This window comes from Oryctolagus cuniculus, chromosome 6, assembly GCF_964237555.1.
Source record: "Oryctolagus cuniculus chromosome 6, mOryCun1.1, whole genome shotgun sequence".
Classification (NCBI taxonomy): domain Eukaryota; kingdom Metazoa; phylum Chordata; class Mammalia; order Lagomorpha; family Leporidae; genus Oryctolagus; species Oryctolagus cuniculus.
The window spans coordinates 70,660,516-70,804,694 of record NC_091437.1 but is presented as its reverse complement, the minus strand read 5'-3'; the positions used below and the strand labels follow the sequence as shown (position 1 = coordinate 70,804,694).

The 144,179-nt window shown below is 50.0% G+C and overlaps 1 long non-coding RNA gene across 1 annotated transcript; it reads right to left on the bottom strand.

Moving 5' to 3' along the window:
* Nucleotides 1–24,287: 24,287 nt before the first annotated feature.
* Nucleotides 24,288–132,554, bottom strand: LOC138850071 (uncharacterized). The gene is made up of 3 exons (XR_011389467.1): nucleotides 132,226–132,554; nucleotides 65,018–65,181; nucleotides 24,288–24,511 (listed from the first exon to the last, which is right to left on the bottom strand). It is a non-coding gene; the product is annotated as an uncharacterized lncRNA (long non-coding RNA).
* Nucleotides 132,555–144,179: the final 11,625 nt, after the last annotated feature.

Genomic DNA, 144,179 nt, shown 5'->3' with positions numbered 1-144,179 from the left:
TTCTTGCTCATGTGCACCCAGAGAGGTGGTCAGAGAAGCCTCAAGTACCTGGAGCCCTGGCACACGAGTGCTAGACCCAAATGCAGTTTCAGGCTCCTGGATTCAGCCTGACCCAGCCCTTGGCTGCTGCGAGCATTCAGGGAATGAACCCAGCAGATGGACAATCTCTGGGCCCCACTGCCTTTCACACCAATACGTTTTTTTAAAAAATCCAAGTAACACAACTCATTGTTCAAGAGCATCATGATAATTAGCACTGGTCTTGATGATCAAGATTCCTTATGGAATTACAATGATGTAAATGCTGCATACTCAACTAAGCAAACCCTGACATATCTGTACTAGGGCCCTGGAGGGACAACCAAAGTTCATTGCCTAGTTGGCAGTGGAGAGTCAGGGGGGAGAGAGCTCCATATTTCCCCATGTTGAGAAGCACAGCACCAGCATGTGAGTTAAGGACCAAGGTGTGGAGCTCAAAAGAAAGCTCTGAGAGTGAAAAGGATGATCCCTGAGAAGGAACGGTGGGAGAAACACCAAAAGGCCTTGATGAACATATGTTATAAAAGAATAGGAGTTTCTGAAACGATCCATTCTTACCTTAGCAAAGTCAGAGAGCCTGTCATCACTCGTCAAAGACTGCCGACTTGCACAAGAAGCACAGTCTGAGGGACCCACGGCACCCTTGCCATCTTCAAGCTCGTTACATTCACCAGCACCTTCCCTGTCCCTGTCGAGCTCCCAGTCAGGGAAATGCAATTCACCTAAAAAGGCACAAGTTGCAACTTACTTCATTTCAAATCATTAAATGGTTTACAACTATTTGTATTCTCAGTAGTTAGTATAGCCCTGTTCCTGAATAAAGGTTAAAACTACATTCAGACAGTGAAAAAGTTATCCCTGGCCTCTTTTCTAGTCACTTGGTTTCTCGCATCTCGTAACCCCACCCAATCAAAGTTAACCACATTTGTTAGCTCTTGGATACCCTTGCCGAGTCTCCATTGCCTGTGCAAGTAACTAGCTAACTGTGCATGTTGTATTTACCTCCTTTCGTACAAACCATGATCTTTTTCACTTCACATCATTAAGGTGATTGTCCTTACCACTAAACAGGGAATGCCCTCAGTCCCAAATGTCCTTGTAAAAGGAGGATATTTTCAGCTCAGAAGACCCAGCAGATATCAAAGGAAATAACTCAGCCAAGTGCAAAAGAAAAAAGAATATTGGCCATCTTCTAGAGAGGCTGTCTCTACAAACCTAACTTGTTCATATTAAGCGTAAGTCACTAATAGGAACGGTGAGGATGAAAAGTTACCAGCTTACTTTGAGTGCATTAAGATGTCTAAATAGTCTAGTTAAGCTATCTCTTTTAAGATTTGGAAAAGTACATGATTTCTACAATTCTTGTCTGTGTCTATCAACTGGGGTGTGTCCTTCAGGGGATGCCTCACCTCAGAAGACCTCTTTGGGAGTGTCCATGGGGACTGATGCTGTCACTGTAATGTACTGGGGAGACGTTGGAGAAACTCTAAAACTTTCTGCAACACACAGGAACGTCCTCCTCCTCACGACAGAGGTATCTGGACCCAAGCGATAACAGTGCCAAGACTGAGAAACCCTATTTTCAACTGTCTAAACCATGAGGCAACACAAACTACTCACAGCAAACAAAACTGGTGAAAGTTACACTCCCATCACACATGCACTGTTCTAGTCTTGTCCCAATAACCACAAGTTAGCCAGGCAGTAGTGTGGGTGTAGCATTCGGTAGGAGTTCAGAGAACTGGCTTTGAACTCAAGGGGATCTAACAATGAACCCCAACAGAGTTTACACATCCAAACTCAAGTTGTTACCAATAATACCAGTCCTAGCTCTTAGTCGTTACTGTAAGAAACATTACATCAGAAAGCATTTCGAAAGGCTTGGCACAGAGGCTAAGCCTCACAAAAACATCAAAACCTATAATAACTTTGAGAATGAATTCTTCGCCCAATAATGAATCCAATATGGAACAAAACCTGACTTTCTGACAACATTAGAAACTTACCATCACTGGCCCCATCTTCTAGACCCAAAATATCCCCGTTCCAAAGCCTCTACATTCTAGAACCGTGTCCATTATCCCTATGTGATTCAGAGTGTGTCTTCACTTCATTTGACACATCGCTTCCATTGGAACTCCAAGTTACGTCAGTCAACACACTGTTACTCTTCGAAGTGAGAGTTTCTGACAATGAAAAAAGAAAACACATCAGTATGTCAGCCACTGTGGTCATTTATCTAAAGGAAATTGTAAGCATGCTACTTGCCACAATCACAAAGATACAAAACTCTGACAATACTGAAAGCAATGTCTTATGTCCAATCCTCTTGCCTCAAGTTTGAAGAACAACCTAAGATTCTTTGAGTTAAGGCCAAGTTACAACAAGAAAAAAAAGGAGAACTGGCTGAGATAGATTATCAATTGATAGTAGAAATGAAAGATCTCCGTGAGTGAGATCCCAGGGGAAAGAAGGAGCCATCCAAGAAGGAGGTACCTTCTTTCTCTGAATGCTGGAGAGAAATTCCGCTTGAAGGATGGCCTTATCTAAACAAGGGCAGAGTTTGTGAACTCCAGAGGCATCCATACCCTTAGCAGCTCGTCACAAGAGCCTCGGCTGATCACTGACATCATAAATAAGAGTGTCAATTATTAAATCAACAACAGAAGTCACTGTGCACTTGCTCCTCCTGTAGGACCTCTGTCCTTAACGTGGTGTACTATGAGAATTCACGGTAACACTAGCCTTCAAACATTACTTTCCACTTTGCATGTCAGTGTGGGTGCAAGCTGTGAAAATCTTTACTGAGTATAGAGTTGGTCTCTATATAAAGATAATTAAAAATGAATCTTCATGAAGAATGGGATGTGAGAGGGAGTAGGGGGTGGGGTGGTTTGGGGGTGGGAGGGCAGGTAGGTGGGAAGAACAGCTACAATCTGAAAGCTGTACTTATGTAATTTATCTAGTAAATAAAAGCTTTCTATAAAAATAGATACTAGATATTAATAAATAGAGCACAGATATAATAACAATAATAATAACAATAATAATAATAGAAAGAATCAAAACAGACTGAATGCTCCAACACGGGAAGTATTGCATATAGCAGCCTCCCAGAATGACAATGACCTCAAATAACACCCTGGCTCAGAATCAACCCTGAAGACATTCTGATGTGGCTAAAACACCTATGAGAGCATGTCAGGCATGGGAAGACAAAACACTGTGGCACACAGGGTTCCCCATGAAGCACTTCTGTGGGTAGACCCCAAGAGAAAGAAGTGGTCATCCACAAAGGATACACTTTATTCAGAAGGCACAAAAGAACTTCCTCTTCCCCGTGGCCCTGTCTAAATATGGAAGGAGTCAGTGGATTCCACAGGCTTCCACAGCTGAGGCAGCTCAGGTCAAGATCCTCAGGTGTTCGCTGATGTGCTAATTCTGAAATTCTCAACAGGGGTCACTGTGCACTGACTTCCCATGCAGGACCTCTCTGCTCAAAGAGTTGAGGTATGTGAGTTAACAGTACCACTTGGTCACAAAGATCTACCACACTTTCACGTGAATGACACCATCTATGGATTATAAGCTAGAAGAATGTCTCATGCTCGCAAAAGTCACACCGCCCTTGGGTTCTTCTCCAAAGTTAACTCACTCCACCGCAACAGATACTATAGACATACGTAAGTCAAATCTCAGAAAGCCTTACTTTCATTGAAACAAAAGCACTTTCATCTCTTGTTTGTTGTAAAAACAAGCCTGCCGGTGTCCTAGTGCATAGTAGGGTAATAATACTTCACCAAACATACAGTCTTTTCTCAAAAGCTAGAAGAAAGACTTCTGAATGTACATACTACAAAGAAACCTTGAATAGGGAAGCGGTGGATGCGGATGACCTAATATGATCATTTAAATGTATGCATGTAGGGCAATATTACATTATACCACATCAATATGTACAGCTACTCTTTGTCAACAAATAGAGAAACACATCAAAAAGGAAATACATCATTGTTCAGTGAAATGCATCTCCAAATGCTCACTCTTTTTCATAGAAGTATATGCCATTCCAAAGTTTCCAAATACGTATAGTATTCAGCCCGTCATGTTTTGTTAATAAGTTCTAGGTAAATTCTACTCCTGTCAGAGAAGATGCCCCTAAAGGAGACAGAGGAGGAAGAGAGGTGGGAGGGCTGCTGTGAAGTTAGGTATGGTGGGAGAATCACTATGTTCCGAAAGCCGTGTTTAGGAAATGCATCAAGTTGGTATAGCTTCCATAAAAGGTGTCTGGGAAAAACTGGAAATAAAATAATCCAGGATTCCATGGCTGGCTGTGCACTGTGTAGAGAAAATCAGTGTCTACAGGGGCTCTTTGCTGTACACCCAGGGCAACGCTCTTTCCGTCTTTTCTCTAGAAGATCCCACTTGGGAAGAAATTATGGACATCTAGTAGTCTATTTTCCTGTCTCGTCTAGTAGTAGAGGGTGCACTGCGCTTCCAACAAATCCAAGGCTGATGCTTGCTTTTGTGGAGTGGGAAGTAAGGGTGTGACAGTCAAGGGATACTCTTAACAAAAGAAACATGGGTTGAGAAGGAATTTAGCCTAATGGCTTAGATGCTTTGATGGTGAGTTCCGATGCCCATTTCTCATATCAGAGTACCTGGTTTTGATACTCATCTCTGGAGCCTAACTCCAGTTTCTTACTAAAATACCTCTGGGGAAACAATGGTTCCTATAACAAGTTCCACGCTATTCACATGGGCAACCTGGGTGGAATTGCCAGTTCCCAGTTGCAGTCTGGCACATCTCAAGGCACTTGCAGGACTGGGAAGTGAATTAGCAGTTGGGAGCTCCTCTCCTCTCTCTCTGTCTCTGTTCCTTTATAATGTTAAGATGGGAAGCGTGGCAAAGGCCCTGCCAACTCGGAAACAAAATGCGTTAGTTATAAATGAAAAGGCTGTTATATTCAGCCACACACAAACCTTAATTCATGCATGGCAAACCAAGATAAAGGAAAAACAAATACCAACTAGGAAAGTGTAGGTGGTCTGCCTAGTATATCAAAACGAAAGAAACCTAACGTACACATTGTTCTTGGAAACGAGGGAGAAATGGCCAACATTCCAACAGAAAGATGGGCAAAGGACAAGGACAGCTGACAGGAAAAGGGACACAAGTGGCTTTTCTTCCAATGGAAAGAGCGCCACCTTTCTCCTGTGCAGGGCAATGCAAATAGAAACTGCACATCTCTCATTTGGCTACAATTCAAGTACTTGGCAGCATATATTGGAATAAGAAGACACTCCTCGAGGAGTGGTAATGAACATGCGAAACCATGCAACCTCTATCAAAGGGGAATCTAGCAATAGAGTTCTACAGTAGATCTGCCATTTGCACTGGCACTGTCACTTCTGGGAGTTAACTCCACAAGTATAGGGGCATATGTGGTTTCTGTGTTTGTGTTGCTAACACTCAATGCCTGAGACTGGATAATCTGTGAAGACCAGAAATTTATAGTTCTCACACCTAGAGCGCCTGGGAAGTCCAACATCAGGGCATCAGCATGCTTTGTCTGATGAAGGTCTTACTATTGCATTGTCACATGGTGCAAGGCTGAAGGCAGAAGGGCCAGAGAGCAAATCAGCTGAACACCACATGGAGCCTGTTTGACAGGGACCTCAATCCCCGGTTTCAGTAAGGCCCAGCCACGACCGTTGTGGGTATTTGGAGAGTGAATTAGTGGATAGAGATTCTCTCTCTCTCCGTTACTTTGCTTGTGTCTGTCAATGTGTGTGTGTGTGTGTGTGTTGTGTGTGTTTCCACATCTCAAGAAAACTGAACGAAGAATCCATCAAAGCCAACCATTATTCTACAGTGAATACTCTAAAATAGACAAAATTCACAGTCTGCTCAGTTCTTTAGAGGTGGACTAAATGCTGATATCATTTAAAGATGATGGTCCTCTTTCTAGAACACAGAAGGAAACAAACTCACCCAAAGCCTAATGACCCTCATTGTATTTTTATTTTTTAATATCTTTCCTGATTTCCTTGGAAGATTTCTGGGTTCATATTTCATATTTCTTGATTTAGTATAGAAAGGTAGAGTGACAGCGAGGGAAAGACAGAGTAGTTTCCATTCCCTGGTTCACTTCCCAAATCCTGCAACAGCCAGGGCTGGCTGGACTAAGCCAAAGCCAGGAGCCAGCACTTCAATCTGGGTCTTGGAATTGTGTGGCATTTTGTCATCCGTTGGGGCATAGTCTGTTTCACAGGTGCATCTGCAGGCTCTTCTATCAGAAGCACAGAGGAACAAGGACTCCAAAAGGGGATATGAATGCCCCTTGTGGTACTTTAATCACTGGACCAGATGCCCACCACAAGAGTAATGATTTATTCCAGTCGATGTCTGCTAAGTCCTTTGTATGAGAGCAAATTAGGAAAAGCAAGCAAAAGGAGAGAAGTCACTTTCCCAAAACTGGCTTAACGCACAGCATCACAATGTTCACCCACAACTTCACTTCAACAATGGCCAAGGGCAAGGACAGACATTTCTCCAAAGACGAACAGCACAAGAGCTATATTGAAAGGACACACTATTATTGGTCATTGGCCATCGCAAATCAAGTCTGCAAGGAGATAGATACCCCTTCCAAACCACCTCGAGGCTATTCAAATAACCATGAACCTGCAGTTGCATTCTCAACGAGCTATCTAAAAGAACCGGAAACAAGTTTGAAAAATATTTATCCAGAAGACTTCACAGGATTCACACTAGCCAAACCACAACCACAGCTCCAGTGTCCATCAGTAGATGAATGAATAAACACAATATGGTCTACTCGTATGATGGAATTCAGCATGAAGTAGAATACAAGTACTGATACGGGCTACCGCATAGGCAAAACTTGAAACCATGGTGCAAGTTGAGGGAATCCAGACACAGCAGAGAATAGTTTATAATGCTAGCTCTATGAAACATCTAGAGCATACTCACAGACCGAGAACTAATTGGCAGTTGCAATTGCTGGGGGAAGGGAGACTGGAAACTGGCTACTACTGGGTTTCGAGCTTGCTTTGCAGGTGATGTGATTCACTATTAGATGGTGGCCGAGGCGGTGGTGGGCAGGACTAAAGCTCTCAATAAACTTGCATACAGCCTTTTGGGAAAATTTTTCTGACTGCACCCACCAGTGAACTAGGGCCTCTCTGCTGCTATAGATTGGCTGGTCAAATTATTTTACTGTTTGAAAGGCAGAGTGCCAGAGAGACAGGCAGGGAGGAGGGAGACAGGGAGGTTGATCCAGTGAAACACACGAAAACCCCTTCAGCTGAAACCCCACAGTATCCACTGTGAACCAGACATGTCCTGTCCCCACAGCAAGTAGGAACAAAGTACAGCAGGTGGTATTGAACACACAGCAGGCCATCAGTACCTTTAGAGCACACCGCAAGGTGGGGGTGCACAGGATGTGTAGAAAATCACTCTCTAGGCATGACTGGTAGAAAGGGATACTTTGGTGACTTCAGTGGAAGAACATCTACCAGAGTTGACCAGGATTTCCTTCTCAAGAATTCTAGGTCTTGAATCCTCCCCCAGAGAATTATCAAAAGCGATGCATGAGAATCTACAAATTCGGTAAGATGATCAGGTTTCTCACAAGAAACTTTACAGGCCTGAAGCGTGTGAAAGCTTATCTTCACATAACTGAAGGAATAAACTTCCAACCAAAATGACATCTTCTTATGGACAAGTTAAGGGACAGCATCAGCATTAGACCTGCCTGACAGGGAAGCTCTATTGCCCTCTCCTGGAAGCAAATCGACACTACATGGCAGCAACACAGAACAACCAAAAAGTGGCAAAGCGCCCCAGGGTAAGAGAAAAGGAAAAGACACATACAGGATCTTCACTACCGCCATGGAATAGAAATCACTTTTACAACTTGGAATGAAATTTAAAGTAAAATCACAGAACTTGCAATGACTATACGGATCTCATGTGTATTTTGTAGCAAGTCATTTGGAACTACATTGCTTCTATGTGGATGAAGTGGAAGTCTAAACTAAATGTTTATAGGTGTGAATAGTTTATAGATTCCCATTGCAATGTGTCAGTAGATACCTGTAGATGATGCACAAAAGAAAATGAGAGATAAGAAGTCATTAGGAGGGGCTGGCACTGTAGTGTAGTAGGTTAAGCGCCCGCCTGCATCAATGGCATCGCATATGGGCACCAGTTTGAGGCCCAGCTGCTCCACTGCCTATCCAGCTCCCTGCTAATGGCCTGGGAAAGACGTACAGCCTGGAAAGACAGTCAGTGATGATTCAAATCCTTGGGTTCCTGCCACACAGGTTGTTGACCCAAATGGAGTCTGAGGCACTTTATTTGACTTAAGTTTTGGGGGACTGAACCAGCAGATGGAAAATCTCTGTGTCCCTGCCTTTCAAACAAATACATAGGAATTCTTTGAAAACAGAAAGCGCAATGGATGGCATGGCGACATCATAGGTCAAGGCACCTCCTGCAGTGCTGGCATCCCGTATGGGTGCAGGTCTGAGTCCCGGCTGCTCCTCTCCTGATCCAGCTCTCTACTGGGCCCAGGGAAAGCAGTGGATGATGGCCCAAATGCTTGGGCTCTGGCACCCGGTTGGGAGACCCAGAGCAGGCTCCTGGCTGCTGGAATTGCATCGGCACAGCTCCAATCATTGCGGCCATCTAGGGACTGAATCAAGGGATGGAAGAACTCTATTATCTATCTATCTACCTATCTATCTATCTACCTACCTACCTACCTACCTACGTACCTACCTACCTATCTATCTCTGTCTGTCTTCTTCTGCCTCCCTGTAACACTGACTTGAAATTAAATAAATAAATCTTACAAATGTACCCAAATGACTCCTGGCCTCGTTCATGACTTTCTTAATTCCCCAGTCTTATCGCTTGAAGCAGGGAGGACTAGGGCTCTTCCTATTGCTTGGAGGACATGGAAAAGAAAGCAGCTCACCCAAAACTCTAGGGATTACAAGCTAAGTCTAATGCCAAGTCCCTCACTTGACTCCCTAGCGAGGAAAATGATTTCACCCATGTCCTCTGAGATTCTTTCATAAAACACCAAGCAAACCAGACCTGGAAGGAGTCTATTTCCTCAGGCATCCTTAGTATTGCACTCTTCTAAAGAGGCTGGACAATTTGAATGAGCTCAGACCTATTTTCAAATGGATGCCACTCTCTGTGGTCACAATGAAGCTTCCTAGCCAGTATTTGATCCCCCAGCCCTAGTGATTTTCTGTGAGGTCTTTTGCTCTATCGATAAGGTGGCCTGTTTCTGGGGCCCTGCATGCTGCAGATGGGAGATCTGATGCCAATTTGGGGGCATGGCTTTCAGGTGAGCTCTCTCACCTTCTCCTGGAGTTCTTGGGCATAGCTGCTATCATAGCCAGAGACACTGAACCCGTATTCGGGGAAGATGCGCTTTAAGCTGTGACCTCAACATCTCCCGAAGGGGCAGGATCCACGACTCAAGATGCAGTTTAGAGTCTGTTGGGTCCCTAACCTTGGCTTTTCATGGGTCTCCATACCTTGCTTGTTTCTTAGGGGTTTTCCCGAAGGAACATGCTAGAGTGTTTGGAAATGATACGAAAAGGAGGTTTGGGACCCAACTGTCTGTCTGTCCGCAGGCTTAGGGCCCTGTCTACATTCAAGTTTCTTGAGGGAGCTGAGGAATGGCACTGTGTTTGTCTCCTTGTGTACAGTTAAGGGGATGATATTGTGGCAGCAGCCCAGAGGGGCCTTGGCATATCTTCTTAAGGGAAAGGCTCCACAGAATGGAACTTTGAAGATGTGACCTCACTTCCTTGGTGATAGAACTTACACTCTGATAGCAACAGTCCTTAGCGGCTCACTTGATGGGAGACGTTCAGGAGAAGACCATGTTCTCTCGTTGCTGCCAATCGTTGCCAGGCTCTGGCCTTTTCCGGCGCTTGAGACATTGGCTCCGCTCTCACACGGGGTGTCTGTGGCCTCTTACTGCAAGGCCACCCCAGGGAACAGAACAGCCCAGGAGGCAGCCACAGGTAGCGGAACAGTCCCGTCCTGGCAGGGGATCACCTGTGACCCCATCTGGGTCTTCTTTGCCCCTCCCTTCACCATGACAGTGGCAGAAGAAGAGGGGCTCTTGCTGCCCAGCAAAACGATTCACGTGTTGGAGCCTCCTGTGTCTTGCGTGTTCATACCCTATTTTGTGGACAGCTGGTTGGGCAAGTGGGTGTTGGGGGACCTCCTCTTGTCTTCTGGAGACCTCTCTGGCTGCACAAGGGTACAGAGGCCCTTACTTTCCCGACCTGAGTAACAGAATGCCTCATGGGGGGAATTATTCTCTGTGGGGACAGCCAAGCACGACACTGATGCCTCCGGTCTGGGCTGCCACACACTCTCTTTGCAGAGCTCCACACTCGAGTCCACAGACAGAACACATGAGGAAGCCACAGGCATCGTCAATGGACATGTGAGTCAGGCCAACAACGTGGCTAATGCCGGTGTGGAGGGAGCGAGGGGCCCAGGAGTACCCACATGTTGGGGCACGAGATGACCACGGTGTGCCTAGAACCACATCCTGAAGGGAGGAACGCCCCTGGCTTTTGGCCTCGTGATCTCCCACTCAGTGACTGACCCCCATCCCACTCTCAAAGAAATCTCAGCCCCTTGGCAACTGGGTGTTGGGAAACTCCCTGTTCACACAAGCATCGTGTGTGGCCATGGTGCTGAATGTTTGCCCACCTAGTCCAAGAATCCTGTGCAGTCCTTAGTCAGCTCCACTGCCTTCCAGGTCTTCTCCAAGGTTTAGGACTCAGTGATCCTACCAGGAAGGTTTTCCCACACAAAAGGGCAGAGGGTTCAACCAAAAGGCTGAAGATACCACACAGGACTGGAGCCTGGCCCCCACCTGTTCTATTCCACGGGACGACATTGCCCCTGTGGCCACACTTGCATGGCTGCTGGGAAGCACTGGGATTCAGCTGCATTGCCACGGCAGCGGTGCTGCAGGACACAGACTCACTGTCTCTCACGGAGCACAATCAGCTAGGCTGCTCAAAGCACAGGAGCCCAGGTTGGGCAGCTCTCCCAACAGGAGTCGCTTGTTCCCATTTCTGGTGGCTGCATGTCAGGGCATGGCCAAGGTGATTTCTCAGGAGGGCTCATTGCCATCTCCATCCCCAGTTTCATTTCCTATGCTCCCCTGGGCTTCTCTGTGCCCCTGTCGCATCTGCCAATGAGCACAGCAAGGTAATGGGATGGGGCCCACGCCATTTCTGGGGGTAAGGTCAATCACCTCCTTGCGGACTACTGGCCCAACTGCAGCAGTCACACTCAAGTGCTCTGGTGTCAGAACAACCCCACGTGTGTGTTGGGGATGGGGGCCACAATTCGGCTCTGAAAAGGCAGTGATGCCCTGCTGAGGACAAACTCCAAGGACCAGGCTGGCTGGGGACTGGCTCTACACATGTGTCGTTGTAATGCCTCAAGTCAGGTCACTTGGCAGAACGCCTGTGGTCATTACGCCACAGGCAGACACCTCTGACTATGGCTCTTTTCAGGATCTAGCCTCCCCTGGGGCTTCATATCCTACTCCGCCCACTTGTTTCCATTCTGCAGTCTGGTGGCAAAGCAAATCACACAGTTGCCCTCATTTCTAGCTCCCCCAAGGGGCACGGAATCATCTTTCACTGCTGGCCCCCTCGCAGGACTTTCTCATCCCTCAGTCCCTGTTCAGCCTCTTGGCCCCAACTGGGGTTTTCTCCCAACCCGGGTGTCTGCTCCCCTGTGCTCCCTGGAACTGCCACTGACTCACGTCCTTTCTGGTCCTCCCTAGTATGGAAATGGGTCCATGCTCTACTTGGCAGAGGTCTGTGCCATGCGGACCCTACAGCCAGACACTAAAGAGATGCTGCTGGATGCCCTGGTCCCGGGCCCCCTGGGAAAAAGGATCTGCTACTTCAACACCTTCCTGTGTACATACAGTGACTTCTCCACCATTCCGTATTACTTAGACCAGATATTCGACAGGTGGGTAGCTGCCTTTCAGCACTGCGGTGATGCAGAGATGAATCTTACATGTTTTAGATGACCGAAGCGACTTAAGACATGGCGGGCATGGAACGGGTGCCTTTCTCTGTGGACAGGGCTACTGGCACACTGCGTCACACCTCTTGATTTCCTTTCTCTGCACCCTCACGAACCAATGTCTCTACTCAGGTGGGAACCGGCCATGTGCCTCTATGGTTGGAAAACCTCCCAGATGGCGATCCTGCTTTCCCCTTTTTCAAGAATCAGAAATGTTTTCTTTCACAGGCAGAGTTAGACTGAGAGAAAGAGAGAATGCGTCCTTCTATCTGCTGGGTCACTCCCCAAATGGCTGCAAAAAGCAGGGCTCTGGGAAGCCGGGCTGAGGAGCCTGAAGCTCTATCTGGCCCCCTCAGGGGTGCCAGGGGTCCAACTACTTAGGCCATCATCCGGCACTTCCCCAGGCTCATTAGCAGGGAGCTGGACACCAAGGACAACAGCCAAGACTTGAACTGGCCAACCCTGATATGGCTTGCCAGCATCACACGTGGGCAGGGGCATTGGAAGCTGCTATGCCTTCGTACCGGCCACATTTCCTACTTGTTCCAGCTGCTCCTGTCCTCGATATATGCACAGAACAGCTGCCCTCAGGGTTGGTAGCAGTTGCCCAGACCCCTCATCGACCTGGCAGGTCTGCAACGAATCATTCACTCTACACATATATGGGAAGCCCTTCCCTTGTGCACTTTTCCAGACACTTGCCACAAATCCAGTGAACAAAGCATTCAAGGGCCTCACAGTTGTGGGGAATCAGACCCTCACAGCTGAGATCCTATACAAGTCCTGTCCTGCAGCGGCAGAGCTGAGGCTTGCCGACCTCCTCTGGGAGTAGCTGCAACGTCCCCTACTCTGATCACAAGGAGAACCCCATGTCCCACTAAGATGCGGGGAGATTGGGGTGCAGATGCGGCCTTCTGTCACTCGAAAGAGTGGCAGGAAAATGAGGGCTGAGGCAAGGCAGAGGCAGACAGTAGGTGCAACTCCAACTTCTGGCCCCACCACATGCAAAGGAAGTGCTGAAGAGAAGTGCTATGGATAGGAGCAGACACATTCTGCAGAGGAGCGGGCATGTTGGGGCTCACAGACAACACCCACATAGCCATGCCCAGGGCAGTTGCTTCCAGCTTTGCCTACCCTCCCTGACCACCCAACCCAACCCACCATCCCAGGAGCAACCTACTCCCAAGTCTGCTCAGAGCCAGAGCCTAGGGGCCTCCACCTGAGAAAACCATGGGAATGAATGGGAAGGCACTGAAAGGAACATGAGCAGGAAGCCATCCAAAGGAAAGCTACTGCCGGCAATGCCAGAATCCCTTGTGGGTGTTGGTTGGTGTCCCTGTTGTTGCAGTCCAGATTCAGCACCCTGCTCGGGGTCTGGGAAAACCAGGGGAACATGGTCCAAGCATTTGGACCTCTGCCACCCATGTGGGAGACCTGGATGGAGCTCCTCACTCCCCGCATGAGCCTGGCCCAGTGCTGTCCACTGCCCATCCGGGGAGTCAAGCAGTGGATGCAAGACCTCTGCCCCGGTGTGTGTCTCTCCCTCTCTCTCTCTAACTCTTGGGATTCACAGTCAAGAAATCACCTTGGAAAACAGCAAAGCATGGCATTGTCTTTAAGAAGCTAGAGTTCACCGGCAGGCTCCGTGCCCCACCCCACACAGGGAGTCCTGGAAGGGCAGCAAGCAGGGTAAGGTCAAGTCTGACTCTGCTGCCCACTCTCCTTCCCCAGGAACATGGCTTCCTGTTTGCAAAGCTGCAAAGCAAAGTACAAGGCCGAACTCTGCGATCGCACGGATCTCCCGCTTCTAAAGATGAAGGTCGGATCCAAGCAGGTCCGCTTGCCCAGAGGAGACCTGCAGACCCATGCGTGCTTTCTGCGTGTCAGGATGGCCTACCCAAATCCCACACAGGCAGAAGCAGTCGGTAAGATGCACTGCACTCCGCGAGATTCTCTCGGTGGGCTTTGGGGCTGGAGCCCCTTTAGAGGCAATGGGATCGCGCCTGGCTTTGGAGAGGCCATTGGAAAGTGCTTGATGTTGCTGACCCTTTCTCTTCTCCCAGCTCCTGCTCTATTTGCCAGGCTGCAGTCATGCCAAACACTGGCTTTAGAGCCAGATCCCCCACTGCTCACAGAGCTAGAACCTCTTCTGGAGACAGGATCCATTTCAAAACTGAGGCTGCCACCATGCGCAGAATCAGCACCAAAGACAACTACCAAAGTCTCCTGCGCATGTCCGGGACCTGCAAACAACCAGCCTCGCAAGATGGCTAGCATCACCACATTCCCCGCCAAGCTGCTGGCGGAACAGTTCACACTGATGGATGCGGTGAGCGGCGGGCTTGTCTCGGCAGGGCCAGGCCCGAACACCCCTTTGGCACCAGCCTCCCCACAGCTGCCCCGACCAGAATCCAGTGGCCTGGCTGCAGTTCAGGCTTCAGGTCCCACCACCTATGTGACTGGACCAATGTCTTCACTCCCAAGGCTGCCTTTCTCCCATGGCTGGCAGAGAGGGCACCCAAACCACACCAGCTGCACAGTGACTCTCCAGATCAACTGACATGGGCCTGGCAGAAAGTAGGGCTGGATCTGACCCACAGGGTACTGGACGGGCCTAGGTGGAGGGCATCCAGGTCCACCCACTGCCTTCCCATCTGCCTGTGATGCCACATCTGTCCTGGGTCCTAGCACACATATCCATATCAAACAGCAAGCACCTTGTTGCAGTTGTCACAGGGAGCAGCACTGGCACAGGGACAAGGACTCCAGGGCAGATGCCGTGAGAGCAGAAGGATGAGATACTGGGCGGGATGCCTGGGAGCACACACCTCTGTCTCTTTCCTCAAGGCTTGGGAGGGTTGGGATCTGGGCTGGCAGGAGCTAGGCGACCTCAGTGGCAGAACACATAGCCCAGCTGCTCCCACGTTGGGGAGCTGCATGCCAAACTACCTGAGCTGCAGCTTCGAGCACTGTCACTTGCTGGGGTGGCTGGGCTTCACTGCATTCGAGCTAGGCTGGCTGTGCCCATGGGATACCCTCTTGCCCCCAGGAGCTCTTCCAGAATGTGGTCCCCTATCAGTGCCACAGCTCCATCCAGATCCAGCAGAACAAGGAGGTCAATGCGCAGCTGCCCCCTACTGTTCTTGCTGTCATCATCCACTACCACCACGTGGCCCATTGTGTTACTACCACGTGCTTGGGGGACCCCAGCATGAAGGCAGAGGACAGGGCCCGCGTGGTGGAACACTGGATCAAGGTGGCCAAGGTAAGCTGAGGCTGTCCCAGGGGCTCCCTCTCTGCACGGCAGGGACGTGCCACTTTGCTTCCTCAGCTCTCAGGTGTACAGTCTGTGGTCACAGATCCTGCCCAATCCCTGGGCTCTTGGGATCCACGAGGTGGCCTGATCTCACTCACTTGTCCCAGAACTACATGCTCACTTCCCACCTAGGCCCCTGACATGGGTTGAAACCAATCTAGCCCATGTGAGCGTGGCTCAAGGGGGTCCCATCACTGACCTGCTCTGGCTCCCTGGCCAACTCTCTGATGCATGAGGGGGATGTCAGCACAGCTGGCTGAGCCTGGCTCAGGTGGGGCTCCAAGCCACCTACCTGCCATTCATCCGCTCCCTGCCCTAGGAGTGCCTGGCTCTCCGGAACTACTGCTCGGTCCACACCATCCTCTGCGCTCTGCAGAGCCACCCGGTACGCCAGCTGAAAACAACGTGGGGAGAAGTCTCCAGGTGGGTGTGCATCCCTCAAAGCACCTGGTGGACCCGGGACTACCCTCAGGCCTAAGCACTAATCCTCCAAGACTCACAGAGGCTGGTATCCTGGGACACAGGGAGAGGCGTGGACTGCCAGGGGCAGGGGTGCGGAGCACCATCTTTCAGCGGCCCTGGGACATGAGGACTGGGTTTCTGCCTCAGGATGACATTTCCATTAGTCAGGCACATGTGGCTTCCAAACTACATACTTGCGCCTGTGCACCATGCAGCACTGGACCTGCCTGGGCACTCCAACTCTGTAAACACTCACACACACACACACACACACACACACAATCAAAACAGAAGATACTACCAGGCAGGGTGGATCCTCTGATCTTTGTTCTTAAACCAAAGGGGTTTGATCCACCACCTCACCATTCCATCCAAATATCTCCTGGTTTTCCCCTCACAACAGAAAAAGTGCCAGGAAATTTCAGCGTCTTTGCACACAGGACAAAAAAGTCAACAGAGATGTGCCCATGAAGGTAAAGTGGGGGCTCAGGGACTGGGGTGAGGGCTTGGCAGGAGGGGAAGGGGTGTGGCTGTAAGGGCATCAGGGCAGAGGGGAGCTTTTGGTGTCACTGAAAGTGTGCTTGAAAAGAAAACCTGGGGTGTGCCTGCTAGGACAACAGGCCAAGAGAGGGCTGTGTTCACAGGTCGTGGGATGCAGTCGGGCTCAGAGGGCAATGGGAATGGGCTGCAGCAAGAGCAGCTTGGCTCTCAGAGGGGGCTGTGAGCACCCACAGGTCTCTGGCTCCCATGCTGTTCCTGCTTCCCCCAGGCTGTGAGGTGGATGCGGCAGCAAGGGCTTCCTTCCATCTGTGCTGGGGCCCTAGAGGTCCTTTGGAAACCAGGCCTGCTACAGGGTTCTCTGTTGCAGCCTTCCATGGGGAGGGCTGCCAAGCCTGCCCCACACATTGCACAGCTTGGGAATGCCAGGGGCTGAGCAGTCGAGTGGGATGCCAAGCATTGGGTCTTACTGGCTGCCCTGGGAGCAGAACTTCTGTCTTCTCGAGGAGAGAAGCAAGCAGCATGAGCCTGTCTCTCAGTCTGCACAGGGAGCCTCATGTGCATCCAGGGAGGCAGGGTATGGGGTGCTGGGCCTGGCTTCCTCTCAGGGACACGCTGAGGCACAGGTCAGTCAAAGGATACTTAGGGCAAGGGGGACCTGAGGTGGGAGGGGAGGCCAGCACCCTCTCCAGCTGAGGAGCAGGCACAGGGAGGCGTGGTCAATCCCCCAAAGCCACCTTCCCAGTGGGAGCTGCATGAATCCATACAGAGCACCTTGTGGGAGGAGGGGAGTGCAGGGTGGGCATTATACCAATGGAAGTGAGCCAGACATGCAGGGCTCAAGGTGGTTTGCACAAATGTGGGCCGGTCAGGAAAGGACTATCTCCCTGAACGTGACCCTGACCCTGCCAGATGGCGATCTGCAGGTTGCCCGCCCGGGAGCAGAACCCCCAGAGAACACAGATGCGGCAGCGGCTGCAGAAGAAGGCAAGTGTGCCTGGGGAGGGGGGGGCAGGGGCTCCTGTCTCCCATTGGGGGCCCTTGTCAAGGGAGCAGGGCCTTCTGCCTCCCTTGTTTGCCCACGCCCATCACCACAGTAGCTGAGAGACCCCAGTTGAGAGACCAGAGCTGAGGGCCTGAGCTGAAAGGCTCCCAGCAGACTTGGGCCTGAGCTGGGGCTGGCACCCCACAAGCTGACTTGTTATCATGCCATCAGGGCTCCCAGGGTTGTCCGATTCTAGAGGCAGTTGGCTGGATGCAGGGAGAATTGGGAAAGGCACTTTAGGGGCGGGGAGCTTCCCAATGGGGAATGTGGCCAGGGCTCCAGCAGCTGGGGTGGAGTGCATCTCAGGGGCCGGGCCTTGGTGGCACCTGAGAACAGCTGCTCACCACCACCACCACCTCATGGCACAGGGAGCCGTCCCCTTCCTTGGCACTTTCATCATGTATCTGGATAGGCTGGACATCGCCATGAAGGACTTCGTAGATGTGAGTGAACTTGCCATGGGTGGGGCAGGCTCCAGGACCCTGAGGCTTGGGGGGAGGGTCCTGGGCTGAGCTCTCAGCCCCCAGCTCCTTGCTGCCCATGTCTCCGGAGGCCTCACAAGCTGTCCCAGGGAGGAGGGCTCACCTGCATATCCCCTTTGAGTGCGGGAGACTGCAACCAGGTGCCCACCCCTGTCCCCCAACGGTTAAAGCTGCATAGCCAGAGTCCCTGACTGCAAAGCTGCACAAGGTCTTGGCTGAGCCTGCTCAGCCTCTGAGTTGGGTGGCACCCAAGGGAAGGAGAGAAATTGGGCCCCTGTGAGGTCAGGCAGCACCCACATGCCTCAGTGCACCCATCCATTCCCAGGCCTCACTTTCCCTGCCTGCCATCAGACATGGTTGGGACAGCAGTTCCCTGAGCCTCAGCCACCATGTCCCCTTCTGCAGAGCTAACAGCCTGTCCCAGGGACACCTTCTTTTCCTTCCTCTTACCCAGAGGGGAGGGCCAGGGGCTAGTCACAGGCCAGGGGCTGTTCTGATGGACTCTGCCTTCCAGGGAAAAAACAACATGCTGAAAATGACAAAGGTGAGCAGCTCTGCCCTATCTTCCAGGCACAGAGGGGATGGAGGGGTCAGAGATGCCCTGGGCAGAAAGCCCAGGCTCCAGCCCATGCGTGTCTGTCTGCTCTCTCCACTGGGATGGATACACACAGAAGGAGGAGAGCATCCCTAGGGAGGCTGTGGCTAAGGGACTGGAATCCAGGAGAACTTCCTTCCTGGGCGAGGGGCTGTGTGTATGCTACTCAGAAGACAGCTTGGAGCCTGGAAGGGATGGCCAGGGAAGGCTTCTCTAGCTAAAAGACCCAGAGGCCAGCCCCCTGCCCCTGCCACAGTCTGCCCCTCCAGCAGTCCCAGTGCAGGCCTGTCAGCATCCTCTCTGCCCCTCTTGCCCCAGGAGATAAAAGTTCTCCAAGAAATGCAGCGGCTCCAGGTGGCAGCCGGTCAATATACTTTGCTGCGCGACGCAGAGTTTGCACTGTGGTTCCAATCCATGGAGAGGCTCAGTGACACTAAGAGGTGAGTGCTGGGCAGGGATTGCGGGATGTCCAGGGTGGCAGATGGGGAAGGTTCTCCTGTTGTGCACTGAGGAGAGGGCTACCCATGGCTCCTTGGTCAGCAGAGGGCCTTACCCATGGGCAGTGCGGGGCTCCAGGACTGCGGCTGCAGGGCGGGCCCTGGAGGGAGCCTGAGATGAGCAAGAGTGCACTCATGGCTGCTTCTGTGTCCTGCAGCTACAACCTGTCCTGCCTACTCCAGCCCCTCTGCTAGAATGTCCACCTCATCCTCAAGGCCAAGAACATCAGGCCTTGGAGAACATCAGCATGACTGAGTCCCCCATGCAGGCAGAGAGTGGGGGCTGCAGAGTTCATCTGTGGGCTCGGGGACTGCACCGTGACACTCGCTCCGTTCCCCGCCGACCAAGCAACAACCCAGTGCCTGGGAGACTGGCCTCCCTCTCTCAGATGGGTGGTCACATCATCACCAATTTCACGGATTCCTCCTAGATTTTCCTATGTATATAGTTCACCATGATTAGTACCAGTTGGTTAGGCCTTTCATTAAAGTAGTATACATGGTAGACCATGAGTGTTCTTCTTCCTCTTTATCCCTTCCCTGCCCTGCTAATTAGAGACCATTCTCTAGATCCACAGACAAAGACATTCATGCAGATTCGAGAGGGGTGTGTCTCCCCATGCAAGGATGCCACACCATGAGTGCTCTTTCAGTTCTGAGGCTCCTACATGGAGCCCCATGCTGTCTCGTGGAGAGAGTCCCTCAGGGTCTTTTCTGAAGCGCAATTCATACATCCATCGGTATCTGGTGAGAACAACGCTCTCACTGCTTCTACACTTGCTCCCACGAGCTTTGGGAGTTTGCTGCTTAAAGCCCTTTAGGCTCAGATGGTGGTCCCCTCTATACAGTGTTTTCCAAATGATGTGTGTCACCAGTGACCAGCAAAATGTCCCAAGAACACAACTCAGCCCTAGTCACTAGAGAGAATTCCCTGTGAGATTCAGTGGGAAATGCACATAATAAAAGTGCACAATCTTGGGAAGCCAACACTGACAAAAATTTCATCGATGTATACATATATATACACAGAGATTTGTATGTATTCAGGTGAAGTATCCACCTGCAGCAAAGGCATCCCACATGGGTGCCCGTTTGAGTCCCAGCTGCTCTGCTTCCTACCCAGCTCCCTGCTAATGGCCAGGGAGAGACATACAGCCTGGGAGACAGGAAGTGATATTTCAAACACCTGGGTCCCTGCCCCGCAGGTTGGAGACACATGCTGCGTTGGAGACACTGTACTTGACTCAAGTATTTGGGGACCGAACCAGCAGCTGGAACATCTCTGTGTCTCTGCCTTCCAACCAATGAGTCAGAATTCTTTCAAACATGAAAGCACAGGGGCTGCCACTGTGGCATAGCAGGGAAAGGTGATGCCTACAGTGCCGACATCCCATGGTGCCGCCTGTTCGAGGCCCGGCTGCTCCTCTTCTGATCCAGTACTCTGCTATGGCCTGGGAAAGCAGTAGGGTTTGGCACAAATGGTTTGGCCCCTGCACACTTGTAGGCTTTCGATCGGCTCACTCCCAGCCATTGCAGCCATTTGCAGAGGGAACCTGCAGATTGGAGGTGGCTCTCTCACTCTCCCAGCCTCCCTGTAACTCTGCCTTTAATAAATATATCTTGAAAACAATTAAAATACAAATAATGTACTAAAGGAGTAACTTGAGCCAAGAAAACCAAAGATCGGTCTAGTGGTCATGGTAAAACACTACCACAGAAACCACAGGTGCTCTAAATATATGCCATGATCATGGGAAAGATATCTCATGTTCCTATTTAGACAAATGAACAGACATTGGACAATGTATGCCGAAACTGCGAAAATGTACAGTTTATACTGATATGGATTTGCCTTCTGGAAGCCTGGGATTCTAGGACAGGGTAGGAAGAGAGAACACCGAGTAGGAGCCCCAGTCAAAACCTGCCCATTGAATAGCTAGAGCTCTCCAAGAAGAGCACAACTTCCATAGCTTGTCCATGTTAGGTGAATCTACTGGGAGACGAGCATGGGGAATTGATGACACAGCTTCCTCTCCTTTCCCTATAGCCCTGAGATGCCTCTACACCACATCTCCAGTGTCCTACAGATGAGCAAACCTGGGGGTGGTCCTGGCGACACCTAGAACCCCACAGATCCAAAACACTTGACAAACGCTAAGCAGAAAAACATACCAAAGCACGTCCCAATTAACTGCTGAAAACCACTAGCAACACCAAAACCTTCAAAGATCAAAAATGAGAAGCTTCAGCCTGACTCACAAAATCCTTGAGCTGAAAGACAATGCATCAGTGCCTTCAGAACTTGGGAAAAACCATTTCCAACCTAAAAGCACATACATGTTTTCAATCCTACATTACAGGACAGTAAGATCAAAGCATAGTTAGAGATGCCAAGCATCAAAAACGCTTCTGTATGCCATTGCTCAGAACCTGCCAGAAGATGTGCTCCAGAAAATCAAGGGTGGAGGGGCCTGCACCCTAGCTCACTTGGTTATTCCTCTGCCTGCGGTGCCGGCTTCCCATATGTATGCTGGGTTCTAGTCCCGGTTGCCCTCTTCCAGTCCAGCTCTCTGCTGTGGCCCGGGAGGGCAGTGAAGAATGGCCCAAGTGCTTGGGCCCTGCACCCGCATGGGAGACCTGGAAGAAGCACCTGGCTCCTGGCTTCAGATCAGCACAGCGCAGGCCATGGGGGCCATTTGGGGAGTGAACCAACAGAAGGAAGACCTTTCTCTCTGTCTCTGTCTCTCTCACTGTCGATAACTCTACCTGTCAACTAAATAAATATAAATAAATACATAAAACTTTTTACAAAATCAAGCGTGGAAAAAAAAAACTCTGAGGAAAACATGAAATGCAAGATCAAGGAGCACCATCAGCAAAGAAGTGAACACATTCCTAGAATGATGGGGAACAGAAACCCCAGGGTGACAACATCCACAAAGAGAAAAGCATCTTGAATCCACATTGGAGCAACTAGGAGGTGGTAGGGAAACATTCACCAAGAAAATGAAACTGAGAGAAAGTCTGGTAAGTATAGAAATGTTTATGAGACTGTAAGACAATGAAGAAATATGAGGATTCTATGAATGTTCAGCAAAATGACCTAAGAAAGGGTCAATATGGGGAGCAGGTGTTTCACGCATTGGTCAAGATGCCACTTGGGGATGCATACACCCCAGGGCAGAGGGCATGGGTTTGAGTCCTGGCTCCAATTCAGATTCCACCTTCTTGCTCATGTGCACCCAGAGAGGTGGTCAGAGAAGCCTCAAGTACCTGGAGCCCTGGCACATGAGTGCTAGACCCAAATGCAGTTTCAGGCTCACGGATTCAGCCTGACCCAGCCCTTGGCTGCTGCGAGCATTCAGGGAATGAACCCAGCAGATGGACAATCTCTGGGCCCCACTGCCTTTCACACCAATACGTTTTTTTAAAAAATCCAAGTAACACAACTCATTGTTCAAGAGCATCATGATAATTAGCACTGGTCTTGATGATCAAGATTCCTTATTGAATTACAATGATGTAAATGCTGCATACTCAACTAAGCAAACCCTGACATATCTGTACTAGGGCCCTGGAGGGACAACCAAAGTTCATTGCCTAGTTGGCAGTGGAGAGTCAGGGGGGAGAGAGCTCCATATTTCCCCATGTTGAGAAGCACAGCACCAGCATGTGAGTTAAGGACCAAGGTGTGGAGCTCAAAAGAAAGCTCTGAGAGTGAAAAGGATGATCCCTGAGAAGGAACGGTGGGAGAAACACCAAAAGGCCTTGATGAACATATGTTATAAAAGAATAGGAGTTTCTGAAACGATCCATTCTTACCTTAGCAAACTCAGAGAGCCTGTCATCACTCGTCAAAGACTGCCGACTTGCACAAGAAGCACTGTCTGAGGGGCCCACGGCACCCTTGCCATCTTCAAGTTCGTTACATTCACCAGCACCTTCCCTGTCCCTGTCGAGCTCCCAGTCAGGGAAATGCAATTCACCTAAAAAGGCACAAGTTGCAACTTACTTCATTTCAAATCATTAAATGGTTTACAACTATTTGTATTCTCAGTAGTTAGTATAGCCCTGTTCCTGAATAAAGGTTAAAACTACATTCAGACAGTGAAAAAGTTATCCCTGGCCTCTTTTCTAGTCACTTGGTTTCTCGCATCTCGTAACCCCACCCAATCAAAGTTAACCACATTTGTTAGCTCTTGGATACCCTTGCCGAGTCTCCATTGCCTGTGCAAGTAACTAGCTAACTGTGCAAGTTGTATTTACCTCCTTTCGTACAAACCATGATCTTTTTCACTTCACATCATTAAGGTGATTGTCCTTACCACTAAACAGGGAATGCCCTCAGTCCCAAATGTCCTTGTAAAAGGAGGATATTTTCAGCTCAGAAGACCCAGCAGATATCAAAGGAAATAACTCAGCCAAGTGCAAAAGCAAAAAGAATATTGGCCATCTTCTAGAGAGGCTGTCTGTACAAACCTAACTTGTTCATATTAAGCGTAAGTCGCTAATAGGAACGGTGAGGATGAAAAGTTACCAGCTTACTTTGAGTGCATTAAGATGTCTAAATAGTCTAGTTAAGCTATCTCTTTTAAGATTTGTAAAAGTATATGATTTCTACAATTCTTGTCTGTGTCTATCAACTGGGGTATGTCCTTCAGGGGATGCCTCACCTCAGAAGACCTCTTTGGGAGTGTCCACGGGGACTGATGCTGTCACTGTAATGTACTGGGGAGACGTTGGAGAAACTCTAAAACTTTCTGCAACACACAGGAACGTCCACCTCCTCACGACAGAGGTATCTGGACCCAAGCGATAACAGTGCCAAGACTGAGAAACCCTATTTTCAACTGTCTAAACCATGAGGCAACACAAACTACTCACAGCAAACAAAACTGGTGAAAGTTACACTCCCATCACACATGCACTGTTCTAGTCTTGTCCCAATAACCACAAGTTAGCCAGGCAGTAGTGCGGGTGTAGCATTCGGTAGGAGTTCAGAGAACTGGCTTTGAACTCAAGGGGATCTAACAATGAACCCCAACAGAGTTTACACATCCAAACTCAAGTTGTTACCAATAATACCAGTCCTAGCTCTTAGTCGTTACTGTAAGAAACATTACATCAGAAAGCATTTCAAAAGGCTTGGCACATAGGCTAAGCCTCACAAAAACATCAAAACCTATAATAACTTTGAGAATGAATTCTTCGCCCAATAATGAATCCAATATGGATCAAAACCTGATTTTCTGACAACATTAGAAACTTACCATCACTGGCCCCATCTTCTAGACCCAAAATATCCCCGTTCCAAAGCCTCTACATTCTAGAACCGTGTCCATTATCCCTATGTGATTCAGAGTGTGTCTTCACTTCCTTTGACACATCGCTTCCATTGGAACTCCAAGTTACGTCAGTCAACACACTGTTACTCTTCGAAGTGAGAGTTTCTGACAATGAAAAAAGAAAACACATCAGTATGTCAGCCACTGTGGTCATTTATCTAAAGGAAATTGTAAGCATGCTACTTGCCACAATCACAAAGATACAAAACTCTGACAATACTGAAAGCAATGTCTTATGTCCAATCCTCTTGCCTCAAGTTTGAAGAACAACCTAAGATTCTTTGAGTTAAGGCTAAGTTACAACAAGAAAAAAAAGGAGAACTGGCTGAGATAGATTATCAATTGATAGTAGAAATGAAAGATCTCCGTGAGTGAGATCCCAGGGGAAAGAAGGAGCCATCCAAGAAGGAGGTACCTTCTTTCTCTGAATGCTGGAGAGAAATTCCGCTTGAAGGATGGCCTTATCTAAACAAGGGCAGAGTTTGTGAACTCAAGAGGCATCCATACCCTTAGCAGCTCGTCACAAGAGCCTCGGCTGATCACTGACATCATAAATAAGAGTGTCAATTGTTAAATCAACAACAGAAGTCACTGTACACTTGCTCCTCCTGTAGGACCTCTGTCCTTAACGTGGTGTACTATGAGAATTCACGGTAACACTAGCCTTCAAACATTACTTTCCACTTTGCATGTCAGTGTGGGTGCAAGCTGTGAAAATCTTTACTGAGTATAGAGTTGGTCTCTATATAAAGATAATTAAAAATGAATCTTCATGAAGAATGGGATGCGAGAGGGAGTAGGGGGTGGGGTGGTTTGGGGGTGGGAGGGCAGGTAGGTGGGAAGAACAGCTACAATCTGAAAGCTGTACTTATGTAATTTATCTAGTAAATAAAAGCTTTCTATAAAAATAGATACTAGATATTAATAAATAGAGCACAGATATAATAACAATAATAATAACAATAATAATAATAGAAAGAATCAAAACAGACTGAATGCTCCAACATGGGAAGTATTGCATATAGCAGCCTCCCAGAATGACAATGACCTCAAATAACACCCTGGCTCAGAATCAACCCTGAAGACATTCTGATGTGGCTAAAACACCTATGAGAGCATGTCAGGCATGGGAAGACAAAACACTGTGGCACACAGGGTTCCCCATGAAGCATTTCTGTGGGTAGACCCCAAGAGAAAGAAGTGGTCATCCACAAAGGATACACTTTATTCAGAAGGCACAAAAGAACTTCCTCTTCCCCATGGCCCTGTCTAAATATGGAAGGAGTCAGTGGATTCCACAGGCTTCCACAGCTGAGGCAGCTCAGGTCAAGATCCTCAGGTGTTCGCTGATGTGCTAATTCTGAAATTCTCAACAGGGGTCACTGTGCACTGACTTCCCATGCAGGACCTCTCTGCTCAAAGAGTTGAGGTATGTGAGTTAACAGTACCACTTGGTCACAAAGATCTACCACACTTTCACGTGAATGACACCATCTATGGATTATAAGCTAGAAGAATGTCTCATGCTCGCAAAAGTCACACCGCCCTTGGGTTCTTCTCCAAAGTTAACTCACTCCACCGCAACAGATACTATAGACATACGTAAGTCAAATCTCAGAAAGCCTTACTTTCATTGAATTCAAAAGCACTTTCATCTCTTGTTTGTTGTAAAAACAAGCCTGCCGGTGTTCTAGTGCATAGTAGGGTAATAATACTTCACCAAACATACAGTCTTTTCTCAAAAGCTAGAAGAAAGACTTCTGAATGTACATACTACAAAGAAACCTTGAATAGGGAAGCGGTGGATGCGGATGACCTAATATGATCATTTAAATGTATGCATGTAGGGCAATATTACATTATACCACATCAATATGTACAGCTACTCTTTGTCAACAAATAGAGAAACACATCAAAAAGGAAATACATCATTGTTCAGTGAAATGCATCTCCAAATGCTCACTCTTTTTCACAGAAGTATATGCCATTCCAAAGTTTCCAAATACGTATAGTATTCAGCCCGTCATGTTTTGTTAATAAGTTCTAGGTAAATTCTACTCCTGTCAGAGAAGATGCCCCTAAAGGAGACAGAGGAGGAAGAGAGGTGGGAGGGCTGCTGTGAAGTTAGGTATGGTGGGAGAATCACTATGTTCCGAAAGCCGTGTTTAGGAAATGCATCAAGTTGGTATAGCTTCCATAAAAGGTGTCTGGGAAAAACTGGAAATAAAATAATCCAGGATTCCATGGCTGGCTGTGCACTGTGTAGAGAAAATCAGTGTCTACAGGGGCTCTTTGCTGTACACCCAGGGCAACGCTCTTTCCGTCTTTTCTCTAGAAGATCCCACTTGGGAAGAAATTATGGACATCTAGTAGTCTATTTTCCTGTCTTGTCTAGTAGTAGAGGGTGCACTGCGCTTCCAACAAATCCAAGGCTGATGCTTGCTTTTGTGGAGTGGGAAGTAAGGGTGTGACAGTCAAGGGATACTCTTAACAAAAGAAACATGGGTTGAGAAGGAATTTAGCCTAATGGCTTAGATGCTTTGATGGTGAGTTCCGATGCCCATTTCTCATATCAGAGTACCTGGTTTTGATACTCATCTCTGGAGCCTAACTCCAGTTTCTTACTAAAATACCTCTGGGGAAACAATGGTTCCTATAACAAGTTCCATGCTATTCACATGGGCGACCTGGGTGGAATTGCCAGTTCCCAGTTGCAGTCTGGCACATCTCAAGGCACTTGCAGGACTGGGAAGTGAATTAGCAGTTGGGAGCTCCTCTCCTCTCTCTCTGTCTCTGTTCCTTTATAATGTTAAGATGGGAAGCGTGGCAAAGGCCCTGCCAACTCGGAAAAAAATGCGTTAGTTATAAATGAAAAGGCTGTTATATTCAGCCACACACAAACCTTAATTCATGCATGGCAAACCAAGATAAAGGAAAAACAAATACCAACTAGGAAAGTGTAGGTGGTCTGCCTAGTATATCAAAACGAAAGAAACCTAACGTACACATTGTTCTTGGAAACGAGGGAGAAATGGCCAACATTCCAACAGAAAGATGGGCAAAGGACAAGGACAGTTGACAGGAAAAGGGACACAAGTGGCTTTTCTTCCAATGGAAAGAGCGCCACCTTTCTCCTGTGCAGGGCAATGCAAATAGAATCTGCACATCTCTCATTTGGCTACAATTCAAGTACTTGGCAGCATATATTGGAATAAGAAGACACTCCTCGAGGAGTGGTAATGAACATGCGAAACCATGCAACCTCTATCAAAGGGGAATCTAGCAATAGAGTTCTACAGTAGATCTGCCATTTGCACTGGCACTGTCACTTCTGGGAGTTAACTCCACAAGTATAGGGGCATATGTGGTTTCTGTGTTTGTGTTGCTAACACTCAATGCCTGAGACTGGATAATCTGTGAAGGTCAGAAATTTATAGTTCTCACACCTAGAGCGCCTGGGAAGTCCAACATCAGGGCATCAGCATGCTTTGTCTGATGAAGGTCTTACTATTGCATTGTCACATGGTGCAAGGCTGAAGGCAGAAGGGCCAGAGAGCAAATCAGCTGAACACCACATGGAGCCTGTTTGACAGGGACCTCAATCCCCGGTTTCAGTAAGGCCCAGCCACGACCGTTGTGGGTATTTGGAGAGTGAATTAGTGGATAGAGATTCTCTCTCTCTCCGTTACTTTGCTTGTGTCTGTCAATGTGTGTGTGTGTGTGTGTGTGTGTTGTGTGTGTTTCCACATCTCAAGAAAACTGAACGAAGAATCCATCAAAGCCAACCATTATTCTACAGTGAATACTCTAAAATAGACAAAATTCACAGTCTGCTCAGTTCTTTAGAGGTGGACTAAATGCTGATATCATTTAAAGATGATGGTCCTCTTTCTAGAACACAGAAGGAAACAAACTCACCCAAAGCCTAATGACCCTCATTGTATTTTTATTTTTTAATATCTTTCCTGATTTACTTGGAAGATTTCTGGGTTCATATTTCATATTTCTTGATTTAGTATAGAAAGGTAGAGTGACAGCGAGGGAAAGACAGAGTAGTTTCCATTCCCTGGTTCACTTCCCAAATCCTGCAACAGCCAGGGCTGGCTGGACTAAGCCAAAGCCAGGAGCCAGCACTTCAATCTGGGTCTTGGAATTGTGTGGCATTTTGTCATCCGTTGGGGCATAGTCTGTTTCACAGGTGCATCTGCAGGCTCTTCTATCAGAAGCACAGAGGAACAAGGACTCCAAAAGGGGATATGAATGCCCCTTGTGGTATTTTAATCACTGGACCAGATGCCCACCACAAGAGTGATGATTTATTCCAGTCGATGTCTGCTAAGTCCTTTGTATGAGAGCAAATTAGGAAAAGCAAGCAAAAGGAGAGAAGTCACTTTCCCAAAACTGGCTTAACGCACAGCATCACAATGTTCACCCACAACTTCACTTCAACAATGGCCAAGGGCAAGGACAGACATTTCTCCAAAGACGAACAGCACAAGAGCTATATTGAAAGGACACACTATTATTGGTCATTGGCCATCGCAAATCAAGTCTGCAAGGAGATAGATACCCCTTCCAAACCACCTCGAGGCTATTCAAATTACCATGAACCTGCAGTTGCATTCTCAACGAGCTATCTAAAAGAACCGGAAACAAGTTTGAAAAATATTTACCCAGAAGACTTCACAGGATTCACACTAGCCAAAACACAACCACAGCTCCAGTGTCCATCAGTAGATGAATGAATAAACACAATATGGTCTACTCGTATGATGGAATTCAGCATGAAGTAGAATACAAGTACTGATACGGGCTACCGCATAGGCAAAACTTGAAACCATGGTGCAAGTTGAGGGAATCCAGACACAGCAGAGAATAGTTTATAATGCTAGCTCTATGAAACATCTAGAGCATACTCACAGACCGAGAACTAATTGGCAGTTGCAATTGCTGGGGGAAGGGAGACTGGAAACTGGCTACTACTGGGTTTCGAGCTTGCTTTGCAGGTGATGTGATTCACTATTAGATGGTGGCCGAGGCGGTGGTGGGCAGGACTAAAGCTCTCAATAAACTTGCATACAGCCTTTTGGGAAAATTTTTCTGACTGCACCCACCAGTGAACTAGGGCCTCTCTGCTGCTATAGATTGGCTGGTCAAATTATTTTACTGTTTGAAAGGCAGAGTGCCAGAGAGACAGGCAGGGAGGAGGGAGACAGGGAGGTTGATCCAGTGAAACACACGAAAACCCCTTCAGCTGAAACCCCACAGTATCCACTGTGAACCAGACATGTCCTGTCCCCACAGCAAGTAGGAACAAAGTACAGCAGGTGGTATTGAACACACAGCAGGCCATCAGTACCTTTAGAGCACACCGCAAGTTGGGGGTGCACAGGATGTGTAGAAAATCACTCTCTAGGCATGACTGGTAGAAAGGGATACTTTGGTGACTTCAGTGGAAGAACATCTACCAGAGTTGACCAGGATTTCCTTCTCAAGAATTCTAGGTCTTGAATCCTCCCCCAGAGAATTATCAAAAGCGATGCATGAGAATCTACAAATTCGGTAAGACGATCAGGTTTCTCACAAGAAACTTTACAGGCCTGAAGCGTGTGAAAGCTTATCTTCACATAACTGAAGGAATAAACTTCCAACCAAAATGACATCTTCTTATGGACAAGTTAAGGGACAGCATCAGCATTAGACCTGCCTGACAGGGAAGCTCTATTGCCCTCTCCTGGAAGCAAATCGACACTACATGGCAGCAACACAGAACAACCAAAAAGTGGCAAAGCGCCCCAGGGTAAGAGAAAAGGAAAAGACACATACAGGATCTTCACTACCGCCATGGAATAGAAATCACTTTTACAAGTTGGAATGCAATTTAAAGTAAAATCACAGAACTTGCAATGACTATACGGATCTCATGTGTATTTTGTAGCAAGTCATTTGGAACTACATTGCTTCTATGTGGATGAAGTGGAAGTCTAAACTAAATGTTTATAGGTGTGAATAGTTTATAGATTCCCATTGCAATGTGTCAGTAGATACCTATAGATGATGCACAAAAGAAAATGAGAGATAAGAAGTCATTAGGAGGGGCTGGCACTGTAGTGTAGTAGGTTAAGCGCCCGCCTGCATCAATGGCATCGCATATGGGCACCAGTTTGAGGCCCGGCTGCTCCACTGCCTATCCAGCTCCCTGCTAATGGCCTGGGAAAGACGTACAGCCTGGAAAGACAGTCAGTGATGATTCAAATCCTTGGGTTCCTGCCACACAGGTTGTTGACCCAAATGGAGTCTGAGGCACTTTATTTGACTTAAGTTTTGGGGGACTGAACCAGCAGATGGAAAATCTCTGTGTCCCTGCCTTTCAAACAAATACATAGGAATTCTTTGAAAACAGAAAGCGCAATGGATGGCATGGCGACATCATAGGTCAAGGCACCTCCTGCAGTGCTGGCATCCCGTATGGGTGCAGGTCTGAGTCCCGGCTGCTCCTCTCCTGATCCAGCTCTCTACTGGGCCCAGGGAAAGCAGTGGATGATGGCCCAAATGCTTGGGCTCTGGCACCCGGTTGGGAGACCCAGAGCAGGCTCCTGGCTGCTGGAATTGCATTGGCACAGCTCCAATCATTGCGGCCATCTAGGGACTGAATCAAGGGATGGAAGAACTCTATTATCTATCTATCTATCTATCTATCTATCTATCTATCTACCTACCTACCTACGTACCTACCTACCTATCTATCTCTGTCTGTCTTCTTCTGCCTCCCTGTAACACTGACTTGAAATTAAATAAATAAATCTTACAAATGTACCCAAATGACTCCTGGCCTCGTTCATGACTTTCTTAATTCCCCAGTCTTATCGCTTGAAGCAGGGAGGACTAGGGCTCTTCCTATTGCTTGGAGGACATGGAAAAGAAAGCAGCTCACCCAAAACTCTAGGGATTACAAGCTAAGTCTAATGCCAAGTCCCTCACTTGACTCCCTAGCGAGGAAAATGATTTCGCCCATGTCCTCTGAGATTCTTTCATAAAACACCAAGCAAACCAGACCTGGAAGGAGTCTATTTCCTCAGGCATCCTTAGTATTGCACTCTTCTAAAGAGGCTGGACAATTTGAATGAGCTCAGACCTATTTTCAAATGGATGCCACTCTCTGTGGTCACAATGAAGCTTCCTAGCCAGTATTTGATCCCCCAGCCCTAGTGATTTTCTGTGAGGTCTTTTGCTCTATCGATAAGGTGGCCTGTTTCTGGGGCCCTGCATGCTGCAGATGGGAGATCTGATGCCAATTTGGGGGCATGGCTTTCAGGTGAGCTCTCTCACCTTCTCCTGGAGTTCTTGGACATGGCTGCTATCATAGCCAGAGACACTGAACCCATATTCGGGGAAGATGCGCTTTAAGCTGTGACCTCAACATCTCCCGAAGGGGCAGGGTCCACGACTCAAGATGCAGTTTAGAGTCTGTTGGGTCCCTAACCTTGGCTTTTCATGGGTCTCCATACCTTGCTTGTTTCTTAGGGGTTTTCCCGAAGGAACATGCTAGAGTGTTTGGAAATGATACGAAAAGGAGGTTTGGGACCCAGCTGTCTGTCTGTCCGCAGGCTTAGGGCCCTGTCTACATTCAAGTCTCTTGAGGGAGCTGAGGAATGGCACTGTGTTTGTCTCCTTGTGTACAGTTAAGGGGATGATATTGTGGCAGCAGCCCAGAGGGGCCTTGGCATATCTTCTTAAGGGAAAGGCTCCACAGAATGGAACTTTGAAGATGTGACCTCACTTCCTTGGTGATAGAACTTACACTCTGATAGCAACAGTCCTTAGCGGCTCACTTGATGGGAGACGTTCAGGAGAAGACCATGTTCTCTCGTTGCTGCCAATCGTTGCCAGGCTCTGGCCTTTTCCGGCGCTTGAGACATTGGCTCCGCTCTCACACGGGGTGTCTGTGGCCTCTTACTGCAAGGCCACCCCAGGGAACAGAACAGCCCAGGAGGCAGCCCCAGGTAGCGGAACAGGCCCGTCCTGGCAGGGGATCACCTGTGACCCCATCTGGGTCTTCTTTGCCCCTCCCTTCACCATGACAGTGGCAGAAGAAGAGGGGCTCTTGCTGCCCAGCAACACGATTCACGTGTTGGAGCCTCCTGTGTCTTGCGTGTTCATACCCTATTTTGTGGACAGCCGGTTGGGCAAGTGGGTGTTGGGGGACCTCCTCTTGTCTTCTGGAGACCTCTCTGGCTGCACAAGGGTACAGAGGCCCTTACTTTCCCGACCTGAGTAACAGAATGCCTCATGGGGGGAATTATTCTCTGTGGGGACAGCCAAGCACGACACTGATGCCTCCGGTCTGGGCTGCCACACACTCTCTTTGCAGAGCTCCACACTCGAGTCCACAGACAGAACACATGAGGAAGCCACAGGCATCGTCAATGGACACGTGAGTCAGGCCAACAACGTGGCTAATGCCGGTGTGGAGGGAGCGAGGGGCCCAGGAGTACCCACATGTTGGGGCACGAGATGACCACGGTGTGCCTAGAACCACATCCTGAAGGGAGGAACGCCCCTGGCTTTTGGCCTCGTGATCTCCCACTCAGTGACTGACCCCCATCCCACTCTCAAAGAAATCTCAGCCCCTTGGCAACTGGGTGTTGGGAAACTCCCTGTTCACACAAGCATCGTGTGTGGCCATGGTGCTGAATGTTTGCCCACCTAGTCCAAGAATCCTGTGCAGTCCTTAGTCAGCTCCACTGCCTTCCAGGTCTTCTCCAAGGTTTAGGACTCAGTGATCCTACCAGGAAGGTTTTCCCACACAAAAGGGCAGAGGGTTCAACCAAAAGGCTGAAGATACCACACAGGACTGGAGCCTGGCCCCCACCTGTTCTATTCCACGGGACGACATTGCCCCTGTGGCCACACTTGCATGGCTGCTGGGAAGCACTGGGATTCAGCTGCATTGCCACGGCAGCGGTGCTGCAGGACACAGACTCACTGTCTCTCACGGAGCACAATCAGCTAGGCTGCTCAAAGCACAGGAGCCCAGGTTGGGCAGCTCTCCCAACAGGAGTCGCTTGTTCCCATTTCTGGTGGCTGCATGTCAGGGCATGGCCAAGGTGATTTCTCAGGAGGGCTCATTGCCATCTCCATCCCCAGTTTCATTTCCTATGCTCCCCTGGGCTTCTCTGTGCCCCTGTCGCATCTGCCAATGAGCACAGCAAGGTAATGGGATGGGGCCCACGCCATTTCTGGGGGTAAGGTCAATCACCTCCTTGTGGACTACTGGCCCAACTGCAGCAGTCACACTCAAGTGCTCTGGTGTCAGAACAACCCCACGTGTGTGTTGGGGATGGGGGCCACAATTCGGCTCTGAAAAGGCAGTGATGCCCTGCTGAGGACAAACTCCAAGGACCAGGCTGGCTGGGGACTGGCTCTACACATGTGTCGTTGTAATGCCTCAAGTCAGGTCACTTGGCAGAACGCCTGTGGTCATTACTCCACAGGCAGACACCTCTGACTATGGCTCTTTTCAGGATCTAGCCTCCCCTGGGGCTTCATATCCTACTCCGCCCACTTGTTTCCATTCTGCAGTCTGGTGGCAAAGCAAATCACACAGTTGCCCTCATTTCTAGCTCCCCCAAGGGGCACGGAATCATCTTTCACTGCTGGCCCCCTCGCAGGACTTTCTCATCCCTCAGTCCCTGTTCGGCCTCTTGGCCCCAACTGGGGTTTTCTCCCAACCCGGGTGTCTGCTCCCCTGTGCTCCCTGGAACTGCCACTGACTCACGTCCTTTCTGGTCCTCCCTAGTATGGAAATGGGTCCATGCTCTACTTGGCAGAGGTCTGTGCCATGCGGACCCTACAGCCAGACACTAAAGAGATGCTGCTGGATGCCCTGGTCCCGGGCCCCCTGGGAAAAAGGATCTGCTACTTCAACACCTTCCTGTGTACATACAGCGACTTCTCCACCATTCCGTATTACTTAGACCAGATATTCGACAGGTGGGTAGCTGCCTTTCAGCACTGCGGTGATGCAGAGATGAATCTTACATGTTTTAGATGACCTAAGCGACTTAAGACATGGCGGGCATGGAACGGGTGCCTTTCTCTGTGGACAGGGCTACTGGCACACTGCGTCACACCTCTTGATTTCCTTTCTCTGCACCCTCACGAACCAATGTCTCTACTCAGGTGGGAACCGGCCATGTGCCTCTATGGTTGGAAAACCTCCCAGATGGCAATCCTGCTTTCCCCTTTTTCAAGAATCAGAAATGTTTTCTTTCACAGGCAGAGTTAGGCTGAGAGAAAGAGAGAATGCGTCCTTCTATCTGCTGGGTCACTCCCCAAATGGCTGCAAAAAGCAGGGCTCTGGGAAGCCGGGCTGAGGAGCCTGAAGCTCTATCTGGCCCCCTCAGGGGTGCCAGGGGTCCAACTACTTAGGCCATCATCCGGCACTTCCCCAGGCTCATTAGCAGGGAGCTGGACACCAAGGACAACAGCCAAGACTTGAACTGGCCAACCCTGATATGGCTTGCCAGCATCACATGTGGGCAGGGGCATTGGAAGCTGCTATGCCTTCGTACCGGCCACATTTCCTACTTGTTCCAGCTGCTCCTGTCCTTGATATATGCACAGAACAGCTGCCCTCAGGGTTGGTAGCAGTTGCCCAGACCCCTCATCGACCTGGCAGGTCTACAAGGAATCATTCACTCTACACATATATGGGAAGCCCTTCCCTTGTGCACTTTTCCAGACACTTGCCACAAATCCAGTGAACAAAGCATTCAAGGGCCTCACAGTTGTGGGGAATCAGACCCTCACAGCCGAGATCCTATACAAGTCCTGTCCTGCAGCGGCAGAGCTGAGGCTTGCTGACCTCCTCTGGGAGTAGCTGCAACGTCCCCTACTCTGATCACAAGGAGAACCCCATGTCCCACTAAGATGCGGGGAGATTGGGGTGCAGATGCGGCCTTCTGTCACTCGAAAGAGTGGCAGGAAAATGAGGGCTGAGGCAAGGCAGAGGCAGACAGTAGGTGCAACTCCAACTTCTGGCCCCACCACATGCAAAGGAAGTGCTGAAGAGCAGTGCTATGGATAGGAGCAGACACGTTCTGCAGAGGAGCGGGCATGTTGGGGCTCACAGACAACACCCACATAGCCATGCCCAGGGCAGTTGCTTCCAGCTTTGCCTACCCTCCCTGACCACCCAACCCAACCCACCATCCCAGGAGCAACCTACTCCCAAGTCTGCTCAGAGCCAGAGCCTAGGGGCCTCCACCTGAGAAAACCATGGGAATGAATGGGAAGGCACTGCAAGGAACATGAGAAGGAAGCCATCCAAAGGAAAGCTACTGCCGGCAATGCCAGAATCCCTTGTGGGTGTTGGTTGGTGTCCCTGTTGTTGCAGTCCAGATTCAGGACCCTGCTCGGGGGTCTGGGAAAACCAGGGGAACATGGTCCAAGCATTTGGACCTCTGCCACCCATGTGGGAGACCTGGATGGAGCTCCTCACTCCCCGCATGAGCCTGGCCCAGTGCTGTCCACTGCCCATCCGGGGAGTCAAGCAGTGGATGCAAGACCTCTGCCCCGGTGTGTGTCTCTCCCTCTCTCTCTCTAACTCTTGGGATTCACAGTCAAGAAATCACCTTGGAAAACAGCAAAGCATGGCATTGTCTTTAAGAAGCTAGAGTTCACCGGCAGGCTCCGTGCCCCACCCCACACAGGGAGTCCTGGAAGGGCAGCAAGCAGGGTAAGGTCAAGTCTGACTCTGCTGCCCACTCTCCTTCCCCAGGAACATGGCTTCCTGTTTGCAAAGCTGCAAAGCCAAGTACAAGGCCGAATTCTGCGATCGCACGGATCTCCCGCTTCTCAAGATGAAGGTCGGATCCAAGCAGGTCCGCTTGCCCAGAGGAGACCTGCAGACCCATGCGTGCTTTCTGCGTGTCAGGATGGCCTACCCAAATCCCACACAGGCAGAAGCAGTCGGTAAGATGCACTGCACTCCGCGAGATTCTCTCGGTGGGCTTTGGGGCTGGAGCCCCTTTAGAGGCAATGGGATCGCTCCTGGCTTTGGAGAGGCCATTGGAAAGTGCTTGATGTTGCTGACCCTTTCTCTTCTCCCAGCTCCTGCTCTATTTGCCAGGCTGCAGTCATGCCAAACACTGGCTTTAGAGCCAGATCCCCCACTGCTCACAGAGCTAGAACATCTTTTGGAGACAGGATCCATTTCAAAACTGAGGCTGCCAGCATGCGCAGAATCAGCACCAAAGACAACTACCAAAGTCTCCTGCGCATGTCTGGGACCTGCAAACAACCAGCCTCGCAAGATGGCTAGCATCACCACATTCCCCGCCAAGCTGCTGGCGGAACAGTTCACACTGATGGACGCGGTGAGCAGCGGGCTTGTCTCGGCAGGGCCAGGCCCGGACACCCCTTTGGCACCAGCCTCCCCACAGCTGCCCCGACCAGAATCCAGTGGCCTGGCTGCAGTTCAGGCTTCAGGTCCCACCACCTATGTGACTGGACCAATGTCTTCACTCCCAAGGCTGCCTTTCTCCCATGGCTGGCAGAGAGGGCACCCAAACCACACCAGCTGCACAGTGACTCTCCAGATCAACTGACATGGGCCTGGCAGAAAGTAGGGCTGGATCTGACCCACAGGGTACTGGACGGGCCTAGGTGGAGGGCATCCAGGTCCACCCACTGCCTTCCCATCTGCCTGCGATGCCACAGCTGTCCTGGGTCCTAGCACACATATCCATATCAAACAGCAAGCACCTTGTTGGAGTTGCCACAGGGAGCAGCACTGGCACAGGGACAAGGACTCCAGGGCAGATGCCATGAGAGCAGAAGGATGAGATACTGGGTGAGATGCCAGGGAGCACACACCTCTGTCTCTTTCCTCAAGGCTTGGGAGGGTTGGGATCTGGGCTGGCAGGAGCGAGGCGACCTCAGTGGCAGAACACATAGCCCAGCTGCTCCCACGTTGGGGAGCTGCATGCCAAACTACCTGAGCTGCAGCTTCGAGCACTGTCACTTGCCGGGGTGTCTGGGCTTCACTGCATTCGAGCTAGGCTGGCTGTGCCCATGGGATACCCTCTTGCCCCCAGGAGCTCTTCCAGAATGTGGTCCCCTATCAGTGCCACAGCTCCATCCGGATCCAGCAGAACAAGGAGGTCAATGCGCAGCTGCCCCCTACTGTTCTCGCTGTCATCATCCACTACCACCACGTGGCCCATTGTGTTACTACCACGTGCTTGGGGGACCCCAGCATGAAGGCAGCGGACAGGGCCCGCGTGGTGGAACACTGGATCAAGGTGGCCAAGGTAAGCTGAGGCTGTCCCAGGGGCTCCCTCTCTGCACGGCAGGGACGTGCCACTTTGCTTCCTCAGCTCTCAGGTGTACAGTCTGTGGTCACAGATCCTGCCCAATCCCTGGGCTCTTGGGATCCACGAGGTGGCCTGATCTCACTCACTTGTCCCAGAACTACATGCTCACTTCCCGCCTAGGCCCCTGACATGGGTTGAAACCAATCTAGCCCATGTGAGCGTGGCTCAAGGGGGTCCCATCACTGACCTGCTCTGGCTCCCTGGCCAACTCTCTGATGCATGAGGGGGATGTCAGCACAGCTGGCTGAGCCTGGCTCAGGTGGGGCTCCAAGCCACCTACCTGCCATTCATCCGCTCCCTGCCCTAGGAGTGCCTGGCTCTCCGGAACTACTGCTCAGTCCACACCATCCTCTGCGCTCTGCAGAGCCACCCGGTACGCCAGCTGAAAACAACGTGGGGAGAAGTCTCCAGGTGGGTGTGCATCCCTCAAAGCACCTGGTGGACCCGGGACTACCCTCAGGCCTAAGCACTAATCCTCCAAGACTCACAGAGGCTGGTATCCTGGGACACAGGGAGAGGCGTGGACTGCCGGGGGCAGGGGTGGGGAGCACCATCTTTCAGCGGCCCTGGGACATGAGGACTGGGTTTCTGCCTCAGGATGACATTTCCATTAGTCAGGCACATGTGGCTTCCAAACTACATACTTGCGCCTGTGCACCACGCAGCACTGGACCTGCCTGGGCACTCCAACTCTGTAAACACTCACTCACACACACACACACACACACACACACACACAATCAAAACAGAAGATACTACCAGGCAGGGTGGATCCTCTGATCTTTGTTCTTAAACCAAAGGGGTTTGATCCACCACCTCACCATTCCATCCAAATATCTCCTGGTTTTCCCCTCACAACAGAAAAAGTGCCAGGAAATTTCAGCGTCTTTGCACACAGGACAAAAAAGTCAACAGAGATGTGCCCATGAAGGTAAAGTGGGGGCTCAGGGACAGGGGTGAGGGCTTGGCAGGAGGGGAAGGGGTGTGGCTGTAAGGGCATCAGGGCAGAGGGGAGCTTTTGGTGTCACTGAAAGTGTGCTTGATAAGAAAACCTGGGGTGTGCCTGCTAGGACAACAGGCCAAGAGAGGGCTGTGTTCACAGGTCGTGGGATGCAGTCGGGCTCAGAGGGCAATGGGAATGGGCTGCAGCAAGAGCAGCTTGGCTCTCAGAGGGGGCTGTGAGCACCCACAGGTCTCTGGCTCCCATGCTGTTCCTGCTTCCCCCAGGCTGTGAGGTGGATGCGGCAGCAAGGGCTTCCTTCCATCTGTGCTGGGGCCCTAGAGGTCCTTTGGAAACCAGGCCTGCTACAGGGTTCTCTGTTGCAGCCTTCCATGGGGAGGGCTGCCAAGCCTGCCCCACACATTGCACAGCTTGGGAATGCCAGGGGCTGAGCAGTCGAGTGGGATGCCAAGCATTGGGTCTTACTGGCTGCCCTGGGAGCAGAACTTCTGTCTTCTCGAGGAGAGAAGCAAGCAGCATGAGCCTGTCTCTCAGTCTGCACAGGGAGCCTCATGTGCATCCAGGGAGGCAGGGTATGGGGTGCTGGGCCTGGCTTCCTCTCAGGGACATGCTGAGGCACAGGTCAGTCAAAGGATCCTTAGGGCAAGGGGGACCTGAGGTGGGAGGGGAGGCCAGCACCCTCTCCAGCTGAGGAGCAGGCACAGGGAGGCGTGGTCAATCCCCCAAAGCCACCTTCCCAGTGGGAGCTGCATGAATCCATACAGAGCACCTTGTGGGAGGAGGGGAGTGCAGGGTGGGCATTATACCAATGGAAGTGAGCCAGACATGCAGGGCTCAAGGTGGTTTGCACAAATGTGGGCCGGTCAGGAAAGGACTATCTCCCTGAACGTGACCCTGACCCTGGCAGATGGCGATCTGCAGGTTGCCCGCTAGGTTGCTTGTTCTCTGGAGCAGAACCCCCAGAGAACACAGATGCGGCAGCGGCTGCAGAAGAAGGCAAGTGTGCCTGGGGAGGGGGGGGCAGGGGCTCCTGTCTCCCACTGGGGGCCCATGTCAAGGGAGCAGGGCCTTCTGCCTCCCTTGTTTGCCCACGCCCATCACCACAGTAGCTGAGAGACCCCAGTTGAGAGACCAGAGCTGAGGGCCTGAGCTGAAGGGCTCCCAGCAGACTTGGGCCTGAGCTGGGGCTGGCACCCCACAAGCTGACTTGTTATCATGCCATCAGGGCTCCCAGGGTTGTCCGATTCTAGAGGCAGTTGGCTGGATGCAGGGAGAATTGGGAAAGGCACTTTAGGGGCGGGGAGCTTCCCAATGGGGAATGTGGCCAGGGCTCCAGCAGCTGGGGTGGAGTGCATCTCAGGGGCCGGGCCTTGGTGGCACCTGAGAACAGCTGCTCACCACCACCACCACCTCATGGCACAGGGAGCCGTCCCCTTCCTTGGCACTTTCATCATGTATCTGGATAGGCTGGACATCGCCATGAAGGACTTCGTAGATGTGAGTGAACTTGCCATGGGTGGGGCAGGCTCCAGGACACTGAGGCTTGGGGGGAGGGTCCTGGGCTGAGCTCTCAGCCCCCAGCTCCTTGCTGCCCATGTCTCCGGAGGCCTCACAAGCTGTCCCAGGGAGGAGGGCTCACCTGCATATCCCCTCTGAGTGCGGGAGCCTGCAACCAGGTGCCCATCCCTGTCCCCCAACGGTTGAAGCTGCATAGCCAGAGTCCCTGACTGCAAAGCTGCACAAGGTCTTGGCTGAGCCTGCTCAGCCTCTGAGTTGGGTGGCACCCAAGGGAAGGAGAGAAATTGGGCCCCTGTGAGGTCAGGCAGCACCCACATGCCTCAGTCCACCCATCCATTCCCAGGCCTCACTTTCCCTGCCTGCCATCAGACATGGTGGGGACAGCAGTTCCCTGAGCCTCAGCCACCATGTCCCCTTCTGCAGAGCTAACAGCCTGTCCCAGGGACACCTTCTTTTCCTTCCTCTTACCCAGAGGGGAGGGCCAGGGGCTAGTCACAGGCCAGGGGCTGTTCTGATGGACTCTGCCTTCCAGGGAAAAAACAACATGCTGAAAATGACAAAGGTGAGCAGCTCTGCCCTATCTTCCAGGCACAGAGGGGATGGAGGGGTCAGAGATGCGCTGGGCAGAAAGCCCAGGCTCCAGCCCATGCGTGTCTGTCTGCTCTCTCCACTGGGATGGAAACACACAGAAGGAGGAGAGCATCCCTAGGGAGGCTGTGGCTAAGGGACTGGAATCCAGGAGAACTTCCTTCCTGGGCGAGGGGCTGTGTGTATGCTACTCAGAAGACAGCTTGGAGCCTGGAAGGGATGGCCAGGGAAGGCTTCTCTAGCTAAAAGACCCAGAGGCCAGCCCCCTGCCCCTGCCACAGTGTGCCCCTCCAGCAGTCCCAGTGCAGGCCTGTCAGCATCCTCTCTGCCCCTCTTGCCCCAGGAGATAAAAATTCTCCAAGAAATGCAGCAGCTCCAGGTGGCAGCCAGTCAATATACTTTGCTGCGCGGCGCAGAGTTTGCACTGTGGTTCCAATCCATGGAGAGGCTCAGTGACACTAAGAGGTGAGTGCTGGGCAGGGATTGCGGGATGTCCAGGGTGGCAGATGGGGAAGGTTCTCCTGTTGTGCACTGAGGAGAGGGCTACCCATGGCTCCTTGGTCAGCAGAGGGCCTTACCCATGGGCAGTGCGGGGCTCCAGGACTGCGGCTGCAGGGCGGGCCCTGGAGGGAGCCTGAGATGAGCAAGAGTGCACTCATGGCTGCTTCTGTGTCCTGCAGCTACAACCTGTCCTGCCTACTCCAGCCCCTCTGCTAGAATGTCCACCTCATCCTCAAGGCCAAGAACATCAGGCCTTGGAGAACATCAGCATGACTGAGTCCCCCATGCAGGCAGAGAGTGGGGGCTGCAGAGTTCATCTGTGGGCTCGGGGACTGCACCGTGACACTCGCTCCGTTCCCCGCCGACCAAGCAACAACCCAGTGCCTGGGAGACTGGCCTCCCTCTCTCAGATGGGTGGTCACATCATCACCAATTTCATGGATTCCTCCTAGATTTTCCTATGTATATAGTTCACCATGATTAGTACCAGTTGGTTAGGCCTTTCATTAAAGTAGTATACATGGTAGACCATGAGTGTCCTTCTTCCTCTTTATCCCTTCCCTGCCCTGCTAATTAGAGACCATTCTCTAGATCCACAGACAAAGACATTCATGCAGATTCGAGAGGGGTGTGTCTCCCCATGCAAGGATGCCACACCATGAGTGCTCTTTCAGTTCTGAGGCTCCTACATGGAGCCCCATGCTGTCTCGTGGAGAGAGTCCCTCAGGGTCTGTTCTGAAGCGCAATTCATACATCCATCGGTATCTGGCGAGAACAACGCTCTCACTGCTTCTACACTTGCTCCCACGAGCTTTGGGAGTTTGCTGCTTAGGGCCCTTTAGGCTCAGATGGTGGTCCCCTCTATACAGTGTTTTCCAAATGATGTGTGTCACCAGTGACCAGCAAAATGTCCCAAGAACACAACTCAGCCCTAGTCACTAGAGAGAATTCCCTGTGAGATTCAGTGGGAAATGCACATAATAAAAGTGCACAATCTTGGGAAGCCAACACTGACAAAAATTTCATCGATGTATACATATATATACACAGAGATTTGTATGTATTCAGGTGAAGTATCCACCTGCAGCAAAGGCATCCCACATGGGTGCCCGTTTGAGTCCCAGCTGCTCTGCTTCCTACCCAGCTCCCTGCTAATGGCCAGGGAGAGACATACAGCCTGGGAGACAGGAAGTGATATTTCAAACACCTGGGTCCCTGCCCCGCAGGTTGGAGACACATGCTGCGTTGGAGACACTGTACTTGACTCAAGTATTTGGGGACCGAACCAGCAGCTGGAACACCTCTGTGTCTCTGCCTTCCAACCAATGAGTCAGAATTCTTTCAAACATGAAAGCACAGGGGCTGCCACTGTGGCATAGCAGGGAAAGGTGATGCCTACAGTGCCGACATCCCATGGGGCCGCCTGTTCGAGGCCCGGCTGCTCCTCTTCTGATCCAGTACTCTGCTATGGCCTGGGAAAGCAGTAGGGTTTGGCACAAATGGTTTGGCCCCTGCACACTTGTAGGCTTTCGATCGGCTCACTCCCAGCCATTGCAGCCATTTGCAGAGGGAACCTGCAGATTGGAGGTCGCTCTCTCACTCTCCCAGCCTCCCTGTAACTCTGCCTTTAATAAATGTATCTTGAAAACAATTAAAATACAAATAATGTACTAAAGGAGTAACTTGAGCCAAGAAAACCAAAGATCGGTCTAGTGGTCATGGTAAAACACTACCACAGAAACCACAGGTGCTCTAAATATATGCCATGATCATGGGAAAGATATCTCATGTTCCTATTTAGACAAATGAACAGACATTGGACAATGTATGCCGAAACTGCGAAAATGTACAGTTTATACTGATATGGATTTGCCTTCTGGAAGCCTGGGATTCTAGGACAGGGTAGGAAGAGAGAATACCGAGTAGGAGCCCCAGTCAAAACCTGCCCATTGAATAGCTAGAGCTCTCCAAGAAGAGCACAACTTCCATAGCTTGTCCATGTTAGGTGAATCTACTGGGAGACGAGCATGGGGAATTGATGACACAGCTTCCTCTCCTTTCCCTATAGCCCTGAGATGCCTCTACACCACATCTCCAGTGTCCTACAGATGAGCAAACCTGGGGGTGGTCCTGGCGACACCTAGAACCCCACAGATCCAAAACACTTGACAAACGCTAAGCAGAAAAACATACCAAAGCACGTCCCAATTAACTGCTGAAAACCACTAGCAACACCAAAACCTTCAAAGATCAAAAATGAGAAGCTTCAGCCTGACTCACAAAATCCTTGAGCTGAAAGACAATGCATCAGTGCCTTCAGAACTTGGGAAAAACCATTTCCAACCTAAAAGTACATACATGTTTTCAATCCTACATTACAGGACAGTAAGATCAAAGCATAGTTAGAGATGCCAAGCATCAAAAACGCTTCTGTATGCCATTGCTCAGAACCTGCCAGAAGATGTGCTCCAGAAAATCAAGGGTGGAGGGGCCTGCACCCTAGCTCACTTGGTTATTCCTCTGCCTGCGGTGCCGGCTTCCCATATGTATGCTGGGTTCTAGTCCCGGTTGCCCTCTTCCAGTCCAGCTCTCTGCTGTGGCCCGGGAGGGCAGTGAAGAATGGCCCAAGTGCTTGGGCCCTGCACCCGCATGGGAGACCTGGAAGAAGCACCTGGCTCCTGGCTTCAGATCAGCACAGCGCAGGCCATGGGGGCCATTTGGGGAGTGAACCAACAGAAGGAAGACCTTTCTCTCTGTCTCTGTCTCTCTCACTGTCGATAACTCTACCTGTCAACTAAATAAATATAAATAAATACATAAAACTTTTTACAAAATCAAGCGTGGAAAAAAAAAAAACTCTGAGGAAAACATGAAATGCAAGATCAAGGAGCACCATCAGCAAAGAAGTGAACACATTCCTAGAATGATGGGGAACAGAAACCCCAGGGTGACAACATCCACAAAGAGAAAAGCATCTTGAATCCACATTGGAGCAACTAGGAGGTGGTAGGGAAACATTCACCAAGAAAATGAAACTGAGAGAAAGTCTGTTAAGTATAGAAATGTTTATGAGACTGTAAGACAATGAAGAAATATGAGGATTCTATGAATGTTCAGCAAAATGACCTAAGAAAGGGTCAATATGGGGAGCAGGTGTTTCACGCATTGGTCAAGATGCCACTTGGGGATGCATACATCCCAGGGCACAGGGCATGGGTTTGAGTCCTGGCTCCAATTCAGATTCCACCTTCTTGCTCATGTGCACCAGAGAGGTGGTCAGAGAAGCCTCAAGTACCTGGAGCCCTGGCACACGAGTGCTAGACCCAAATGCAGTTTCAGGCTCACGGATTCAGCCTGACCCAGCCCTTGGCTGCTGCGAGCATTCAGGGAATGAACCCAGCAGATGGACAATCTCTGGGCCCCACTGCCTTTCACACCAATACGTTTTTTTAAAACAATCCAAGTAACACAACTCATTGTTCAAGAGCATCATGATAATTAGCACTGGTCTTGATGATCAAGATTCCTTATGGAATTACAATGATGTAAATGCTGCATACTCAACTAAGCAAACCCTGACATATCTGTGCTAGGGCCCTGGAGGGACAACCAAAGTTCATTGCCTAGTTGGCAGTGGAGAGTCAGGGGGGAGAGAGCTCCATATTTCCCCATGTTGAGAAGCACAGCACCAGCATGTGAGTTAAGGAGCAAGGTGTGGAGCTCAAAAGAAAGCTCTGCGAGTGAAAAGGATGATCCCTGAGAAGGAACGGTGGGAGAAACACCAAAAGGCCTTGATGAACATATGTTATAAAAGAATAGGAGTTTCTGAAACGATCCATTCTTACCTTAGCAAACTCAGAGAGGCTGTCATCACTCGTCAAAGACTGCCGACTTGCACAAGAAGCACAGTCTGAGGGACCCACGGCACCCTTGCCATCTTCAAGTTCGTTACATTCACCAGCACCTTCCCTGTCCCTGTCGAGCTCCCAGTCAGGGAAATGCAATTCACCTAAAAAGGCACAAGTTGCAACTTACTTCATTTCAAATCATTAAATGGTTTACAACTATTTGTATTCTCAGTAGTTAGTATAGCCCTGTTCCTGAATAAAGGTTAAAACTACATTCAGACAGTGAAAAAGTTATCCCTGGCCTCTTTTCTAGTCACTTGGTTTCTCGCATCTCTTAACCCCACCCAATCAAAGTTAACCATATTTGTTAGCTCTTGGATACCCTTGCCGAGTCTCCATTGCCTGTGCAAGTAACTAGCTAACTGTGCATGTTGTATTTACCTCCTTTCGTACAAACCATGATCTTTTTCACTTCACATCATTAAGGTGATTGTCCTTACCACTAAACAGGGAATGCCCTCAGTCCCAAATGTCCTTGTAAAAGGAGGATATTTTCAGCTCAGAAGACCCAGCAGATATCAAAGGAAATAACTCAGCCAAGTGCAAAAGAAAAAAGAATATTGGCCATCTTCTAGAGAGGCTGTCTGTACAAACCTAACTTGTTCATATTAAGCGTAAGTCGCTAATAGGAACGGTGAGGATGAAAAGTTACCAGCTTACTTTGAGTGCATTAAGATGTCTAAATAGTCTAGTTAAGCTATCTCTTTTAAGATTTGGAAAAGTACATGATTTCTACAATTCTTGTCTGTGTCTATCAACTGGGGTGTGTCCTTCAGGGGATGCCTCACCTCAGAAGACCTCTTTGGGAGTGTCCACGGGGACTGATGCTGTCACTGTAATGTACTGGGGAGACGTTGGAGAAACTCTAAAACTTTCTGCAACACACAGGAACGTCCTCCTCCTCACGACAGAGGTATCTGGACCCAAGCGATAAGTGCCAAGACTGAGAAACCCTATTTTCAACTGTCTAAACCATGAGGCAACACAAACTACTCACAGCAAACAAAACTGGTGAAAGTTACACTCCCATCACACATGCACTGTTCTAGTCTTGTCCCAATAACCACAAGTTAGCCAGGCAGTAGTGTGGGTGTAGCATTCGGTAGGAGTTCAGAGAACTGGCTTTGAACTCAAGGGGATCTAACAATGAACCCCAACAGAGTTTACACATCCAAACTCAAGTTGTTACCAATAATACCAGTCCTAGCTCTTAGTCGTTACTGTAAGAAACATTACATCAGAAAGCATTTCAAAAGGCTTGGCACAGAGGCTAAGCCTCACAAAAACATCAAAACCTATAATAACTTTGAGAATGAATTCTTCACCCAATAATGAATCCAATATGGAACAAAACCTGACTTTCTGACAACATTAGAAACTTACCATCACTGGCCCCATCTTCTAGACCCAAAATATCCCCGTTCCAAAGCCTCTACATTCTAGAACCGTGTCCATTATCCCTATGTGATTCAGAGTGTGTCTTCACTTCATTTGACACATCGCTTCCATTGGAACTCCAAGTTACGTCAGTCAACACACTGTTACTCTTCGAAGTGAGAGTTTCTGACAATGAAAAAAGAAAACACATCAGTATGTCAGCCACTGCGGTCATTTATCTAAAGGAAATTGTAAGCATGCTACTTGCCACAATCACAAAGATACAAAACTCTGACAATACTGAAAGCAATGTCTTATGTCCAATCCTCTTGCCTCAAGTTTGAAGAACAACCTAAGATTCTTTGAGTTAAGGCCAAGTTACAACAAGAAAAAAAAGGAGAACTGGCTGAGATAGATTATCAATTGATAGTAGAAATGAAAGATCTCCGTGAGTGAGATCCCAGGGGAAAGAAGGAGCCATCCAAGAAGGAGGTACCTTCTTTCTCTGAATGCTGGAGAGAAATTCCGCTTGAAGGATGGCCTTATCTAAACAAGGGCAGAGTTTGTGAACTCCAGAGGCATCCATACCCTTAGCAGCTCGTCACAAGAGCCTCGGCTGATCACTGACATCATAAATAAGAGTGTCAATTGTTAAATCAACAACAGAAGTCACTGTGCACTTGCTCCTCCTGTAGGACCTCTGTCCTTAACGTGGTGTACTATGAGAATTCACGGTAACACTAGCCTTCAAACATTACTTTCCACTTTGCATGTCAGTGTGGGTGCAAGCTGTGAAAATCTTTACTGAGTATAGAGTTGGTCTCTATATAAAGATAATTAAAAATGAATCTTCATGAAGAATGGGATGCGAGAGGGAGTAGGGGGTGGGGTGGTTTGGGGGTGGGAGGGCAGGTAGGTGGGAAGAACAGCTACAATCTGAAAGCTGTACTTATGTAATTTATCTAGTAAATAAAAGCTTTCTATAAAAATAGATACTAGATATTAATAAATAGAGCACAGATATAATAACAATAATAATAACAATAATAATAATAGAAAGAATCAAAACAGACTGAATGCTCCAACATGGGAAGTATTGCATATAGCAGCCTCCCAGAATGACAATGACCTCAAATAACACCCTGGCTCAGAATCAACCCTGAAGACATTCTGATGTGGCTAAAACACCTATGAGAGCATGTCAGGCATGGGAAGACAAAACACTGTGGCACACAGGGTTCCCCATGAAGCACTTCTGTGGGTAGACCCCAAGAGAAAGAAGTGGTCATCCACAAAGGATACACTTTATTCAGAAGGCACAAAAGAACTTCCTCTTCCCCGTGGCCCTGTCTAAATATGGAAGGAGTCAGTGGATTCCACAGGCTTCCACAGCTGAGGCAGCTCAGGTCAAGATCCTCAGGTGTTCGCTGATGTGCTAATTCTGAAATTCTCAACAGGGGTCACTGTGCACTGACTTCCCATGCAGGACCTCTCTGCTCAAAGAGTTGAGGTAGGTGAGTTAACAGTACCACTTGGTCACAAAGATCTACCACACTTTCACGTGAATGACACCATCTATGGATTATAAGCTAGAAGAATGTCTCATGCTCGCAAAAGTCACACCGCCCTTGGGTTCTTCTCCAAAGTTAACTCACTCCACCGCAACAGATACTATAGACATACGTAAGTCAAATCTCAGAAAGCCTTACTTTCATTGAATTCAAAAGCACTTTCATCTCTTGTTTGTTGTAAAAACAAGCCTGCCGGTGTTCTAGTGCATAGTAGGGTAATAATACTTCACCAAACATACAGTCTTTTCTCAAAAGCTAGAAGAAAGACTTCTGAATGTACATACTACAAAGAAACCTTGAATAGGGAAGCGGTGGATGCGGATGACCTAATATGATCATTTAAATGTATGCATGTAGGGCAATATTACATTATACCACATCAATATGTACAGCTACTCTTTGTCAACAAATAGAGAAACACATCAAAAAGGAAATACATGATTGTTCAGTGAAATGCATCTCCAAATGCTCACTCTTTTTCACAGAAGTATATGCCATTCCAAAGTTTCCAAATACGTATAGTATTCAGCCCGTCATGTTTTGTTAATAAGTTCTAGGTAAATTCTACTCCTGTCAGAGAAGATGCCCCTAAAGGAGACAGAGGAGGAAGAGAGGTGGGAGGGCTGCTGTGAAGTTAGGTATGGTGGGAGAATCACTATGTTCCGAAAGCCGTGTTTAGGAAATGCATCAAGTTGGTATAGCTTCCATAAAAGGTGTCTGGGAAAAACTGGAAATAAAATAATCCAGGATTCCATGGCTGGCTGTGCACTGTGTAGAGAAAATCAGTGTCTACAGGGGCTCTTTGCTGTATACCCAGGGCAACGCTCTTTCCGTCTTTTCTCTAGAAGATCCCACTTGGGAAGAAATTATGGACATCTAGTAGTCTATTTTCCTGTCTCGTCTAGTAGTAGAGGGTGCACTGCGTTTCCAACAAATCCAAGGCTGATGCTTGCTTTTGTGGAGTGGGAAGTAAGGGTGTGACAGTCAAAGGATACTCTTAACAAAAGAAACATGGGTTGAGAAGGAATTTAGCCTAATGGCTTAGATGCTTTGATGGTGAGTTCCGATGCCCATTTCTCATATCAGAGTACCTGGTTTTGATACTCATCTCTGGAGCCTAACTCCAGTTTTTTTTTTTCTGACTGCACCCACCAGTGAACTAGGGCCTCTCTGCTGCTATAGATTGGCTGGTCAAATTATTTTACTGTTTGAAAGGCAGAGTGCCAGAGAGACAGGCAGGGAGGAGGGAGACAGGGAGGTTGATCCAGTGAAACACACGAAAACCCCTTCAGCTGAAACCCCACAGTATCCACTGTGAACCAGACATGTCCTGTCCCCACAGCAAGTAGGAACAAAGTACAGCAGGTGGTATTGAACACACAGCAGGCCATCAGTACCTTTAGAGCACACCGCAAGTTGGGGGTGCACAGGATGTGTAGAAAATCACTCTCTAGGCATGACTGGTAGAAAGGGATACTTTGGTGACTTCAGTGGAAGAACATCTACCAGAGTTGACCAGGATTTCCTTCTCAAGAATTCTAGGTCTTGAATCCTCCCCCAGAGAATTATCAAAAGCGATGCATGAGAATCTACAAATTCGGTAAGACGATCAGGTTTCTCACAAGAAACTTTACAGGCCTGAAGCGTGTGAAAGCTTATCTTCACATAACTGAAGGAATAAACTTCCAACCAAAATGACATCTTCTTATGGACAAGTTAAGGGACAGCATCAGCATTAGACCTGCCTGACAGGGAAGCTCTATTGCCCTCTCCTGGAAGCAAATCGACACTACATGGCAGCAACACAGAACAACCAAAAAGTGGCAAAGCGCCCCAGGGTAAGAGAAAAGGAAAAGACACATACAGGATCTTCACTACCGCCATGGAATAGAAATCACTTTTACAACTTGGAATGAAATTTAAAGTAAAATCACAGAACTTGCAATGACTATACGGATCTCATGTGTATTTTGTAGCAAGTCATTTGGAACTACATTGCTTCTATGTGGATGAAGTGGAAGTCTAAACTAAATGTTTATAGGTGTGAATAGTTTATAGATTCCCATTGCAATGTGTCAGTAGATACCTATAGATGATGCACAAAAGAAAATGAGAGATAAGAAGTCATTAGGAGGGGCTGGCACTGTAGTGTAGTAGGTTAAGCGCCCGCCTGCATCAATGGCATCGCATATGGGCACCAGTTTGAGGCCCGGCTGCTCCACTGCCTATCCAGCTCCCTGCTAATGGCCTGGGAAAGACGTACAGCCTGGAAAGACAGTCAGTGATGATTCAAATCCTTGGGTTCCTGCCACACAGGTTGTTGACCCAAATGGAGTCTGAGGCACTTTATTTGACTTAAGTTTTGGGGGACTGAACCAGCAGATGGAAAATCTCTGTGTCCCTGCCTTTCAAACAAATACATAGGAATTCTTTGAAAACAGAAAGCGCAATGGATGGCATGGCGACATCATAGGTCAAGGCACCTCCTGCAGTGCTGGCATCCCGTATGGGTGCAGGTCTGAGTCCCGGCTGCTCCTCTCCTGATCCAGCTCTCTACTGGGCCCAGGGAAAGCAGTGGATGATGGCCCAAATGCTTGGGCTCTGGCACCCGGTTGGGAGACCCAGAGCAGGCTCCTGGCTGCTGGAATTGCATCGGCACAGCTCCAATCATTGCGGCCATCTAGGGACTGAATCAAGGGATGGAAGAACTCTATTATCTATCTATCTACCTATCTATCTATCTACCTACCTACCTACGTACCTACCTACCTATCTATCTCTGTCTGTCTTCTTCTGCCTCCCTGTAACACTGACTTGAAATTAAATAAATAAATCTTACAAATGTACCCAAATGACTCCTGGCCTCGTTCATGACTTTCTTAATTCCCCAGTCTTATCGGTTGAAGCAGGGAGGACTAGGGCTCTTCCTATTGCTTGGAGGACATGGAAAAGAAAGCAGCTCACCCAAAACTCTAGGGATTACAAGCTAAGTCTAATGCCAAGTCCCTCACTTGACTCCCTAGCGAGGAAAATGATTTCGCCCATGTCCTCTGAGATTCTTTCATAAAACACCAAGCAAACCAGACCTGGAAGGAGTCTATTTCCTCAGGCATCCTTAGTATTGCACTCTTCTAAAGAGGCTGGACAATTTGAATGAGCTCAGACCTATTTTCAAATGGATGCCACTCTCTGTGGTCACAATGAAGCTTCCTAGCCAGTATTTGATCCCCCAGCCCTAGTGATTTTCTGTGAGGTCTTTTGCTCTATCGATAAGGTGGCCTGTTTCTGGGGCCCTGCATGCTGCAGATGGGAGATCTGATGCCAATTTGGGGGCATGGCTTTCAGGTGAGCTCTCTCACCTTCTCCTGGAGTTCTTGGACATGGCTGCTATCATAGCCAGAGACACTGAACCCGTATTCGGGGAAGATGCGCTTTAAGCTGTGACCTCCACATCTCCCGAAGGGGCAGGATCCACGACTCAAGATGCAGTTTAGAGTCTGTTGGGTCCCTAACCTTGGCTTTTCATGGGTCTCCATACCTTGCTTGTTTCTTAGGGGTTTTCCCGAAGGAACATGCTAGAGTGTTTGGAAATGATACGAAAAGGAGGTTTGGGACCCAGCTGTCTGTCTGTCCGCAGGCTTAGGGCCCTGTCTACATTCAAGTCTCTTGAGGGAGCTGAGGAATGGCACTGTGTTTGTCTCCTTGTGTACAGTTAAGGGGATGATATTGTGGCAGCAGCCCAGAGGGGCCTTGGCATATCTTCTTAAGGGAAAGGCTCCACAGAATGGAACTTTGAAGATGTGACCTCACTTCCTTGGTGATAGAACTTACACTCTGATAGCAACAGTCCTTAGCGGCTCACTTGATGGGAGACGTTCAGGAGAAGACCATGTTCTCTCGTTGCTGCCAATCGTTGCCAGGCTCTGGCCTTTTCCGGCGCTTGAGACATTGGCTCCGCTCTCACACTGGGTGTCTGTGGCCTCTTACTGCAAGGCCACCCCAGGGAACAGAACAGCCCAGGAGGCAGCCCCAGGTAGCGGAACAGGCCCGTCCTGGCAGGGGATCACCTGTGACCCCATCTGGGTCTTCTTTGCCCCTCCCTTCACCATGACAGTGGCAGAAGAAGAGGGGCTCTTGCTGCCCAGCAACACGATTCACGTGTTGGAGCCTCCTGTGTCTTGCGTGTTCATACCCTATTTTGTGGACAGCTGGTTGGGCAAGTGGGTGTTGGGGGACCTCCTCTTGTCTTCTGGAGACCTCTCTGGCTGCACAAGGGTACAGAGGCCCTTACTTTCCCGACCTGGGTAACAGAATGCCTCATGGGGGGAATTATTCTCTGTGGGGACAGCCAAGCACGACACTGATGCCTCCGGTCTGGGCTGCCACACACTCTCTTTGCAGAGCTCCACACTGGAGTCCACAGACAGAACACATGAGGAAGCCACAGGCATCGTCAATGGACACGTGAGTCAGGCCAACAACGTGGCTAATGCCGGTGTGGAGGGAGCGAGGGGCCCAGGAGTACCCACATGTTGGGGCACGAGATGACCACGGTGTGCCTAGAACCACATCCTGAAGGGAGGAACGCCCCTGGCTTTTGGCCTCGTGATCTCCCACTCAGTGACTGACCCCCATCCCACTCTCAAAGAAATCTCAGCCCCTTGGCAACTGGGTGTTGGGAAACTCCCTGTTCACACAAGCATCGTGCGTGGCCATGGTGCTGAATGTTTGCCCACCTAGTCCAAGAATCCTGTGCAGTCCTTAGTCAGCTCCACTGCCTTCCAGGTCTTCTCCAAGCTTTAGGACTCAGTGATCCTACCAGGAAGGTTTTCCCACACAAAAGGGCAGAGGGTTCAACCAAAAGGGTGAAGATACCACACAGGACTGGTGCCTGGCCCCCACCTGTTCTATTCCATGGGATGACATTGCCCCTGTGGCCACACTTGCATGGCTGCTGGGAAGCACTGGGATTCAGCTGCATTGCCACGGCAGCGGTGCTGTAGGACACAGACTCACTGTCTCTCACGGAGCACAATCAGCTAGGCTGCTCAAAGCACAGGAACCCAGGTTGGGCAGCTCTCCCAACAGGAGTCGCTGTTCCCATTTCTGGTGGCTGCATGTCAGGGCATGGCCAAGGTGATTTCTCAGGAGGGCTCATTGCCATCTCCATCCACAGTTTCATTTCCTATGCTCCCCTGGGCTTCTCTGTGCCCCTGTCGCATCTGCCAATGAGCACAGCAAGGTAATGGGATGGGGCCCACGCCATTTCTGGGGGTAAGGTCAATCACCTCCTTGCGGACTACTGGCCCAACTGCAGCAGTCACACTCAAGTGCTCTGGTGTCAGAACAACCCCACGTGTGTGTTGGGGATGGGGGCCACAATTCGGCTCTTAAAAGGCAGTGATGCCCTGCTGAGGACAAACTCCAAGGACCAGGCTGGCTGGGGACTGGCTCTACACATGTGTCGTTGTAATGCCTCAAGTCAGGTCACTTTGCTGAACACCTGTGGTCATTACGCCACAGGCAGACACCTCTGACTATGGCTCTTTTCAGGATCTAGCCTCCCCTGGGGCTTCATATCCTACTCCGCCCACTTGTTTCCATTCTGCAGTCTGGTGGCAAAGCAAATCACACAGTTGCCCTCATTTCTAGCTCCCCCAAGGGGCACGGAATCATCTTTCACTGCTGGCCCCCTCGCAGGACTTTCTCATCCCTCAGTCCCTGTTCAGCCTCTTGGCCCCAACTGGGGTTTTCTCCCAACCCGGGTGTCTGCTCCCCTGTGCTCCCTGGAACTGCCACTGACTCACGTCCTTTCTGGTCCTCCCTAGTATGGAAATGGGTCCATGCTCTACTTGGCAGAGGTCTGTGCCATGCGGACCCTACAGCCAGACACTAAAGAGATGCTGCTGGATGCCCTGGTCCCGGGCCCCCTGGGAAAAAGGATCTGCTACTTCAACACCTTCCTGTGTACATACAGCGACTTCTCCACCATTCCGTATTACTTAGACCAGATATTCGACAGGTGGGTAGCTGCCTTTCAGCACTGCGGTGATGCAGAGATGAATCTTACATGTTTTAGATGACCGAAGCGACTTAAGACATGGCGGGCATGGAACGGGTGCCTTTCTCTGTGGACAGGGCTACTGGCACATTGCGTCACACTTCTTGATTTCCTTTCTCTGCACCCTCACGAACCAATGTTTCTACTCAGGTGGGAACCGGCCATGTGCCTCTATGGTTGGAAAACCTCCCAGATGGCAATCCTGCTTTCCCCTTTTTCAAGAATCAGAAATGTTTTCTTTCACAGGCAGAGTTAGACTGAGAGAAAGAGAGAATGTGTCCTTCTATCTGCTGGGTCACTCCCCAAATGGCTGCAAAAAGCAGGGCTCTGGGAAGCCGGGCTGAGGAGCCTGAAGCTCTATCTGGCCCCCTCAGGGGTGCCAGGGGTCCAACTACTTAGGCCATCATCCGGCACTTCCCCAGGCTCATTAGCAGGGAGCTGGACACCAAGGACAACAGCCAAGACTTGAACTGGCCAACCCTGATATGGCTTGCCAGCATCACATGTGGGCAGGGGCATTGGAAGCTGCTATGCCTTCGTACCGGCCACATTTCCTACTTGTTCCAGCTGCTCCTGTCCTCGATATATGCACAGAACAGCTGCCCTCAGGGTTGGTAGCAGTTGCCCAGACCCCTCATCGACCTGGAAGGTCTGCAACAAATCATTCACTCTACACATATATGGGAAGCCCTTCCCTTGTGCAGTTTTCCAGACACTTGCCACAAATCCAGTGAACAAAGCATTCAAGGGCCTCACAGTTGTGGGGAATCAGACCCTCACAGCCGAGACCCTATACAAGTCCTGTCCTGCAGCGGCAGAGCTGAGGCTTGCTGACCTCCTCTGGGAGTAGCTGCAACGTCCCCTACTCTGATCACAAGGAGAACCCCATGTCCCACTAAGATGCGGGGAGATTGGGGTGCAGATGCGGCCTTCTGTCACTCGAAAGAATGGCAGGAAAATGAGGGCTGAGGCAAGGCAGAGGCAGACAGTAGGTGCAACTCCAACTTCTGGCCCCAGCACATACAAAGGAAGTGCTGAAGAGCAGTGCTATGGATAGGAGCAGACACGTTCTGCAGAGGAGCGGGCATGTTGGGGCTCACAGACAACACCCACATAGCCATGCCCAGGGCAGTTGCTTCCAGCTTTGCCTACCTGACCACCCAACCCAACCCACCATCCCAGGAGCAACCTACTCCCAAGTCTGCTCAGAGCCAGAGCCTAGGGGCCTCCAGCTGAGAAAACCATGGGAATGAATGGGAAGGCACTGAAAGGAACATGAGAAGGAAGCCATCCAAAGGAAAGCTACTGCCGGCAATGCCAGAATCCCTTGTGGGTGTTGGTTGGTGTCCCTGTTGTTGCAGTCCAGATTCAGGACCCTGCTCGGGGGTCTGGGAAAACCAGGGGAACATGGTCCAAGCATTTGGACCTCTGCCACCCATGTGGGAGACCTGGATGGAGCTCCTCACTCCCCGCATGAGCCTGGCCCAGTGCTGTCCACTGCCCATCCGGGGAGTCAAGCAGTGGATGCAAGACCTCTGCCCCGGTGTGTGTCTCTCCCTCTCTCTCTGTAACTCTTGGGATTCACAGTCAAGAAATCGCCTTGGAAAACAGCAAAGCATGGCATTGTCTTTAAGAAGCTAGAGTTCACCGGCAGGCTCCGTGCCCCACCCCACACAGGGAGTCCTGGAAGGGCAGCAGCAGGGTAAGGTCAAGTCTGACTCTGCTGCCCACTCTCCTTCACCAGGAACATGGCTTCCTGTTTGCAAAGCTGCAAAGCCAAGTACAAGGCCGAATTCTGCGATCGCACGGATCTCCCGCTTCTCAAGATGAAGGTCGGATCCAAGCAGGTCCGCTTGCCCAGAGGAGACCTGCAGACCCATGCGTGCTTTCTGCGTGTCAGGATGGCCTACCCAAATCCCACACAGGCAGAAGCAGTCGGTAAGATGCACTGCACTCCGCGAGATTCTCTCGGTGGGCTTTGGGGCTGGAGCCCCTTTAGAGGCAATGGGATCGCGCCTGGCTTTGGAGAGGCCATTGGAAAGTGCTTGATGTTGCTGACCCTTTCTCTTCTCCCAGCTCCTGCTCTATTTGCCAGGCTGCAGTCATGCCAAACACTGGCTTTAGAGCCAGATCCCCCACTGCTCACAGAGCTAGAACCTCTTCTGGAGACAGGATCCATTTCAAAACTGAGGCTGCCACCATGCGCAGAATCAGCACCAAAGACAACTACCAAAGTCTCCTGCGCATGTCCGGGACCTGCAAACAACCAGCCTCGCAAGATGGCTAGCATCACCACATTCCCCGCCAAGCTGCTGGCGGAACAGTTCACACTGATGGACGCGGTGAGCAGCGGGCTTGTCTCGGCAGGGCCAGGCCCGAACACCCCTTTGGCACCAGCCTCCCCACAGCTGCCCCGACCAGAATCCAGTGGCCTGGCTGCAGTTCAGGCTTCAGGTCCCACCACCTATGTGACTGGACCAATGTCTTCACTCCCAAGGCTGCCTTTCTCCCATGGCTGGCAGAGAGGGCACCCAAACCACACCAGCTGCACAGTGACTCTCCAGATCAACTGACATGGGCCTGGCAGAAAGTAGGGCTGGATCTGACCCACAGGGTACTGGACGGGCCTAGGTGGAGGGCATCCAGGTCCACCCACTGCCTTCCAATCTGCCTGCGATGCCACAGCTGTCCTGGGTCCTAGCACACATATCCCAAACAGTAAGCACCTTGTTGGAGTTTTCACAGGGAGCAGCACTGGCACAGGGACAAGGACTCCAGGGCAGATGCCGAGAGCAGAAGGATGAGATACTGGGCGGGATGCCTGGGAGCACACACCTCTGTCTCTTTCCTCAAGGCTTGGGAGGGTTGGGATCTGGGCTGGCAGGAGCGAGGCGACCTCAGTGGCAGAACACATAGCCCAGCTGCTCCCATGTTGGGGAGCTGCATGCCAAACTACCTGAGCTGCAGCTTCGAGCACTGTCACTTGCCGGGGTGGCTGGGCTTCACTGCATTCGAGCTAGGCTGGCTGTGCCCATGGGATACCCTCTTGCCCCCAGGAGCTCTTCCAGAATGTGGTCCCCTATCAGTGCCACAGCTCCATCCGGATCCAGCAGAACAAGGAGGTCAATGCGCAGCTGCCCCCTACTGTTCTCGCTGTCATCATCCACTACCACCACGTGGCCCATTGTGTTACTACCACGTGCTTGGGGGACCCCAGCATGAAGGCAGCGGACAGGGCCCGCGTGGTGGAACACTGGATCAAGGTGGCCAAGGTAAGCTGAGGCTGTCCCAGGGGCTCCCTCTCTGCACGGCAGGGACGTGCCACTTTGCTTCCTCAGCTCTCAGGTGTACAGTCTGTGGTCACAGATCCTGCCCAATCCCTGGGCTCTTGGGATCCACGAGGTGGCCTGATCTCACTCACTTGTCCCAGAACTACATGCTCACTTCCCGCCTAGGCCCCTGACATGGGTTGAAACCAATCTAGCCCATGTGAGCGTGGCTCAAGGGGGTCCCATCACTGACCTGCTCTGGCTCCCTGGCCAACTCTCTGATGCATGAGGGGGATGTCAGCACAGCTGGCTGAGCCTGGCTCAGGTGGGGCTCCAAGCCACCTACCTGCCATTCATCCGCTCCCTGCCCTAGGAGTGCCTGGCTCTCCGGAACTACTGCTCGGTCCACACCATCCTCTGCGCTCTGCAGAGCCACCCGGTACGCCAGCTGAAAACAACGTGGGGAGAAGTCTCCAGGTGGGTGTGCATCCCTCAAAGCACCTGGTGGACCCGGGACTACCCTCAGGCCTAAGCACTAATCCTCCAAGACTCAGAGGCTGGTATCCTGGGACACAGGGAGAGGCGTGGACTGCCGGGGGCAGGGGTGGGGAGCACCATCTTTCAGCGGCCCTGGGACATGAGGACTGGGTTTCTGCCTCAGGATGACATTTCCATTAGTCAGGCACATGTGGCTTCCAAACTACATACTTGCGCCTGTGCACCACGCAGCACTGGACCTGCCTGGGCACTCCAACTCTGTAAACACTCACACACACACACACACACACACACACATACACACACACAATCAAAACAGAAGATACTACCAGGCAGGGTGGATCCTCTGATCTTTGTTCTTAAACCAAAGGGGTTTGATCCACCACCTCACCATTCCTTCCAAATATCTCCTGGTTTTCCCCTCACAACAGAAAAAGTGCCAGGAAATTTCAGCGTCTTTGCACACAGGACAAAAAAGTCAACAGAGATGTGCCCATGAAGGTAAAGTGGGGGTTTAGGGACTGGGGTGAGGGCTTGGCAGGAGGGGAAGGGGTGTGGCTGTAAGGGCATCAGGGCAGAGGGGAGCTTTTGGTGTCACTGAAAGTGTTCTTGAAAAGAAAACCTGGGGTGTGCCTGCTAGGACAACAGGCCAAGAGAGGGCTGTGTTCACAGGTCGAGGGATGCAGTCGGGCTCAGAGGGCAATGGGAATGGGCTGCAGCAAGAGCAGCTTGGCTCTCAGAGGGGGCTGTGAGCACCCACAGGTCTCTGGCTCCCATGCTGTTCCTGCTTCCCCCAGGCTGTGAGGTGGATGCGGCAGCAAGGGCTTCCTTCCATCTGTGCTGGGGCCCTAGTGGTCCTTTGGAAACCAGGCCTGCTACAGGGTTCTCTGTTGCAGCCTTCCATGGGGAGGGCTGCCAAGCCTGCCCCACACATTGCACAGCTTGGGAATGCCAGGGGCTGAGCAGTCCAATGGGATGCCAAGCATTGGGTCTTATTGGCTGCCCTGGGAGCAGAACTTCTGTCTTCTCGAGGAGAGAAGCAAGCAGCATGAGCCTGTCTCTCAGTCTGCACAGGGAGCCTCATGTGCATCCAGGGAGGCAGGGTATGGGGTGCTGGGCCTGGCTTCCTCTCAGGGACACGCTGAGGCACAGGTCAGTCAAAGGATACTTAGGGCAAGGGGGACCTGAGGTGGGAGGGGAGGCCAGCGCCCTCTCCAGCTGAGGAGCAGGCACAGGGAGGTGTGGTCAATCCCCCAAAGCCACCTTCCCAGTGGGAGCTGCATGAATCCATACAGAGCACCTTGTGGGAGGAGGGGAGTGCAGGGTGGGCATTATACCAATGGAAGTGAGCCAGACATGCAGGGCTCAAGGTGGTTTGCACAAATGTGGGCCGGTCAGGAAAGGACTATCTCCCTGAACGTGACCCTGACCCTGGCAGATGGCGATCTGCAGGTTGCCCGCCCGGGAGCAGAACCCCCAGAGAACACAGATGCGGCAGCGGCTGCAGAAGAAGGCAAGTGTGCCTGGGGAGGGGGGGGCAGGGGCTCCTGTCTCCCATTGGGGGCCCATGTCAAGGGAGCAGGGCCTTCTGCCTCCCTTGTTTGCCCACGCCCATCACCACAGTAGCTGAGAGACCCCAGTTGAGAGACCAGAGCTGAGGGCCTGAGCTGAAGGGCTCCCAGCAGACTTGGGCCTGAGCTGGGGCTGGCACCCCACAAGCTGACTTGTTATCATGCCATCAGGGCTCCCAGGGTTGTCCGATTCTAGAGGCAGTTGGCTGGATGCAGGGAGAATTGGGAAAGGCACTTTAGGGGCGGGGAGCTTCCCAATGGGGAATGTGGCCAGGGCTCCAGCAGCTGGGGTGGAGTGCATCTCAGGGGCCGGGCCTTGGTGGCACCTGAGAACAGCTGCTCACCACCACCACCACCTCATGGCACAGGGAGCCGTCCCCTTCCTTGGCACTTTCATCATGTATCTGGATAGGCTGGACATCGCCATGAAGGACTTCGTAGATGTGAGTGAACTTGCCATGGGTGGGGCAGGCTCCAGGACCCTGAGGCTTGGGGGGAGGGTCCTGGGCTGAGCTCTCAGCCCCCAGCTCCTTGCTGCCCATGTCTCCGGAGGCCTCACAAGCTGTCCCAGGGAGGAGGGCTCACCTGCATATCCCCTCTGAGTGCGGGAGCCTGCAACCAGGTGCCCATCCCTGTCCCCCAACGGTTGAAGCTGGATAGCCAGAGTCCCTGACTGCAAAGCTGCACAAGGTCTTGGCTGAGCCTGCTCAGCCTCTGAGTTGGGTGGCACCCAAGGGAAGGAGAGAAATTGGGCCCCTGTGAGGTCAGGCAGCACCCACATGCCTCAGTGCACCCATCCATTCCCAGGCCTCACTTTCCCTGCCTGCCATCAGACATGGTGGGGACAGCAGTTCCCTGAGCCTCAGCCACCATGTCCCCTTCTGCAGAGCTAACAGCCTGTCCCAGGGACACCTTCTTTTCCTTCCTCTTACCCAGAGGGGAGGGCCAGGGGCTAGTCACAGGCCAGGGGCTGTTCTGATGGACTCTGCCTTCCAGGGAAAAAACAACATGCTGAAAATGACAAAGGTGAGCAGCTCTGCCCTATCTTCCAGGCACAGAGGGGATGGAGGGGTCAGAGATGCCCTGGGCAGAAAGCCCAGGCTCCAGCCCATGCGTGTCTGTCTGCTCTCTCCACTGGGATGGATACACACAGAAGGAGGAGAGCATCCCTAGGGAGGCTGTGGCTAAGGGACTGGAATCCAGGAGAACTTCCTTCCTGGGCGAGGGGCTGTGTGTATGCTACTCAGAAGACAGCTTGGAGCCTGGAAGGGATGGCCAGGGAAGGCTTCTCTAGCTAAAAGACCCAGAGGCCAGCCCCCTGCCCCTGCCACAGTGTGCCCCTCCAGCAGTCCCAGTGCAGGCCTGTCAGCATCCTCTCTGCCCCTCTTGCCCCAGGAGATAAAAGTTCTCCAAGAAATGCAGCGGCTCCAGGTGGCAGCCAGTCAATATACTTTGCTGCGTGACGCAGAGTTTGCACTGTGGTTCCAATCCATGGAGAGGCTCAGTGACACTAAGAGGTGAGTGCTGGGCAGGGATTGCGGGATGTCCAGGGTGGCAGATGGGGAAGGTTCTCCTGTTGTGCACTGAGGAGAGGGCTACCCATGGCTCCTTGGTCAGCAGAGGGCCTTACCCATGGGCAGTGCGGGGCTCCAGGACTGCGGCTGCAGGGCGGGCCCTGGAGGGAGCCTGAGATGAGCAAGAGTGCACGCATGGCTGCTTCTGTGTCCTGCAGCTACAACCTGTCCTGCCTACTCCAGCCCCTCTGCTAGAATGTCCACCTCATCCTCAAGGCCAAGAACATCAGGCCTTGGAGAACATCAGCATGACTGAGTCCCCCATGCAGGCAGAGAGTGGGGGCTGCAGAGTTCATCTGTGGGCTCGGGGACTGCACCGTGACACTCGCTCCGTTCCCCGCCGACCAAGCAACAACCCAGTGCCTGGGAGACTGGCCTCCCTCTCTCAGATGGGTGGTCACATCATCACCAATTTCACGGATTCCTCCTAGATTTTCCTATGTATATAGTTCACCATGATTAGTACCAGTTGGTTAGGCCTTTCATTAAAGTAGTATACATGGTAGACCATGAGTGTCCTTCTTCCTCTTTATCCCTTCCCTGCCCTGCTAATTAGAGACCATTCTCTAGATCCACAGACAAAGACATTCATGCAGATTCGAGAGGGGTGTGTCTCCCCATGCAAGGATGCCACACCATGAGTGCTCTTTCAGTTCTGAGGCTCCTACATGGAGCCCCATGCTGTCTCATGGAGAGAGTCCCTCAGGGTCTTTTCTGAAGCGCAATTCATACATCCATCGGTATCTGGCGAGAACAACGCTCTCACTGCTTCTACACTTGCTCCCACGAGCTTTGGGAGTTTGCTGCTTAGGGCCCTTTAGGCTCAGATGGTGGTCCCCTCTATACAGTGTTATCCAAATGATGTGTGTCACCAGTGACCAGCAAAATGTCCCAAGAACACAACTCAGCCCTAGTCACTAGAGAGAATTCCCTGTGAGATTCAGTGGGAAATGCACATAATAAAAGTGCACAATCTTGGGAAGCCAACACTGATAAAAATTTCATCGATGTATACATATATATACACAGAGATTTGTATGTATTCAGGTGAAGTATCCACCTGCAGCAAAGGCATCCCACATGGGTGCCCGTTTGAGTCCCAGCTGCTCTGCTTCCTACCCAGCTCCCTGCTAATGGCCAGGGAGAGACATACAGCCTGGGAGACAGGAAGTGATATTTCAAACACCTGGGTCCCTGCCCCGCAGGTTGGAGACACATGCTGCGTTGGAGACACTGTACTTGACTCAAGTATTTGGGGACCGAACCAGCAGCTGGAACATCTCTGTGTCTCTGCCTTCCAACCAATGAGTCAGAATTCTTTCAAACATGAAAGCACAGGGGCTGCCACTGTGGCATAGCAGGGAAAGGTGATGCCTACAGTGCCGACATCCCATGGGGCCGCCTGTTCGAGGCCCGGCTGCTCCTCTTCTGATCCAGTACTCTGCTATGGCCTGGGAAAGCAGTAGGGTTTGGCACAAATGGTTTGGCCCCTGCACACTTGTAGGCTTTCGATCGGCTCACTCCCAGCCATTGCAGCCATTTGCAGAGGGAACCTGCAGATTGGAGGTCGCTCTCTCACTCTCCCAGCCTCCCTGTAACTCTGCCTTTAATACATATATCTTGAAAACAATTAAAATACAAATAATGTACTAAAGGAGTAACTTGAGCCAAGAAAACCAAAGATCGGTCTAGTGGTCATGGTAAAACACTACCACAGAAACCACAGGTGCTCTAAATATATGCCATGATCATGGGAAAGATATCTCATGTTCCTATTTAGACAAATGAACAGATATTGGACAATGTATGCCGAAACTGTGAAAATGTACAGTTTATACTGATATGGATTTGCCTTCTGGAAGCCTGGGATTCTAGGACAGGGTAGGAAGAGAGAACACCGAGTAGGAGCCCCAGTCAAAACCTGCCCATTGAATAGCTAGAGCTCTCCAAGAAGAGCACAACTTCCACAGCTTGTCCATGTTAGGTGAATCTACTGGGAGATGAGCATGGGGAATTGATGACACAGCTTCCTCTCCTTTCCCTATAGCCCTGAGATGCCTCTACACCACATCTCCAGTGTCCTACAGATGAGCAAACCTGGGGGTGGTCCTGGCGACACCTAGAACCCCACAGATCCAAAACACTTGACAAACGCTAAGCAGAAAAACATACCAAAGCACGTCCCAATTAACTGCTGAAAACCACTAGCAACACCAAAACCTTCAAAGATCAAAAATGAGAAGCTTCAGCCTGACTCACAAAATCCTTGAGCTGAAAGACAATGCATCAGTGCCTTCAGAACTTGGGAAAAACCATTTCCAACCTAAAAGTACATACATGTTTTCAATCCTACATTACAGGACAGTAAGATCAAAGCATAGTTAGAGATGCCAAGCATCAAAAACGCTTCTGTATGCCATTGTTCAGAACCTGCCAGAAGATGTGCTCCAGAAAATCAAGGGTGGAGGGGCCTGCACCCTAGCTCCCTTGGTTATTCCTCTGCCTGCGGTGCCGGCTTCCCATATGTATGCTGCGTTCTAGTCCCGGTTGCCCTCTTCCAGTCCAGCTCTCTGCTGTGGCCCGGGAGGGCAGTGAAGAATGGCCCAAGTGCTTGGGCCCTGCACCCGCATGGGAGACCTGGAAGAAGCACCTGGCTCCTGGCTTCAGATCAGCACAGCGCAGACCATGGGGGCCATTTGGGGAGTGAACCAACAGAAGGAAGACCTTTCTCTCTGTCTCTGTCTCTCTCACTGTCGATAACTCTACCTGTCAACTAAATAAATATAAATAAATACATAAAACTTTTTACAAAATCAAGCGTGGAAAAAAAAAAAAACTCTGAGGAAAACATGAAATGCAAGATCAAGGAGCACCATCAGCAAAGAAGTGAACACATTCCTAGAATGATGGGGAACAGAAACCCCAGGGTGACAACATCCACAAAGAGAAAAGCATCTTGAATCCACATTGGAGCAACTAGGAGGTGGTAGGGAAACATTCACCAAGAAAATGAAACTGAGAGAAAGTCTGTTAAGCATAGAAATGTTTATGAGACTGTAAGACAATGAAGAAATATGAGGATTCTATGAATGTTCAGCAAAATGACCTAAGAAAGAGTCAATATGGGGAGCAGGTGTTTCACGCATTGGTCAAGATGCCACTTGGGGATGCACACACCCCAGGGCAGAGGGCATGGGTTTGAGTCCTGGCTCCAATTCAGATTCCACCTAAGAAGGTGGAAGAACTCATGTGCACCCAGAGAGGTGGTCAGAGAAGCCTCAAGTACCTGGAGCCCTGGCACACGAGTGCTAGACCCAAATGCAGTTTCAGGCTCCTGGATTCAGCCTGACCCAGCCCTTGGCTGCTGCGAGCATTCAGGGAATGAACCCAGCAGATGGACAATCTCTGGGCCCCACTGCCTTTCACACCAATACGTTTTTTTAAAAAATCCAAGTAACACAACTCATTGTTCAAGAGCATCATGATAATTAGCACTGGTCTTGATGATCAAGATTCCTTATGGAATTACAATGATGTAAATGCTGCATACTCAACTAAGCAAACCCTGACATATCTGTGCTAGGGCCCTGGAGGGACAACCAAAGTTCATTGCCTAGTTGGCAGTGGAGAGTCAGGGGGGAGAGAGCTCCATATTTCCCCATGTTGAGAAGCACAGCACCAGCATGTGAGTTAAGGACCAAGGTGTGGAGCTCAAAAGAAAGCTCTGAGAGTGAAAAGGATGATCCCTGAGAAGGAACGGTGGGAGAAACACCAAAAGGCCTTGATGAACATATGTTATAAAAGAATAGGAGTTTCTGAAACGATCCATTCTTACCTTAGCAAACTCAGACAGCCTGTCATCACTCGTCAAAGACTGCCGACTTGCACAAGAAGCACAGTCTGAGGGACCCACGGCACCCTTGCCATCTTCAAGCTCGTTACATTCACCAGCACCTTCCCTGTCCCTGTCGAGCTCCCAGTCAGGGAAATGCAATTCACCTAAAAAGGCACAAGTTGCAACTTACTTCATTTCAAATCATTAAATGGTTTACAACTATTTGTATTCTCAGTAGTTAGTATAGCCCTGTTCCTGAATAAAGGTTAAAACTACATTCAGACAGTGAAAAAGTTATCCCTGGCCTCTTTTCTAGTCACTTGGTTTCTCGCATCTCTTAACCCCACCCAATCAAACTTAACCACATTTGTTAGCTCTTGGATACCCTTGCCGAGTCTCCATTGCCTGTGCAAGTAACTAGCTAACTGTGCATGTTGTATTTACCTCCTTTCGTACAAACCATGATCTTTTTCACTTCACATCATTAAGGTGATTGTCCTTACCACTAAACAGGGAATGCCCTCAGTCCCAAATGTCCTTGTAAAAGGAGGATATTTTCAGCTCAGAAGACCCAGCAGATATCAAAGGAAATAACTCAGCCAAGTGCAAAAGAAAAAAGAATATTGGCCATCTTCTAGAGAGGCTGTCTCTACAAACCTAACTTGTTCATATTAAGCGTAAGTCGCTAATAGGAACAGTGAGGATGAAAAGTTACCAGCTTACTTTGAGTGCATTAAGATGTCTAAATAGTCTAGTTAAGCTATCTCTTTTAAGATTTGGAAAAGTACATGATTTCTACAATTCTTGTCTGTGTCTATCAACTGGGGTGTGTCCTTCAGGGGATGCCTCACCTCAGAAGACCTCTTTGGGAGTGTCCACGGGGACTGATGCTGTCACTGTAATCTACTGGGGAGACGTTGGAGAAACTCTAAAACTTTCTGCAACACACAGGAACGTCCTCCTCCTCACGACAGAGGTATCTGGACCCAAGCGATAACAGTGCCAAGACTGAGAAACCCTATTTTCAACTGTCTAAACCATGAGGCAACACAAACTACTCACAGCAAACAAAACTGGTGAAAGTTACACTCCCATCACACATGCACTGTTCTAGTCTTGTCCCAATAACCACAAGTTAGCCAGGCAGTAGTGTGGGTGTAGCATTCGGTAGGAGTTCAGAGAACTGGCTTTGAACTCAAGGGGATCTAACAATGAACCCCAACAGAGTTTACACATCCAAACTCAAGTTGTTACCAATAATACCAGTCCTAGCTCTTAGTCGTTACTGTAAGAAACATTACATCAGAAAGCATTTCGAAAGGCTTGGCACACAGGCTAAGCCTCACAAAAACATCAAAACCTATAATAACTTTGAGAATGAATTCTTCACCCAATAATGAATCCAATATGGAACAAAACCTGACTTTCTGACAACATTAGAAACTTACCATCACTGGCCCCATCTTCTAGACCCAAAATATCCCCGTTCCAAAGCCTCTACATTCTAGAACCGTGTCCATTATCCCTATGTGATTCAGAGTGTGTCTTCACTTCCTTTGACACATCGCTTCCATTGGAACTCCAAGTTACGTCAGTCAACACACTGTTACTCTTCGAAGTGAGAGTTTCTGACAATGAAAAAAGAAAACACATCAGTATGTCAGCCACTGTGGTCATTTATCTAAAGGAAATTGTAAGCATGCTACTTGCCACAATCACAAAGATACAAAACTCTGACAATACTGAAAGCAATGTCTTATGTCCAATCCTCTTGCCTCAAGTTTGAAGAACAACCTAAGATTCTTTGAGTTAAGGCCAAGCTACAACAAGAAAAAAAAGGAGAACTGGCTGAGATAGATTATCAATTGATAGTAGAAATGAAAGATCTCCGTGAGTGAGATCCCAGGGGAAAGAAGGAGCCATCCAAGAAGGAGGTACCTTCTTTCTCTGAATGCTGGAGAGAAATTCCACTTGAAGGATGGCCTTATCTAAACAAGGGCAGAGTTTGTGAACACAAGAGGCATCCATACCCTTAACAACTCGTCACAAGAGCCTCGGCTGATCACTGACATCATAAATAAGAGTGTCAATTGTTAAATCAACAACAGAAGTCACTGTGCACTTGCTCCTCCTGTAGGACCTCTGTCCTTAACGTGGTGTACTATGAGAATTCACGGTAACACTAGCCTTCAAACATTACTTTCCACTTTGCATGTCAGTGTGGGTGCAAGCTGTGAAAATCTTTACTGAGTATAGAGTTGGTCTCTATATAAAGATAATTAAAAATGAATCTTCATGAAGAATGGGATGCGAGAGGGAGTAGGGGGTGGGGTGGTTTGGGGGTGGGAGGGCAGGTAGGTGGGAAGAACAGCTACAATCTGAAAGCTGTACTTATGTAATTTATCTAGTAAATAAAAGCTTTCTATAAAAATAGATACTAGATATTAATAAATAGAGCACAGATATAATAACAATAATAATAACAATAATAATAATAGAAAGAATCAAAACAGACTGAATGCTCCAACATGGGAAGTATTGCATATAGCAGCCTCCCAGAATGACAATGACCTCAAATAACACCCTGGCTCAGAATCCCCTGAAGACATTCTGATGTGGCTAAAACACCTATGAGAGCATGTCAGGCATGGGAAGACAAAACACTGTGGCAAACAGGGTTCCCCATGAAGCACTTCTGTGGGTAGACCCCAAGAGAAAGAAGTGGTCATCCACAAAGGATACACTTTATTCAGAAGGCACAAAAGAACTTCCTCTTCCCCGTGGCCCTGTCTAAATATGGAAGGAGTCAGTGGATTCCACAGGCTTCCACAGCTGAGGCAGCTCAGGTCAAGATCCTCAGGTGTTCGCTGATGTGCTAATTCTGAAATTCTCAACAGGGTCACTGTGCACTGACTTCCCATGCAGGACCTCTCTGCTCAAAGAGTTGAGGTATGTGAGTTAACAGTACCACTTGGTCACAAAGATCTACCACACTTTCACGTGAATGACACCATCTATGGATTATAAGCTAGAAGAATGTCTCATGCTCGCAAAAGTCACACCGCCCTTGGATTCTTCTCCAAAGTTAACTCACTCCACCGCAACAGATACTATAGACATACGTAAGTCAAATCTCAGAAAGCCTTACTTTCATTGAATTCAAAAGCACTTTCATCTCTTGTTTGTTGTAAAAACAAGCCTGCCGGTGTTCTAGTGCATAGTAGGGTAATAATACTTCACCAAACATACAGTCTTTTCTCAAAAGCTAGAAGAAAGACTTCTGAATGTACATACTACAAAGAAACCTTGAATAGGGAAGCGGTGGATGCGGATGACCTAATATGATCATTTAAATGTATGCATGTAGGGCAATATTACATTATACCACATCAATATGTACAGCTACTCTTTGTCAACAAATAGAGAAACACATCAAAAAGGAAATACATCATTGTTCAGTGAAATGCATCTCCAAATGCTCACTCTTTTTCATAGAAGTATATGCCATTCCAAAGTTTCCAAATACGTATAGTATTCAGCCCGTCATGTTTTGTTAATAAGTTCTAGGTAAATTCTACTCCTGTCAGAGAAGATGCCCCTAAAGGAGACAGAGGAGGAAGAAAGGTGGGAGGGCTGCTGTGAAGTTAGGTATGGTGGGAGAATCACTATGTTCCGAAAGCCGTGTTTAGGAAATGCATCAAGTTGGTATAGCTTCCATAAAAGGTGTCTGGGAAAAACTGGAAATAAAATAATCCAGGATTCCATGGCTGGCTGTGCACTGTGTAGAGAAAATCAGTGTCTACAGGGGCTCTTTGCTGTACACCCAGGGCAACGCTCTTTCTGTCTTTTCTCTAGAAGATCCCACTTGGGAAGAAATTATGGACATCTAGTAGTCTATTTTCCTGTCTCGTCTAGTAGTAGAGGGTGCACTGCGCTTCCAACAAATCCAAGGCTGATGCTTGCTTTTGTGGAGTGGGAAGTAAGGGTGTGACAGTCAAGGGATACTCTTAACAAAAGAAACATGGGTTGAGAAGGAATTTAGCCTAATGGCTTAGATGCTTTGATGGTGAGTTCCGAGTACCTGGTTTTGATACTCATCTCTGGAGCCTAACTCCAGTTTCTTACTAAAATACCTCTGGGGAAACAATGGTTCCTATAACAAGTTCCACGCTATTCACATGGGCGACCTGGGTGGAATTGCCAGTTCCCAGTTGCAGTCTGGCACATCTCAAGGCACTTGCAGGACTGGGAAGTGTATTAGCAGTTGGGAGCTCCTCTCCTCTCTCTCTGTCTCTGTTCCTTTATAATGTTAAGATGGGAAGCGTGGCAAAGGCCCTGCCAACTCGGAAACAAAATGCGTTAGTTATAAATGAAAAGGCTGTTATATTCAGCCACACACAAACCTTAATTCATGCATGGCAAACCAAGATAAAGGAAAAACAAATACCAACTAGGAAAGTGTAGGTGGTCTGCCTAGTATATCAAAACGAAAGAAACCTAACGTACACATTGTTCTTGGAAACGAGGGAGAAATGGCCAACATTCCAACAGAAAGATGGGCAAAGGACAAGGACAGTTGACAGGAAAAGGGACACAAGTGGCTTTTCTTCCAATGGAAAGAGCGCCACCTTTCTCCTGTGCAGGGCAATGCAAATAGAAACTGCACATCTCTCATTTGGCTACAATTCAAGTACTTGGCAGCATATATTGGAATAAGAAGACACTCCTCGAGGAGTGGTAATGAACATGCGAAACCATGCAACCTCTATCAAAGGGGAATCTAGCAATAGAGTTCTACAGTAGATCTGCCATTTGCACTGGCACTGTCACTTCTGGGAGTTAACTCCACAAGTATAGGGGCATATGTGGTTTCTGTGTTTGTGTTGCTAACACTCAATGCCTGAGACTGGATAATCTGTGAAGATCAGAAATTTATAGTTCTCACACCTAGAGCGCCTGGGAAGTCCAACATCAGGGCATCAGCATGCTTTGTCTGATGAAGGTCTTACTATTGCATTGTCACATGGTGCAAGGCTGAAGGCAGAAGGGCCAGAGAGCAAATCAGCTGAACACCACATGGAGCCTGTTTGACAGGGACCTCAATCCCCGGTTTCAGTAAGGCCCAGCCACGACCGTTGTGGGTATTTGGAGAGTGAATTAGTGGATAGAGATTCTCTCTCTCTCCGTTACTTTGCTTGTGTCTGTCAATGTGTGTGTGTGTGTGTGTGTGTGTTGTGTGTGTTTCCACATCTCAAGAAAACTGAACGAAGAATCCATCAAAGCCAACCATTATTCTACAGTGAATACTCTAAAATAGACAAAATTCACAGTCTGCTCAGTTCTTTAGAGGTGGACTAAATGCTGATATCATTTAAAGATGATGGTCCTCTTTCTAGAACACAGAAGGAAACAAACTCACCCAAAGCCTAATGACCCTCATTGTATTTTTATTTTTTAATATCTTTCCTGATTTCCTTGGAAGATTTCTGGGTTCATATTTCATATTTCTTGATTTAGTATAGAAAGGTAGAGTGACAGAGAGGGAAAGACAGAGTAGTTTCCATTCCCTGGTTCACTTCCCAAATCCTGCAACAGCCAGGGCTGGCTGGACTAAGCCAAAGCCAGGAGCCAGCACTTCAATCTGGGTCTTGGAATTGTGTGGCATTTTGTCATCCGTTGGGGCATAGTCTGTTTCACAGGTGCATCTGCAGGCTCTTCTATCAGAAGCACAGAGGAACAAGGACTCCAAAAGGGGATATGAATGCCCCTTGTGGTACTTTAATCACTGGACCAGATGCCCACCACAAGAGTGATGATTTATTCCAGTCGATGTCTGCTAAGTCCTTTGTATGAGAGCAAATTAGGAAAAGCAAGCAAAAGGAGAGAAGTCACTTTCCCAAAACTGGCTTAACGCACAGCATCACAATGTTCACCCACAACTTCACTTCAACAATGGCCAAGGGCAAGGACAGACATTTCTCCAAAGACGAACAGCACAAGAGCTATATTGAAAGGACACACTATTATTGGTCATTGGCCATCACAAATCAAGTCTGCAAGGAGATAGATACCCCTTCCAAACCACCTCGAGGCTATTCAAATAACCATGAACCTGCAGTTGCATTCTCAACGAGCTATCTAAAAGAACCGGAAACAAGTTTGAAAAATATTTATCCAGAAGACTTCACAGGATTCACACTAGCCAAAACACAACCACAGCTCCAGTGTCCATCAGTAGATGAATGAATAAACACAATATGGTCTACTCGTATGATGGAATTCAGCATGAAGTAGAATACAAGTACTGATACGGGCTACCGCATAGGCAAAACAAGAAACCATGGTGCAAGTTAAGGGAATCCAGACACAGCTGAGAATAGTTTATAATGCTAGCTCTATGAAACATCTAGAGCATACTCACAGACCGAGAACTAATTGGCAGTTGCAATTGCTGGGGGAAGGGAGACTGGAAACTGGCTACTACTGGGTTTCGAGCTTGCTTTGCAGGTGATGTGATTCACTATTAGATGGTGGCCGAGGCGGTGGTGGGCAGGACTAAAGCTCTCAATAAACTTGCATACAGCCTTTTGGGAAAATTTTTCTGACTGCACCCACCAGTGAACTAGGGCCTCTCTGCTGCTATAGATTGGCTGGTCAAATTATTTTACTGTTTGAAAGGCAGAGTGCCAGAGAGACAGGCAGGGAGGAGGGAGACAGGGAGGTTGATCCAGTGAAACACACGAAAACCCCTTCAGCTGAAACCCCACAGTATCCACTGTGAACCAGACATGTCCTGTCCCCACAGCAAGTAGGAACAAAGTACAGCAGGTGGTATTGAACACACAGCAGGCCATCAGTACCTTTAGAGCACACCGCAAGTTGGGGGTGCACAGGATGTGTAGAAAATCACTCTCTAGGCATGACTGGTAGAAAGGGATACTTTGGTGACTTCAGTGGAAGAACATCTACCAGAGTTGACCAGGATTTCCTTCTCAAGAATTCTAGGTCTTGAATCCTCCCCCAGAGAATTATCAAAAGCGATGCATGAGAATCTACAAATTCGGTAAGACGATCAGGTTTCTCACAAGAAACTTTACAGGCCTGAAGCGTGTGAAAGCTTATCTTCACATAACTGAAGGAATAAACTTCCAACCAAAATGACATCTTCTTATGGACAAGTTAAGGGACAGCATCAGCATTAGACCTGCCTGACAGGGAAGCTCTATTGCCCTCTCCTGGAAGCAAATCGACACTACATGGCAGCAACACAGAACAACCAAAAAGTGGCAAAGCGCCCCAGGGTAAGAGAAAAGGAAAAGACACATACAGGATCTTCACTACCGCCATGGAATAGAAATCACTTTTACAACTTGGAATGAAATTTAAAGTAAAATCACAGAACTTGCAATGACTATACGGATCTGATGTGTATTTTGTAGCAAGTCATTTGGAACTACATTGCTTCTATGTGGATGAAGTGGAAGTCTAAACTAAATGTTTATAGGTGTGAATAGTTTATAGATTCCCATTGCAATGTGTCAGTAGATACCTATAGATGATGCACAAAAGAAAATGAGAGATAAGAAGTCATTAGGAGGGGCTGGCACTGTAGTGTAGTAGGTTAAGCGCCCGCCTGCATCAATGGCATCGCATATGGGCACCAGTTTGAGGCCCGGCTGCTCCACTGCCTATCCAGCTCCCTGCTAATGGCCTGGGAAAGACGTACAGCCTGGAAAGACAGTCAGTGATGATTCAAATCCTTGGGTTCCTGCCACACAGGTTGTTGACCCAAATGGAGTCTGAGGCACTTTATTTGACTTAAGTTTTGGGGGACTGAACCAGCAGATGGAAAATCTCTGTGTCCCTGCCTTTCAAACAAATACATAGGAATTCTTTGAAAACAGAAAGCGCAATGGATGGCATGGCGACATCATAGGTCAAGGCACCTCCTGCAGTGCTGGCATCCCGTATGGGTGCAGGTCTGAGTCCCGGCTGCTCCTCTCCTGATCCAGCTCTCTACTGGGCCCAGGGAAAGCAGTGGATGATGGCCCAAATGCTTGGGCTCTGGCACCCGGTTGGGAGACCCAGAGCAGGCTCCTGGCTGCTGGAATTGCATCGGCACAGCTCCAATCATTGCGGCCATCTAGGGACTGAATCAAGGGATGGAAGAACTCTATTATCTATCTATCTACCTATCTATCTATCTACCTACCTACCTACGTACCTACCTACCTATCTATCTCTGTCTGTCTTCTTCTGCCTCCCTGTAACACTGACTTGAAATTAAATAAATAAATCTTACAAATGTACCCAAATGACTCCTGGCCTCGTTCATGACTTTCTTAATTCCCCAGTCTTATCGCTTGAAGCAGGGAGGACTAGGGCTCTTCCTATTGCTTGGAGGACATGGAAAAGAAAGCAGCTCACCCAAAACTCTAGGGATTACAAGCTAAGTCTAATGCCAAGTCCCTCACTTGACTCCCTAGCGAGGAAAATGATTTCACCCATGTCCTCTGAGATTCTTTCATAAAACACCAAGCAAACCAGACCTGGAAGGAGTCTATTTCCTCAGGCATCCTTAGTATTGCACTCTTCTAAAGAGGCTGGACAATTGGAATGAGCTCAGACCTATTTTCAAATGGATGCCACTCTCTGTGGTCACAATGAAGCTTCCTAGCCAGTATTTGATCCCCCAGCCCTAGTGATTTTCTGTGAGGTCTTTTGCTCTATCGATAAGGTGGCCTGTTTCTGGGGCCCTGCATGCTGCAGATGGGAGATCTGATGCCAATTTGGGGGCATGGCTTTCAGGTGAGCTCTCTCACCTTCTCCTGGAGTTCTTGGACATGGCTGCTATCATAGCCAGAGACACTGAACCCGTATTCGGGGAAGATGCGCTTTAAGCTGTGACCTCAACATCTCCCGAAGGGGCAGGATCCACGACTCAAGATGCAGTTTAGAGTCTGTTGGGTCCCTAACCTTGGCTTTTCATGGGTCTCCATACCTTGCTTGTTTCTTAGGGGTTTTCCCGAAGGAACATGCTAGAGTGTTTGGAAATGATACGAAAAGGAGGTTTGGGACCCAACTGTCTCTCTGTCCGCAGGCTTAGGGCCCTGTCTACATTCAAGTCTCTTGAGGGAGCTGAGGAATGGCACTGTGTTTGTCTCCTTGTGTACAGTTAAGGGGATGATATTGTGGCAGCAGCCCAGAGGGGCCTTGGCATATCTTCTTAAGGGAAAGGCTGCACAGAATGGAACTTTGAAGATGTGACCTCACTTCCTTGGTGATAGAACTTACACTCTGATAGCAACAGTCCTTAGCGGCTCACTTGATGGGAGACGTTCAGGAGAAGACCATGTTCTCTCGTTGCTGCCAATCGTTGCCAGGCTCTGGCCTTTTCCGGCGCTTGAGACATTGGCTCCGCTCTCACACTGGGTGTCTGTGGCCTCTTACTGCAAGGCCACCCCAGGGAACAGAACAGCCCAGGAGGCAGCCCCAGGTAGTGGAACAGTCCCGTCCTGGCAGGGGATCACCTGTGACCCCATCTGGGTCTTCTTTGCCCCTCCCTTCACCATGACAGTGGCAGAAGAAGAGGGGCTCTTGCTGCCCAGCAACACGATTCACGTGTTGGAGCCTCCTGTGTCTTGCGTGTTCATACCCTATTTTGTGGACAGCTGGTTGGGCAAGTGGGTGTTGGGGGACCTCCTCTTGTCTTCTGGAGACCTCTCTGGCTGCACAAGGGTACAGAGGCCCTTACTTTCCCGACCTGGGTAACAGAATGCCTCATGGGGGGAATTATTCTCTGTGGGGACAGCCAAGCACGACACTGATGCTCTGGTCTGGGCTGCCACACACTCTCTTTGCAGAGCTCCACACTGGAGTCCACAGACAGAACACATGAGGAAGCCACAGGCATCGTCAATGGACACGTGAGTCAGGCCAACAACGTGGCTAATGCCGGTGTGGAGGGAGCGAGGGGCCCAGGAGTACCCACATGTTGGGGCACGAGATGACCACGGTGTGCCTAGAACCACATCCTGAAGGGAGGAACGCCCCTGGCTTTTGGCCTCGTGATCTCCCACTCAGTGACTGACCCCCATCCCACTCTCAAAGAAATCTCAGCCCCTTGGCAACTGGGTGTTGGGAAACTCCCTGTTCACACAAGCATCGTGCGTGGCCATGGTGCTGAATGTTTGCCCACCTAGTCCAAGAATCCTGTGCAGTCCTTAGTCAGCTCCACTGCCTTCCAGGTCTTCGCCAAGCTTTAGGACTCAGTGATCCTACCAGGAAGGTTTTCCCACACAAAAGGGCAGAGGGTTCAACCAAAAGGGTGAAGATACCACACAGGACTGGAGCCTGGCCCCTACCTGTTCTATTCCATGGGATGACATTGCCCCTGTGGCCACACTTGCATGGCTGCTGGGAAGCACTGGGATTCAGCTGCATTGCCACGGCAGCGGTGCTGTAGGACACAGACTCACTGTCTCTCACGGAGCACAATCAGCTAGGCTGCTCAAAGCACAGGAGCCCAGGTTGGGCAGCTCTCCCAACAGGAGTCGCTTGTTCCCATTTCTGGTTGCTGCATGTCAGGGCATGGCCAAGGTGATTTCTCAGGAGGGCTCATTGCCATCTCCATCCCCAGTTTCATTTCCTATGCTCCCCTGGGCTTCTCTGTGCCCCTGTCGCATCTGCCAATGAGCACAGCAAGGTAATGGGATGGGGCCCACGCCATTTCTGGGGGTAAGGTCAATCACCTCCTTGCGGACTACTGGCCCAACTGCAGCAGTCACACTCAAGTGCTCTGGTGTCAGAACAACCCCACGTGTGTGTTGGGGATGGGGGCCACAATTCGGCTCTTAAAAGGCAGTGATGCCCTGCTGAGGACAAACTCCAAGGACCAGGCTGGCTTGGGACTGGCTCTACACATGTGTCGTTGTAATGCCTCAAGTCAGGTCACTTGGCAGAACGCCTGTGGTCATTACGCCACAGGCAGACACCTCTGACTATGGCTCTTTTCAGGATCTAGCCTCCCCTGGGGCTTCATATCCTACTCCGCCCACTTGTTTCCATTCTGCAGTCTGGTGGCAAAGCAAATCACACAGTTGCCCTCATTTCTAGCTCCCCCAAGGGGCATGGAATCATCTTTCACTGCTGGCCCCCTCGCAGGACTTTCTCATCCCTCAGTCCCTGTTCAGCCTCTTGGCCCCAACTGGGGTTTTCTCCCAACCCGGGTGTCTGCTCCCCTGTGCTCCCTGGAACTGCCACTGACTCACGTCCTTTCTGGTCCTCCCTAGTATGGAAATGGGTCCATGCTCTACTTGGCAGAGGTCTGTGCCATGCGGACCCTACAGCCAGACACTAAAGAGATGCTGCTGGATGCCCTGGTCCCGGGCCCCCTGGGAAAAAGGATCTGCTACTTCAACACCTTCCTGTGTACATACAGCGACTTCTCCACCATTCCGTATTACTTAGACCAGATATTCGACAGGTGGGTAGCTGCCTCTCAGCACTGCGGTGATGCAGAGATGAATCTTACATGTTTTAGATGACCGAAGCGACTTAAGACATGGCGGGCATGGAACGGGTGCCTTTCTCTGTGGACAGGGCTACTGGCACATTGCGTCACACTTCTTGATTTCCTTTCTCTGCACCCTCACGAACCAATGTCTCTACTCAGGTGGGAACCGGCCATGTGCCTCTATGGTTGGAAAACCTCCCAGATGGCAATCCTGCTTTCCCCTTTTTCAAGAATCAGAAATGTTTTCTTTCACAGGCAGAGTTAGACTGAGAGAAAGAGAGAATGCGTCCTTCTATCTGCTGGGTCACTCCCCAAATGGCTGCAAAAAGCAGGGCTCTGGGAAGCCGGGCTGAGGAGCCTGAAGCTATATCTGGCCCCCTCAGGGGTGCCAGGGGTCCAACTACTTAGGCCATCATCCGGCACTTCCCCAGGCTCATTAGCAGGGAGCTGGACACCAAGGACAACAGCCAAGACTTGCACTGGCCAACCCTGATATGGCTTGCCAGCATCACATGTGGGCAGGGGCATTGGAAGCTGCTATGCCTTCGTACCGGCCACATTTCCTACTTGTTCCAGCTGCTCCTGTCCTCGATATATGCACAGAACAGCTGCCCTCAGGGTTGGTAGCAGTTGCCCAGACCCCTCATCGACCTGGCAGGTCTACAAGGAATCATTCACTCTACACATATATGGGAAGCCCTTCCCTTGTGCAGTTTTCCAGACACTTGCCACAAATCCAGTGAACAAAGCATTCAAGGGCCTCACAGTTGTGGGGAATCCGACCCTCACAGCCGAGATCCTATACAAGTCCTGTCCTGCAGCGGCAGAGCTGAGGCTTGCTGACCTCCTCTGGGAGTAGCTGCAACGTCCCCTACTCTGATCACAAGGAGAACCCCATGTCCCACTAAGATGCGGGGAGATTGGGGTGCAGATGCGGCCTTCTGTCACTCGAAAGAGTGGCAGGAAAATGAGGGCTGAGGCAAGGCAGAGGCAGACAGTAGGTGCAACTCCAACTTCTGGCCCCAGCACATGCAAAGGAAGTGCTGAAGAGCAGTGCTATGGATAGGAGCAGACACGTTCTGCAGAGGAGCGGGCATGTTGGGGCTCACAGACAACACCCACATAGCCATGCCCAGGGCAGTTGCTTCCAGCTTTGCCTACCCTCCCTGACCACCCAACCCAACCCACCATCCCAGGAGCAACCTACTCCCAAGTCTGCTCAGAGCCAGAGCCTAGGGGCCTCCACCTGAGAAAACCATGGGAATGAATGGGAAGGCACTGAAAGGAACATGAGAAGGAAGCCATCCAAAGGAAAGCTACTGCCGGCAATGCCAGAATCCCTTGTGGGTGTTGGTTGGTGTCCCTGTTGTTGCAGTCCAGATTCAGCACCCTGCTCGGGGTCTGGGAAAACCAGGGGAACATGGTCCAAGCATTTGGACCTCTGCCACCCATGTGGGAGACCTGGATGGAGCTCCTCACTCCCCGCATGAGCCTGGCCCAGTGCTGTCCACTGCCCATCCGGGGAGTCAAGCAGTGGATGCAAGACCTCTGCCCCGGTGTGTGTCTCTCCCTCTCTCTCTCTAACTCTTGGGATTCACAGTCAAGAAATCGCCTTGGAAAACAGCAAAGCATGGCATTGTCTTTAAGAAGCTAGAGTTCACCGGCAGGCTCCGTGCCCCACCCCACACAGGGAGTCCTGGAAGGGCAGCAAGCAGGGTAAGGTCAAGTCTGACTCTGCTGCCCACTCTCCTTCTCCAGGAACATGGCTTCCTGTTTGCAAAGCTGCAAAGCCAAGTACAAGGCCGAATTCTGTGATCGCACGGATCTCCCGCTTCTCAAGATGAAGGTCGGATCCAAGCAGGTCCGCTTGCCCAGAGGAGACCTGCAGACCCATGCGTGCTTTCTGCGTGTCAGGATGGCCTACCCAAATCCCACACAGGCAGAAGCAGTCGGTAAGATGCACTGCACTCCGCGAGATTCTCTCGGTGGGCTTTGGGGCTGGAGCCCCTTTAGAGGCAATGGGATCACGCCTGGCTTTGGAGAGGCCATTGGAAAGTGCTTGATGTTGCTGACCCTTTCTCTTCTCCCAGCTCCTGCTCTATTTGCCAGGCTGCAGTCATGCCAAACACTGGCTTTAGAGCCAGATTCCCCACTGCTCACAGAGCTAGAACCTCTTCTGGAGACAGGATCCATTTCAAAACTGAGGCTGCCACCATGCACAGAATCAGCACCAAAGACAACTACCAAAGTCTCCTGCGCATGTCCGGGACCTGCAAACAACCAGCCTCACAAGATGGCTAGCATCACCACATTCCCCGCCAAGCTGCTGGTGGAACAGTTCACACTGATGGACGCGGTGAGCAGCGGGCTTGTCTCGGCAGGGCCAGGCCCGAACACCCCTTTGGCACCAGCCTCCCCACAGCTGCCCCGACCAGAATCCAGTGGCCTGGCTGCAGTTCAGGCTTCAGGTCCCACCACCTATGTGACTGGACCAATGTCTTCACTCCCAAGGCTGCCTTTCTCCCATGGCTGGCAGAGAGGGCACCCAAACCACACCAGCTGCACAGTGACTCTCCAGATCAACTGACATGGGCCTGGCAGAAAGTAGGGCTGGATCTGACCCACAGGGTACTGGACGGGCCTAGGTGGAGGGCATCCAGGTCCACCCACTGCCTTCCCATCTGCCTGCGATGCCACAGCTGTCCTGGGTCCTAGCACACATATCCATATCAAACAGCAAGCACCTTGTTGGAGTTTTCACAGGGAGCAGCACTGGCACAGGGACAAGGACTCCAGGGCAGATGCCGAGAGCAGAAGGATGAGATACTGGGCGGGATGCCTGGGAGCACACACCTCTGTCTCTTTCCTCAAGGCTTGGGAGGGTTGGGATCTGGGCTGGCAGGAGCGAGGCGACCTCAGTGGCAGAACACATAGCCCAGCTGCTCCCATGTTGGGGAGCTGCATGCCAAACTACCTGAGCTGCAGCTTCGAGCACTGTCACTTGCCGGGGTGGCTGGGCTTCACTGCATTCGAGCTAGGCTGGCTGTGCCCATGGGATACCCTCTTGCCCCCAGGAGCTCTTCCAGAATGTGGTCCCCTATCAGTGCCACAGCTCCATCCGGATCCAGCAGAACAAGGAGGTCAATGCGCAGCTGCCCCCTACTGTTCTCGCTGTCATCATCCACTACCACCACGTGGCCCATTGTGTTACTACCACGTGCTTGGGGGACCCCAGCATGAAGGCAGCGGACAGGGCCCGCGTGGTGGAACACTGGATCAAGGTGGCCAAGGTAAGCTGAGGCTGTCCCAGGGGCTCCCTCTCTGCACGGCAGGGACGTGCCACTTTGCTTCCTCAGCTCTCAGGTGTACAGTCTGTGGTCACAGATCCTGCCCAATCCCTGGGCTCTTGGGATCCACGAGGTGGCCTGATCTCACTCACTTGTCCCAGAACTACATGCTCACTTCCCGCCTAGGCCCCTGACATGGGTTGAAACCAATCTAGCCCATGTGAGCGTGGCTCAAGGGGGTCCCATCACTGACCTGCTCTGGCTCCCTGGCCAACTCTCTGATGCATGAGGGGGATGTCAGCACAGCTGGCTGAGCCTGGCTCAGGTGGGGCTCCAAGCCACCTACCTGCCATTCATCCGCTCCCTGCCCTAGGAGTGCCTGGCTCTCCGGAACTACTGCTCGGTCCACACCATCCTCTGCGCTCTGCAGAGCCACCCGGTACGCCAGCTGAAAACAACGTGGGGAGAAGTCTCCAGGTGGGTGTGCATCCCTCAAAGCACCTGGTGGACCCGGGACTACCCTCAGGCCTAAGCACTAATCCTCCAAGACTCACAGAGGCTGGTATCCTGGGACACAGGGAGAGGCGTGGACTGCCGGGGGCAGGGGTGGGGAGCACCATCTTTCAGCGGCCCTGGGACATGAGGACTGGGTTTCTGCCTCAGGATGACATTTCCATTAGTCAGGCACATGTGGCTTCCAAACTACATACTTGTGCCTGTGCACCACGCAGCACTGGACCTGCCTGGGCACTCCAACTCTGTAAACACTCACACACACACACACACACACACACACACACAATCAAAACAGAAGATACTACCAGGCAGGGTGGATCCTCTGATCTTTGTTCTTAAACCAAAGGGGTTTGATCCACCACCTCACCATTCCATCCAAATATCTCCTGGTTTTCCCCTCACAACAGAAAAAGTGCCAGGAAATTTCAGCGTCTTTGCACACAGGACAAAAAAGTCAACAGAGATGTGCCCATGAAGGTAAAGTGGGGGCTCAGGGACAGGGGTGAGGGCTTGGCAGGAGGGGAAGGGGTGTGGCTGTAAGGGCATCAGGGCAGAGGGGAGCTTTTGGTGTCACTGAAAGTGTGCTTGAAAAGAAAACCTGGGGTGTGCCTGCTAGGACAACAGGCCAAGAGAGGGCTGTGTTCACAGGTCGTGGCATGCAGTCGGGCTCAGAGGGCAATGGGAATGGGCTGCAGCAAGAGCAACTTGGCTCTCAGAGGGGGCTGTGAGCACCCACAGGTCTCTGGCTCCCATGCTGTTCCTGCTTCCCCCAGGCTGTGAGGTGGATGCGGCAGCAAGGGCTTCCTTCCATCTGTGCTGGGGCCCTAGAGGTCCTTTGGAAACCAGGCCTGCTACAGGGTTCTCTGTTGCAGCCTTCCATGGGGAGGGCTGCCAAGCCTGCCCCACACATTGCACAGCTTGGGAATGCCAGGGGCTGAGCAGTCGAGTGGGATGCCAAGCATTGGGTCTTACTGGCTGCCCTGGGAGCAGAACTTCTGTCTTCTCGAGGAGAGAAGCAAGCAGCATGAGCCTGTCTCTCAGTCTGCACAGGGAGCCTCATGTGCATCCAGGGAGGCAGAGTATGGGGTGCTGGGCCTGGCTTCCTCTCAGGGACACGCTGAGGCACAGGTCAGTCAAAGGATCCCTAGCGCAAGGGGGACCTGAGGTGGGAGGGGAGGCCAGCACCCTCTCCAGCTGAGGAGCAGGCACAGGGAGGTGTGGTCAATCCCCCAAAGCCACCTTCCCAGTGGGAGCTGCATGAATCCATACAGAGCACCTTGTGGGAGGAGGGGAGTGCAGGGTGGGCATTATACCAATGGAAGTGAGCCAGACATGCAGGGCTCAAGGTGGTTTGCACAAATGTGGGCCGGTCAGGAAAGGACTATCTCCCTGAACGTGACCCTGACCCTGGCAGATGGCGATCTGCAGGTTGCCCGCCCGGGAGCAGAACCCCCAGAGAACACAGATGCGGCAGCGGCTGCAGAAGAAGGCAAGTGTGCCTGGGGAGGGGGGGCAGGGGCTCCTGTCTCCCACTGGGGGCCCATGTCAAGGGAGCAGGGCCTTCTGCCTCCCTTGTTTGCCCACGCCCATCACCACAGTAGCTGAGAGACCCCAGTTGAGAGACCAGAGCTGAGGGCCTGAGCTGAAGGGCTCCCAGCAGACTTGGGCCTGAGCTGGGGCTGGCACCCCACAAGCTGACTTGTTATCATGCCATCAGGGCTCCCAGGGTTGTCCGATTCTAGAGGCAGTTGGCTGGATGCAGGGAGAATTGGGAAAGGCACTTTAGGGGCGGGGAGCTTCCCAATGGGGAATGTGGCCAGGGCTCCAGCAGCTGGGGTGGAGTGCATCTCAGGGGCCGGGCCTTGGTGGCACCTGAGAACAGCTGCTCACCACCACCACCACCTCATGGCACAGGGAGCCGTCCCCTTCCTTGGCACTTTCATCATGTATCTGGATAGGCTGGACATCGCCATGAAGGACTTCGTAGATGTGAGTGAACTTGCCATGGGTGGGGCAGGCTCCAGGACCCTGAGGCTTGGGGGGAGGGTCCTGGGCTGAGCTCTCAGCCCCCAGCTCCTTGCTGCCCATGTCTCCAGAGGCCTCACAAGCTGTCCCAGGGAGGAGGGCTCACCTGCATATCCCCTCTGAGTGCGGGAGCCTGCAACCAGGTGCCCATCCCTGTCCCCCAAGGGTTGAAGCTGCATAGCCAGAGTCCCTAACTGCAAAGCTGCACAAGGTCTTGGCTGAGCCTGCTCAGCCTCTGAGTTGGGTGGCACCCAAGGGAAGGAGAGAAATTGGGCCCCTGTGAGGTCAGGCAGCACCCACATGCCTCAGTGCACCCATCCATTCCCAGGCCTCACTTTCCCTGCCTGCCATCAGACATGGTGGGGACAGCAGTTCCCTGAGCCTCAGCCACCATGTCCCCTTCTGCAGAGCTAACAGCCTGTCCCAGGGACACCTTCTTTTCCTTCCTCTTACCCAGAGGGGAGGGCGAGGGGCTAGTCACAGGCCAGGGGCTGTTCTGATGGACTCTGCCTTCCAGGGAAAAAACAACATGCTGAAAATGACAAAGGTGAGCAGCTCTGCCCTATCTTCCAGGCACAGAGGGGATGGAGGGGTCAGAGATGCCCTGGGCAGAAAGCCCAGGCTCCAGCCCATGCGTGTCTGTCTGCTCTCTCCACTGGGATGGATACACACAGAAGGAGGAGAGCATCCCTAGGGAGGCTGTGGCTAAGGGACTGGAATCCAGGAGAACTTCCTTCCTGGGCGAGGGGCTGTGTGTATGCTACTCAGAAGACAGCTTGGAGCCTGGAAGGGATGGCCAGGGAAGGCTTCTCTAGCTAAAAGACCCAGAGGCCAGCCCCCTGCCCCTGCCACAGTGTGCCCCTCCAGCAGTCCCAGTGCAGGCCTGTCAGCATCCTCTCTGCCCCTCTTGCCCCAGGAGATAAAAGTTCTCCAAGAAATGCAGCGGCTCCAGGTGGCAGCCAGTCAATATACTTTGCTGCGCGACGCAGAGTTTGCACTGTGGTTCCAATCCATGGAGAGGCTCAGTGACACTAAGAGGTGAGTGCTGGGCAGGGATTGCGGGATGTCCAGGGTGGCAGATGGGGAAGGTTCTCCTGTTGTGCACTGAGGAGAGGGCTACCCATGGCTCCTTGGTCAGCAGAGGGCCTTACCCATGGGCAGTGCGGGGCTCCAGGACTGCGGCTGCAGGGCGGGCCCTGGAGGGAGCCTGAGATGAGCAAGAGTGCACTCATGGCTGCTTCTGTGTCCTGCAGCTACAACCTGTCCTGCCTACTCCAGCCCCTCTGCTAGAATGTCCACCTCATCCTCAAGGCCAAGAACATCAGGCCTTGGAGAACATCAGCATGACTGAGTCCCCCATGCAGGCAGAGAGTGGGGGCTGCAGAGTTCATCTGTGGGCTCGGGGACTGCACCGTGACACTCGCTCCGTTCCCCGCCGACCAAGCAACAACCCAGTGCCTGGGAGACTGGCCTCCCTCTCTCAGATGGGTGGTCACATCATCACCAATTTCACGGATTCCTCCTAGATTTTCCTATGTATATAGTTCACCATGATTAGTACCAGTTGGTTAGGCCTTTCATTAAAGTAGTATACATGGTAGACCATGAGTGTCCTTCTTCCTCTTTATCCCTTCCCTGCCCTGCTAATTAGAGACCATTCTCTAGATCCACAGACAAAGACATTCATGCAGATTCGAGAGGGGTGTGTCTCCCCATGCAAGGATGCCACACCATGAGTGCTCTTTCAGTTCTGAGGCTCCTACATGGAGCCCCATGCTGTCTCGTGGAGAGAGTCCCTCAGGGTCTGTTCTGAAGCGCAATTCATACATCCATCGGTATCTGGCGAGAACAACGCTCTCACTGCTTCTACACTTGCTCCCACGAGCTTTGGGAGTTTGCTGCTTAGGGCCCTTTAGGCTCAGATGGTGGTCCCCTCTATACAGTGTTTTCCAAATGATGTGTGTCACCAGTGACCAGCAAAATGTCCCAAGAACACAACTCAGCCCTAGTCACTAGAGAGAATTCCCTGTGAGATTCAGTGGGAAATGCACATAATAAAAGTGCACAATCTTGGGAAGCCAACACTGACAAAAATTTCATCGATGTATACATATATATACACAGAGATTTGTATGTATTCAGGTGAAGTATCCACCTGCAGCAAAGGCATCCCACATGGGTGCCCGTTTGAGTCCCAGCTGCTCTGCTTCCTACCCAGCTCCCTGCTAATGGCCAGGGAGAGACATACAGCCTGGGAGACAGGAAGTGATATTTCAAACACCTGGGTCCCTGCCCCGCAGGTTGGAGACACATGCTGCGTTGGAGACACTGTACTTGACTCAAGTATTTGGGGACCGAACCAGCAGCTGGAACACCTCTGTGTCTCTGCCTTCCAACCAATGAGTCAGAATTCTTTCAAACATGAAAGCACAGGGGCTGCCACTGTGGCATAGCAGGGAAAGGTGATGCCTACAGTGCCGACATCCCATGGGGCCGCCTGTTCGAGTCCTGGCTGCTCCTCTTCTGATCCAGTACTCTGCTATGGCCTGGGAAAGCAGTAGGGTTTGGCACAAATGGTTTGGCCCCTGCACACTTGTAGGCTTTCGATCGGCTCACTCCCAGCCATTGCAGCCATTTGCAGAGGGAACCTGCAGATTGGAGGTCGCTCTCTCACTCTCCCAGCCTCCCTGTAACTCTGCCTTTAATACATATATCTTGAAAACAATTAAAATACAAATAATGTACTAAAGGAGTAACTTGAGCCAAGAAAACCAAAGATCGGTCTAGTGGTCATGGTAAAACACTACCACAGAAACCACAGGTGCTCTAAATATATGCCATGATCATGGGAAAGATATCTCATGTTCCTATTTAGACAAATGAACAGACATTGGACAATGTATGCCGAAACTGCGAAAATGTACAGTTTATACTGATATGGATTTGCCTTCTGGAAGCCTGGGATTCTAGGACAGGGTAGGAAGAGAGAACACCGAGTAGGAGCCCCAGTCAAAACCTGCCCATTGAATAGCTAGAGCTCTCCAAGTAGAGCACAACTTCCATAGCTTGTCCATGTTAGGTGAATCTACTGGGAGACGAGCATGGGGAATTGATGACACAGCTTCCTCTCCTTTCCCTATAGCCCTGAGATGCCTCTACACCACATCTCCAGTGTCCTACAGATGAGCAAACCTGGGGGTGGTCCTGGCGACACCTAGAACCCCACAGATCCAAAACACTTGACAAACGCTAAGCAGAAAAACATACCAAAGCACGTCCCAATTAACTGCTGAAAACCACTAGCAACACCAAAACCTTCAAAGATCAAAAATGAGAAGCTTCAGCCTGACTCACAAAATCCTTGAGCTGAAAGACAATGCATCAGTGCCTTCAGAACTTGGGAAAAACCATTTCCAACCTAAAAGTACATACATGTTTTCAATCCTACATTACAGGACAGTAAGATCAAAGCATAGTTAGAGATGCCAAGCATCAAAAACGCTTCTGTATGCCATTGCTCAGAACCTGCCAGAAGATGTGCTCCAGAAAATCAAGGGTGGAGGGGCCTGCACCCTAGCTCCCTTGGTTATTCCTCTGCCTGCGGTGCCGGCTTCCCATATGTATGCTGGGTTCTAGTCCCGGTTGCCCTCTTCCAGTCCAGCTCTCTGCTGTGGCCCAGGAGGGCAGTGAAGAATGGCCCAAGTGCTTGGGCCCTGCACCCGTATGGGAGACCTGGAAGAAGCACCTGGCTCCTGGCTTCAGATCAGCACAGCGCAGGCCATGGGGGCCATTTGGGGAGTGAACCAACAGAAGGAAGACCTTTCTCTCTGTCTCTGTCTCTCTCACTGTCGATAACTCTACCTGTCAACTAAATAAATATAAATAAATACATAAAATTTTTTACAAAATCAAGCATGGAAAAAAAAACTCTGAGGAAAACATGAAATGCAAGATCAAGGAGCACCATCAGCAAAGAAGTGAACACATTCCTAGAATGATGGGGAACAGAAACCCCAGGGTGACAACATCCACAAAGAGAAAAGCATCTTGAATCCACATTGGAGCAACTAGGAGGTGGTAGGGAAACATTCACCAAGAAAATGAAACTGAGAGAAAGTCTGTTAAGTATAGAAATGTTTATGAGACTGTAAGACAATGAAGAAATATGAGGATTCTATGAATGTTCAGCAAAATGACCTAAGAAAGAGTCAATATGGGGAGCAGGTGTTTCACGCATTGGTCAAGATGCCACTTGGGGATGCACACACCCCAGGGCAGAGGGCATGGGTTTGAGTCCTGGCTCCAATTCAGATTCCACCTAAGAAGGTGGAAGAACTCATGTGCACCCAGAGAGGTGGTCAGAGAAGCCTCAAGTACCTGGAGCCCTGGCACACGAGTGCTAGACCCAAATGCAGTTTCAGGCTCCTGGATTCAGCCTGACCCAGCCCTTGGCTGCTGCGAGCATTCAGGGAATGAACCCAGCAGATGGACAATCTCTGGGCCCCACTGCCTTTCACACCAATACGTTTTTTTAAAACAATCCAAGTAACACAACTCATTGTTCAAGAGCATCATGATAATTAGCACTGGTCTTGATGATCAAGAGTCCTTATGGAATTACAATGATGTAAATGCTGCACACTCAACTAAGCAAACCCTGACATATCTGTACTAGGGCCCTGGAGGGACAACCAAAGTTCATTGCCTAGTTGGCAGTGGAGAGTCAGGGGGGAGAGAGCTCCATATTTCCCCATGTTGAGAAGCACAGCACCAGCATGTGAGTTAAGGACCAAGGTGTGGAGCTCAAAAGAAAGCTCTGAGAGTGAAAAGGATGATCCCTGAGAAGGAACGGTGGGAGAAACACCAAAAGGCCTTGATGAACATATGTTATAAAAGAATAGGAGTTTCTGAAACGATCCATTCTTACCTTAGCAAACTCAGAGAGCCTGTCATCACTCGTCAAAGACTGCCGACTTGCACAAGAAGCACAGTCTGAGGGACCCACGGCACCCTTGCCATCTTCAAGTTCGTTACATTCAGCAGCACCTTCCCTGTCCCTGTCGAGCTCCCAGTCAGGGAAATGCAATTCACCTAAAAAGGCACAAGTTGCAACTTACTTCATTTCAAATCATTAAATGGTTTACAACTATTTGTATTCTCAGTAGTTAGTATAGCCCTGTTCCTGAATAAAGGTTAAAACTACATTCAGACAGTGAAAAAGTTATCCCTGGCCTCTTTTCTAGTCACTTGGTTTCTCGCATCTCGTAACCCCACCCAATCAAACTTAACCACATTTGTTAGCTCTTGGATACCCTTGCCGAGTCTCCATTGCCTGTGCAAGTAACTAGCTAACTGTGCATGTTGTATTTACCTCCTTTCGTACAAACCATGATCTTTTTCACTTCACATCATTAAGGTGATTGTCCTTACCACTAAACAGGGAATGCCCTCAGTCCCAAATGTCCTTGTAAAAGGAGGATATTTTCAGCTCAGAAGACCCAGCAGATATCAAAGGATATAACTCAGCCAAGTGCAAAAGCAAAAAGAATATTGGCCATCTTCTAGAGAGGCTGTCTCTACAAACCTAACTTGTTCATATTAAGCGTAAGTCGCTAATAGGAACGGTGAGGATGAAAAGTTACCAGCTTACTTTGAGTGCATTAAGATGTCTAAATAGTCTAGTTAAGCTATCTCTTTTAAGATTTGGAAAAGTACATGATTTCTACAATTCTTGTCTTTGTCTATCAACTGGGGTGTGTCCTTCAGGGGATGCCTCACCTCAGAAGACCTCTTTGGGAGTGTCCACGGGGACTGATGCTGTCACTGTAATGTACTGGGGAGATGTTGGAGAAACTCTAAAACTTTCTGCAACACACAGGAACGTCCTCCTCCTCACGACAGAGGTATCTGGACCCAAGCGATAACAGTGCCAAGACTGAGAAACCCTATTTTCAACTGTCTAAACCATGAGGCAACACAAACTACTCACAGCAAACAAAACTGGTGAAAGTTACACTCCCATCACACATGCACTGTTCTAGTCTTGTCCCAATAACCACAAGTTAGCCAGGCAGTAGTGTGGGTGTAGCATTCGGTAGGAGTTCAGAGAACTGGCTTTGAACTCAAGGGGATCTAACAATGAACCCCAACAGAGTTTACACATCCAAACTCAAGTTGTTACCAATAATACCAGTCCTAGCTCTTAGTCGTTACTGTAAGAAACATTACATCAGAAAGCATTTCGAAAGGCTTGGCACAGAGGCTAAGCCTCACAAAAACATCAAAACCTATAATAACTTTGAGAATGAATTCTTCACCCAATAATGAATCCAATATGGAACAAAACCTGACTTTCTGACAACATTAGAAACTTACCATCACTGGCCCCATCTTCTAGACCCAAAATATCCCCGTTCCAAAGCCTCTACATTCTAGAACCGTGTCCATTATCCCTATGTGATTCAGAGTGTGTCTTCACTTCCTTTGACACATCGCTTCCATTGGAACTCCAAGTTACGTCAGTCAACACACTGTTACTCTTCGAAGTGAGAGTTTCTGACAATGAAAAAAGAAAACACATCAGTATGTCAGCCACTGTGGTCATTTATCTAAAGGAAATTGTAAGCATGCTACTTGCCACAATCACAAAGATACAAAACTCTGACAATACTGAAAGCAATGTCTTATGTCCAATCCTCTTGCCTCAAGTTTGAAGAACAACCTAAGATTCTTTGAGTTAAGGCCAAGTTACAACAAGAAAAAAAGGAAAACTGGCTGAGATAGATTATCAATTGATAGTAGAAATGAAAGATCTCCGTGAGTGAGATCCCAGGGGAAAGAAGGAGCCATCCAAGAAGGAGGTACCTTCTTTCTCTGAATGCTGGAGAGAAATTCCGCTTGAAGGATGGCCTTATCTAAACAAGGGCAGAGTTTGTGAACTCCAGAGGCATCCATACCCTTAGCAGCTCGTCACAAGAGCCTCGGCTGATCACTGACATCATAAATAAGAGTGTCAATTGTTAAATCAACAACAGAAGTCACTGTGCACTTGCTCCTCCTGTAGGACCTCTGTCCTTAACGTGGTGTACTATGAGAATTCACGGTAACACTAGCCTTCAAACATTACTTTCCACTTTGCCTGTCAGTGTGGGTGCAAGCTGTGAAAATCTTTACTGAGTATAGAGTTGATCTCTATATAAAGATAATTAAAAATGAATCTTCATGAAGAATGGGATGCGAGAGGGAGTAGGGGGTGGGGTGGTTTGGGGGTGGGAGGGCAGGTAGGTGGGAAGAACAGCTACAATCTGAAAGCTGTACTTATGTAATTTATCTAGTAAATAAAAGCTTTCTATAAAAATAGATACTAGATATTAATAAATAGAGCACAGATATAATAACAATAATAATAACAATAATAATAATAGAAAGAATCAAAACAGACTGAATGCTCCAACATGGGAAGTATTGCATATAGCAGCCTCCCAGAATGACAATGACCTCAAATAACACCCTGGCTCAGAATCAACCCTGAAGACATACTGATGTGGCTAAAACACCTATGAGAGCATGTCAGGCATGGGAAGACAAAACACTGTGGCACACAGGGTTCCCCATGAAGCACTTCTGTGGGTAGACCCCAAGAGAAAGAAGTGGTCATCCACAAAGGATACACTTTATTCAGAAGGCACAAAAGAACTTCCTCTTCCCCGTGGCCCTGTCTAAATATGGAAGGAGTCAGTGGATTCCACAGGCTTCCACAGCTGAGGCAGCTCAGGTCAAGATCCTCAGGTGTTCGCTGATGTGCTAATTCTGAAATTCTCAACAGGGGTCACTGTGCACTGACTTCCCATGCAGGACCTCTCTGCTCAAAGAGTTGAGGTATGCGAGTAAACAGTACCACTTGGTCACAAAGATCTACCACACTTTCACGTGAATGACACCATCGATGGATTATAAGCTAGAAGAATGTCTCATGCTCGCAAAAGTCACACCGCCCTTGGGTTCTTCTCCAAAGTTAACTCACTCCACCGCAACAGATACTATAGACATACGTAAGTCAAATCTCAGAAAGCCTTACTTTCATTGAATTCAAAAGCACTTTCATCTCTTGTTTGTTGTAAAAACAAGCCTGCCGGTGTTCTAGTGCATAGTAGGGTAATAATACTTCACCAAACATACAGTCTTTTCTCAAAAGCTAGAAGAAAGACTTCTGAATGTACATACTACAAAGAAACCTTGAATAGGGAAGCGGTGGATGCGGATGACCTAATATGATCATTTAAATGTATGCATGTAGGGCAATATTACATTATACCACATCAATATGTACAGCTACTCTTTGTCAACAAATAGAGAAACACATCAAAAAGGAAATACATCATTGTTCAGTGAAATGCATCTCCAAATGCTCACTCTTTTTCATAGAAGTATATGCCATTCCAAAGTTTCCAAATACGTATAGTATTCAGCCCGTCATGTTTTGTTAATAAGTTCTAGGTAAATTCTACTTCTGTCAGAGAAGATGCCCCTAAAGGAGACAGAGGAGGAAGAGAGGTGGGAGGGCTGCTGTGAAGTTAGGTATGGTGGGAGAATCACTATGTTCCGAAAGCCGTGTTTAGGAAATGCATCAAGTTGGTATAGCTTCCATAAAAGGTGTCTGGGAAAAACTGGAAATAAAATAATCCAGGATTCCATGGCTGGCTGTGCACTGTGTAGAGAAAATCAGTGTCTACAGGGGCTCTTTGCTGTACACCCAGGGCAACGCTCTTTCCGTCTTTTCTCTAGAAGATCCCACTTGGGAAGAAATTATGGACATCTAGTAGTCTATTTTCCTGTCTCGTCTAGTAGTAGAGGGTGCACTGCGCTTCCAACAAATCCAAGGCTGATGCTTGCTTTTGTGGAGTGGGAAGTAAGGGTGTGACAGTCAAGGGATACTCTTAACAAAAGAAACATGGGTTGAGAAGGAATTTAGCCTAATGGCTTAGATGCTTTGATGGTGAGTTCCGATGCCCATTTCTCATATCAGAGTACCTGGTTTTGATACTCATCTCTGGAGCCTAACTCCAGTTTCTTACTAAAATACCTCTGGGGAAACAATGGTTCCTATAACAAGTTCCATGCTATTCACATGGGCGACCTGGGTGGAATTGCCAGTTCCCAGTTGCAGTCTGGCACATCTCAAGGCACTTGCAGGACTGGGAAGTGAATTAGCAGTTGGGAGCTCCTCTCCTCTCTCTCTGTCTCTGTTCCTTTATAATGTTAAGATGGGAAGCGTGGCAAAGGCCCTGCCAACTCGGAAACAAAATGCGTTAGTTATAAATGAAAAGGCTGTTATATTCAGCCACACACAAACCTTAATTCATGCATGGCAAACCAAGATAAAGGAAAAACAAATACCAACTAGGAAAGTGTAGGTGGTCTGCCTAGTATATCAAAACGAAAGAAACCTAACGTACACATTGTTCTTGGAAACGAGGGAGAAATGGCCAACATTCCAACAGAAAGATGGGCAAAGGACAAGGACAGTTGACAGGAAAAGGGACACAAGTGGCTTTTCTTCCAATGGAAAGAGTGCCACCTTTCTCCTGTGCAGGGCAATGCAAATAGAAACTGCACATCTCTCCTTTGGCTACAATTCAAGTACTTGGCAGCATATATTGGAATAAGAAGACACTCCTCGAGGAGTGGTAATGAACATGCGAAACCATGCAACCTCTATCAAAGGGGAATCTAGCAATAGAGTTCTACAGTAGATCTGCCATTTGCACTGGCACTGTCACTTCTGGGAGTTAACTCCACAAGTATAGGGGCATATGTGGTTTCTGTGTTTGTGTTGCTAACACTCAATGCCTGAGACTGGATAATCTGTGAAGATCAGAAATTTATAGTTCTCACACCTAGAGCGCCTGGGAAGTCCAACATCAGGGCATCAGCATGCTTTGTCTGATGAAGGTCTTACTATTGCATTGTCACATGGTGCAAGGCTGAAGGCAGAAGGGCCAGAGAGCAAATCAGCTGAACACCACATGGAGCCTGTTTGACAGGGACCTCAATCCCCGGTTTCAGTAAGGCCCAGCCATGACCGTTGTGGGTATTTGGAGAGTGAATTAGTGGATAGTGATTCTCTCTCTCTCCGTTACTTTGCTTGTGTCTGTCAATGTGTGTGTGTGTGTGTGTGTGTGTGTGTGTTGTGTGTGTTTCCACATCTCAAGAAAACTGAACGAAGAATCCATCAAAGCCAACCATTATTCTACAGTGAATACTCTAAAATAGACAAAATTCACAGTCTGCTCAGTTCTTTAGAGGTGGACTAAATGCTGATATCATTTAAAGATGATGGTCCTCTTTCTAGAACACAGAAGGAAACAAACTCACCCAAAGCCTAATGACCCTCATTGTATTTTTATTTTTTAATATCTTTCCTGATTTCCTTGGAAGATTTCTGGGTTCATATTTCATATTTCTTGATTTAGTATAGAAAGGTAGAGTGACAGCGAGGGAAAGACAGAGTAGTTTCCATTCCCTGGTTCACTTCCCAAATCCTGCAACAGCCAGGGCTGGCTGGACTAAGCCAAAGCCAGGAGCCAGCACTTCAATCTGGGTCTTGGAATTGTGTGGCATTTTGTCATCCGTTGGGGCATAGTCTGTTTCACAGGTGCATCTGCAGGCTCTTCTATCAGAAGCACAGAGGAACAAGGACTCCAAAAGGGGATATGAATGCCCCTTGTGGTACTTTAATCCCTGGACCAGATGCCCACCACAAGAGTGATGATTTATTCCAGTCGATGTCTGCTAAGTCCTTTGTATGAGAGCAAATTAGGAAAAGCAAGCAAAAGGAGAGAAGTCACTTTCCCAAAACTGGCTTAACGCACAGCATCACAATGTTCACCCACAACTTCACTTCAACAATGGCCAAGGGCAAGGACAGACATTTCTCCAAAGACGAACAGCACAAGAGCTATATTGAAAGGACACACTATTATTGGTCATTGGCCATCACAAATCAAGTCTGCAATGAGATAGATACCCCTTCCAAACCACCTCGAGGCTATTCAAATTACCATGAACCTGCTGTTGCATTCTCAACGAGCTATCTAAAAGAACCGGAAACAAGTTTGAAAAATATTTACCCAGAAGACTTCACAGGATTCACACTAGCCAAAACACAACCACAGCTCCAGTGTCCATCAGGAGATGAATGAATAAACACAATATGGTCTACTCGTATGATGGAATTCAGCATGAAGTAGAATACAAGTACTGATACGGGCTACCGCATAGGCAAAACTTGAAACCATGGTGCAAGTTGAGGGAATCCAGACACAGCAGAGAATAGTTTATAATGCTAGCTCTATGAAACATCTAGAGCATACTCACAGACCGAGAACTAATTGGCAGTTGCAATTGCTGGGGGAAGGGAGACTGGAAACTGGCTACTACTGGGTTTCGAGCTTGCTTTGCAGGTGATGTGATTCACTATTAGATGGTGGCCGAGGCGGTGGTGGGCAGGACTAAAGCTCTCAATAAACTTGCATACAGCCTTTTGGGAAAATTTTTCTGACTGCACCCACCAGTGAACTAGGGCCTCTCTGCTGCTATAGATTGGCTGGTCAAATTATTTTACTGTTTGAAAGGCAGAGTGCCAGAGAGACAGGCAGGGAGGAGGGAGACAGGGAGGTTGATCCAGTGAAACACACGAAAACCCCTTCAGCTGAAACCCCACAGTATCCACTGTGAACCAGACATGTCCTGTCCCCACAGCAAGTAGGAACAAAGTACAGCAGGTGGTATTGAACACACAGCAGGCCATCAGTACCTTTAGAGCACACCGCAAGGTGGGGGTGCACAGGATGTGTAGAAAATCACTCTCTAGGCATGACTGGTAGAAAGGGATACTTTGGTGACTTCAGTGGAAGAACATCTACCAGAGTTGACCAGGATTTCCTTCTCAAGAATTCTAGGTCTTGAATCCTCCCCCAGAGAATTATCAAAAGCGATGCATGAGAATCTACAAATTCGGTAAGACGATCAGGTTTCTCACAAGAAACTTTACAGGCCTGAAGCGTGTGAAAGCTTATCTTCACATAACTGAAGGAATAAACTTCCAACCAAAATGACATCTTCTTATGGACAAGTTAAGGGACAGCATCAGCATTAGACCTGCCTGACAGGGAAGCTCTATTGCCCTCTCCTGGAAGCAAATCGACACTACATGGCAGCAACACAGAACAACCAAAAAGTGGCAAAGCGCCCCAGGGTAAGAGAAAAGGAAAAGACACATACAGGATCTTCACTACCGCCATGGAATAGAAATCACTTTTACAACTTGGAATGAAATTTAAAGTAAAATCACAGAACTTGCAATGACTATACATACGGATCTCATGTGTATTTTGTAGCAAGTCATTTGGAACTACATTGCTTCTATGTGGATGAAGTGGAAGTCTAAACTAAATGTTTATAGGTGTGAATAGTTTATAGATTCCCATTGCAATGTGTCAGTAGATACCTGTAGATGATGCACAAAAGAAAATGAGAGATAAGAAGTCATTAGGAGGGGCTGGCACTGTAGTGTAGTAGGTTAAGCGCCCGCCTGCATCAATGGCATCGCATATGGGCACCAGTTTGAGGCCCGGCTGCTCCACTGCCTATCCAGCTCCCTGCTAATGGCCTGGGAAAGACGTACAGCCTGGAAAGACAGTCAGTGATGATTCAAATCCTTGGGTTCCTGCCACACAGGTTGTTGACCCAAATGGAGTCTGAGGCACTTTATTTGACTTAAGTTTTGGGGGACTGAACCAGCAGATGGAAAATCTCTGTGTCCCTGCCTTTCAAACAAATACATAGGAATTCTTTGAAAACAGAAAGCGCAATGGATGGCATGGCGACATCATAGGTCAAGGCACCTCCTGCAGTGCTGGCATCCCGTATGGGTGCAGGTCTGAGTCCCGGCTGCTCCTCTCCTGATCCAGCTCTCTACTGGGCCCAGGGAAAGCAGTGGATGATGGCCCAAATGCTTGGGCTCTGGCACCCGGTTGGGAGACCCAGAGCAGGCTCCTGGCTGCTGGAATTGCATCGGCACAGCTCCAATCATTGCGGCCATCTAGGGACTGAATCAAGGGATGGAAGAACTCTATTATCTATCTATCTACCTATCTATCTATCTACCTACCTACCTACGTACCTACCTACCTATCTATCTCTGTCTGTCTTCTTCTGCCTCCCTGTAACACTGACTTGAAATTAAATAAATAAATCTTACAAATGTACCCAAATGACTCCTGGCCTCGTTCATGACTTTCTTAATTCCCCAGTCTTGTCGCTTGAAGCAGGGAGGACTAGGGCTCTTCCTATTGCTTGGAGGACATGGAAAAGAAAGCAGCTCACCCAAAACTCTAGGGATTACAAGCTAAGTCTAATGCCAAGTCCCTCACTTGACTCCCTAGCGAGGAAAATGATTTCACCCATGTCCTCTGAGATTCTTTCATAAAACACCAAGCAAACCAGACCTGGGAGGAGTCTATTTCCTCAGGCATCCTTAGTATTGCACTCTTCTAAAGAGGCTGGACAATTGGAATGAGCTCAGACCTATTTTCAAATGGATGCCACTCTCTGTGGTCACAATGAAGCTTCCTAGCCAGTATTTGATCCCCCAGCCCTAGTGATTTTCTGTGAGGTCTTTTCCCTATCGATAAGGTGGCCTGTTTCTGGGGCCCTGCATGCTGAAGATGGGAGATCTGATGCCAATTTGGGGGCATGGCTTTCAGGTGAGCTCTCTCACCTTCTCCTGGAGTTCTTGGACATGGCTGCTATCATAGCCAGAGACACTGAACCCGTATTCGGGGAAGATGCGCTTTAAGCTGTGACCTCAACATCTCCCGAAGGGGCAGGATCCACGACTCAAGATGCAGTTTAGAGTCTGTTGGGTCCCTAACCTTGGCTTTTCATGGGTCTCCATACCTTGCTTGTTTCTTAGGGGTTTTCCCGAAGGAACATGCTAGAGTGTTTGGAAATGATACGAAAAGGAGGTTTGGGACCCAGCTGTCTGTCTGTCCGCAGGCTTAGGGCCCTGTCTACATTCAAGTCTCTTGAGGGAGCTGAGGAATGGCACTGTGTTTGTCTCCTTGTGTACAGTTAAGGGGATGATATTGTGGCAGCAGCCCAGAGGGGCCTTGGCATATCTTCTTAAGGGAAAGGCTCCACAGAATGGAACTTTGAAGATGTGACCTCACTTCCTTGGTGATAGAACTTACACTCTGATAGCAACAGTCCTTAGCGGCTCACTTGATGGGAGACGTTCAGGAGAAGACCATGTTCTCTCGTTGCTGCCAATCGTTGCCAGGCTCTGGCCTTTTCCGGCGCTTGAGACATTGGCTCCGCTCTCACACAGGGTGTCTGTGGCCTCTTACTGCAAGGCCACCCCAGGGAACAGAACAGCCCAGGAGGCAGCCCCAGGTAGCGGAACAGGCCCGTCCTGGCAGGGGATCACCTGTGACCCCATCTGGGTCTTCTTTGCCCCTCCCTTCACCATGACAGTGGCAGAAGAAGAGGGGCTCTTGCTGCCCAGCAACACGATTCACGTGTTGGAGCCTCCTGTGTCTTGCGTGTTCATACCCTATTTTGTGGACAGCTGGTTGGGCAAGTGGGTGTTGGGGGACCTCCTCTTGTCTTCTGGAGACCTCTCTGGCTGCACAAGGGTACAGAGGCCCTTACTTTCCCGACCTGGGTAACAGAATGCCTCATGGGGGGAATTATTCTCTGTGGGGACAGCCAAGCACGACACTGATGCCTCCGGTCTGGGCTGCCACACACTCTCTTTGCAGAGCTCCACACTCGAGTCCACAGACAGAACACATGAGGAAGCCACAGGCATCGTCAATGGACACGTGAGTCAGGCCAACAACGTGGCTAATGCCGGTGTGGAGGGAGCGAGGGGCCCAGGAGTACCCACGTGTTGGGGCACGAGATGACCACGGTGTGCCTAGAACCACATCCTGAAGGGAGGAACGCCCCTGGCTTTTGGCCTCGTGATCTCCCACTCAGTGACTGACCCCCATCCCACTCTCAAAGAAATCTCAGCCCCTTGGCAACTGGGTGTTGGGAAACTCCCTGTTCACACAAGCATCGTGTGTGGCCATGGTGCTGAAGGTTTGCCCACCTAGTCCAAGAATCCTGTGCAGTCCTTAGCTCCACTGCCTTCCAGGTCTTCTCCAAGCTTTAGGACTCAGTGATCCTACCAGGAAGGTTTTCCCACACAAAAGGGCAGAGGGTTCAACCAAAAGGCTGAAGATACCACACAGGACTGGAGCCTGGCCCCTACCTGTTCTATTCCATGGGACGACATTGCCCCTGTGGCCACACTTGCATGGCTGCTGGGAAGCACTGGGATTCAGCTGCATTGCCACGGCAGCGGTGCTGTAGGACACAGACTCACTGTCTCTCACGGAGCACAGTCAGCTAGGCTGCTCAAAGCACAGGAGCCCAGGTTGGGCAGCTCTCCCAACAGGAGTCGCTGTTCCCATTTCTGGTGGCTGCATGTCAGGGCATGGCCAAGGTGATTTCTCAGGAGGGCTCATTGCCATCTCCATCCCCAGTTTCATTTCCTATGCTCCCCTGGGCTTCTCTGTGCTCCTGTCGCATCTGCCAATGAGCACAGCAAGGTAATGGGATGGGGCCCACGCCATTTCTGGGGGTAAGGTCAATCACCTCCTTGCGGACTACTGGCCCAACTGCAGCAGTCACACTCAAGTGCTCTGGTGTCAGAACAACCCCACGTGTGTGTTGGGGATGGGGGCCACAATTCGGCTCTGAAAAGGCAGTGATGCCCTGCTGAGGACAAACTCCAAGGACCAGGCTGGCTGGGGACTGGCTCTACACATGTGTCGTTGTAATGCCTCAAGTCAGGTCACTTGGCAGAACGCCTGTGGTCATTACGCCACAGGCAGACACCTCTGACTATGGCTCTTTTCAGGATCTAGCCTCCCCTGGGGCTTCATATCCTACTCCGCCCACTTGTTTCCATTCTGCAGTCTGGTGGCAAAGCAAATCACACAGTTGCCCTCATTTCTAGCTCCCCCAAGGGGCACGGAATCATCTTTCACTGCTGGCCCCCTCGCAGGACTTTCTCATCCCTCAGTCCCTGTTCAGCCTCTTGGCCCCAACTGGGGTTTTCTCCCAACCCGGGTGTCTGCTCCCCTGTGCTCCCTGGAACTGCCACTGACTCACGTCCTTTCTGGTCCTCCCTAGTATGGAAATGGGTCCATGCTCTACTTGGCAGAGGTCTGTGCCATGCGGACCCTACAGCCAGACACTAAAGAGATGCTGCTGGATGCCCTGGTCCCGGGCCCCCTGGGAAAAAGGATCTGCTACTTCAACACCTTCCTGTGTACATACAGCGACTTCTCCACCATTCCGTATTACTTAGACCAGATATTCGACAGGTGGGTAGCTGCCTTTCAGCACTGCGGTGATGCAGAGATGAATCTTACATGTTTTAGATGACCGAAGCGACTTAAGACATGGCGGGCATGGAACGGGTGCCTTTCTCTGTGGACAGGGCTACTGGCACACTGCGTCACACCTCTTGATTTCCTTTCTCTGCACCCTCACGAACCAATGTTTCTACTCAGGTGGGAACCGGCCATGTGCCTCTATGGTTGGAAAACCTCCCAGATGGCAATCCTGCTTTCCCCTTTTTCAAGAATCAGAAATGTTTTCTTTCACAGGCAGAGTTAGACTGAGAGAAAGAGAGAATGCGTCCTTCTATCTGCTGGGTCACTCCCCAAATGGCTGCAAAAAGCAGGGCTCTGGGAAGCCGGGCTGAGGAGCCTGAAGCTCTATCTGGCCCCCTCAGGGGTGCCAGGGGTCCAACTACTTAGGCCATCATCCGGCACTTCCCCAGGCTCATTAGCAGGGAGCTGGACACCAAGGACAACAGCCAAGACTTGAACTGGCCAACCCTGATATGGCTTGCCAGCATCACATGTGGGCAGGGGCATTGGAAGCTGCTATGCCTTCGTACCGGCCACATTTCCTACTTGTTCCAGCTGCTCCTGTCCTCGATATATGCACAGAACAGCTGCCCTCAGGGTTGGTAGCAGTTGCCCAGACCCCTCATCGACCTGGCAGGTCTACAAGGAATCATTCACTCTACACATATATGGGAAGCCCTTCCCTTGTGCACTTTTCCAGACACTTGCCACAAATCCAGTGAACAAAGCATTCAAGGGCCTCACAGTTGTGGGGAATCCGACCCTCACAGCCGAGATCCTATACAAGTCCTGTCCTGCAGCGGCAGAGCTGAGGCTTGCTGACCTCCTCTGGGAGTAGCTGCAACGTCCCCTACTCTGATCACAAGGAGAACCCCATGTCCCACTAAGATGCGGGGAGATTGGGGTGCAGATGCGGCCTTCTGTCACTCGAAAGAATGGCAGGAAAATGAGGGCTGAGGCAAGGCAGAGGCAGACAGTAGGTGCAACTCCAACTTCTGGCCCCAGCACATGCAAAGGAAGTGCTGAAGAGCAGTGCTATGGATAGGAGCAGACACGTTCTGCAGAGGAGCGGGCATGTTGGGGCTCACAGACAACACCCACATAGCCATGCCCAGGGCAGTTGCTTCCAGCTTTGCCTACCCTCCCTGACCACCCAACCCAACCCACCATCCCAGGAGCAACCTACTCCCAAGTCTGCTCAGAGCCAGAGCCTAGGGGCCTCCACCTGAGAAAACCATGGGAATGAATGGGAAGGCACTGAAAGGAACATGAGAAGGAAGCCATCCAAAGGAAAGCTACTGCCGGCAATGCCAGAATCCCTTGTGGGTGTTGGTTGGTGTCCCTGTTGTTGCAGTCCAGATTCAGGACCCTGCTCGGGGGTCTGGGAAAACCAGGGGAACATGGTCCAAGCATTTGGACCTCTGCCACCCATGTGGGAGACCTGGATGGAGCTCCTCACTCCCCGCATGAGCCTGGCCCAGTGCTGTCCACTGCCCATCCGGGGAGTCAAGCAGTGGATGCAAGACCTCTGCCCCGGTGTGTGTCTCTCCCTCTCTCTCTCTAACTCTTGGGATTCACAGTCAAGAAATCGCCTTGGAAAACAGCAAAGCATGGCATTGTCTTTAAGAAGCTAGAGTTCACCGGCAGGCTCCGTGCCCCACCCCACACAGGGAGTCCTGGAAGGGCAGCAAGCAGGGTAAGGTCAAGTCTGACTCTGCTGCCCACTCTCCTTCCCCAGGAACATGGCTTCCTGTTTGCAAAGGTGCAAAGCCAAGTACAAGGCCGAATTCTGTGATCGCACGGATCTCCCGCTTCTCAAGATGAAGGTCGGATCCAAGCAGGTCCGCTTGCCCAGAGGAGACCTGCAGACCCATGCGTGCTTTCTGCGTGTCAGGATGGCCTACCCAAATCCCACACAGGCAGAAGCAGTCGGTAAGATGCACTGCACTCCGCGAGATTCTCTCGGTGGGCTTTGGGGCTGGAGCCCCTTTAGAGGCAATGGGATCACGCCTGGCTTTGGAGAGGCCATTGGAAAGTGCTTGATGTTGCTGACCCTTTCTCTTCTCCCAGCTCCTGCTCTATTTGCCAGGCTGCAGTCATGCCAAACACTGGCTTTAGAGCCAGATTCCCCACTGCTCACAGAGCTAGAACCTCTTCTGGAGACAGGATCCATTTCAAAACTGAGGCTGCCACCATGCACAGAATCAGCACCAAAGACAACTACCAAAGTCTCCTGCGCATGTCCGGGACCTGCAAACAACCAGCCTCGCAAGATGGCTAGCATCACCACATTCCCCGCCAAGCTGCTGGCAGAACAGTTCACACTGATGGATGCGGTGAGCAGCGGGCTTGTCTCGGCAGGGCCAGGCCCGAACACCCCTTTGGCACCAGCCTCCCCACAGCTGCCCCGACCAGAATCCAGTGGCCTGGCTGCAGTTCAGGCTTCAGGTCCCACCACCTATGTGACTGGACCAATGTCTTCACTCCCAAGGCTGCCTTTCTCCCATGGCTGGCAGAGAGGGCACCCAAACCACACCAGCTGCACAGTGATTCTCCAGATCAACTGACATGGGCCTGGCAGAAAGTAGGGCTGGATCTGACCCACAGGGTACTGGACGGGCCTAGGTGGAGGGCATCCAGGTCCACCCACTGCCTTCCCATCTGCCTGCGATGCCACAGCTGTCCTGGGTCCTAGCACACATATCCATATCAAACAGCAAGCACCTTGTTGGAGTTGCCACAGGGAGCAGCACTGGCACAGGGACAAGGACTCCAGGGCAGATGCTGTGAGAGCAGAAGGATGAGATACTGGGCGGGATGCCTGGGAGCACACACCTCTGTCTCTTTCCTCAAGGCTTGGGAGGGTTGGGATCTGGGCTGGCAGGAGCGAGGCGACCTCAGTGGCAGAACACATAGCCCAGCTGCTCCCATGTTGGGGAGCTGCATGCCAAACTACCTGAGCTGCAGCTTCGAGCACTGTCACTTGCCGGGGTGGCTGGGCTTCACTGCATTCGAGCTAGGCTGGCTGTGCCCATGGGATACCCTCTTGCCCCCAGGAGCTCTTCCAGAATGTGGTCCCCTATCAGTGCCACAGCTCCATCCGGATCCAGCAGAACAAGGAGGTCAATGCGCAGCTGCCCCCTACTGTTCTCGCTGTCATCATCCACTACCACCACGTGGCCCATTGTGTTACTACCACGTGCTTGGGGGACCCCAGCATGAAGGCAGCGGACAGGGCCCGCGTGGTGGAACACTGGATCAAGGTGGCCAAGGTAAGCTGAGGCTGTCCCAGGGGCTCCCTCTCTGCACGGCAGGGACGTGCCACTTTGCTTCCTCAGCTCTCAGGTGTACAGTCTGTGGTCACAGATCCTGCCCAATCCCTGGGCTCTTGGGATCCACGAGGTGGCCTGATCTCACTCACTTGTCCCAGAACTACATGCTCACTTCCCGCCTAGGCCCCTGACATGGGTTGAAACCAATCTAGCCCATGTGAGCGTGGCTCAAGGGGGTCCCATCACTGACCTGCTCTGGCTCCCTGGCCAACTCTCTGATGCATGAGGGGGATGTCAGCACAGCTGGCTGAGCCTGGCTCAGGTGGGGCTCCAAGCCACCTACCTGCCATTCATCCGCTCCCTGCCCTAGGAGTGCCTGGCTCTCCGGAACTACTGCTCGGTCCACACCATCCTCTGCGCTCTGCAGAGCCACCCGATACGCCAGCTGAAAACAACGTGGGGAGAAGTCTCCAGGTGGGTGTGCATCCCTCAAAGCACCTGGTGGACCCGGGACTACCCTCGGGCCTAAGCACTAATCCTCCAAGACTCACAGAGGCTGGTATCCTGGGACACAGGGAGAGGCGTGGACTGCCGGGGGCAGGGGTGGGGAGCACCATCTTTCAGCGGCCCTGGGACATGAGGACTGGGTTTCTGCCTCAGGATGACATTTCCATTAGTCAGGCACATGTGGCTTCCAAACTACATACTTGCGCCTGTGCACCACGCAGCACTGGACCTGCCTGGGCACTCCAACTCTGTAAACACTCACACACACACACACACACACACACACACAATCAAAACAGAAGATACTACCAGGCAGGGTGGATCCTCTGATCTTTGTTCTTAAACCAAAGGGGTTTGATCCACCACCTCACCATTCCATCCAAATATCTCCTGGTTTTCCCCTCACAACAGAAAAAGTGCCAGGAAATTTCAGCGTCTTTGCACACAGGACAAAAAAGTCAACAGAGATGTGCCCATGAAGGTAAAGTGGGGGCTCAGGGACAGGGGTGAGGGCTTGGCAGGAGGGGAAGGGGTGTGGCTGTAAGGGCATCAGGGCAGAGGGGAGCTTTTGGTGTCACTGAAAGTGTGCTTGAAAAGAAAACCTGGGGTGTGCCTGCTAGGACAACAGGCCAAGAGAGGGCTGTGTTCACAGGTCGTGGGATGCAGTCGGGCTCAGAGGGCAATGGGAATGGGCTGCAGCAAGAGCAGCTTGGCTCTCAGAGGGGGCTGTGAGCACCCACAGGTCTCTGGCTCCCATGCTGTTCCTGCTTCCCCCAGGCTGTGAGGTGGATGCGGCAGCAAGGGCTTCCTTCCATCTGTGCTGGGGCCCTAGAGGTCCTTTGGAAACCAGGCCTGCTACAGGGTTCTCTGTTGCAGCCTTCCATGGGGAGGGCTGCCAAGCCTGCCCCACACATTGCACAGCTTGGGAATGCCAGGGGCTGAGCAGTCGAGTGGGATGCCAAGCATTGGGTCTTACTGGCTGCCCTGGGAGCAGAACTTCTGTCTTCTCGAGGAGAGAAGCAAGCAGCATGAGCCTGTCTCTCAGTCTGCACAGGGAGCCTCATGTGCATCCAGGGAGGCAGGGTATGGGGTGCTGGGCCTGGCTTCCTCTCAGGGACACGCTGAGGCACAGGTCAGTCAAAGGATACTTAGGGCAAGGGGGACCTGAGGTGGGAGAGGAGGCCAGCACCCTCTCCAGCTGAGGAGCAGGCACAGGGAGGCGTGGTCAATCCCCCAAAGCCACCTTCCCAGTGGGAGCTGCATGAATCCATACAGAGCACGTTGTGGGAGGAGGGGAGTGCAGGGTGGGCATTATACCAATGGAAGTGAGCCAGACATGCAGGGCTCAAGGTGGTTTGCACAAATGTGGGCCGGTCAGGAAAGGACTATCTCCCTGAACGTGACCCTGACCCTGGCAGATGGCGATCTGCAGGTTGCCCGCCCGGGAGCAGAACCCCCAGAGAACACAGATGCGGCAGCGGCTGCAGAAGAAGGCAAGTGTGCCTGGGGGGGGGGCAGGGGCTCCTGTCTCCCACTGGGGGCCCATGTCAAGGGAGCAGGGCCTTCTGCCTCCCTTGTTTGCCCACGCCCATCACCACAGTAGCTGAGAGACCCCAGTTGAGAGACCAGAGCTGAGGGCCTGAGCTGAAGGGCTCCCAGCAGACTTGGGCCTGAGCTAGGGCTGGCACCCCACAAGCTGACTTGTTATCATGCCATCAGGGCTCCCAGGGTTGTCCGATTCTAGAGGCAGTTGGCTGGATGCAGGGAGAATTGGGAAAGGCACTTTAGGGGCGGGGAGCTTCCCAATGGGGAATGTGGCCAGGGCTCCAGCAGCTGGGGTGGAGTGCATCTCAGGGGCCGGGCCTTGGTGGCACCTGAGAACAGCTGCTCACCACCACCACCACCTCATGGCACAGGGAGCCGTCCCCTTCCTTGGCACTTTCATCATGTATCTGGATAGGCTGGACATCGCCATGAAGGACTTCGTAGATGTGAGTGAACTTGCCATGGGTGGGGCAGGCTCCAGGACCCTGAGGCTTGGGGGGAGGGTCCTGGGCTGAGCTCTCAGCCCCCAGCTCCTTGCTGCCCATGTCTCCGGAGGCCTCACAAGCTGTCCCAGGGAGGAGGGCTCACCTGCATATCCCCTCTGAGTGCGGGAGCCTGCAACCAGGTGCCCATCCCTGTCCCCCAAGGGTTGAAGCTGCATAGCCAGAGTCCCTGACTGCAAAGCTGCACAAGGTCTTGGCTGAGCCTGCTCAGCCTCTGAGTTGGGTGGCACCCAAGGGAAGGAGAGAAATTGGGCCCCTGTGAGGTCAGGCAGCACCCACATGCCTCAGTGCACCCATCCATTCCCAGGCCTCACTTTCCCTGCCTGCCATCAGACATGGTGGGGACAGCAGTTCCCTGAGCCTCAGCCACCATGTCCCCTTCTGCAGAGCTAACAGCCTGTCCCAGGGACACCTTCTTTTCCTTCCTCTTACCCAGAGGGGAGGGCCAGGGGCTAGTCACAGGCCAGGGGCTGTTCTGATGGACTCTGCCTTCCAGGGAAAAAACAACATGCTGAAAATGACAAAGGTGAGCAGCTCTGCCCTATCTTCCAGGCACAGAGGGGATGGAGGGGTCAGAGATGCCCTGGGCAGAAAGCCCAGGCTCCAGCCCATGCGTGTCTGTCTGCTCTCTCCACTGGGATGGATACACACAGAAGGAGGAGAGCATCCCTAGGGAGGCTGTGGCTAAGGGACTGGAATCCAGGAGAACTTCCTTCCTGGGCGAGGGGCTGTGTGTATGCTACTCAGAAGACAGCTTGGAGCCTGGAAGGGATGGCCAGGGAAGGCTTCTCTAGCTAAAAGACCCAGAGGCCAGCCCCCTGCCCCTGCCACAGTGTGCCCCTCCAGCAGTCCCAGTGCAGGCCTGTCAGCATCCTCTCTGCCCCTCTTGCCCCAGGAGATAAAAGTTCTCCAAGAAATGCAGCGGCTCCAGGTGGCAGCCAGTCAATATACTTTGCTGCGCGACGCAGAGTTTGCACTGTGGTTCCAATCCATGGAGAGGCTCAGTGACACTAAGAGGTGAGTGCTGGGCAGGGATTGCGGGATGTGCAGGGTGGCAGATGGGGAAGGTTCTCCTGTTGTGCACTGAGGAGAGGGCTACCCATGGCTCCTTGGTCAGCAGAGGGCCTTACCCATGGGCAGTGCGGGGCTCCAGGACTGCGGCTGCAGGGCGGGCCCTGGAGGGAGCCTGAGATGAGCAAGAGTGCACTCATGGCTGCTTCTGTGTCCTGCAGCTACAACCTGTCCTGCCTACTCCAGCCCCTCTGCTAGAATGTCCACCTCATCCTCAAGGCCAAGAACATCAGGCCTTGGAGAACATCAGCATGACTGAGTCCCCCATGCAGGCAGAGAGTGGGGGCTGCAGAGTTCATCTGTGGGCTCGGGGACTGCACCGTGACACTCGCTCCGTTCCCCGCCGACCAAGCAACAACCCAGTGCCTGGGAGACTGGCCTCCCTCTCTCAGATGGGTGGTCACATCATCACCAATTTCACGGATTCCTCCTAGATTTTCCTATGTATATAGTTCACCATGATTAGTACCAGTTGGTTAGGCCTTTCATTAAAGTAGTATACATGGTAGACCATGAGTGTCCTTCTTCCTCTTTATCCCTTCCCTGCCCTGCTAATTAGAGACCATTCTCTAGATCCACAGACAAAGACATTCATGCAGATTCGAGAGGGGTGTGTCTCCCCATGCAAGGATGCCACACCATGAGTGCTCTTTCAGTTCTGAGGCTCCTACATGGAGCCCCATGCTGTCTCGTGGAGAGAGTCCCTCAGGGTCTGTTCTGAAGCGCAATTCATACATCCATCGGTATCTGGCGAGAACAACGCTCTCACTGCTTCTACACTTGCTCCCACGAGCTTTGGGAGTTTGCTGCTTAGGGCCCTTTAGGCTCAGATGGTGGTCCCCTCTATACAGTGTTTTCCAAATGATGTGTGTCACCAGTGACCAGCAAAATGTCCCAAGAACACAACTCAGCCCTAGTCACTAGAGAGAATTCCCTGTGAGATTCAGTGGGAAATGCACATAATAAAAGTGCACAATCTTGGGAAGCCAACACTGACAAAAATTTCATCGATGTATACATATATATACACAGAGATTTGTATGTATTCAGGTGAAGTATCCACCTGCAGCAAAGGCATCCCACATGGGTGCCCGTTTGAGTCCCAGCTGCTCTGCTTCCTACCCAGCTCCCTGCTAATGGCCAGGGAGAGACATACAGCCTGGGAGACAGGAAGTGATATTTCAAACACCTGGGTCCCTGCCCCGCAGGTTGGAGACACATGCTGCGTTGGAGACACTGTACTTGACTCAAGTATTTGGGGACCGAACCAGCAGCTGGAACATCTCTGTGTCTCTGCCTTCCAACCAATGAGTCAGAATTCTTTCAAACATGAAAGCACAGGGGCTGCCACTGTGGCATAGCAGGGAAAGGTGATGCCTACAGTGCCGACATCCCATGGGGCCGCCTGTTCGAGGCCCGGCTGCTCCTCTTCTGATCCAGTACTCTGCTATGGCCTGGGAAAGCAGTAGGGTTTGGCACAAATGGTTTGGCCCCTGCACACTTGTAGGCTTTCGATCGGCTCACTCCCAGCCATTGCAGCCATTTGCAGAGGGAACCTGCAGATTGGAGGTCGCTCTCTCACTCTCCCAGCCTCCCTGTCACTCTGCCTTTAATAAATATATCTTGAAAACAATTAAAATACAAATAATGTACTAAAGGAGTAACTTGAGCCAAGAAAACCAAAGATCGGTCCAGTGGTCATGGTAAAACACTACCACAGAAACCACAGGTGCTCTAAATATATGCCATGATCATGGGAAAGATATCTCATGTTCCTATTTAGACAAATGAACAGACATTGGACAATGTATGCCGAAACTGTGAAAATGTACAGTTTATACTGATATGGATTTGCCTTCTGGAAGCCTGGGATTCTAGGACAGGGTAGGAAGAGAGAACACCGAGTAGGAGCCCCAATCAAAACCTGCCCATTGAATAACTAGAGCTCTCCAAGAAGAGCACAACTTCCACAGCTTGTCCATGTTAGGTGAATCTACTGGGAGACGAGCATGGGGAATTGATGACACAGCTTCCTCTCCTTTCCCTATAGCCCTGAGATGCCTCTACACCACATCTCCAGTGTCCTACAGATGAGCAAACCTGGGGGTGGTCCTGGCGACACCTAGAACCCCACAGATCCAAAACACTTGACAAACGCTAAGCAGAAAAACATACCAAAGCACGTCCCAATTAACTGCTGAAAACCACTAGCAACACCAAAACCTTCAAAGATCAAAAATGAGAAGCTTCAGCCTGACTCACAAAATCCTTGAGCTGAAAGACAATGCATCAGTGCCTTCAGAACATGGGAAAAACCATTTCCAACCTAAAAGTACATACATGTTTTCAATCCTACATTACAGGACAGTAAGATCAAAGCATAGTTAGAGATGCCAAGCATCAAAAACGCTTCTGTATGCCATTGCTCAGAACCTGCCAGAAGATGTGCTCCAGAAAATCAAGGGTGGAGGGGCCTGCACCCTAGCTCACTTGGTTATTCCTCTGCCTGCGGTGCCGGCTTCCCATATGTATGCTGGGTTCTAGTCCCGGTTGCCCTCTTCCAGTCCAGCTCTCTGCTGTGGCCCGGGAGGGCAGTGAAGAATGGCCCAAGTGCTTGGGCCCTGCACCCGCATGGGAGACCTGGAAGAAGCACCTGGCTCCTGGCTTCAGATCAGCACAGCGCAGGCCATGGGGGCCATTTGGGGAGTGAACCAACAGAAGGAAGACCTTTCTCTCTGTCTCTGTCTCTCTCACTGTCGATAACTCTACCTGTCAACTAAATAAATATAAATAAATACATAAAATTTTTTACAAAATCAAGCATGGAAAAAAAAACTCTGAGGAAAACATGAAATGCAAGATCAAGGAGCACCATCAGCAAAGAAGTGAACACATTCCTAGAATGATGGGGAACAGAAACCCCAGGGTGACAACATCCACAAAGAGAAAAGCATCTTGAATCCACATTGGAGCAACTAGGAGGTGGTAGGGAAACATTCACCAAGAAAATGAAACTGAGAGAAAGTCTGTTAAGTATAGAAATGTTTATGAGACTGTAAGACAATGAAGAAATATGAGGATTCTATGAATGTTCAGCAAAACGACCTAAGAAAGGGTCAATATGGGGAGCAGGTGTTTCACGCATTGGTCAAGATGCCACTTGGGGATGCATACACCCCAGGGCAGAGGGCATGGGTTTGAGTCCTGGCTCCAATTCAGATTCCACCTTCTTGCTCATGTGCACCCAGAGAGGTGGTCAGAGAAGCCTCAAGTACCTGGAGCCCTGGCACACGAGTGCTAGACCCAAATGCAGTTTCAGGCTCCTGGATTCAGCCTGACCCAGCCCTTGGCTGCTGCGAGCATTCAGGGAATGAACCCAGCAGATGGACAATCTCTGGGCCCCACTGCCTTTCACACCAATACGTTTTTTTAAAAAATCCAAGTAACACAACTCATTGTTCAAGAGCATCATGATAATTAGCACTGGTCTTGATGATCAAGAGTCCTTATGGAATTACAATGATGTAAATGCTGCATACTCAACTAAGCAAACCCTGACATATCTGTACTAGGGCCCTGGAGGGACAACCAAAGTTCATTGCCTAGTTGGCAGTGGAGAGTCAGGGGGGAGAGAGCTCCATATTTCCCCATGTTGAGAAGCACAGCACCAGCATGTGAGTTAAGGACCAAGGTGTGGAGCTCAAAAGAAAGCTCTGAGAGTGAAAAGGATGATCCCTGAGAAGGAACGGTGGGAGAAACACCAAAAGGCCTTGATGAACATATGTTATAAAAGAATAGGAGTTTCTGAAACGATCCATTCTTACCTTAGCAAACTCAGACAGCCTGTCATCACTCGTCAAAGACTGCCGACTTGCACAAGAAGCACAGTCTGAGGGACCCACGGCACCCTTGCCATCTTCAAGTTCGTTACATTCAGCAGCACCTTCCCTGTCCCTGTCGAGCTCCCAGTCAGGGAAATGCAATTCACCTAAAAAGGCACAAGTTGCAACTTACTTCATTTCAAATCATTAAATGGTTTACAACTACTTGTATTCTCAGTAGTTAGTATAGCCCTGTTCCTGAATAAAGGTTAAAACTACATTCAGACAGTGAAAAAGTTATCCCTGGCCTCTTTTCTAGTCACTTGGTTTCTCGCATCTCTTAACCCCACCCAATCAAACTTAACCACATTTGTTAGCTCTTGGATACCCTTGTCGAGTCTCCATTGCCTGTGCAAGTAACTAGCTAACTGTGCATGTTGTATTTACCTCCTTTCGTACAAACCATGATCTTTTTCACTTCACATCATTAAGGTGATTTTCCTTACCACTAAACAGGGAATGCCCTCAGTCCCAAATGTCCTTGTAAAAGGAGGATATTTTCAGCTCAGAAGACCCAGCAGATATCAAAGGAAATAACTCAGCCAAGTGCAAAAGAAAAAAGAATATTGGCCATCTTCTAGAGAGGCTGTCTGTACAAACCTAACTTGTTCATATTAAGCGTAAGTCGCTAATAGGAACGGTGAGGATGAAAATTACCAGTTCCTCCACCTTGCGGCGCCGGCACACCGGGTTCTAGTCCCGGTTGGGGCACCGGATTGTGTCCCGGTTGCCCCTCTTCCAGGCCAGCTCTCTGCTATGGCCAGGGAGTGCAGTGGAGGATGACCCAGGTGCTTGGGCCGTGCACCCCATGGGAGACCAGGAAAAGCACCTGGATCCTGGCTCCTGCCATCGGATCAGCGCGGTGCGCCGGCTGCAGCGGCGGCCATTGGAGGGTGAACCAACGGCAAAGGAAGACCTTTCTCTCTCTGTCTCTCTCTCTCACTGTCCACTCTGCCTGTCAAAAAAAAAAAAAAAAAAAAAAGAAAAAAAGAAAAGTTACCAGCTTACTTTGAGTGCATTAAGATGTCTAAATAGTCTAGTTAAGCTATCTCTTTTAAGATTTGGAGAAGTACATGATTTCTACAATTCTTGTCTGTATCTATCAACTGTGGTGTGTCCTTCAGGGGATGCCTCACCTCAGAAGACCTCTTTGGGAGTGTCCACGGGGACTGATGCTGTCACTGTAATGTACTGGGGAGACGTTGGAGAAACTCTAAAACTTTCTGCAACACACAGGAACGTCCTCCTCCTCACGACAGAGGTATCTGGACCCAAGCGATAACAGTGCCAAGACTGAGAAACCCTATTTTCAACTGTCTAAACCATGAGGCAACACAAACTACTCACAGCAAACAAAACTGGTGAAAGTTACACTCCCATCACACATGCACTGTTCTAGTCTTGTCCCAATAACCACAAGTTAGCCAGGCAGTAGTGTGGGTGTAGCATTCGGTAGGAGTTCAGAGAACTGGCTTTGAACTCAAGGGGATCTAACAATGAACCCCAACAGAGTTTACACATCCAAACTCAAGTTGTTACCAATAATACCAGTCCTAGCTCTTAGTCGTTACTGTAAGAAACATTACATCAGAAAGCATTTCGAAAGGCTTGGCACAGAGGCTAAGCCTCACAAAAACATCAAAACCTATAATAACTTTGAGAATGAATTCTTCACCCAATAATGAATCCAATATGGAACAAAACCTGACTTTCTGACAACATTAGAAACTTACCATCACTGGCCCCATCTTCTAGACCCAAAATATCCCCGTTCCAAAGCCTCTACATTCTAGAACCGTGTCCATTATCCCTATGTGATTCAGAGTGTGTCTTCACTTCCTTTGACACATCGCTTCCATTGGAACTCCAAGTTACGTCAGTCAACACACTGTTACTCTTCGAAGTGAGAGTTTCTGACAATGAAAAAAGAAAACACATCAGTATGTCAGCCACTGTGGTCATTTATCTAAAGGAAATTGTAAGCATGCTACTTGCCACAATCACAAAGATACAAAACTCTGACAATACTGAAAGCAATGTCTTATGTCCAATCCTCTTGCCTCAAGTTTGAAGAACAACCTAAGATTCTTTGAGTTAAGGCCAAGCTACAACAAGAAAAAAAAGGAGAACTGGCTGAGATAGATTATCAATTGATAGTAGAAATGAAAGATCTCCGTGAGTGAGATCCCAGGGGAAAGAAGGAGCCATCCAAGAAGGAGGTACCTTCTTTCTCTGAATGCTGGAGAGAAATTCCGCTTGAAGGATGGCCTTATCTAAACAAGGGCAGAGTTTGTGAACTCCAGAGGCATCCATACCCTTAGCAGCTCGTCACAAGAGCCTCGGCTGATCACTGACATCATAAATAAGAGTGTCAATTGTTAAATCAACAACAGAAGTCACTGTGCACTTGCTCCTCCTGTAGGACCTCTGTCCTTAACGTGGTGTACTATGAGAATTCACGGTAACACTAGCCTTCAAACATTACTTTCCACTTTGCATGTCAGTGTGAGTGCAAGCTGTGAAAATCTTTACTGAGTATAGAGTTGGTCTCTATATAAAGATAATAAAAAATGAATCTTCATGAAGAATGGGATGCGAGAGGGAGTAGGGGGTGGGGTGGTTTGGGGGTGGGAGGGCAGGTAGGTGGGAAGAACAGCTACAATCTGAAAGCTGTACTTATGTAATTTATCTAGTAAATAAAAGCTTTCTATAAAAATAGATACTAGATATTAATAAATAGAGCACAGATATAATAACAATAATAATAACAATAATAATAATAGAAAGAATCAAAACAGACTGAATGCTCCAACATGGGAAGTATTGCATATAGCAGCCTCCCAGAATGACAATGACCTCAAATAACACCCTGGCTCAGAATCAACCCTGAAGACATTCTGATGTGGCTAAAACACCTATGAGAGCATGTCAGGCATGGGAAGACAAAACACTGTGGCACACAGGGTTCCCCATGAAGCACTTCTGTGGGTAGACCCCAAGAGAAAGAAGTGGTCATCCACAAAGGATACACTTTATTCAGAAGGCACAAAAGAACTTCCTCTTCCCCGTGGCCCTGTCTAAATATGGAAGGAGTCAGTGGATTCCACAGGCTTCCACAGCTGAGGCAGCTCAGGTCAAGATCCTCAGGTGTTCGCTGATGTGCTAATTCTGAAATTCTCAACAGGGGTCACTGTGCACTGACTTCCCATGCAGGACCTCTCTGCTCAAAGAGTTGAGGTATGCGAGTAAACAGTACCACTTGGTCACAAAGATCTACCACACTTTCACGTGAATGACACCATCTATGGATTATAAGCTAGAAGAATGTCTCATGCTCACAAAAGTCACACCGCCCTTGGGTTCTTCTCCAAAGTTAACTCACTCCACCGCAACAGATACTATAGACATACGTAAGTCAAATCGCAGAAAGCCTTACTTTCATTGAATTCAAAAGCACTTTCATCTCTTGTTTGTTGTAAAAACAAGCCTGCCGGTGTTCTAGTGCATAGTAGGGTAATAATACTTCACCAAACATACAGTCTTTTCTCAAAAGCTAGAAGAAAGACTTCTGAATGTACATACTACAAAGAAACCTTGAATAGGGAAGCGGTGGATGCGGATGACCTAATATGATCATTTAAATGTATGCATGTAGGGCAATATTACATTATACCACATCAATATGTACAGCTACTCTTTGTCAACAAATAGAGAAACACATCAAAAAGGAAATACATCATTGTTCAGTGAAATGCATCTCCAAATGCTCACTCTTTTTCATAGAAGTATATGTCATTCCAAAGTTTCCAAATACGTATAGTATTCAGCCCGTCATGTTTTGTTAATAAGTTCTAGGTAAATTCTACTCCTGTCAGAGAAGATGCCCCTAAAGGAGACAGAGGCGGAAGAGAGGTGGGAGGGCTGCTGTGAAGTTAGGTATGGTGGGAGAATCACTATGTTCCGAAAGCCGTGTTTAGGAAATGCATCAAGTTGGTATAGCTTCCATAAAAGGTGTCTGGGAAAAACTGGAAATAAAATAATCCAGGATTCCATGGCTGGCTGTGCACTGTGTAGAGAAAATCAGTGTCTACAGGGGCTCTTTGCTGTACACCCAGGGCAATGCTCTTTCTGTCGTTTCTCTAGAAGATCCCACTTGGGAAGAAATTATGGACATCTAGTAGTCTATTTTCCTGTCTCGTCTAGTAGTAGAGGGTGCACTGCGCTTCCAACAAATCCAAGGCTGATGCTTGCTTTTGTGGAGTGGGAAGTAAGGGTGTGACAGTCAAGGGATACTCTTAACAAAAGAAACATGGGTTGAGAAGGAATTTAGCCTAATGGCTTAGATGCTTTGATGGTGAGTTCCGATGCCCATTTCTCATATCAGAGTACCTGGTTTTGATACTCATCTCTGGAGCCTAACTCCAGTTTCTTACTAAAATACCTCTGGGGAAACAATGGTTCCTATAACAAGTTCCACGCTATTCACATGGGCGACCTGGGTGGAATTGCCAGTTCCCAGTTGCAGTCTGGCACATCTCAAGGCACTTGCAGGACTGGGAAGTGAATTAGCAGTTGGGAGCTCCTCTCCTCTCTCTCTGTCTCTGTTCCTTTATAATGTTAAGATGGGACGCTTGGCAAAGGCCCTGCCAACTCGGAAACAAAATGCGTTAGTTATAAATGAAAAGGCTGTTATATTCAGCCACACACAAACCTTAATTCATGCATGGCAAACCAAGATAAAGGAAAAACAAATACCAACTAGGAAAGTGTAGGTGGTCTGCCTAGTATATCAAAATGAAAGAAACCTAACGTACACATTGTTCTTGGAAACGAGGGAGAAATGGCAAACATTCCAACAGAAAGATGGGCAAAGGACAAGGACAGTTGACAGGAAAAGGGACACAAGTGGCTTTTCTTCCAATGGAAAGAGCGCCACCTTTCTCCTGTGCAGGGCAATGCAAATAGAAACTGCACATCTCTCATTTGGCTACAATTCAAGTACTTGGCAGCATATATTGGAATAAGAAGACACTCCTCGAGGAGTGGTAATGAACATGCGAAACCATGCGACCTCTATCAAAGGGGAATCTAGCAATAGAGTTCTACAGTAGATCTGCCATTTGCACTGGCACTGTCACTTCTGGGAGTTAACTCCACAAGTATAGGGGCATATGTGGTTTCTGTGTTTGTGTTGCTAACACTCAATGCCTGAGACTGGATAATCTGTGAAGACCAGAAATTTATAGTTCTCACACCTAGAGCGCCTGGGAAGTCCAACATCAGGGCATCAGCATGCTTTGTCTGATGAAGGTCTTACTATTGCATTGTCACATGGTGCAAGGCTGAAGGCAGAAGGGCCAGAGAGCAAATCAGCTGAACACCACATGGAGCCTGTTTGACAGGGACCTCAATCCCCGGTTTCAGTAAGGCCCAGCCACGACCGTTGTGGGTATTTGGAGAGTGAATTAGTGGATAGAGATTCTCTCTCTCTCCGTTACTTTGCTTGTGTCTGTCAATGTGTGTGTGTGTGTGTGTGTGTGTGTTGTGTGTGTTTCCACATCTCAAGAAAACTGAACGAAGAATCCATCAAAGCCAACCATTATTCTACAGTGAATACTCTAAAATAGACAAAATTCACAGTCTGCTCAGTTCTTTAGAGGTGGACTAAATGCTGATATCATTTAAAGATGATGGTCCTCTTTCTAGAACACAGAAGGAAACAAACTCACCCAAAGCCTAATGACCCTCATTGTATTTTTATTTTTTAATATCTTTCCTGATTTCCTTGGAAGATTTCTGGGTTCATATTTCATATTTCTTGATTTAGTATAGAAAGGTAGAGTGACAGAAAGGGAAAGACAGAGTAGTTTCCATTCCCTGGTTCACTTCCCAAATCCTGCAACAGCCAGGGCTGGCTGGACTAAGCCAAAGCCAGGAGCCAGCACTTCAATCTGGGTCTTGGAATTGTGTGGCATTTTGTCATCCGTTGGGGCATAGTCTGTTTCACAGGTGCATCTGCAGGCTCTTCTATCAGAAGCACAGAGGAACAAGGACTCCAAAAGGGGATATGAATGCCCCTTGTGGTACTTTAATCACTGGACCAGATGCCCACCACAAGAGTGATGATTTATTCCAGTCGATGTCTGCTAAGTCCTTTGTATGAGAGCAAATTAGGAAAAGCAAGCAAAAGGAGAGAAGTCACTTTCCCAAAACTGGCTTAACGCACAGCATCACAATGTTCACCCACAACTTCACTTCAACAATGGCCAAGGGCAAGGACAGACATTTCTCCAAAGACGAACAGCACAAGAGCTATATTGAAAGGACACACTATTATTGGTCATTGGCCATCACAAATCAAGTCTGCAAGGAGATAGATACCCCTTCCAAACCACCTCGAGGCTATTCAAATTACCATGAACCTGCTGTTGCATTCTCAACGAGCTATCTAAAAGAACCGGAAACAAGTTTGAAAAATATTTACCCAGAAGACTTCACAGGATTCACACTAGCCAAAACACAACCACAGCTCCAGTGTCCATCAGTAGATGAATGAATAAACACAATATGGTCTACTCGTATGATGGAATTCAGCATGAAGTAGAATACAAGTACTGATACGGGCTACCGCATAGGCAAAACTTGAAACCATGGTGCAAGTTGAGGGAATCCAGACACAGCTGAGAATAGTTTATAATGCTAGCTCTATGAAACATCTAGAGCATACTCACAGACCGAGAACTAATTGGCAGTTGCAATTGCTGGGGGAAGGGAGACTGGAAACTGGCTACTACTGGGTTTCGAGCTTGCTTTGCAGGTGATGTGATTCACTATTAGATGGTGGCCGAGGCGGTGGTGGGCAGGACTAAAGCTCTCAATAAACTTGCATACAGCCTTTTGGGAAAATTTTTCTGACTGCACCCACCAGTGAACTAGGGCCTCTCTGCTGCTATAGATTGGCTGGTCAAATTATTTTACTGTTTGAAAGGCAGAGTGCCAGAGAGACAGGCAGGGAGGAGGGAGACAGGGAGGTTGATCCAGTGAAACACACGAAAACCCCTTCAGCTGAAACCCCACAGTATCCACTGTGAACCAGACATGTCCTGTCCCCACAGCAAGTAGGAACAAAGTACAGCAGGTGGTATTGAACACACAGCAGGCCATCAGTACCTTTAGAGCACACCGCAAGTTGGGGGTGCACAGGATGTGTAGAAAATCACTCTCTAGGCATGACTGGTAGAAAGGGATACTTTGGTGACTTCAGTGGAAGAACATCTACCAGAGTTGACCAGGATTTCCTTCTCAAGAATTCTAGGTCTTGAATCCTCCCCCAGAGAATTATCAAAAGCGATGCATGAGAATCTACAAATTCGGTAAGACGATCAGGTTTCTCACAAGAAACTTTACAGGCCTGAAGCGTGTGAAAGCTTATCTTCACATAACTGAAGGAATAAACTTCCAACCAAAATGACATCTTCTTATGGACAAGTTAAGGGACAGCATCAGCATTAGACCTGCCTGACAGGGAAGCTCTATTGCCCTCTCCTGGAAGCAAATCGACACTACATGGCAGCAACACAGAACAACCAAAAAGTGGCAAAGCGCCCCAGGGTAAGAGAAAAGGAAAAGACACATACAGGATCTTCACTACCGCCATGGAATAGAAATCACTTTTACAACTTGGAATGAAATTTAAAGTAAAATCACAGAACTTGCAATGACTATACGGATCTCATGTGTATTTTGTAGCAAGTCATTTGGAACTACATTGCTTCTATGTGGATGAAGTGGAAGTCTAAACTAAATGTTTATAGGTGTGAATAGTTTATAGATTCCCATTGCAATGTGTCAGTAGATACCTGTAGATGATGCACAAAAGAAAATGAGAGATAAGAAGTCATTAGGAGGGGCTGGCACTGTAGTGTAGTAGGTTAAGCGCCCGCCTGCATCAATGGCATCGCATATGGGCACCAGTTTGAGGCCCGGCTGCTCCACTGCCTATCCAGCTCCCTGCTAATGGCCTGGGAAAGACGTACAGCCTGGAAAGACAGTCAGTGATGATTCAAATCCTTGGGTTCCTGCCACACAGGTTGTTGACCCAAATGGAGTCTGAGGCACTTTATTTGACTTAAGTTTTGGGGGACTGAACCAGCAGATGGAAAATCTCTGTGTCCCTGCCTTTCAAACAAATACATAGGAATTCTTTGAAAACAGAAAGCGCAATGGATGGCATGGCGACATCATAGGTCAAGGCACCTCCTGCAGTGCTGGCATCCCGTATGGGTGCAGGTCTGAGTCCCGGCTGCTCCTCTCCTGATCCAGCTCTCTACTGGGCCCAGGGAAAGCAGTGGATGATGGCCCAAATGCTTGGGCTCTGGCACCCGGTTGGGAGACCCAGAGCAGGCTCCTGGCTGCTGGAATTGCATCGGCACAGCTCCAATCATTGCGGCCATCTAGGGACTGAATCAAGGGATGGAAGAACTCTATTATCTATCTATCTACCTATCTATCTATCTACCTACCTACCTACCTACGTACCTACCTACCTATCTATCTCTGTCTGTCTTCTTCTGCCTCCCTGTAACACTGACTTGAAATTAAATAAATAAATCTTACAAATGTACCCAAATGACTCCTGGCCTCGTTCATGACTTTCTTAATTCCCCAGTCTTGTCGCTTGAAGCAGGGAGGACTAGGGCTCTTCCTATTGCTTGGAGGACATGGAAAAGAAAGCAGCTCACCCAAAACTCTAGGGATTACAAGCTAAGTCTAATGCCAAGTCCCTCACTTGACTCCCTAGCGAGGAAAATGATTTCACCCATGTCCTCTGAGATTCTTTCATAAAACACCAAGCAAACCAGACCTGGAAGGAGTCTATTTCCTCAGGCATCCTTAGTATTGCACTCTTCTAAAGAGGCTGGACAATTGGAATGAGCTCAGACCTATTTTCAAATGGATGCCACTCTCTGTGGTCACAATGAAGCTTCCTAGCCAGTATTTGATCCCCCAGCCCTAGTGATTTTCTGTGAGGTCTTTTGCTCTATCGATAAGGTGGCCTGTTTCTGGGGTCCTACATGCTGAAGATGGGAGATCTGATGCCAATTTGGGGGCATGGCTTTCAGGTGAGCTCTCACCTTCTCCTGGAGTTCTTGGACATGGCTGCTATCATAGCCAGAGACACTGAACCCGTATTCGGGGAAGATGCGCTTTAAGCTGTGACCTCAACATCTCCCGAAGGGGCAGGATCCACGACTCAAGATGCAGTTTAGAGTCTGTTGGGTCCCTAACCTTGGCTTTTCATGGGTCTCCATACCTTGCTTGTTTCTTAGGGGTTTTCCCGAAGGAACATGCTAGAGTGTTTGGAAATGATACGAAAAGGAGGTTTGGGACCCAACTGTCTCTCTGTCCGCAGGCTTAGGGCCCTGTCTACATTCAAGTCTCTTGAGGGAGCTGAGGAATGGCACTGTGTTTGTCTCCTTGTGTACAGTTAAGGGGATGATATTGTGGCAGCAGCCCAGAGGGGCCTTGGCATATCTTCTTAAGGGAAAGGGTCCACAGAATGGAACTTTGAAGATGTGACCTCACTTCCTTGGTGATAGAACTTACACTCTGATAGCAACAGTCCTTAGCGGCTCACTTGATGGGAGACGTTCAGGAGAAGACCATGTTCTCTCGTTGCTGCCAATCGTTGCCAGGCTCTGGCCTTTTCCGGCGCTTGAGACATTGGCTCCGCTCTCACACTGGGTGTCTGTGGCCTCTTACTGCAAGGCCACCCCAGGGAACAGAACAGCCCAGGAGGCAGCCCCAGGTAGCGGAACAGGCCCGTCCTGGCAGGGGATCACCTGTGACCCCATCTGGGTCTTCTTTGCCCCTCCCTTCACCATGACAGTGGCAGAAGAAGAGGGGCTCTTGCTGCCCAGCAACACGATTCACGTGTTGGAGCCTCCTGTGTCTTGCGTGTTCATACCCTATTTTGTGGACAGCTGGTTGGGCAAGTGGGTGTTGGGGGACCTCCTCTTGTCTTCTGGAGACCTCTCTGGCTGCACAAGGGTACAGAGGCCCTTACTTTCCCGACCTGGGTAACAGAATGCCTCATGGGGGGAATTATTCTCTGTGGGGACAGCCAAGCACGACACTGATGCCTCCGGTCTGGGCTGCCACACACTCTCTTTGCAGAGCTCCACACTCGAGTCCACAGACAGAACACATGAGGAAGCCACAGGCATCGTCAATGGACACGTGAGTCAGGCCAACAACGTGGCTAATGCCGGTGTGGAGGGAGCGAGGGGCCCAGGAGTACCCACATGTTGGGGCACGAGATGACCACGGTGTGCCTAGAACCACATCCTGAAGGGAGGAACGCCCCTGGCTTTTGGCCTCGTGATCTCCCACTCAGTGACTGACCCCCATCCCACTCTCAAAGAAATCTCAGCCCCTTGGCAACTGGGTGTTGGGAAACTCCCTGTTCACACAAGCATCATGTGTGGCCATGGTGCTGAATGTTTGCCCACCTAGTCCAAGAATCCTGTGCAGTCCTTAGCTCCACTGCCTTCCAGGTCTTCTCCAAGCTTTAGGACTCAGTGATCCTACCAGGAAGGTTTTCCCACACAAAAGGGCAGAGGGTTCAACCAAAAGGGTGAAGATACCACACAGGACTGGAGCCTGGCCCCTACCTGTTCTATTCCATGGGACGACATTGCCCCTGTGGCCACACTTGCATGGCTGCTGGGAAGCACTGGGATTCAGCTGCATTGCCACGGCAGCGGTGCTGTAGGACACAGACTCACTGTCTCTCACGGAGCACAGTCAGCTAGGCTGCTCAAAGCACAGGAGCCCAGGTTGGGCAGCTCTCCCAACAGGAGTCGCTGTTCCCATTTCTGGTGGCTGCATGTCAGGGCATGGCCAAGGTGATTTCTCAGGAGGGCTCATTGCCATCTCCATCCCCAGTTTCATTTCCTATGCTCCCCTGGGCTTCTCTGTGCTCCTGTCGCATCTGCCAATGAGCACAGCAAGGTAATGGGATGGGGCCCACGCCATTTCTGGGGGTAAGGTCAATCACCTCCTTGCGGACTACTGGCCCAACTGCAGCAGTCACACTCAAGTGCTCTGGTGTCAGAACAACCCCACGTGTGTGTTGGGGATGGGGGCCACAATTCGGCTCTGAAAAGGCAGTGATGCCCTGCTGAGGACAAACTCCAAGGACCAGGCTGGCTGGGGACTGGCTCTACACATGTGTCGTTGTAATGCCTCAAGTCAGGTCACTTGGCAGAACGCCTGTGGTCATTACGCCACAGGCAGACACCTCTGACTATGGCTCTTTTCAGGATCTAGCCTCCCCTGGGGCTTCATATCCTACTCCGCCCACTTGTTTCCATTCTGCAGTCTGGTGGCAAAGCAAATCACACAGTTGCCCTCATTTCTAGCTCCCCCAAGGGGCACGGAATCATCTTTCACTGCTGGCCCCCTCGCAGGACTTTCTCATCCCTCAGTCCCTGTTCAGCCTCTTGGCCCCAACTGGGGTTTTCTCCCAACCCGGGTGTCTGCTCCCCTGTGCTCCCTGGAACTGCCACTGACTCACGTCCTTTCTGGTCCTCCCTAGTATGGAAATGGGTCCATGCTCTACTTGGCAGAGGTCTGTGCCATGCGGACCCTACAGCCAGACACTAAAGAGATGCTGCTGGATGCCCTGGTCCCGGGCCCCCTGGGAAAAAGGATCTGCTACTTCAACACCTTCCTGTGTACATACAGCGACTTCTCCACCATTCCGTATTACTTAGACCAGATATTCGACAGGTGGGTAGCTGCCTTTCAGCACTGCGGTGATGCAGAGATGAATCTTACATGTTTTAGATGACCGAAGCGACTTAAGACATGGCGGGCATGGAACGGGTGCCTTTCTCTGTGGACAGGGCTACTGGCACATTGCGTCACACCTCTTGATTTCCTTTCTCTGCACCCTCACGAACCAATGTTTCTACTTAGGTGGGAACCGGCCATGTGCCTCTATGGTTGGAAAACCTCCCAGATGGCAATCCTGCTTTCCCCTTTTTCAAGAATCAGAAATGTTTTCTTTCACAGGCAGAGTTAGACTGAGAGAAAGAGAGAATGCGTCCTTCTATCTGCTGGGTCACTCCCCAAATGGCTGCAAAAAGCAGGGCTCTGGGAAGCCGGGCTGAGGAGCCTGAAGCTCTATCTGGCCCCCTCAGGGGTGCCAGGGGTCCAACTACTTAGGCCATCATCCGGCACTTCCCCAGGCTCATTAGCAGGGAGCTGGACACCAAGGACAACAGCCAAGACTTGAACTGGCCAACCCTGATATGGCTTGCCAGCATCACATGTGGGCAGGGGCATTGGAAGCTGCTATGCCTTCGTACCGGCCACATTTCCTACTTGTTCCAGCTGCTCCTGTCCTCAATATATGCACAGAACAGCTGCCCTCAGGGTTGGTAGCAGTTGCCCAGACCCCTCATCGACCTGGCAGGTCTACAAGGAATCATTCACTCTACACATATATGGGAAGCCCTTCCCTTGTGCACTTTTCCAGACACTTGCCACAAATCCAGTGAACAAAGCATTCAAGGGCCTCACAGTTGTGGGGAATCCGACCCTCACAGCCGAGATCCTATACAAGTCCTGTCCTGCAGCGGCAGAGCTGAGGCTTGCTGACCTCCTCTGGGAGTAGCTGCAACGTCCCCTACTCTGATCACAAGGAGAACCCCATGTCCCACTAAGATGCGGGGAGATTGGGGTGCAGATGCGGCCTTCTGTCACTCGAAAGAATGGCAGGAAAATGAGGGCTGAGGCAAGGCAGAGGCAGACAGTAGGTGCAACTCCAACTTCTGGCCCCACCACATGCAAAGGAAGTGCTGAAGAGCAGTGCTATGGATAGGAGCAGACACGTTCTGCAGAGGAGCGGGCATGTTGGGGCTCACAGACAACACCCACATAGCCATGCCCAGGGCAGTTGCTTCCAGCTTTGCCTACCCTCCCTGACCACCCAACCCAACCCACCATCCCAGGAGCAACCTACTCCCAAGTCTGCTCAGAGCCGGAGCCTAGGGGCCTCCACCTGAGAAAACCATGGGAATGAATGGGAAGGCACTGAAAGGAACATGAGAAGGAAGCCATCCAAAGGAAAGCTACTGCCGGCAATGCCAGAATCCCTTGTGGGTGTTGGTTGGTGTCCCTGTTGTTGCAGTTCAGATTCAGGACCCTGCTCGGGGGTCTGGGAAAACCAGGGGAACATGGTCCAAGCATTTGGACCTCTGCCACCCATGTGGGAGACCTGGATGGAGCTCCTCACTCCCCGCATGAGCCTGGCCCAGTGCTGTCCACTGCCCATCCGGGGAGTCAAGCAGTGGATGCAAGACCTCTGCCCCGGTGTGTGTCTCTCCCTCTCTCTCTGTAACTCTTGGGATTCACAGTCAAGAAATCGCCTTGGAAAACAGCAAAGCATGGCATTGTCTTTAAGAAGCTAGAGTTCACCGGCAGGCTCCGTGCCCCACCCCACACAGGGAGTCCTGGAAGGGCAGCAAGCAGGGTAAGGTCAAGTCTGACTCTGCTGCCCACTCTCCTTCCCCAGGAACATGGCTTCCTGTTTGCAAAGCTGCAAAGCCAAGTACAAGGCCAAATTCTGCGATCGCGCGGATCTCCCGCTTCTCAAGATGAAGGTCGGATCCAAGCAGGTCCGCTTGCCCAGAGGAGACCTGCAGACCCATGCGTGCTTTCTGCGTGTCAGGATGGCCTACCCAAATCCCACACAGGCAGAAGCAGTCGGTAAGATGCACTGCACTCCGCGAGATTCTCTCGGTGGGCTTTGGGGCTGGAGCCCCTTTAGAGGCAATGGGATCGCGCCTGGCTTTGGAGAGGCCATTGGAAAGTGCTTGATGTTGCTGACCCTTTCTCTTCTCCCAGCTCCTGCTCTATTTGCCAGGCTGCAGTCATGCCAAACACTGGCTTTAGAGCCAGATTCCCCACTGCTCACAGAGCTAGAACCTCTTCTGGAGACAGGATCCATTTCAAAACTGAGGATGCCACCATGCACAGAATCAGCACCAAAGACAACTACCAAAGTCTCCTGCGCATGTCCGGGACCTGCAAACAACCAGCCTCGCAAGATGGCTAGCATCACCACATTCCCCGCCAAGCTGCTGGCGGAACAGTTCACACTGATGGACGCGGTGAGCAGCGGGCTTGTCTCGGCAGGGCCAGGCCCGAACACCCCTTTGGCACCAGCCTCCCCACAGCTGCCCCGACCAGAATCCAGTAGCCTGGCTGCAGTTCAGGCTTCAGGTCCCACCACCTATGTGACTGGACCAATGTCTTCACTCCCAAGGCTGCCTTTCTCCCATGGCTGGCAGAGAGGGCACCCAAACCACACCAGCTGCACAGTGACTCTCCAGATCAACTGACATGGGCCTGGCAGAAAGTAGGGCTGGATCTGACCCACAGGGTACTGGACGGGCCTAGGTGGAGGGCATCCAGGTCCACCCACTGCCTTCCCATCTGCCTGCGATGCCACAGCTGTCCTGGGTCCTAGCACACATATCCATATCAAACAGCAAGCACCTTGTTGGAGTTTTCACAGGGAGCAGCACTGGCACAGGGACAAGGACTCCAGGGCAGATGCCGAGAGCAGAAGGATGAGATACTGGGCGGGATGCCTGGGAGCACACACCTCTGTCTCTTTCCTCAAGGCTTGGGAGGGTTGGGATCTGGGCTGGCAGGAGCGAGGCGACCTCAGTGGCAGAACACATAGCCCAGCTGCTCCCATGTTGGGGAGCTGCATGCCAAACTACCTGAGCTGCAGCTTCGAGCACTGTCACTTGCCGGGGTGGCTGGGCTTCACTGCATTCGAGCTAGGCTGGCTGTGCCCATGGGATACCCTCTTGCCCCCAGGAGCTCTTCCAGAATGTGGTCCCCTATCAGTGCCACAGCTCCATCCGGATCCAGCAGAACAAGGAGGTCAATGCGCAGCTGCCCCCTACTGTTCTCGCTGTCATCATCCACTACCACCACGTGGCCCATTGTGTTACTACCACGTGCTTGGGGGACCCCAGCATGAAGGCAGCGGACAGGGCCCGCGTGGTGGAACACTGGATCAAGGTGGCCAAGGTAAGCTGAGGCTGTCCCAGGGGCTCCCTCTCTGCACGGCAGGGACGTGCCACTTTGCTTCCTCAGCTCTCAGGTGTACAGTCTGTGGTCACAGATCCTGCCCAATCCCTGGGCTCTTGGGATCCACGAGGTGGCCTGATCTCACTCACTTGTCCCAGAACTACATGCTCACTTCCCGCCTAGGCCCCTGACATGGGTTGAAACCAATCTAGCCCATGTGAGCGTGGCTCAAGGGGGTCCCATCACTGACCTGCTCTGGCTCCCTGGCCAACTCTCTGATGCATGAGGGGGATGTCAGCACAGCTGGCTGAGCCTGGCTCAGGTGGGGCTCCAAGCCACCTACCTGCCATTCATCCGCTCCCTGCCCTAGGAGTGCCTGGCTCTCCGGAACTACTGCTCGGTCCACACCATCCTCTGCGCTCTGCACAGCCACCCGGTACGCCAGCTGAAAACAACGTGGGGAGAAGTCTCCAGGTGGGTGTGCATCCCTCAAAGCACCTGGTGGACCCGGGACTACCCTCGGGCCTAAGCACTAATCCTCCAAGACTCACAGAGGCTGGTATCCTGGGACACAGGGAGAGGCGTGGACTGCCGGGGGCAGGGGTGGGGAGCACCATCTTTCAGCGGCCCTGGGACATGAGGACTGGGTTTCTGCCTCAGGATGACATTTCCATTAGTCAGGCACATGTGGCTTCCAAACTACATACTTGCGCCTGTGCACCACGCAGCACTGGACCTGCCTGGGCACTCCAACTCTGTAAACACTCACACACACACACACACACACACACACACAATCAAAACAGAAGATACTACCAGGCAGGGTGGATCCTCTGATCTTTGTTCTTAAACCAAAGGGGTTTGATCCACCACCTCACCATTCCATCCAAATATCTCCTGGTTTTCCCCTCACAACAGAAAAAGTGCCAGGAAATTTCAGCGTCTTTGCACACAGGACAAAAAAGTCAACAGAGATGTGCCCATGAAGGTAAAGTGGGGGCTCAGGGACAGGGGTGAGGGCTTGGCAGGAGGGGAAGGGGTGTGGCTGTAAGGGCATCAGGGCAGAGGGGAGCTTTTGGTGTCACTGAAAGTGTGCTTGAAAAGAAAACCTGGGGTGTGCCTGCTACGACAACAGGCCAAGAGAGGGCTGTGTTCACAGGTCGTGGCATGCAGTCGGGCTCAGAGGGCAATGGGAATGGGCTGCAGCAAGAGCAGCTTGGCTCTCAGAGGGGGCTGTGAGCACCCACAGGTCTCTGGCTCCCATGCTGTTCCTGCTTCCCCCAGGCTGTGAGGTGGATGCGGCAGCAAGGGCTTCCTTCCATCTGTGCTGGGGCCCTAGAGGTCCTTTGGAAACCAGGCCTGCTACAGTGTTCTCTGTTGCAGCCTTCCATGGGGAGGGCTGCCAAGCCTGCCCCACACATTGCACAGCTTGGGAATGCCAGGGGCTGAGCAGTCCAGTGGGATGCCAAGTATTGGGTCTTACTGGCTGCCTGGGAGCAGAACTTCTGTCTTCTCGAGGAGAGAAGCAAGCAGCATGAGCCTGTCTCTCAGTCTGCACAGGGAGCCTCATGTGCATCCAGGGAGGCAGGGTATGGGGTGCTGGGCCTGGCTTCCTCTCAGGGACACGCTGAGGCACAGGTCAGTCAAAGGATACTTAGGGCAAGGGGGACCTGAGGTGGGAGGGGAGGCCAGCACCCTCTCCAGCTGAGGAGCAGGCACAGGGAGGCGTGGTCAATCCCCCAAAGCCACCTTCCCAGTGGGAGCTGCATGAATCCATACAGAGCACCTTGTGGGAGGAGGGGAGTGCAGGGTGGGCATTATACCAATGGAAGTGAGCCAGACATGCAGGGCTCAAGGTGGTTTGCACAAATGTGGGCCGGTCAGGAAAGGACTATCTCCCTGAACGTGACCCTGACCCTGGCAGATGGCGATCTGCAGGTTGCCCGCCCGGGAGCAGAACCCCCAGAGAACACAGATGCGGCAGCGGCTGCAGAAGAAGGCAAGTGTGCCTGGGGAGGGGGGGGCAGGGGCTCCTGTCTCCCACTGGGGGCCCATGTCAAGGGAGCAGGGCCTTCTGCCTCCCTTGTTTGCCCACGCCCATCACCACAGTAGCTGAGAGACCCCAGTTGAGAGACCAGAGCTGAGGGCCTGAGCTGAAGGGCTCCCAGCAGACTTGGGCCTGAGCTAGGGCTGGCACCCCACAAGCTGACTTGTTATCATGCCATCAGGGCTCCCAGGGTTGTCCGATTCTAGAGGCAGTTGGCTGGATGCAGGGAGAATTGGGAAAGGCACTTTAGGGGCGGGGAGCTTCCCAATGGGGAATGTGGCCAGGGCTCCAGCAGCTGGGGTGGAGTGCATCTCAGGGGCCGGGCCTTGGTGGCACCTGAGAACAGCTGCTCACCACCACCACCACCTCATGGCACAGGGAGCCGTCCCCTTCCTTGGCACTTTCATCATGTATCTGGATAGGCTGGACATCGCCATGAAGGACTTCGTAGATGTGAGTGAACTTGCCATGGGTGGGGCAGGCTCCAGGACCCTGAGGCTTGGGGGGAGGGTCCTGGGCTGAGCTCTCAGCCCCCAGCTCCTTGCTGCCCATGTCTCCGGAGGCCTCACAAGCTGTCCCAGGGAGGAGGGCTCACCTGCATATCCCCTCTGAGTGCGGGAGCCTGCAACCAGGTGCCCACCCCTGTCCCCCAACGGTTGAAGCTGCATAGCCAGAGTCCCTGACTGCAAAGCTGCACAAGGTCTTGGCTGAGCCTGCTCAGCCTCTGAGTTGGGTGGCACCCAAGGGAAGGAGAGAAATTGGGCCCCTGTGAGGTCAGGCAGCACCCACATGCCTCAGTGCACCCATCCATTCCCAGGCCTCACTTTCCCTGCCTGCCATCAGACATGGTGGGGACAGCAGTTCCCTGAGCCTCAGCCACCATGTCCCCTTCTGCAGAGCTAACAGCCTGTCCCAGGGACACCTTCTTTTCCTTCCTCTTACCCAGAGGGGAGGGCCAGGGGCTAGTCACAGGCCAGGGGCTGTTCTGATGGACTCTGCCTTCCAGGGAAAAAACAACATGCTGAAAATGACAAAGGTGAGCAGCTCTGCCCTATCTTCCAGGCACAGAGGGGATGGAGGGGTCAGAGATGCCCTGGGCAGAAAGCCCAGGCTCCAGCCCATGCGTGTCTGTCTGCTCTCTCCACTGGGATGGATACACACAGAAGGAGGAGAGCATCCCTAGGGAGGCTGTGGCTAAGGGACTGGAATCCAGGAGAACTTCCTTCCTGGGCGAGGGGCTGTGTGTATGCTACTCAGAAGACAGCTTGGAGCCTGGAAGGGATGGCCAGGGAAGGCTTCTCTAGCTAAAAGACCCAGAGGCCAGCCCCCTGCCCCTGCCACAGTGTGCCCCTCCAGCAGTCCCAGTGCAGGCCTGTCAGCATCCTCTCTGCCCCTCTTGCCCCAGGAGATAAAAGTTCTCCAAGAAATGCAGCGGCTCCAGGTGGCAGCCAGTCAATATACTTTGCTGCGCGACGCAGAGTTTGCACTGTGGTTCCAATCCATGGAGAGGCTCAGTGACACTAAGAGGTGAGTGCTGGGCAGGGATTGCGGGATGTCCAGGGTGGCAGATGGGGAAGGTTCTCCTGTTGTGCACTGAGGAGAGGGCTACCCATGGCCCCTTGGTCAGCAGAGGGCCTTACCCATGGGCAGTGCGGGGCTCCAGGACTGCGGCTGCAGGGCGGGCCCTGGAGGGAGCCTGAGATGAGCAAGAGTGCACTCATGGCTGCTTCTGTGTCCTGCAGCTACAACCTGTCCTGCCTACTCCAGCCCCTCTGCTAGAATGTCCACCTCATCCTCAAGGCCAAGAACATCAGGCCTTGGAGAACATCAGCATGACTGAGTCCCCCATGCAGGCAGAGAGTGGGGGCTGCAGAGTTCATCTGTGGGCTCGGGGACTGCACCGTGACACTCGCTCCGTTCCCCGCCGACCAAGCAACAACCCAGTGCCTGGGAGACTGGCCTCCCTCTCTCAGATGGGTGGTCACATCATCACCAATTTCACGGATTCCTCCTAGATTTTCCTATGTATATAGTTCACCATGATTAGTACCAGTTGGTTAGGCCTTTCATTAAAGTAGTATACATGGTAGACCATGAGTGTCCTTCTTCCTCTTTATCCCTTCCCTGCCCTGCTAATTAGAGACCATTCTCTAGATCCACAGACAAAGACATTCATGCAGATTCGAGAGGGGTGTGTCTCCCCATGCAAGGATGCCACACCATGAGTGCTCTTTCAGTTCTGAGGCTCCTACATGGAGCCCCATGCTGTCTCGTGGAGAGAGTCCCTCAGGGTCTGTTCTGAAGCGCAATTCATACATCCATCGGTATCTGGCGAGAACAACGCTCTCACTGCTTCTACACTTGCTCCCACGAGCTTTGGGAGTTTGCTGCTTAGGGCCTTTTAGGCTCAGATGGTGGTCCTCTCTATACAGTGTTTTCCAAATGATGTGTGTCACCAGTGACCAGCAAAATGTCCCAAGAACACAACTCAGCCCTAGTCACTAGAGAGAATTCCCTGTGAGATTCAGTGGGAAATGCACATAATAAAAGTGCACAATCTTGGGAAGCCAACACTGACAAAAATTTCATCGATGTATACATATATATACACAGAGATTTGTATGTATTCAGGTGAAGTATCCACCTGCAGCAAAGGCATCCCACATGGGTGCCCGTTTGAGTCCCAGCTGCTCTGCTTCCTACCCAGCTCCCTGCTAATGGCCAGGGAGAGACATACAGCCTGGGAGACAGGAAGTGATATTTCAAACACCTGGGTCCCTGCCCCGCAGGTTGGAGACACATGCTGCGTTGGAGACACTGTACTTGACTCAAGTATTTGGGGACCGAACCAGCAGCTGGAACATCTCTGTGTCTCTGCCTTCCAACCAATGAGTCAGAATTCTTTCAAACATGAAAGCACAGGGGCTGCCACTGTGGCATAGCAGGGAAAGGTGATGCCTACAGTGCCGGCATCCCATGGTGCCGCCTGTTCGAGGCCCGGCTGCTCCTCTTCTGATCCAGTACTCTGCTATGGCCTGGGAAAGCAGTAGGGTTTGGCACAAATGGTTTGGCCCCTGCACACTTGTAAGAGACAAGGCATAATCAAATGGCTCCTGGCTTTCGATCGGCTCACTCCCAGCCATTGCAGCCATTTGCAGAGGGAACCTGCAGATTGGAGGTCGCTCTCTCACTCTCCCAGCCTCCCTGTAACTCTGCCTTTAATAAATATATCTTGAAAACAATTAAAATACAAATAATGTACTAAAGGAGTAACTTGAGCCAAGAAAACCAAAGATCGGTCTAGTGGTCATGGTAAAACACTACCACAGAAACCACAGGTGCTCTAAATATATGCCATGATCATGGGAAAGGTATCTCATGTTCCTGTTTAGACAAATAAACAAACGTTTGACAATGTATGCCGAAACTGCAAAAATGTACAGTTTATACTGATATGGATTTGCCTTCTGGAAGCCTGGGATTCTAGGACAGGGTAGGAAGAGAGAACACCGAGTAGGAGCCCCAGTCAAAACCTGCCCATTGAATAGCTAGAGCTCTCCAAGAAGAGCACAACTTCCATAGCTTGTCCATGTTAGGTGAATCTACTGGGAGACGAGCATGGGGAATTGATGACACAGCTTCCTCTCCTTTCCCTATAGCCCTGAGATGCCTCTACACCACATCTCCAGTGTCCTACAGATGAGCAAACCTGGGGGTGGTCCTGGCGACACCTAGAACCCCACAGATCCAAAACACTTGACAAACGCTAAGCAGAAAAACATACCAAAGCACGTCCCAATTAACTGCTGAAAACCACTAGCAACACCAAAACCTTCAAAGATCAAAAATGAGAAGCTTCAGCCTGACTCACAAAATCCTTGAGCTGAAAGACAATGCATCAGTGCCTTCAGAACTTGGGAAAAACCATTTCCAACCTAAAAGTACATACATGTTTTCAATCCTACATTACAGGACAGTAAGATCAAAGCATAGTTAGAGATGCCAAGCATCAAAAACGCTTCTGTATGCCATTGCTCAGAACCTGCCAGAAGATGTGCTCCAGAAAATCAAGCGTGGAGGGGCCTGCACCCTAGCTCACTTGGTTATTCCTCTGCCTGCGGTGCCGGCTTCCCATATGTATGCTGGGTTCTAGTCCCGGTTGCCCTCTTCCAGTCCAGCTCTCTGCTGTGGCCCGGGAGGGCAGTGAAGAATGGCCCAAGTGCTTGGGCCCTGCACCCGCATGGGAGACCTGGAAGAAGCACCTGGCTCCTGGCTTCAGATCAGCACAGCGCAGGCCATGGGGGCCATTTGGGGAGTGAACCAACAGAAGGAAGACCTTTCTCTCTGTCTCTGTCTCTCTCACTGTCGATAACTCTACCTGTCAACTAAATAAATATAAATAAATACATAAAACTTTTTACAAAATCAAGCGTGGAAAAAAAAATCTCTGAGGAAAACATGAAATGCAAGATCAAGGAGCACCATCAGCAAAGAAGTGAACACATTCCTAGAATGATGGGGAACAGAAACCCCAGGGTGACAACATCCACAAAGAGAAAAGCATCTTGAATCCACATTGGAGCAACTAGGAGGTGGTAGGGAAACATTCACCAAGAAAATGAAACTGAGAGAAAGTCTGTTAAGTATAGAAATGTTTATGAGACTGTAAGACAATGAAGAAATATGAGGATTCTATGAATGTTCAGCAAAATGACCTAAGAAAGGGTCAATATGGGGAGCAGGTGTTTCACGCATTGGTCAAGATGCCACTTGGGGATGCATACACCCCAGGGCAGAGGGCATGGGTTTGAGTCCTGGCTCCAATTCAGATTCCACCTTCTTGCTCATGTGCACCCAGAGAGGTGGTCAGAGAAGCCTCAAGTACCTGGAGCCCTGGCACACGAGTGCTAGACCCAAATGCAGTTTCAGGCTCCTGGATTCAGCCTGACCCAGCCCTTGGCTGCTGCGAGCATTCAGGGAATGAACCCAGCAGATGGACAATCTCTGGGCCCCACTGCCTTTCACACCAATACGTTTTTTTAAAACAATCCAAGTAACACAACTCATTGTTCAAGAGCATCATGATAATTAGCACTGGTCTTGATGATCAAGAGTCCTTATGGAATTACAATGATGTAAATGCTGCACACTCAACTAAGCAAACCCTGACATATCTGTACTAGGGCCCTGGAGGGACAACCAAAGTTCATTGCCTAGTTGGCAGTGGAGAGTCAGGGGGGAGAGAGCTCCATATTTCCCCATGTTGAGAAGCACAGCACCAGCATGTGAGTTAAGGACCAAGGTGTGGAGCTCAAAAGAAAGCTCTGAGAGTGAAAAGGATGATCCCTGAGAAGGAACGGTGGGAGAAACACCAAAAGGCCTCGATGAACATATGTTATAAAAGAATAGGAGTTTCTGAAACGATCCATTCTTACCTTGGCAAACTCAGAGAGCCTGTCATCACTCGTCAAAGACTGCCGACTTGCACAAGAAGCACAGTCTGAGGGACCCACGGCACCCTTGCCATCTTCAAGTTCGTTACATTCAGCAGCACCTTCCCTGTCCCTGTCGAGCTCCCAGTCAGGGAAATGCAATTCACCTAAAAAGGCACAAGTTGCAACTTACTTCATTTCAAATCATTAAATGGTTTACAACTATTTGTATTCTCAGTAGATAGTATAGCCCTGTTCCTGAATAAAGGTTAAAACTACATTCAGACAGTGAAAAAGTTATCCCTGGCCTCTTTTCTAGTCACTTGGTTTCTCGCATCTCTTAACCCCACCCAATCAAAGTTAACCACATTTGTTAGCTCTTGGATACCCTTGCCGAGTCTCCATTGCCTGTGCAAGTAACTAGCTAACTGTGCATGTTGTATTTACCTCCTTTCGTACAAACCATGATCTTTTTCACTTCACATCATTAAGGTGATTGTCCTTACCACTAAACAGGGAATGCCCTCAGTCCCAAATGTCCTTGTAAAAGGAGGATATTTTCAGCTCAGAAGACCCAGCAGATATCAAAGGAAATAACTCAGCCAAGTGCAAAAGCAAAAAGAATATTGGCCATCTTCTAGAGAGGCTGTCTGTACAAACCTAACTTGTTCATATTAAGCGTAAGTCGCTAATAGGAACGGTGAGGATGAAAAGTTACCAGCTTACTTTGAGTGCATTAAGATGTCTAAATAGTCTAGTTAAGCTATCTCTTTTAAGATTTGGAAAAGTACATGATTTCTACAATTCTTGTCTGTGTCTATCAACTGGGGTGTGTCCTTCAGGGGATGCCTCACCTCAGAAGACCTCTTTGGGAGTGTCCACGGGCACTGATGCTGTCACTGTAATGTACTAGGGAGACGCTGGAGAAACTCTAAAACTTTCTGCAACACACAGGAACGTCCTCCTCCTCACGACAGAGGTATCTGGACCCAAGCGATAACAGTGCCAAGACTGAGAAACCCTATTTTCAACTGTCTAAACCATGAGGCAACACAAACTACTCACAGCAAACAAAACTGGTGAAAGTTACACTCCCATCACACATGCACTGTTCTAGTCTTGTCCCAATAACCACAAGTTAGCCAGGCAGTAGTGTGGGTGTAGCATTCGGTAGGAGTTCAGAGAACTGGCTTTGAACTCAAGGGGATCTAACAATGAACCCCAACAGAGTTTACACATCCAAACTCAAGTTGTTACCAATAATACCAGTCCTAGCTCTTAGTCGTTACTGTAAGAAACATTACATCAGAAAGCATTTCGAAAGGCTTGGCACAGAGGCTAAGCCTCACAAAAACATCAAAACCTATAATAACTTTGAGAATGAATTCTTCACCCAATAATGAATCCAATATGGAACAAAACCTGACTTTCTGACAACATTAGAAACTTACCATCACTGGCCCCATCTTCTAGACCCAAAATATCCCCGTTCCAAAGCCTCTACATTCTAGAACCGTGTCCATTATCCCTATGTGATTCAGAGTGTGTCTTCACTTCCTTTGACACATCGCTTCCATTGGAACTCCAAGTTACGTCAGTCAACACACTGTTACTCTTCGAAGTGAGAGTTTCTGACAATGAAAAAAGAAAACACATCAGTATGTCAGCCACTGTGGTCATTTATCTAAAGGAAATTGTAAGCATGCTACTTGCCACAATCACAAAGATACAAAACTCTGACAATACTGAAAGCAATGTCTTATGTCCAATCCTCTTGCCTCAAGTTTGAAGAACAACCTAAGATTCTTTGAGTTAAGGCCAAGTTACAACAAGAAAAAAAAGGAAAACTGGCTGAGATAGATTATCAATTGATAGTAGAAATGAAAGATCTCCGTGAGTGAGATCCCAGGGGAAAGAAGGAGCCATCCAAGAAGGAGGTACCTTCTTTCTCTGAATGCTGGAGAGAAATTCCGCTTGAAGGATGGCCTTATCTAAACAAGGGCAGAGTTTGTGAACTCCAGAGGCATCCATACCCTTAGCAGCTCGTCACAAGAGCCTCGGCTGATCACTGACATCATAAATAAGAGTGTCAATTGTTAAATCAACAACAGAAGTCACTGTGCACTTGCTCCTCCTGTAGGACCTCTGTCCTTAACGTGGTGTACTATGAGAATTCACGGTAACACTAGCCTTCAAACATTACTTTCCACTTTGCATGTCAGTGTGGGTGCAAGCTGTGAAAATCTTTACTGAGTATAGAGTTGGTCTCTATATAAAGATAATTAAAAATGAATCTTCATGAAGAATGGGATGCGAGAGGGAGTAGGGGGTGGGGTGGTTTGGGGGTGGGAGGGCAGGTAGGTGGGAAGAACAGCTACAATCTGAAAGCTGTACTTATGTAATTTATCTAGTAAATAAAAGCTTTCTATAAAAATAGATACTAGATATTAATAAATAGAGCACAGATATAATAACAATAATAATAACAATAATAATAATAGAAAGAATCAAAACAGACTGAATGCTCCAACATGGGAAGTATTGCATATAGCAGCCTCCCAGAATGACAATGACCTCAAATAACACCCTGGCTCAGAATCAACCCTGAAGACATTCTGATGTGGCTAAAACACCTATGAGAGCATGTCAGGCATGGGAAGACAAAACACTGTGGCAAACAGGGTTCCCCATGAACCACTTCTGTGGGTAGACCCCAAGAGAAAGAAGTGGTCATCCACAAAAGATACACTTTATTCAGAAGGCACAAAAGAACTTCCTCTTCCCCGTGGCCCTGTCTAAATATGGAAGGAGTCAGTGGATTCCACAGGCTTCCACAGCTGAGGCAGCTCAGGTCAAGATCCTCATGTGTTCGCTGATGTGCTAATTCTGAAATTCTCAACAGGGGTCACTGTGCACTGACTTCCCATGCAGGACCTCTCTGCTCAAAGAGTTGAGGTATGTGAGTTAACAGTACCACTTGGTCACAAAGATCTACCACACTTTCACGTGAATGACACCATCTATGGATTATAAGCTAGAAGAATGTCTCATGCTCGCAAAAGTCACACCGCCCTTGGGTTCTTCTCCAAAGTTAACTCACTCCACCGCAACAGATACTATAGACATACGTAAGTCAAATCTCAGAAAGCCTTACTTTCATTGAATTCAAAAGCACTTTCATCTCTTGTTTGTTGTAAAAACAAGCCTGCCGGTGTTCTAGTGCATAGTAGGGTAATAATACTTCACCTAACATACAGTCTTTTCTCAAAAGCTAGAAGAAAGACTTCTGAATGTACATACTACAAAGAAACCTTGAATAGGGAAGCGGTGGATGCGGATGACCTAATATGATCATTTAAATGTATGCATGTAGGGCAATATTACATTATACCACATCAATATGTACAGCTACTCTTTGTCAACAAATAGAGAAACACATCAAAAAGGAAATACATCATTGTTCAGTGAAATGCATCTCCAAATGCTCACTCTTTTTCATAGAAGTATATGTCATTCCAAAGTTTCCAAATACGTATAGTATTCAGCCCGTCATGTTTTGTTGATAAGTTCTAGGTAAATTCTACTCCTGTCAGAGAAGATGCCCCTAAAGGAGACAGAGGAGGAAGAGAGGTGGGAGGGCTGCTGTGAAGTTAGGTATGGTGGGAGAATCACTATGTTCCAAAAGCCGTGTTTAGGAAATGCATCAAGTTGGTATAGCTTCCATAAAAGGTGTCTGGGAAAAACTGGAAATAAAATAATCCAGGATTCTATGGCTGGCTGTGCACTGTGTAGAGAAAATCAGTGTCTACAGGGGCTCTTTGCTGTACACCCAGGGCAACGCTCTTTCCGTCTTTTCTCTAGAAGATCCCACTTGGGAAGAAATTATGGACATCTAGTAGTCTATTTTCCTGTCTCGTCTAGTAGTAGAGGGTGCACTGCGCTTCCAACAAATCCAAGGCTGATGCTTGCTTTTGTGGAGTGGGAAGTAAGGGTGTGACAGTCAAGGGATACTCTTAACAAAAGAAACATGGGTTGAGAAGGAATTTAGCCTAATGGCTTAGATGCTTTGATGGTGAGTTCCGATGCCCATTTCTCATATCAGAGTACCTGGTTTTGATACTCATCTCTGGAGCCTAACTCCAGTTTCTTACTAAAATACCTCTGGGGAAACAATGGTTCCTATAACAAGTTCCATGCTATTCACATGGGCGACCTGGGTGGAATTGCCAGTTCCCAGTTGCAGTCTGGCACATCTCAAGGCACTTGCAGGACTGGGAAGTGAATTAGCAGTTGGGAGCTCCTCTCCTCTCTCTCTGTCTCTGTTCCTTTATAATGTTAAGATGGGAAGCGTGGCAAAGGCCCTGCCAACTCGGAAACAAAATGCGTTAGTTATAAATGAAAAGGCTGTTATATTCAGCCACACACAAACCTTAATTCATGCATGGCAAACCAAGATAAAGGAAAAACAAATACCAACTAGGAAAGTGTAGTTGGTCTGCCTAGTATATCAAAACGAAAGAAACCTAACGTACACATTGTTCTTGGAAACGAGGGAGAAATGGCCAACATTCCAACAGAAAGATGGGCAAAGGACAAGGACAGTTGACAGGAAAAGGGACACAAGTGGCTTTTCTTCCAATGGAAAGAGCGCCACCTTTCTCCTGTGCAGGGCAATGCAAATAGAAACTGCACATCTCTCATTTGGCTACAATTCAAGTACTTGGCAGCATATATTGGAATAAGAAGACACTCCTCGAGGAGTGGTAATGAACATGCGAAACCATGCGACCTCTATCAAAGGGGAATCTAGCAATAGAGTTCTACAGTAGATCTGCCATTTGCACTGGCACTGTCACTTCTGGGAGTTAACTCCACAAGTATAGGGGCATATGTGGTTTCTGTGTTTGTGTTGCTAACACTCAATGCCTGAGACTGGATAATCTGTGAAGACCAGAAATTTATAGTTCTCACACCTAGAGCGCCTGGGAAGTCCAACATCAGGGCATCAGCATGCTTTGTCTGATGAAGGTCTTACTATTGCATTGTCACATGGTGCAAGGCTGAAGGCAGAAGGGCCAGAGAGCAAATCAGCTGAACACCACATGGAGCCTGTTTGACAGGGACCTCAATCCCCGGTTTCAGTAAGGCCCAGCCACGACCGTTGTGGGTATTTGGAGAGTGAATTAGTGGATAGAGATTCTCTCTCTCTCCGTTACTTTGCTTGTGTCTGTCAATGTGTCTGTGTGTGTGTGTGTGTGTGTTGTGTGTGTTTCCACATCTCAAGAAAACTGAACGAAGAATCCATCAAAGCCAACCATTATTCTACAGTGAATACTCTAAAATAGACAAAATTCACAGTCTGCTCAGTTCTTTAGAGGTGGACTAAATGCTGATATCATTTAAAGATGATGGTCCTCTTTCTAGAACACAGAAGGAAACAAACTCACCCAAAGCCTAATGACCCTCATTGTATTTTTATTTTTTAATATCTTTCCTGATTTCCTTGGAAGATTTCTGGGTTCATATTTCATATTTCTTGATTTAGTATAGAAAGGTAGAATGACAGAGAGGGAAAGACAGAGTAGTTTCCATTCCCTGGTTCACTTCCCAAATCCTGCAACAGCCAGGGCTGGCTGGACTAAGCCAAAGCCAGGAGCCAGCACTTCAATCTGGGTCTTGGAATTGTGTGGCATTTTGTCATCCGTTGGGGCATAGTCTGTTTCACAGGTGCATCTGCAGGCTCTTCTATCAGAAGCACAGAGGAACAAGGACTCCAAAAGGGGATATGAATGCCCCTTGTGGTACTTTAATCACTGGACCAGATGCCCACCACAAGAGTGATGATTTATTCCAGTCGATGTCTGCTAAGTCCTTTGTATGAGAGCAAATTAGGAAAAGCAAGCAAAAGGAGAGAAGTCACTTTCCCAAAACTGGCTTAACGCACAGCATCACAATGTTCACCCACAACTTCACTTCAACAATGGCCAAGGGCAAGGACAGACATTTCTCCAAAGACGAACAGCACAAGAGCTATATTGAAAGGACACACTACTATTGGTCATTGGCCATCACAAATCAAGTCTGCAATGAGATAGATACCCCTTCCAAACCACCTCGAGGCTATTCAAATTACCATGAACCTGCAGTTGCATTCTCAACGAGCTATCTAAAAGAACCGGAAACAAGTTTGAAAAATATTTATCCAGAAGACTTCACAGGATTCACACTAGCCAAAACACAACCACAGCTCCAGTGTCCATCAGTAGATGAATGAATAAACACAATATGGTCTACTCGTATGATGGAATTCAGCATGAAGTAGAATACAAGTACTGATACGGGCTACCGCATAGGCAAAACTTGAAACCATGGTGCAAGTTGAGGGAATCCAGACACAGCAGAGAATAGTTTATAATGCTAGCTCTATGAAACATCTAGAGCATACTCACAGACCGAGAACTAATTGGCAGTTGCAATTGCTGGGGGAAGGGAGACTGGAAACTGGCTACTACTGGGTTTCGAGCTTGCTTTGCAGGTGATGTGATTCACTATTAGATGGTGGCCGAGGCGGTGGTGGGCAGGACTAAAGCTCTCAATAAACTTGCATACAGCCTTTTGGGAAAATTTTTCTGACTGCACCCACCAGTGAACTAGGGCCTCTCTGCTGCTATAGATTGGCTGGTCAAATTATTTTACTGTTTGAAAGGCAGAGTACCAGAGAGACAGGCAGGGAGGAGGGAGACAGGGAGGTTGATCCAGTGAAACACACGAAAACCCCTTCAGCTGAAACCCCACAGTATCCACTGTGAACCAGACATGTCCTGTCCCCACAGCAAGTAGGAACAAAGTACAGCAGGTGGTATTGAACACACAGCAGGCCATCAGTACCTTTAGAGCACACCGCAAGTTGGGGGTGCACAGGATGTGTAGAAAATCACTCTCTAGGCATGACTGGTAGAAAGGGATACTTTGGTGACTTCAGTGGAAGAACATCTACCAGAGTTGACCAGGATTTCCTTCTCAAGAATTCTAGGTCTTGAATCCTCCCCCAGAGAATTATCAAAAGCGATGCATGAGAATCTACAAATTCGGTAAGACGATCAGGTTTCTCACAAGAAACTTTACAGGCCTGAAGCGTGTGAAAGCTTATCTTCACATAACTGAAGGAATAAACTTCCAACCAAAATGACATCTTCTTATGGACAAGTTAAGGGACAGCATCAGCATTAGACCTGCCTGACAGGGAAGCTCTATTGCCCTCTCCTGGAAGCAAATCGACACTACATGGCAGCAACACAGAACAACCAAAAAGTGGCAAAGCGCCCCAGGGTAAGAGAAAAGGAAAAGACACATACAGGATCTTCACTACCGCCATGGAATAGAAATCACTTTTACAACTTGGAATGAAATTTAAAGTAAAATCACAGAACTTGCAATGACTATACGGATCTCATGTGTATTTTGTAGCAAGTCATTTGGAACTACATTGCTTCTATGTGGATGAAGTGGAAGTCTAAACTAAATGTTTATAGGTGTGAATAGTTTATAGATTCCCATTGCAATGTGTCAGTAGATACCTGTAGATGATGCACAAAAGAAAATGAGAGATAAGAAGTCATTAGGAGGGGCTGGCACTGTAGTGTAGTAGGTTAAGCGCCCGCCTGCATCAATGGCATCGCATATGGGCACCAGTTTGAGGCCCGGCTGCTCCACTGCCTATCCAGCTCCCTGCTAATGGCCTGGGAAAGACGTACAGCCTGGAAAGACAGTCAGTGATGATTCAAATCCTTGGGTTCCTGCCACACAGGTTGTTGACCCAAATGGAGTCTGAGGCACTTTATTTGACTTAAGTTTTGGGGGACTGAACCAGCAGATGGAAAATCTCTGTGTCCCTGCCTTTCAAACAAATACATAGGAATTCTTTGAAAACAGAAAGCGCAATGGATGGCATGGCGACATCATAGGTCAAGGCACCTCCTGCAGTGCTGGCATCCCGTATGGGTGCAGGTCTGAGTCCCGGCTGCTCCTCTCCTGATCCAGCTCTCTACTGGGCCCAGGGAAAGCAGTGGATGATGGCCCAAATGCTTGGGCTCTGGCACCCGGTTGGGAGACCCAGAGCAGGCTCCTGGCTGCTGGAATTGCATCGGCACAGCTCCAATCATTGCGGCCATCTAGGGACTGAATCAAGGGATGGAAGAACTCTATTTATCTATCTATCTATCTATCTATCTATCTATCTATCTACCTATCTATCTATCTACCTATCTCTCTCTGTCTGTCTTCTTCTGCCTCCCTGTAACACTGACTTGAAATTAAATAAATAAATCTTACAAATGTACCCAAATGACTCCTGGCCTCGTTCATGACTTTCTTAATTCCCCAGTCTTATCGCTTGAAGCAGGGAGGACTAGGGCTCTTCCTATTGCTTGGAGGACATGGAAAAGAAAGCAGCTCACCCAAAACTCTAGGGATTACAAGCTAAGTCTAATGCCAAGTCCCTCACTTGACTCCCTAGCGAGGAAAATGATTTCACCCATGTCCTCTGAGATTCTTTCATAAAACACCAAGCAAACCAGACCTGGGAGGAGTCTATTTCCTCAGGCATCCTTAGTATTGCACTCTTCTAAAGAGGCTGGACAATTTGAATGAGCTCAAACCTATTTTCAAATGGATGCCACTCTCTGTGGTCACAATGAAGCTTCCTAGCCAGTATTTGATCCCCCAGCCCTAGTGATTTTCTGTGAGGTCTTTTGCTCTATCGATAAGGTGGCCTGTTTCTGGGGCCCTGCATGCTGAAGATGCGAGATCTGATGCCAATTTGGGGGCATGGCTTTCAGGTGAGCTCTCTCACCTTCTCCTGGAGTTCTTGGACATGGCTGCTATCATAGCCAGAGACACTGAACCCGTATTCGGGGAAGATGCGCTTTAAGCTGTGACCTCAACATCTCCCGAAGGGGCAGGATCCACGACTCAAGATGCAGTTTAGAGTCTGTTGGGTCCCTAACCTTGGCTTTTCATGGGTCTCCATACCTTGCTTGTTTCTTAGGGGTTTTCCCGAAGGAACATGCTAGAGTGTTTGGAAATGATACGAAAAGGAGGTTTGGGACCCAGCTGTCTGTCTGTCCGCAGGCTTAGGGCCCTGTCTACATTCAAGTCTCTTGAGGGAGCTGAGGAATGGCACTGTGTTTGTCTCCTTGTGTACAGTTAAGGGGATGATATTGTGGCAGCAGCCCAGAGGGGCCTTGGCATATCTTCTTAAGGGAAAGGCTCCACAGAATGGAACTTTGAAGATGTGACCTCACTTCCTTGGTGATAGAACTTACACTCTGATAGCAACAGTCCTTAGCGGCTCACTTGATGGGAGACGTTCAGGAGAAGACCATGTTCTCTCGTTGCTGCCAATCGTTGCCAGGCTCTGGCCTTTTCCGGCGCTTGAGACATTGGCTCCGCTCTCACACTGGGTGTCTGTGGCCTCTTACTGCAAGGCCACCCCAGGGAACAGAACAGCCCAGGAGGCAGCCCCAGGTAGCGGAACAGGCCCGTCCTGGCAGGGGATCACCTGTGACCCCATCTGGGTCTTCTTTGCCCCTCCCTTCACCATGACAGTGGCAGAAGAAGAGGGGCTCTTGCTGCCCAGCAACACGATTCACGTGTTGGAGCCTCCTGTGTCTTGCGTGTTCATATGCTATTTTGTGGACAGCTGGTTGGGCAAGTGGGTGTTGGGGGACCTCCTCTTGTCTTCTGGAGACCTCTCTGGCTGCACAAGGGTACAGAGGCCCTTACTTTCCTGACCTGGGTAACAGAATGCCTCATGGGGGGAATTATTCTCTGTGGGGACAGCCAAGCACGACACTGATGCCTCCGGTCTGGGCTGCCACACACTCTCTTTGCAGAGCTCCACACTCGAGTCCACAGACAGAACATATGAGGAAGCCACAGGCATCGTCAATGGATACGTGAGTCAGGCCAACAACGTGGCTAATGCCGGTGTGGAGGGAGCGAGGGGCCCAGGAGTACCCACATGTTGGGGCACGAGATGACCACGGTGTGCCTAGAACCACATCCTGAAGGGAGGAACACCCCTGGCTTTTAGCCTCGTGATCTCCCACTCAGTGACTGACCCCCATCCCACTCTCAAAGAACTCTCAGCCCCTTGGCAACTGGATGTTGGGAAACTCCCTGTTCACACAAGCATCGTGTGTGGCCATGGTGCTGAATGTTTGCCCACCTAGTCCAAGAATCCTGTGCAGTCCTTAGTCAGCTCCACTGCCTTCCAGGTCTTCTCCAAGCTTTAGGACTCAGTGATCCTACCAGGAAGGTTTTCCCACACAAAAGGGCAGAGGGTTCAACCAAAAGGGTGAAGATACCACACAGGACTGGAGCCTGGCCCCCACCTGTTCTATTCCATGGGACGACATTGCCCCTGTGGCCACACTTGCATGGCTGCTGGGAAGCACTGGGATTCAGCTGCATTGCCACGGCAGTGGTGCTGTAGGACACAGACTCACTGTCTCTCACGGAGCACAGTCAGCTAGGCTGCTCAAAGCACAGGAGCCCAGGTTGGGCAGCTCTCCCAACAGGAGTCGCTGTTCCCATTTCTGGTGGCTGCATGTCAGGGCATGGCCAAGGTGATTTCTCAGGAGGGCTCATTGCCATCTCCATCCCCAGTTTCATTTCCTATGCTCCCCTGGGCTTCTCTGTGCCCCTGTCGCATCTGCCAATGAGCACAGCAAGGTAATGGGATGGGGCCCACGCCATTTCTGGGGGTAAGGTCAATCACCTCCTTGCGGACTACTGGCCCAACTGCAGCAGTCACACTCAAGTGCTCTGGTGTCAGAACAACCCCACGTGTGTGTTGGGGATGGGGGCCACAATTCGGCTCTGAAAAGGCAGTGATGCCCTGCTGAGGACAAACTCCAAGGACCAGGCTGGCTGGGGACTGGCTCTACACATGTGTCGTTGTAATGCCTCAAGTCAGGTCACTTGGCAGAACGCCTGTGGTCATTACGCCACAGGCAGACACCTCTGACTATGGCTCTTTTCAGGATCTAGCCTCCCCTGGGGCTTCATATCCTACTCCGCCCACTTGTTTCCATTCTGCAGTCTGGTGGCAAAGCAAATCACACAGTTGCCCTCATTTCTAGCTCCCCCAAGGGGCACGGAATCATCTTTCACTGCTGGCCCCCTCGCAGGACTTTCTCATCCCTCAGTCCCTGTTCAGCCTCTTGGCCCCAACTGGGGTTTTCTCCCAACCCGGGTGTCTGCTCCCCTGTGCTCCCTGGAACTGCCACTGACTCACGTCCTTTCTGGTCCTCCCTAGTATGGAAATGGGTCCATGCTCTACTTGGCAGAGGTCTGTGCCATGCGGACCCTACAGCCAGACACTAAAGAGATGCTGCTGGATGCCCTGGTCCCGGGCCCCCTGGGAAAAAGGATCTGCTACTTCAACACCTTCCTGTGTACATACAGCGACTTCTCCACCATTCCGTATTACTTAGACCAGATATTCGACAGGTGGGTAGCTGCCTTTCAGCACTGCGGTGATGCAGAGATGAATCTTACATGTTTTAGATGACCGAAGCGACTTAAGACATGGCGGGCATGGAACGGGTGCCTTTCTCTGTGGACAGGGCTACTGGCACATTGCGTCACACCTCTTGATTTCCTTTCTCTGCACCCTCACGAACCAATGTTTCTACTCAGGTGGGAACCGGCCATGTGCCTCTATGGTTGGAAAACCTCCCAGATGGCGATCCTGCTTTCCCCTTTTTCAAGAATCAGAAATGTTTTCTTTCACAGGCAGAGTTAGACTGAGAGAAAGAGAGAATGTGTCCTTCTATCTGCTGGGTCACTCCCCAAATGGCTGCAAAAAGCAGGGCTCTGGGAAGCCGGGCTGAGGAGCCTGAAGCTATATCTGGCCCCCTCAGGGGTGCCAGGGGTCCAACTACTTAGGCCAT